General features: G+C 41.9%; 1 protein-coding gene and 1 long non-coding RNA gene across 3 annotated transcripts; both read right to left on the reverse strand.

Moving 5' to 3' along the window:
* Positions 1-49,148: 49,148 nt before the first annotated feature.
* Mbd2 (methyl-CpG binding domain protein 2) lies at positions 49,149-110,790 on the reverse strand. Of its 2 annotated transcripts, XM_060377066.1 has the most exons (7): positions 110,120-110,790; positions 98,714-98,873; positions 83,711-83,848; positions 60,025-60,115; positions 57,334-57,511; positions 52,668-52,806; positions 49,149-49,618 (listed from the first exon to the last, which is right to left on the reverse strand). In XM_060377066.1, the coding sequence occupies exons 1-6, from the start codon at positions 110,662-110,664 to the stop codon at positions 52,680-52,682; spliced, it is 1,239 nt and encodes a 412-aa protein (XP_060233049.1). In that variant the 5' UTR covers positions 110,665-110,790; the 3' UTR covers positions 49,149-49,618; positions 52,668-52,679. The 2 variants fall into 2 exon arrangements, with proteins under 2 accessions (XP_060233049.1, XP_021511263.1); XM_021655588.2 differs by lacking the exons at positions 49,149-49,618; positions 52,668-52,806; positions 57,334-57,511; positions 60,025-60,115 and adding an exon at positions 82,653-82,768 and having other exon boundaries at positions 110,120-110,788.
* Positions 110,791-110,970: 180 nt separating this feature from the next.
* Positions 110,971-113,617, reverse strand: LOC132652096 (uncharacterized). Its single transcript, XR_009589586.1, has 3 exons — positions 113,405-113,617; positions 111,613-111,743; positions 110,971-111,152 (listed from the first exon to the last, which is right to left on the reverse strand). It is a non-coding gene; the product is annotated as an uncharacterized LOC132652096 (long non-coding RNA).
* Between the last annotated feature and the right edge of the window lie 30,562 nt (positions 113,618-144,179).

Here is a 144,179-nt window from a genome sequence, read left to right on the forward strand (position 1 = left end):
TATAATAGCTAAAAGTGACAGTAAGGAAGGCAGAAAACAAGAACTGAAAATGTAACAAAAGAAGCCAAAAGTTAATCACTTTGGATCATCAACTTAAGAACAGCCGCCATTTGTAACAGTACACAGTGGCGCTCCATTTGACTGAAAATGCAAAACGGACTAAAATAGAGCTGAGAGCTGAAAAACAGTGGAAGCTTTTCCTTTATAATAGTAACCCAGTGATTATTTCTGAGAAGTAGAAAAGAAATTGTTTATAAATGTGACTCCAAAAATATGCTAAAAAGAAATATGCTAAAAGCATAGTAGCTTACGATGGAAGCCAGATGGTCCCAGACTATATTAGTTAAGACACAGTCACCCAGGAGGGCAGTGGGCCTGAATCTAATATGACAACTGTGGTCGTAGGAAGATGAGAACATGTAGAGAGATGGCCATGGGACGACGCACTCAGGGCAAAGACCTGGTGATGAGAGGGACAGAGGCTGGAGGGACACAGCAGCAAGACGGAGAACTCGGAATACTGTCAGTGCCTGTTGAGATGAAGCAAAGAAGCATTCTCCCCTACAGGCTTCACTGGGATGAGGCTGACATATTTTGGACTAATGGTCCCCATGGCCCTGAGAAAACCAATGCCTGTGAGTTTATATCATCATCTTTGTGGTTCCCATGTCAGAAACCCTAGTAAAAAAATACGATAATGCTCACCAGTGTTTGATTGGTTGTTACTTTTAATAAGGCCTGCACTGTGCATTCAGAAAGGTCTTTTAATTTTAAAAAGAAAAGAGAGGCAAAGAAAAGTTAATGACTGATGTTTTTATTATTAATCATCTTAGATAATGTCATATTGGTTACAAAAAAAACATAGCTCATTGAGATTCTGATCCAAAGCACAGCTCACAGGAGTCTCTCCATTTGCTGACCTATACCTGTATCCTACCCCGTGCTAACTTCTACCAACTTCTAGCAGAGGGCCTGCCCTGACACTCACACATCCGCTCCCTCCATCAGCATGACCTAGCTATTTTTAGTCTCATTACCTCGAAGCTTTCCTCTCTGTACAGAAATCCTTTTACTTATTCTTTTGTCAGTCATTTTCAGAGTATGGCTCTGGGGCCAGGCAATGAACTCAAGAGGCAAATAAATAAATAGGGACCATCTCTGTACACAGGGAGTTCCATCTAGTGAAGCAGAAGGACAAGAAAGTTCATTAGAGTGGAGGAAGTAACTTGACATGTAAAGACTGTTGGAGGTCTATGCAGAGTCTGCAGTGAGAACATGGGACAAAGCCTCTCAGACAGACTTGGAAGAGGTAGGGACTAGGAAAGCAGAAGTAGGGGCAAGTCCAGAAAATAGAGACAATTTGGACATAAAGGAAGAAACACTTTGCAGATACAGAAATGTAAGATGTCCACAGTGAATTTGAAGGAATCTTGAGATGAAACTGGGGGATAATGGGTAAAGCCACAAGAATGGGACCCAGAGGCCCACAGATGATGAAGGGATGAAAGGTCAGAGGTGCCAAAATAAGAGCTCTGAGCTTGAACCTGCACACAAGAGAATGAGTTAGATAGTTAAGGTCATTTTGTAAAAATATTATCCTAAGAACAGGAGGAGACTGGAAGGTTCAAGGATGGAAGCTAGGATGACTGGAAAGACAGACAGGAATAAGGCAAGCTGTGTGACAACAGCAAGGGTTAAGAAGGAGTGAGCTGGAACAGGTTCACACAGCACAGTGCTTGGAAAAGCAGGATGGATGTTCCTTCTCTAGTTCATTAGCAGATTCTAAAACAAATCCACTTTTCTCCTTTAGTTTTCAGATAAACATGGATGAAGTTACTTACTTTGTAACAACCTCTATTTTCTTTCCTGTAAAATAATGAGAACCCAAGATTCATTCATTCATTCATTCATTCATTCATTCATTCATTCAATGTTGAAGATTAAATGAGCCAAAATGTGTCAAATGCTTCAAAATGGTCTAGCATTTTGTTCCTCCAAATTCAGGCATCGCTGCCATTGTCTACCCATGTACACACAGGTGTAGATGCCAGCAGCCTTTTTGAAAGGGTGTGGAGAGTAGGGGAAGTGGAAATTCTAATGCAAGTCTAAGTTCTAAGCTGAGCACCAGCAGCACATCCTATGCTTCCTTTTTCTGGAGAACCTCATTCAGTCTCTTTGAGTCACAGAGGGTGAGGTGGGTGTGATCAAATATTATATATGTATGAAACTTCAAAAAGTAAATGCTTTCTTTATGTAATGTGTGTTAATTTAAGAATAAAAATAAATTAATCGCTTCCACTAGAAAATGCTCCCTCATGACCTAAGTCTAGGTTAATTAATTATCAGGTGTTTTCCAATCACAGAACTCATGGTTTTGTGAGTCTTTCCTGGCCCAAGCTGGTCAATCCACTGGGCCATTCCAGGTTGAGATATCTATAGCCTACTTCATTGCAGTTCTCTCATAGACATTTGTAAAGGCGTTTGTGAAGAGCCAGAAGACATGTATGTATCCAAAACTGTCAGTATTAACAACCTCTGGAAGGTAAAAAGAACAGTGGGAAGGCCTAGGAAGAAGAAATAATAGAAGAGATGAAAGGAGAGACAGCAGGGTGAGTTGGTGAGTTGAGGATGCCTTTGCCCGCTTACCCAAGGCTCTGCACTTAAAAATAAGTAAGTAAATAAATAAAAATTTTACATGTCTTTCTGAAAATTTTTTGAAGATAGAACTCAAAGAACATACATGGGCAGCCAGTTAATCTGCATGTCTTAGTTCATTTGGGCTGCTGTAACAATGCACTGCGGACTGAGCACTGATGCATAAAAGAAATGTAACCCCTCAAAGGTCTAGATGACAGAAGCTAAACAGGAGCCAGTGCGCTGAGGTTCAGTTGAGAGTCTTCTAGGTTGCAGGGGGCAGTTGTCTTGATGTAATTTCACATGTCAATAATGTAGGGCTGTTCCCTGGGATCCTTTCATACAGGCACCAATTCCACTTATGAGAACTCCAACCTCATGACCTAGCTACATTTGGAGCCCTACATCCTAATGCTATCACATCATGTGCATGTTAGAACTCCAGCATTGTGTGTGGTGGGGTTGGCAGGGGACATATTCAGTCAGTTGAACTACCTACACATTTTTCCAGCTCGGGGTGTTCATAATGCACAAAAATTTAGACCTTAATATGCACCAAGTTCTATTCCAAGTACTTTAGATGGGTTATTTCATTTCAACATCACAGCAGTTCTGTGAGGACAGTCTTATCAATGTCCCCATTTCATAGATAAGGGAACTGAAGGCCTAACATAATCTTTTGAGACTCCTCTTAATGATGAAAACATTAAAAAGTGAAGCTGCCCAGACGCTAAGCAAATGGGCCAGAGGGCAAAGATGACTTATCCAGGTCGATGAGGTCTACGCACGAACTGTCTACAAGGTCTGAGTGTTTTTATGCTTTCGGAGCAAACTCTTTCCCCTCAACACCTCTTTTGCACTGTTTTCTTGCAGCACTTGCCTGGCTCCGATTCCTGGCAGCTGATTGAACACATTAAATCAGCCCAGAGGAATAAGCCAAGCTCTATTAGTCACTCTGTAAAAATGCTAAGCCTATTTATTTATTATGAGTTATTCATAAACATCAGGACTAGACTATAATTTAGCACCACCTGCAATGATTCCTGAAAGTAGCAATATTTCACCCCTACAATCTGATTAATTAACCTGTTCAAACAGAGCTCCAAGTCAGGTGGCAAGGGTCTATTCATCTTTATCTCAAAGCCATCCTTCTTGACCCATCGTGGAAGAAAAAAACCAGCTCATCTGAGGAAGTCAATCAAAACTATCAGATGGGGAGACACCATCCACTGAAGAAATGCTGGTAATCTCTTACATTTCCTTTCAGGAAACTAAGTAAAGTTTTACAAATTTTACCATTTCTGTCACATACGTTCAAAAACATTAGATTATAATCTATTGTAGCAGGAGTCAGGACAATAGGTAGATTCCCTGGTGGCAGAGACTAGGTTACCCAATGTCTGGAAAGAAGAATGGGCAGGCCTCCAAGGCATGTGTGTTCAGGGTGTCAGGGTCATAACCGCCTTCTCTTTGTGAAAGTTCATACTACTCACTCTTTTCTTTACATAGTATACATGCCATATGTCAATAAAATTGTCAAAATTAAGAGATACACGAAAGGAATAACTTCTACTCAACCATAGATAGCATCAACCAGAGACTTAAGATGACACTATTCCCACAGTCCCATTTGCTAGGTCCAGTGAATGTACAAGTCATGTTGAATGAGTCTCAGTTGACTTACTCAAAAAATAATAACCTTACCTAGTCCGTATTCAGATTAAATATAACTATATATATATACCATATATGCTTCTGTACTGCCCTCATGTGTACATGCGTGTACACATATATAAATTGAAATACCTCTACATCATGCATCACGGTGCAACAATAGGAATACATTCTGAAGAATACATGGTTGGGCAATTTTGTTATTGTAAAAACATAATATAATATACTTACTCAAACCAGCACAGCTATGACAGCACTAGGCCATGTTACCATGTGGACCGTCACTGTATAGAGAGCCCAACATTAACTAAAACATCATTATGAAGTATGGAATTCTACATACAAAATATATCTATATGCACATATCTATCTATGTGTGCATATATGCATATATAACTGCCAGTTTATAACATACAAATTGTACTATTATTATAATTATCATATATTTTTACTTCTAGCAATGGTATGCACACTTCTTTTTTTTTTTTTTTTTTAGTATGCACCCTTCTTATTTGAAGAGATTGATACCAAAACTGAAGTCCATGTGATGGTAAATGTGTTACACTAACTTTCAGCCACAAACTTGCTGCTCTCTGTGGAGCCTGTTCTTTATGGCATTCTTTGCAAAGCCACCTTTTTTTCTAGAATAGGTGAGCAGCCTCTGCACAGGCTCTTCTAGTTTCTTCAACCCGTTATTCAAAATGAAAACATTCCTTTGTTTGACAACAGAAAAGTTTATTCTTCCCAACTTGGAAGAGAGAATTGAGACATTCTAAGTCATTCACCTTTTCTTTTGTATATTTTATTTCTTGATAATGTCATGTATACAATGGGATAAGTTTTGTTTTGGTGGTGGCAGTGGGTTTCTCTTTGTAGCCCTGGCTATCCTGGAACTCACATTGTGGACCAGGCTGGCCTTGCATTCAGAGATTTGTCTGTCTCTGCCTCCCAAGTGCTGGGATTAAAGGTGTGCACCACAACTGCTTAGCTATGCAATGTATTTTGATCATGTGAATCCTCAACTCCCAGTCATCGCACTCCTCCTAGACCCTCTCACACCTTGTTTCTCTCTCAACTTCTTCATGGTTTTTTTTTTCTTTATGTGACCCAGAGTCCACTTAGTAATACCATATACAGTTCATATACAGTTCATATACAGTATGTGGGGGTTTGTCTACCACAGCATAGGCAACCTGCCAGGGGAGAACTCCTGAAGAAAATTGACCCTCCTTACCCAGCCACCAATAATTCCTTATCTGGGTGTGGATTTTTATGAGTGCCTCAAGATCCATGCTGGAATTCTGACTGGTTGGATCTTTCCCAGGTCTTGGGGAGGCTTCAGAGAGTTCATGAACGCAGTGGCCCCTGTTGTGTCCAGAAGACACTATTTAGCAGAAGTCCTCCCAACCTCTGGCTCTAGCAGCCTTTCACTCCCTCTTCTGCTTTGCTCCCTGAGCCTTGATTAGAAAACATTATGATGGAAATGTTCCATTTGCAGCTGAGCATTCCACAGTTACTCATCCTCTGTCTGTGTGACCAGTCATGAGTCTCTGTATTAACTGATGTCCACTGGAAAGCAGAAGCTTCTCCAGCTTCTTCTTGCAATAGATAGCAATTAATACAGAGATGCCACCCCTCAGATGGTCAATATAGCGAGACTAAAAGACTGAAGAAAACACAGGCCTAAATCAGACATCTACATCTCATCCCAAGGATCAGGAGTCTTTTTAGAAGAGGAAAGTGTTTTCCTGGGACAAGTGGGCAGAAACACAATGATTGTAACAGCATAATCAAGACCTGTGCAAGCTCCAGCCAAATGAAATTCCCAGCATGGAGGAGGCAGGTAGGTAAGTCACCCCACTACTGTCTGAAAGGGTATTAGCACTTAAAGACTGCTGGGGGAGAGTCATGGTTTCGGTTTGTTTGTTTGTTTGCTTGCTTGCTTGTTTTAAGTATAGGACCTCTGATAGGCTGACAAAAGCAAGCCCATGTCTCAAGACTTACTGACTAATGCAAACTGGATTCCTTAGGAAGGAAGGAAAATAAGACTGAAGCAATCTCATAATTGATTGGGAATGGGGTGAAGGTATTGAGAGGATGGTGTCATAGGATTTCCATTGCTGTGAAGAGACACCATGACCACAGCAACTCTTATAAAAGAAAATATTTCATTGGAGCTGGCTTACAGTTTCAGAGATTTAGTTTATTATCATCGTGGCAGAAAGCATTGCAGTGTGCAGGCAGACATGGTGCTGGAGAAGGAGCTGAGACTTATACATCTTGATCTGCAGGTAGTAGCAGGAGACTGCCACACTAGGCCTAGCTTGAGCATCTGCGACCGCAAAGCCCATCCCAACACTGACCTACTTCCTCCAACAAGGTCACACCTTTTTAACAGTGTCACTGCCTATTGGCCAAGCATTCAAACACATGAGTCTATGTGGGCTATTCCTATTCAAACCACCAGAGATGATAAGAAGAAAAGTTGAGGAGAAAGAATTTGTTCAAAATATATCATATATTGTATGAAATTTGCAAAGAATTCATTATTTTTTATATTAAATTGAGCACTTGATTAACCTTTGGTTATAAAGGTAAGTGTTTAGAAGATAGTTTGATAGTGTGTCCATTTAGCAGCCAGTAGGAGTAGATTCTCCATAAAGCCTATGACTTCCCCAGCCACAGATTCTTGCCAGATTTGCAATAATCAAGCATGAGTTCCACCCTGTGCAATCTGAAAACAGCTGGTTACCTGCATGACATTTATACCGCTATTTTACTAATGGGCATATTTTGTCAGCCTGGTTGTTTATTTAGTTGACAGGATTCACAGCTATATAAGACTATTAATAAGTTTTCTTCATCAGCATCAGGCACAGCATTTTCTGACACTACAAAGACTATCTAATTAGGTCAGTACCAACTTAAATTGGCCTGTGGTCCAAGTGTGTGATATCTATAGTAACAGAGTTTATCATCAACTTCTGATAGGTAATCAGGAGCAATGATGATAGCCTATATTGTCTTTGGCGTCTACTGAATTCCCTGACCAAAAACTTAAAGGGAAGTACCCCATGCCTGTCACTGATCTTTTTGTCTGATAATCTGTAGTAAATGGAAGATGCGTAATCCCCTAATACAGGCTAAATCTATAACATATATACATATGCACATATACAGAATCTCAATCTCATAAACAGTAGGTTTCTATACTGCTTTTTCAGACACCCTTAGTCTTAGCTATCTCCTCTTCTGTCTGATCCTCCCATTTCTCTCCCCGCTTAAACTTTTGTTCCTTCACACCACCTGTGTTCTACTATCTATTGTTCCTCCTATAAAATTATTTTCTACTCTACTAAACTTTGTAGTTTTCTGACTTCTACAGGTACTCCAAATTAAGCCCACAAATTTAAATATTTAAAGCTAGGATTCACATGAGAGAGAACATGAAGATTTTGTCTGTCTGAGTCTTGGTTACTTGCCTTACCCAGTATGTTTTTGTTTTGTTTTGTTTTTTTAGGTTCCATTTATTTTCTTGAAAATGTTGGTTGTTTTTTTTCTTTATAAAACCCCATTGTGTGTGTGTACCACATTTTATTCTTTATGGACCTGCTATAGGAAAAGTGGGGTATATTCTTCCACATGTAGGCACAGGCAAGGAATTTCTGAATAGGACTCCAGTAGTGTACAAAATAAGATTTAAAACCACCAATGAGATCTCATGAAACTAAAATGCTTCTATACAACAAAAGAAACAAACAACCCAGGCAAGAGGCAGCACAAAGAATGTAAAAGATCTTTGTCAGAAATGTAACTGACAGAGGTTATTGTCTATAATATAAAAAAAAAACTTAAAAAGCAAAAAAAAAAAAAAAAAAAACAAGATAACAAACAGCCACATTGAAAAATGTCTGATGGAACTGAGCAGAATAGTCTCAAAAGAAGAGATACAAATGGCTAAAATATGATTAAGTGGTTTCCAGCATCCTTAGCTATCAGAGAGATGTAAATGAAAACTACTTTGAGATTTCATCTGGCCCTGTTAGGATGGCCAAGATCAACAAAATAAATGACCATGTATGCTTGCATAGGTATAGAAAAAGATGGGCCCTTATTCTGTGCTGGTGGGAGTGCAAAATGACTCAGCTAATATGGACATCAGTGTGAAGCTTCCTCAAAACCTAGAAATAGATCTACAACATCGCCCAGCTCTTCTGAGCATCTGTATCTGTAGATCTGTATCCTATTGCAGAGATATCTATTTGTCCATATTCATTGCAGTTCACAATAGACAGTCAATGGAATCTGCCTGGTGAATGCCCAGCTGGCCAGCAACTGGTGAGTGGATCATTAAAGCACTTTCTTAAATTACTGAACTCTCCGTCCACTTTCCTGGAAGTAAGGTAACGGGAAGGGAAACAGAAAAGGGAGGTTTCTGTCTCTATATCAGACAGGTGCCTCACGGGTGTCTGTTGAATATGGAGCTACTTCCTTTCCTTTTAACTTCTAGGTTATCTTCACATATAGACTACCTTCCAACTGATATATTCTCTTCAGTTGACCAAGTATTGTCCTTCAATAGCTTGTATGACTCAGCAATGCTCAAGTGCTGAAAGCAAAGCGAAAGCTGCCTGCCGTCGTTGGACTTCCTGATTCCCACCTTTGCCAGCAGCGCAGTCCTGCTTAGGACATGTTTAAAGATGCGTCTTCAGTAACTCCATTCATAGCATTAAACAAAATTCTAAGAGAAGTGGTAACGCCGACCTTTGTTGAGCTCTGTGCCAGACATATGTGGAGCCTGAGGCAAAACATCAAGGTGCTTACTTGTTTGTCTTGTAAATTTCCTCACTGAATATGACAGAAGGGAATATAGCCAGGAGCGCTTGCTAATGCTTATTAAAGAAAGTATTTCTTAAGAAGGCTGTGCTGAAAAGGTACACAGTCCCATTTGCTCCTTTATAATCCAACTCTCTTGTAGGCAGAGCTTACAGCTTTTTTCTTAAAAGGCGGTGGGAGGAGGACTTACTTCAGCTACAATAATGACCATACCCATAACTGAAGAAAGCTGGCCTAAATAATAACAGCCTGATCCTTAGGGTTCAAATTGCTTTTAAATTGCATAGAATTCTTTCAAGAGATTTGAATCAAAGGGAGAAAAACAAACAAACAAAAAAATCTAATAATTTCAATTAATCTCTGTGCTAGGAAAGTTGCCAAAGAGGAAAAAAAAATGAATAATGGTTTTCTTCTCCTCCTTCTTTAAATATTTATCAAGTAATTGTGCAAGAAGTTTCAAGATACTTAAATTTAACTCTGAGCCTGCAAGAAAATATGTATGTTGTTTCTGAAGATAAATCCCCTAAGATAATAGCCAGCACACAGGAAAGTTCATGCTGACAGGTGTTTCAAAGACAGACGTTTCGTTTTTGTTTTGTTTATCCCCCCCCCCTTGGGCAAGTCTGTGAGCCCTTGTATTTCTTGGAAGATTTCTCTCCCTTGAGGTGTTCTACATATATGAATAATGAAACGAAGCAGACACCATCCAAAGTGTAAGTGGACAGAAGGAATTTGATTAGACTCTAATGGCACCATTTTAGTATTGGGAAGATTGCACTGAAATGCCCCAATTCATTGAGTTTATATTTTAACCAGAGGAAAGAGAATAGCCCACTACAATGCCTGCCCTATCACTAGGTGTGCAGATCACCAAGGGTCTGGATTAATATGTCAGAAAGACATTGCATTAATTAGGCCCCAACACATCTCCAATAAAAGAAGATCCCAATTTAGCCAATATTTTTCTTGCAAATGTTTTAAGTTGTATATCTGTTGCAAACTGCTCGTTTGCTTTTCAAAAATATAGCACTCACAATAGTAACAATAATTCATGTTCATGTTTGTGAATTATGCCAGCCATTGTTCTAAGAACCTTGCGTACCTTGACTCACTTAATTTTCACAGTTAGTGGATAAAGCAGATGAAGTTGAGTTCAAGGGCGTGTCTCTGTCTGCTCTATCTCCACCACTTGAAATTGTAGCTGATACATGCAAAGCAGATGTTCACTGGATGTTTGCTGTTGAAAATCTCCACTATACAAAAGACAAAAGCGAAAAATACAGAAGTCTCCGTCCAAGACCATGTTCCTCTGCTGTGATTAAATATCCTGACCACAGTGACTTCAAGGAGAGTCTATTCTGCCTCCCAGTTTGAGAGCACAATCCATCCTCACAGGGAAGTCCCAGCAGCAGGATCTCCATCACCTGGTCACACTGCATCCTCAAGGAAGTGGTGAAAAAAGTGAACGCTTGTACTCAGCTCATTTTCTCATTATCTTTCGCGCAGTGCCGTAGCCCATGGCGTGGTGGCCTCGCATCTAGGGTGGATATAATCAAGACATGCCTTCACAGACATGCCCAGACACTGGACTCACATTTGCCTCATCTCTCAAGTTGACAGGATTAACCGTCAAGGTAGATGTTATAAAAATCAGCCGGTAACTGGGACTCAACAGCTTAAGGTGCTAGTCCATGGATTCCGCGGTGACTGGGTCCTAGATCTTTCCAAGTGCTGTGCTCTACAGCACAGAGCTGTTCAGTGACACTTGATGGTTTCTAATTTAAGAGGTCTCATTACAGAAAAGTATGAAAGTTAGAAAGTAAGAATCCTTTTTCCAATAGGCACAGTTAACATTTCAGAGTGGTTCAATATCCAATATCGTTGATAAATTTCTAGGGTTTAATTAATGGGTTAAAGTACATGAACTCCAAGGCATGTTTTTAGAATTGACAAGACAGAGCCTGCTGTCCTCATTAAATAGCAGGACCAGATCATTGTGGCTTCAAATTGCATTTTACTAGCAGCTAATGAAGCTGAATGTTTTCTCATAAGTTTATTACCTGTTTAAATGTATTCTTTTGAAAACTATCTTTTTTTATGCTTTTTATTTAATGTTTTTAAGAATCTTATACGTGAGCAAATCAATTCTGTCCTTCTCTCTCTTCCTTCCAATTCCTCCCATGACCTCTACTTCCTCTCAAATCTATGATCTCTTCTATAATCATTATTGTTGCAAATATATATACACAAAAAGAATCTACTGGCTTCATTTAATGATGTTCTTATATATGACTGGATATGACTGGCTGCTTGAGATTGGGTAACCAAGCAATCAGGAGGCTAATGCCTGAAAAAAAACTGATCTTCCTTTCACAGAAGTCACTGATTGCCTGTAGCTCTTTAGGTATGGGGCCTTTGGAATTCTTCCCCTTCCTCTTTGGTGGGTTGAGTAGTGTGGTCATTAAACAGATCTTCTTTAAATAACTGAACTTTCTTGGGTGTAGCAACCCTGTCCTGTTCAAAAGACACTTCCTCACAGCAGCAAACATCCTGTTCTGGCTCTTACAAGCTTTCCACTGATTCTTTGCAACTCTCTGAGCCTAATGTACAGGATTTGTGTTATAGATTTGCCAACTGGAGCTGGGCACCCCCACAGTTACTTAGTCTCTTCATTGTGGCAAATTGTAGGTCTTTTAGGCAGCCTCCATTTGCTGGGGGGAAAAAAAGAAGCTTCCTTACCAAGGGGTGAGAAGTGTATGTATCTGTGGGCACAAGGATAAATACTTAGAACATAGTTAGGAGCCATATTTCCTCAGGAAGGTAGTGGTGGGTTCTCCTCTAGGGGCTATAGCTTATGCACGCATGGGTAGTTGCTTATGTTTACACACCAGGCATGAATTCCTTCCTATTGATCAGGCCGTAAATCCAATTAGACAGCTGTTTTTTGCCCACGAAATGAAAATGCCGTTACCATACCCCTGGGAATATCTTGCCAAGGCAATCATTGTGGCTCACGGTTTTACAACTGGCTAGGAGTAATTGGTTGCTCTTCTCCCTTGGCAGCTTACACAGCTCCTTCGGGTACTACAAGAGCCTAGTCCTCGGGGAAGAGACACTCAAGTATATCCCAACTCAATTTTTCTAGGTTCTGTGATTGAAGTGGGTGGTATCTTTAGCAATAGGGTCTTACCTTTGAGTACAAGGAGGCATTTTGTGGACTGCATGTCCGAAATGAGACTCTAGCATTTTGACTGGAAGTTAGTTTCTGGTTGTGCTATTGCTCAAACTTGGCTGATTTCAGGTCAGGCCAGATGAGTGAGCAAATCAGTCCCTCAGATACTCTGTGCTGATTATTTACCAGAGAGACTGGGGTTAATTCCAAATCAGTTGTAACTGGTGTGATAGGTGCTTTGGTGATGGATATCCAAGTGAACCCCTTTTGCAGCTCCAATTTGTAGCTGGGGGTGGAAAGCAGCACTGGACAAGCAGCCAGGCACATTCTCTGAAAATGTATATGACTACAGCTCCAGGCTGGACCATAGTCACGTGACGCAGCAGGGTCTAGGGGAACAGAATGAATGAGAGAGGGGGTGTGAGGGTTCTAAATTAGATTAACTAAGAAAACAGATAGATGCTGCTCCTGCATAGACCTGGGCCTGGAATGGTAACATGGAATGAGAATCCTCAGGCAGACTTAGAAAAGGGTACACAGAGAAACTCCTAGCTTGGCTTGGGCCCAGAAAGAAATGATGCGGAAGGAGGTGGGGGACTCTCTCTATTCATATCTTTCCCCACTTGTAAATTGGGGTTGATTTGTCATTGCTGTTTCCTTAGATCAGTATATATCCTGCATATTATTCTGTCAGATAGTTTGCAAATTTTTTCACTCTGTAAGTTGTCTTTAGTCTGATGTTTGATTTTTTTTCTTTGTTGTGCAGAAACTTCCTAAGTTGAGAAAAGTCCATTTTTCTATTTTTGTTTTTATTATTTATGTTTGGAATGAACATTCTTATTTTAAAAAAATCATTGCCTGTACTATCATGAATTGTTTCCTCCATGCTTTCTTCGAGTCTATCTGTAAATTCGCTTCATATTGAAGAGAAGCCAGGGCTAGACTGGAGAACAGGCACTAAAATTTAGTAGTAATGGGTTTGAGTTTCTACAGAATATGGAGTGAGAATACAACAAAATGGCTGAGCCTCGTGACTGTCACCTGCAATCTCAATGCTCGTAAGGCTAAGGGACACAGAGTGTGAGGGCGGCACAGACCACAGAGTGAGATTCTCTCAAAAACAGTAGTTAATAAGCTTGGGGGGGGGGGATGGAGAATCCAAGATGGCGGTGACCAATGCATACCGTAGCTGAGAGGCAGAGGATCTGAAGCTCTGAAATTGGTGAGCGTAGGGGCAGCTGAAGCCAGAAAATCAACATTGAGGCTTCCTGGATGAGAGGGGACAACACGTGAGCTGAGACCATTTAGATTCAGGTCACCGGCAGACTTCTCTGGGGACAGAGAGTGGCGATCATTCAATCCCCCTGCACTTCGCCTTGTTGGGCCACCATTCTCCTCCTCAGCAGAGGTGGCCCACAGTGCCTGAGATTCTTAGCACAGAACTCACTGCCTGGTGACAGAGACAGCAGAGGTGGGGTTCCTAGCTCCTCAGCAGCAGCCACCAGCTGTACCAGCCTTCCAGGTCCCGGGACCACAAGCAGCTGTATGGGCCCCACAGGGCCTCCCAGCCAGTGACTGACTATACAGGCTGCTTAATCTCTCAGTGGTGGATAGCCAGCTATTGGACCACCAAGATCTGTGGACCACTGTAGTGGCTCCCCAGGACTTCCCAGCAGGCTTCCTAGTTTTGCTGCTGCAGCTGGACTCCCAAGTTCTGAAGCTGCAGCAACACTGAGCTGATGGAGCTCCTACACCTGCATTTGTCCCAACAGGCCAAAATCTGAGAGTAGAGAACAGTGGAAATACCTGTGCTTTCTGATTTTACCTGCAAAAGAGTGAATGTGACTTCAAGGGCCTGCAGAGCCCCAGATCCAGGGTCTCTTTAAGCTAGCAGCCAGACATCAGAGCCCTCACACCCACACACCCACTCTCAAACCAGTGGACCTCTCTCATCTTCCTGAAGACTACTCCAGACACCAGAGAAAGATGTTCCCAGTCTGAACTACAGAATCCAGGAAGAAACAATGAAGTTTACAGATAAGCAAATACCCAGAGGTCAGCGTAAGAACACATCCAACAAAAATCAGGACATCATGGCTCCACCAGCAACTCCCTAAATCAATGGTTACCCCAATTCATCAGAAACACAGGAAACTGATTTTAAAGCTCTGGTTATCCAGTTGTTACAGGCACATAAAGAGGAAATCTCTCAAAGGAATAGCCACACAAATGGAGACAAATAAAGAGGAAATGAAAAAAGCTCTCAAAGAAATACAAGCAAACATAGCCAAAGAAGTAGAGGCACAATTAGTGGTATATAGAGAGAAAACAAACGAACAAAAAAGACCATCATAAAGAGACAGGAATCCACATTCAAACAGATGAAAGAAATGGTGCAAGACAAGAAAGAAGAATTAGAATCAATAAAGATTGTGTTCAAATTGAGAAAACCCTGGAGCTGGAGAACTTAGAGAAAAGATCAGAAACCAAAAATGTAAGCATCACCAATAGAATACAAAAGATGAAAGAGAGAATCTCTGGTTCTGAAGTTATACTCACAGAAATTGATAATTCTTTCAAAGAAAAAGTAAAATCAGAAAAGTCCTAAACACAAAACATTCAAGAAATCTAGGATGCCATGAAAAGGCAAAATCTAAGAATAATAGGAATTGATGAAAAAGAAAATTTCAGGCTCCAAGGTCCAGAAAATATTTTCAAGAAAATCATAGAAGAAAATTTTCCCAACTTAAAGAGATGTCCATAAACATATAAGAGGCCTACAGAACACCAAATAGACTAGACCAGAAAAGGAACTCCTCACATCACATCATAGTCGAAACACTAAATCTACAGAACAAAGAAAAAAATATTAAAAGCAACAAGGAAAAAAGGCCAAGTAACATATAAAGGTAGACCTTTCAGAATCACACCAGACTGCTCGTCAGAAACTATGAAAGCCAGAAGGACCTGGGCAGGTGTCATGCAGACTTTAAAGGACCACAGATACCAACCCAGACCACTATACCCAGCAAAGCTTTCCATGAACATGGATGGAGAAAAAAAATATTCCATGACAAAACTAAATTTAAGCAAACCAGTAAACCAGCCCTACAGAAGATACTAGAAAGAAAACTCTAATCCAATGAAAACAACTACACCCAAGAAAACATAGGATACAGATAACTTCACAACAAAACTTAAAAGAAAACAAGCAATAAATCACAGCAACACCAGCAACTCCACAATAAAAGGAACTAACATTCATTGGTCACTATTAACTATCAACATCAACAGACTCAACTCTCCAATGAAAAGACACAGACTAGCAGAATGGGTGTGGAAACAGGATCCAACATTCTCCTGCATAGTAATAAAAACTGCATGGTACTGTCAAAGAAACAGTATGGTGAATCAATGGAACCAAACAGAAGACCCAGAAATAAATCAACACACTTACAGATACTTGATTTTTGACAAAGAAGCCAAAACCATTCAATGGAAAAAAGACAGCATCTTCAACAAATGGTGCTGGTACAACTGGATGTCTACATGCAGAAAAATGAAACTAGATTCATATTTATCACCCTGCACAAGTGGATCAAAGACCTCAACATAAAACCAGACACAGGAACTCAGAAGAAAAAGTGGGGAAGAGCCTAGAACTCATTGGCACAGGAGGCAACTTCCTGAATAGAACACAGTTGATCAACAATCAATAAATGGGACCTCATTAAAATGAAATACTTCTTTAAAACAAAGGATACTGTCTTCAGAACAAAACAACAGCCTACAGACTGGGAAAGGATCTTCAACAACCCTATATCTGACAGAGGGCTAATATCCAGAATATATAAAGAACTAAAGAAGTTAAAAAGTAACAAATCAAGTAATCCAATTAAAAAATGGTATACAGAGCTAAACAGAGAATTCTCAATAGAGGAGCATCGAATAGCAGAGAAAGGCTTAAAGAAATACTCAACATCCTTAGTCAACAGGGAAATGCAAATCAGAATGACCCTGAGATTTCAACTTACACCCTTCAGAATGGCTAAGATCAAAAACTCAAGTGACAGTACATGCTGGAGAGGATGTGAAGAAAGGGGAACCCTCCCCCATTGCTGGTAGGAATGTAAACTTGTACAACCACTTTGGAAATCAATCTGGTGCTTTCTCAGACAATTAGGAACAGTGCTTCCTCGAGATCCAGCTATACCACTCCTAGGCATATATCCAAAATATGCTCAAGTATACAACAAGGACATTTGTTCAACCATGTTCATAACAGCTTTATTTGTAATAGCCAGAACCTGGAAATAAACCAGATGTCCCTCGGTTGAAGAATAGATACAGAAATTGTAGTACATTTACATAATGGAATCCTACTCAGCAATTAAAAACAAGAAAATCATGAAATTTTCAGGCAAATGGTGGGAACTAGAAAAGATCATCCTGAGTGAGGTATCCCAGAAGGAGAAAGACACACACTGTATACACTCACTTATAAGTGGATACTAGACCTATAATATAGGATACAAATACCAAAATCTGTATGAAGCTAAACAAGAAGGAGGTCTCTGGGTAATATGATCAAGCCTCACTCAGAAAGACAAGTGGGATAGATGGACATTGCAAGAAGGAGAAAACAGAAAACAGGACAGGAGCCTACCAGAGAGGGCTTCTGAAAGACTCTACCTAGCAGTGTATCAAAGCAGATGCTGAGATCCATAACCAAACTTTGGGAAGAGTGCAGGGATTCTTATGAAAGAAGGGGGAGATAGTAAGACCTGGAGAGAACAGGTACTCCACAAGGAGAGCAAAAGAATAAAAAAATCTGGGCACAGGGATCTTTTCTGAGATTGATACTCCATCCACGGACCATGCATGGAGATAACCCAGAACCCCTGCTCAGATGTAGCCCACGGAAGCTCAGTATCCAAGTGGGTACTCTAGTAAGGAGAACAGGGGATATCTCTGACATGAAGTCAGCAGCTGGCTCTTTGATCACCTCCCCCTGAAGGGGGAGCAGCCAGCCTTTCCAGGCCACAGAGGAAGACAATGCAGCCAGTTCTGATGAGACCTGATAAGCTAGGGTCAGATGGAAGGGAAGAAGGACCACCCCTATCAGTGGACTTGGGGAGGGGCAGGGAGGAGATGAGGGAGGGAGGGTGGGGTTGGAAGGGAGAGAGGGAGAGGGATACAGCTGGGAAACAAAAAGAATAAAATGTAATTAATTTAAAAAAATAAAAATTTAGTTAAAAAAACAAGCTGGGAGCACTGACATATTCCTGTGATCCCAGAACCTGATGATGTGAAACAGGAGGGTAAGTCTGATGCCAGACTTGGCTACATGCAATACACTGTCATATTTTACCCATTTGCTGAATATCCAGACGATAGTGTTTAAAGCCATGTAAGCGCTGTAGTAGCAAAGTAACTAGTCTGGTATGATCAGTTCCTATTGCAGATAGGAGCCACACTGTTCTCCATAAATGCCCGTGGTTATTTGATGTTTGTCAAAGAATAAATGTTTAAGATGAAAATGGTAATTCCGAGAGCATTTTGGTGGCACACACCTTTAATCTCAGCACCTGGGAGACAGAAGCAGGTGGATCTCATAAACTCAAGGCAGGCTGGTCAATACACATCAAGTTCCAGGCCAGACAAGAACTATATAGTGAAAGTAATGGATCGTAAATCACAAGCTCACTTCATATCATTCTCTGAACCTAGAAGAGATTCATTCTCTTACCAGAAAAAGCAAGACAGAAATACTAAGTCAAGTAAGTAATGAAAAGCATAGCCAAAACAGGGTCTGAAGAGACGGCTCCAGAGAAAAAACATCTTGTCCCAAGTCTGACAACTTGAATCCGACATCATAAATGCAAAAGATGGAAAGAGAAATCCACTTCCTACAAACTTCCCTCTGACTTCTGACTTCCACATGCACACACACATACACACAATAAATATATCCATGTACATACATTTGTCACAACTGAAGATGATCTAGCATCCAGAATGAAGACCTTAAACCACAGATAAATGATCTGTGACGAGAATGTAAGACAACTATATAGGGAAAAAACCTTTTCAATAAATAGTCCTGAAACTCAATGTTCACAACTAGAAAAGCACAGACTCCACCCTAAAGTCATTTGTGAAAATTATCTCAAAATTACCTTAAATATAAGAACGAAAATGGAGGGGGGATCCCATTCACTATTGATGAGAGTAAAAACTGGTACAGCCACTCTGGAGATCAGAGTGGAGAATTCTCAAAAAGGTGAAAAATAGAGCAACCGTATAGCCCATCTATACCATTTGTTGTTATATGCCCAAAGGACTCAACATTCTATTCAACAGATATTTGCTCAGCCATGTTCGTGCCTGCTCTATTCACAATCGCTGGAAAATTTAAGCAGACTGAGATATTCATCAGCTGATGAATAGATAGAGAAATGAGGAACCTATACACAATGGAATTCTATTCAAGTAGGAAAAAAATAAAAAAATATGAAAATTACAGGTAAATAGATGGAACTGAAATATTATACTGACTGGGATATAGATCCAGAACGACTAATGCTGTAAGGAAAGACACCAAGGAAGTAGAAAGACTCCATTCAGAGACAGGGAGAGGAGAAGCTCTAGAGAAAGGGGTTAGCAGGATGCAGGTGCTATGAAAAAGAAAAATAGGGGGGACACACTTTACTGAGGAAGGAAAGAAGGAAAAGAGAGATATTACTGAAGACGTTTGAAAATATATCATCTTATAATCTCACTTAAAATTACACTATATGTACATATATATAATATACATAATACATGCATGTGTTTTTAAATGGAGTTATACCACATATAGTAATGATGGCTCATCAGAAAACTAACAGAAATGCCAGGCAAAAGATGTCTCCCTTTGGCCAGGTGTTGCAACGCGCACACCTTTAATCCCAACACTCTAGGGGCAAAGGCAGAGGCAAGCAGAATCTCTGAGTTCAAGACCAGTCTGTTCCAAGACAGCCAGTGCTATTACACAGAGAAACCGTGTCTTGAAAAACCATATGTGTGTGTGCGTGTGTGTGCGTGTGTGTATGTGTGTTTCTGTGTGTATCTCTTTGAGCCTTTTGGTCAGAGAGATCTAAGAGATTCCCAAAACAATATAGGCTATTGTCATTGTCTTTTGTTGCCTCCCAGAACTTGAAGGTATGACCCTATTGCTGAAGACATCATACTCCTCAGGTACAAGATTTAAAGAAATGGAGTTGGAACTGACCCACAGCCAGAATCCTCTCTGAGGACTCGTTCTTGTAATATCAGAAGGTGCGAATGCAAGCTGCCAAAGGAGAAAAGTAATCACATCACAATGACCCACCCAGAAGAAGTCCTCAGCAATCCAGTAGTGGCGTCATTGTCTTGGGGATAACTAAGAAGTGTCTAATTGGACCTAAAACCCACTCGGTAGGAGAGAACTAATGTATGGTACTGTATAAGTATCCAACTACTGCAGCTAAAGAGGCCATAGACCGTAGAGGATAACCAACCTAGTGCTGCTCTGTTCCTACATCAGTATCACCACCTCTAACTGTATTCTAAACATGTATCCTTATACATCTTTAGATAAATGTGTCTCTCACCCCTCATTAAAGAAGCTTGTTTCTGAAAGTAGATGAAGACTACTAAACAGATTCACAAACTGGTCAAATGCAGATAAGTTACCATGCCATGAGGTAAGCAGCCCCAGCTGGCACATCTATACATAACATAACCCTTAAACCCACCTTGTGGAAGATGAGTAAGAAAGACTGTAAGAGCCCGAAGACCAGGATACCAGCTGCAAGATAGCATTCTCTAGACATGACAGCACTGATTTACCCATGAAATCTCAACAAGTATGGCTGCCTAAATAGGATTTGAAAAATAGCAAAACCAGTAGGTATGACACCATGGCTAGGAAAAAATTCACACAGCCATGCCCCTGGAGGAAGAGCTACAGGCAAACAGTGGCTGCTGGGGGAGGGGCTAGTTTTCTCCAGAGAAAAGTCCCCTGATAACTTATCTAATCCCAAATGGCCCACCCTAAACACAGAATTACAAAAGCAAAAAAAATATATAAATGAATGAATGAATGAATGAATGAATGAATGAATAGATTGGAATGAGAAATCATTTTCTTTCATTTTTTTTTTCTTTTCAATAATTGAGACGGGGTTTGTCACTGAGGCCTAGGACTTCTGACTAGGCTAGACTGGATGGCCAGGAAGCTGCAGGGATCCATCTCTTTCTACCTCATCAACATTGCTGTTACCACTGTGTACCGCCATGTCTTTTTGTTTTACATATGTCCTTTTGTAGCAAGTCCTTTACCCACTGAAGTATCTCCTCAGCCTGTCTTCTTTTCTTCTTCCCCTTGAGTCTGAGCTCCTAGCCCAAGCTAGTCTCAAACTCCATGCAGCTGGGGATGGTTTGAACTTCTCATCATCTGCCTCCACCCACAGGAGTGCTGGCATCCTACGTGGGTAGCATCACACCCGCTTTACACAGAGCTGGAGACTGACCCCAGGACCTCATGCAGGCTAGGCAAGCACTGTATGAACTTAGCTACAGCCCCAGTTCTCTAGAAACCTGTCTTTGACAAACAGATATAGAGCTACATACATGTTGTACTAACTCTCACGTAGCTAGCCTCCTTTGCAAAAGCAACATGTGATGGAAACTGTCTTCATTCTCCTATCTCCAAACTTTAGTATGGCTGATTCTTGAATGTGTGAAAGGATCCAAGACTCTTGAACTAGATCTGATGACATGATTACATATTCCTGGGTGTTGAGGGAGTACCTGTTCAAGGAATTAACAAGATCAACCTGCTCACTGTGATTTGAACACTTTCTGAAGGCTGATTTTGGTGAAAAAAAATAGGACAAGTACAAGAATAGTTTATACCTAACACAAGGAGAAAAAAAAAATGTGCTGGTGTTTCTTCATTGTCAGCTGGATTGGATTTAGAATCACCGAGGAGACAGAGGCACACTTCTGGGTCTGCCTACGATAGGAGAGCATAATTGAAGAAAGAAGCTCCACCCTAAAACAAATGACATCCGATGAGCTAAAGGTCTGACTGGAATAAAAGTTTGAAAACCGCAAGGTCAACAGAGTGTTGTCACTCTCCCTTCTTTCTGCTGCCCCTCCCCCCACAGAGCTGCTCTTCCTGCCATGGAGAATTGAATCCTCTACGCAACAAGCAATAAAAAGTAAAATCTTCCTCCTACAGGAGTTTCTGCTGTAGCAGAACAAAAGAAAAGAAAGAAAGAAAAAAATCACCACCAAAAAAAAAAAAATTTAAACCATACAGATACACAATAGAATATTAAGCAGTCATTAAAACCATTACTAAACATATGGAACTTTAATTCTGTGAAAAGACAGCCACAATTTGCTATAAATGTTAAAATATATCTAAAAGTCCCAAAGAAAGAGAGATTAATATCCATTGTGCTCACACTGAATTTTGTCTCCTTTTCCACTTTTTCATGAATCAAACCTCTCTATGTCCTCCAATATCTCATCATTTGATTTTCCTTTGACAAATCACTCTAAGATGATCCCTCTCTACACTAATCGGCATCCTGACTGGAAACAATCTCAACATTGAGACTAACAACTATAGGCCAATGCAATAATTTTATAGCAGTTGGTAAACATTGAAGAACCATCTTTAACAGTTTCTTCTTATCTCTTTAGCCAAGAGATTCCAACCTGTGGATAATTTAAATTGATGAGCCAGAGTTACTGGATAATCCCAATGACTCTAACTCCCATAGTGCAAAAGAAATCATAGCGACATCCTCAACTGATAGCACTTTTCTAATGTAAAGCCTGAGCCTGAGAAACCCTTCCACGTTCACGCCTAGTGGGAACCCTCTGGAGGAAGGCACATCTTCTAACCCAGAAAAGAGATGTGTTTATTCCTTCAAACAAGCTCCCTAGGGATGAACAGCTGTCAATACAACTAAAGTCTAGCCTACCCCAAGTGGAGCAAAAATCAATACCTTTGCTTCCTATGCCCTTCAAGAGTGTGCTTAAAGCATTAAAACGGTCAATAAAAGATTAGAGATCGGATGTTTTATTACATGTCAGCTACTTGAGCTACATTTCATAATTATTTTAGTCACACTTTCAATAGCTACATAGAAAGGTTCCCAGGGTTACTGCAGTATACAGGTGTTCCCCACCTCAGGAACACCTGTAAGGCCTTAGAGTGAGTGAAACAGGCCAAGGACCCAGCTGCCTTTCCCTTCCGAGCCTTAGGTTAACGTGTATCCAATCATAAACTGCCCTTGCATCTTTTGCTAAGCATTGAAGAACTCCAGGAAGTCAGTTCAGTATGTATTTTGTCTCTCAAAGGCTGAGTTAAATGTGATTGTAAATTCTTAAAAATTAAAAAGAAAAAAAATGCTGGAATAAATTGAAGAGTCCAAGCAAGTTTTTCTTGGATAGTCCCAGCTGTTTCCTAACATCAGATGGGGGGGGGACAGGAACGGTGCTTGCTCTGTAATTCCAAGTATCTTAACTTTCTGTTCTGCTCCATTCATAAGAAATCTGGTACTCCTGGGCCACTGCTTACACTTGCTCAGTGCCTGATGTTTTAGTTTCTGTAGTATGTCTTTTCGAATTCTTTTTGTCACCAGCTCTCCTTTTAAAACCCTAGGGAGGTGAGGTGTGGACTTTTTAAAAGAGAAGTTATGACTTAGCCGCGGCGAGTGGGAGACAGTTAATGGAATTGGAACAGAAGCACTCGATGGCACGGTCGCACATGTTCTTTCTAACAGGGACTTCATCTCCTCCCTAATGCTAATCAAAGTGCTACATTATGTCAACAGTGGAGAAGTCGATGGGACATCGCAGGGGGGGGAGGGGAGGAAGCGAGGCAGGAGTCCAAAGCCTTGAGAACAATGGGAGTAAAGGATTAAAAAGCTAAGAACAGACAGCTAAGAATAAACTCTTAGGCTAATGATAGTAAGCAGGCAGTTTTCAGAGTCTGCGGAGGTAACTGACCTCATTGGGAATGTGTTGGCTAGATGCTGTAACTAAAAGAATACTTTTCTCCTTTAGGAAGAAAAATTAATATTTCTGTCTGCTGAGCACATGATAAAAGCAAATAAATTTCTAGACCAGCGGTTCTCAACCTTCCTAATGCTGTGACCCTTTAATACAGTTCCTCATGTTGTGGGGACCCCAACCATAAAATTATTTTCATTGCTACTTCATAACTGTAATTTTCTACTGTTATGAATTGTAATATAAATATTTTTGAGAGATAGAAGTTTGCCAAAGGTATTGTGACTCACAGGTTTAGAGCCACCGCCCTACACGCAATTGTACAGGGTTAGTGGCTTAAGAAACTCTCTACAAGATGGCCACAATTTATGTAAGGGGCGAAGATACAGCCAGACCAGACAGGAGTAGAGCCCTTTCTCCTCATTTTCACTTTTCGCTTTTAAAGACTTGTTTATTATGTATACAACGTTCTGTCTGCATGTACACCTGAACGCCAGAAGAGGGCACCAGATCTCATTATAGATGGTTGTGAGCCACGAAGTGGTTTCTGGAAATTGAACTCAGGACTTCTGGAAGAGCAGCCAGTGCTCTTAACCTCTGAGCCATCTCTCCAGCTCCCACTCCTCATTTTCTTAGTGAGAAAGAACTACAGGTTTCAGATAGAACCCTACTATCACATCCCTGGTTATAACAGACACACCTGGGTTTCATCCTAAAGCATGAGTTCGGTCATTAAGGGCTAATACTATCTTCCTGAATTTGTAAAGGCTATTTCCAGACAGCGTAGACTACAAACATGCTCAACATAAAACATGAGCACGAATCCAGAGCCTAGAGTGGAAGGACCAGCTAGCAGCGAACAGGACTCTGGACAGTCACCGCCTGTGTCGACAGGTTTCCAACCGTCTGAGAGAGCGCTGTGTGTACTTCAGTACCTTGAAGACAACAGTGTGGTTTTGATTCTTGTTTCAGAACAAACTCTATAGGGGGAAAGGTCGGCTTTTCAGTCCTCATCTGCTGTAAGAACAAGCGAGTTTCTCTATACTGGCGAAGAAGTGATTTGCTTCACAAATAGAGCCAGCCCCTGGGCTTAGCAATGAACTCAGGGTAGCTGAAGGGAGAGCGCCTTTCGGTGGATCAGCCATGCTCTGTGCTCCTCCCCCTTCACTTCCCTCTTCTTCCTCCCCTCCCTCACAGATAAAAGGAAATATTACTTGTGATTATCCGACGCTTTTGATGAACCTTGCTGCTCCATCTGTGAAGAGGGAGGACAGATTTGTGTCTGGACGGCTCTTTGCAGCTGGCTTGCTCAGACAGAAGCTTTCTGGACCTTTCTCAAAGGACGGGAAATTATAACCCCTAAACCTTCCAGCAAGCGTATGTGGAAGCCTATGAGGTACTAGGGACTAAGTGAATTAAACAACAAAAGCCGGGGGTCCTCACCTTCCACAACCGATAGGAGAGCAATGACGCAGCAGTGTGCACTACAGAAATACATGTACCCAAAACAGACACTTAGAGAGGCCTAAAAGTCCAGAGAAGCCGCTGAACCAAGCAGCTTTTCCACTGTGGTCCAGCAGACCTTGCTGATATCTGGGGCTCCGGACCCATTGATGTACTATCGCCTAGTGTTCTGTAGATCTAAACCTACTTTCTTTAGCATAGTTTCACTATCTATAAGGATTGCAACCGTTCAAATCAAGCATAATGACACCATTACTACAGGCTGAAGGGTCATTTTTCTCAATTTTATCCTTAGGCATCTCCACTGTTAATCCAATCCCCATGAAGTCTTTGGTGATGCGAAGCAATAGAGTTACACATGTCGGTCGAAGAACAGAAAGAAGTGATTCTAGACTGCGGACTTAGAGAAATTAGAATAAAATGGGAGAAATAAATGAGGATGGTCAAGAGCCCTTACAGAAATATATTAATAATGGGCCCAAAACTAGTATCTGTGCAATCATGTCTCAATTTATGTATTTTATGCCATCTCAAAAATTGGACTGTGAATCAACATTTGAGTCAAATTCTATTTCAAATGTATCCCAAGGCAATTTAAAGAAAATTTTCCTGCAAAGCAGACCCTCTTTTATAATATGAATAATCACACTCTCATTTTATAGCTTGTAAGTTGGAGTTTTATCATGTTTGGGTAATAAAAGGGGAAACTGCACATCATATTTTGCGTTTTAAAAACCGAAGTTGTGGTTGAGAAATCACAGTATCCTGGCATGTTTTGTATGAAGTTTAGTCATTAGGCTCAAGAGATCCACAGTTCTAGTTTTGGGCAAACTTATGATGGTTAAACAAGTACTCCAGAAGTAGCTGGCTAAGCAGAGAGGCCAAGCCTGAAGCAGAAAAGCCTGGTTTCAAAAATATGTAGATGGTGTTAAGCAACACATGAGTTTTATCAAAATGTGCACCTTCAGCTGGGCATGATGGCGCACACCTGTAATCCCAGCAATCAGGGAGGCCAAGGCAGGTGGATCTCCGTGAGTTAGAGGCCAGACTATTCCACAAAGTGAGTCCAGGACGGCCAAGGCTACAACAGAGAAATGCTGCCTAGATTTGGGCGGTTGGTGTAAAGGCTGGAGCTCCGTTTGTCAGGAAGCTCCTAGGAACAGAGGCATAGGAATCTGGCCCACAAATCAAACTGTGAGCATCAAGTGCCCAAGGGAGGCTGCTGAGATAGATTCAGGCGTGCACCTTGAGTGGCCAGTGAATAATGTCAATATATAAACCTAAAAGGAAAAGACGGATAAAGGAGGTGAGCTTCTCTGGGTTCTTCACTCTGCTCTTTGCTGGAGAGGCTTTGTTCAGAGCCAGGAATCACCTACCAGACCATTGCCTGGCTGAGGTTTTATATTAAAAAAAAAAAATTAGGGAATGCAGGAAATGACCGAAGGTTTTTTGCTTTGATCTCAAGCAAGGTTGTTCCGCTGAGCCTGCTTTCAACAACATTAATGCAGCACTCTGGCTCCCCTTCTCCTGAGAGGTCTCTGGAACAATTCCGGGGTGCTGAATATGTAAAGCTTCCCTTTGAACTGGAGCTAAGGGAGTATAAAAGCCCCAGGAGACCAAAGCTCTAAGTCCTCTATCGACTTTGAAACTACGAGACCTAGTTCTATATTTTTAGAAAAACATGCTTACTAGAAAATTTTAGATATGCCAATGCACCAATTTTTTTTAAAGCCATAGCACAAACAATAGCATGAAAAGGACTTCCTTTTATGTGGGCCTCAGGATGATCTCTATACCTTGAGTTTCTCAGTTGGTAAACAGTAGTCTGTAATACGCTGTACCTCACATTGCTATTTTAAGGTTCCCCCTCCAACGATTTAGAGCACTCCTTAAAACCACAAATCACCCATGTTCACCAGGATTTAGCTTCCAATCAATAGAAATCAGTCAGCAAAAAGTATACTCAGAATCAAAATATTTCCATCCAGAAATTGTAGATAGCTCTTCTGCAGGCTAAAAGAAAAAAAAAAACAAAAAAGAAAGAAAGAAAAAATTCTGAAGTGCAAAAAAGTCATAGAATTCTTGCTCCAGACACACATCACAGCAAAAAACATGAAAACAAAGAGTCCTATAAATTAATCCCATGTATATTTCATTTCTTCTTAAACTTTTTCTTATGATAGGCATTTTATTAATCAAAGGAAACCAGGGTATCTAAAACCATTATTAACACTGAATACTCTTGCTGAATCCGTAGAACCTCTTGAAGGGAACATGCATGTAATGTTACTATAATAATATGCTTATGTGTTTACGTTAGGTGCTGGTCTTGGGTATTAACATCCTCTAGACGCTTCTAAATATCACAGAAAGGACACAAGAACATAGCTTTCTGTTATATTTATTTACGTGATTTCCCTTGTGTAATACGTAATCTACAAATGTTTTGAGCAATATAAGTACACACCCTTTGGTAGAAGGAAGGCATTGGCTTTTCCAGTTTGCTATTCCATCTCTTACAACTGCAATCTGCCCTCAGCTTGAGGGCCATCTTTATGGAACTAGGGAAGGACTGTAGGATTCCATCTCCCCCCATGTCACATTCACTCATGCTGGAAAGTTGCATCTATGAGTGTCCTTCAGGACAAGTGGACAGCTCTCGGACATACAGGATGTGAGCGATGGAAGAAAGGAAAAAGATCCTTGATCAAAATTCAGCCAACCAAAAGCCATTAGGCTCAGAAACTCAGTCTTATGGCGGTGTCTTAGAATAGTATAGGGTAGTGGTTCTCAACCTTCAAGATGCTGAGACCCTGTAATGCAGTTCTTCATGTTGTGCTGGCCACCAACCAAAAAAATAATAATAATAAAATTCATTTTTGTCACTTCTTCACAACTGTAATCTATAGTAACTACAAGATGTATTTCCAGTGTTACTTTAGGAGCACAAAGAAGCTGCCCGGGAACCTTGGAGACCTGACACACAGTGGAGGAAACAGGTGCCACTCACATCATTGCCCAATGCAGCATGCATGGTGCTGTCGCATCATGGAGCCTAGATGTGAAGTCGTTCTGGCAGCCTCACCGTTTCAGAGCAGGACAATAGCCGCGGGGCACTGAAGAACTAGGCTGGCAAGCTTCAGATGTCAAGAACACAAATGGGTACTAGCTGTGGTGGCCAACAGCAGCAGCAAGGCACCACCACAGTGGCTGACGGAATCATGTGTAAGGAACTGTTCTGAAAGAAAGTAAAATGAGATTGCCTTTTCCGGCTGTTGTGACACCCTAAAAATTATTTGGTTGTTGGAGATGCAAAGACGTTAGGTAGGAAATGACCCTACTAATTTTATATATCTTATATAAATGATGATATATCTTTTATATATCATCTTACTATAAAAATTATACTTATTTTAAAGTTGAAATACCTCAAAAAGGTGTCACATCAGACTCCCAAAGAGTCCTGTCTTCCCAGGGGTCTCTAGTTTGTGTCAAGAGAACAAAAGCCTGACCAGTGTGGAGGCTGAGAGGAAGGTATGAACTACCAGGCCAACTTTTAGCAACCAATTTTGTCAGCTCAAAACCCCAAAGCAAGATTCCAGAACCACTTCTAAGATGTTAGGGTAGGTCACAAAGTTGTCAGCCAGAAGAATGGAAGATGTGACCTTCCAGAGTCATAAGGCAGTACAGAAAACAAGGCGAGAGGCAGTGGTACAAACTCAGATCATGGAGAACTATGCCACCCACCGGGACCAGATCCACACGGAGATCCCAATGCAGCGCTGGCATGCTGAATGGTCTGAGGGGTTAATGGGATGAGGAGGAGCAATTGGAAGGAGCACAGTGAGGGTAGACAATGCCCTCAAGAAATTTCCAGCGTGTTATCCAACGTGTCGCCAAGGTAGCCCACGGATCTCAATATCCCGCCACCTAAGCACATCCTGAACCTTTTTTCTCCTTCTTTCATACATCCCCACACCGGCCCCACCAGGCCTCAATCTTAATTGATCTTTGATAGGCTCATGAAAGAAGTTAAGAAAATTTCAGAATCGAAAGACAAAGGCTGAAGGGCATAATGCAATCAAAAGACAGGGTGCAGCCTCAAACCAAGGACTTTTATTCTCTAAAAGAAATAGAAGGGGGAGGCAGATAAAGGGAGGTGAAATGACAGCAGGCCTCTCCGGCTCAGCCAACCACGAGGCTTTGAAAGACTAGTGGGAGGGGGCAGCCTTTTACGTTCAAACAGAAAAGGTGAAAAGCATCATATTTGAAAACATCACTGCCAGCCCTAAATTTCAAATTAGAGCCGCCTTTGATTGCAAATGTTTAAACTTATATTAAAGGAAAACGGGCATCAAGGGGAGTGCTTCTGAAGCCAGGCTCAGCATGAAGTAATAGGACAGTCCCCTCATTAGAATGAGATAGGGACAAAGCTGGGAAACCTTCAGGATCCAGTACGAACGAACGCGAGTGTTGCCATTTTTTACGCGGCACTGACCCCTAGAGGCTCTTCCCTTCATCTGCAGCGTGCTGTGGCACTTGGACAAGGAGAAAGCAGAAAAATACAATAGCGTATAGTGTTGCTTTGCTTCCCACAATCAGAGCGGGTGTGGTGAGTACAAAAGCAAAACCGAGCCTCACTGAGTGCTAGCAATCAAAAACCAAGTTAGTAGAAATAAACTTTGTGAATTTCCCATGCCTGGTACACCAGCAATTAAGCCTGCTACAATATTAGTCAGACAATTTTTTTTTTTGCATTTTCAATGTGTTTCTTTGATTTTCAGTTCTCGGAGACAGCTGAGGTCCCTGGTCAGCTGCCAAGCAGTCAGAACCCTCCCAAAACTGGGAAGACAGTGGGGAGTTGTGGTCCTATGTGAAGCACAGGTTCACATAGAGTTGTCTTGTCATCTGTCTTCTTGATTTTTTTTTTTTTTTATACAAGAGGGCACAGAGTCAGCAAAATGCCCGGGTATCACATGGAGTTTAAACTAACACTGTGCAGTCAAGGCAAGCAAGCTGTATCATCGCCACTGAGATGGGGGTGGGGGACAGGACTTCCCAACAATCTTGAGGAAACAAATAAACTGCTGATTTTGAACTCATGGGCCACCTAGGTATCTGTCCCCATGCAAACAGGAAACGGAGGAAGCACACACGTGGAACAATGGATGAGGTGGGATCCTTAGTGTTCCAAAGAGATTTGGGAACAATACTACACTGGGCATCCATTTTCAAGGTCACTGTGAGGGCTTAAGCCTCTTATGGCAGAACAATAAAAGATTCAAAAGGGATTGGGGGCATAGGGTCTAAAATTCTGACAATCCTCATCTGTAGCAAATATCTCAAAGATACACTGCCAAAATACCATGCCCAGGCCCTTTTCTTCGTAAGGACACCAGTCTCCCGAAAGAAGCCCTGTTCTTGCAAGACACATCTGACATTAAAGTGGTTTTACTTGTGCTTCTAGCCCTTGGGTCAGAGATATCTGATTGAAATTGGGTAGATGATACTCCTCAAAGAGAGGCCAAGTGCCAGGAAGAGTTCCTGGGGTTAGTTAGTGGGAGTCCTGGCGGTACCTGGACTCTTCTTTCCCAGACTGTCTTTGTCTGAGCATGCAAGAGTGCCAATGAGACTCCTGATCAATTTCCCTCTGGGTAGCTAGCAATAGTCTCCCCTGGAAGTCAGCTACTCTAACACGTGCTCCTCCTCAGTGGTAATCATTAGCATCTGAAATGCAGCTAGAGGAAGGACTGCAGAGGAAGGACACTGAATGCACTGAAAATTGTTGAGCCTGAGAAGTGAATCTCTGTATGAAGCACTTTCAAACCCGCATATACATGCCCAAATATTCTACGTTTTCAAAATTAGTGCCCACAAAGGAGAAAGGGTTATATATAATACAGCCATTTGCTTTCCTACCAAGAAGAATTAGAACACAAAATCTAATAAGTAACTCCTGTGCTTAGCAGTTGCCTATGTCATGGGAATCACAGCTGTGCCTTTGACCCAAGCACAGGTGATCAGGAACCTCAGGTCATTCTTACATCTAATGATCTACATATATAGTTCCAAAAGAGTATCCAAATAAACACTAATTACAAAATTGTAAGATTTCATGGCTACATGTATAATTTTTGGAGAACTAGTAGAATGTACATTTCTTCAAATTTTAGAACTAAAGTGTTTATTTTAGACTTGTTATGTTTGTGTTTCCTTAGTTGGGCATTCTTTAGATCAGGCCATTAAGGCACTTCTTGTTGTGCCTGGCATTAGCATGTAAACTAAGTAGAGAGAGGCAGCCAACTAGCTGTGTGCCCCACCCCAGCCCTCTGCAGGTGGAATTTCTCCTAAAATGTGAGTCTTCCACCTAGAAATGACAGAACAGTGTATTTAAGGAGTTTTTATGACAGTATTACAATCTGTCGGGATCCAAGGGAACCTGGTTCCAGAACCCCCAATGTTACCAGTCTCTAAAGATGCTCAAGCCCCTTCCCAAAGCTGAGTATTTTCGTATATCTGTATATATCCCTACTGTGCTGTTATTGTCTCTAGATTGCTTATAATACCAATGCAATGTAAATGCAATATAAAGAAAGATCTTACTCTGTCATTTAGGGAATTGAGACATGAGAAATACCTGAACACAGTAGCATAGACACAACTTTTTTTTCTGTAACCACCCCTCCCCACACACACACACACACACAAACAGAAAACTACAGGTAAAGAGATCTTCCAAAGCCTAAGTTAAAGTAAATTGCCCAAGGATGCTTTTTCATCCCCTTCAAAATATATCAGGTCAATATAAAATGGTTCTGGCAAAGCATAAAACCTGATAAAGTGTTGAAGATTGTTATTGGTATTGTGGAAGTATTAATGATTTGTATTCAGTTCAGAAGCAATTACTGTTTTCCATACTCTCTTCTTGGACAGAAGGGTTTAATTTCAGGAGAGTGATTATACAAAACAAAGCTATTGACAGAGCAGAGGTGGACGGTACAAACTCTAACCGCAGAGGTGATGTGCCCGTGCTGCCAAGGCTTTCATGTTGCCTTTGAATGAAGCAGTGGGTAAAAACATAAGTTATATAAACAGCTATGAAGATCATTGATGCATGGACGCAAAGAACATAACTGAGTTCTCATACAGGAGATGAGACAGGAGATGCGGTTGGGATTAGGAGTTAGTGCTCTGGCTCTGCCACTTGCCGGCTTGGCTGTCTAAGTTATTTAACGTTTGTGTGCATCTATTTCCATCTGCAAATATCATCTCTATGAGCAGCAAGTTCATTTGTATCTGAAAGATACCTAAAACAGTATCTGGTACAATGGCAAATCTGTGCAACGCTGTACAGGTTAAATATAGAGGCGCTGACGTGCTAACATGTGTGTATGTATGTCTATGCCTGTGTCCTCGTATGCACAGGTGCGCATAAAGGCACATGTACACACACATGTACCTACATACATGTTGAGGCCAAAGGCTAAGTTCGGGCATTGTTCCTCAGTTGCCAGCACCCTGCTTCTGAAGATAGGGTTCCTCACCGGCCTGGTGCTCTTAAAGGTGGTTCTGTTAGCCGGCCACAGCACTGTGGGTATTTCCCCCTGTCTAACAGCGTGGGGGAGTGTGCACCACCGCACCTTGATTGCTACAAGGTCCTGGGGACTGGCTCTTCCTCATGCTTGCACAGCAAGCACATTCTTCTGTAGGGAAGACATTGTGACATGAACCAAAAAGCACATTGGTCCATCTTCTGTTACTGTAACCAAATACCTTAGGCTGACCACTTACAAAGAAAACAGTGTGAACGCCACGGCACTGACTCTCATAAAGATCCTTCGGGTTCGTTACATGATGAAAGAGATCTGTGCATGACAGGAGGTACAGAGTGCCTGTGTGTGTGTGTCACCTTATTTCTCTCTTCTCATGGGAGGGGGGCTCTATCCTCATGACCTTGTCCAATCTGAATCGACTGCCAAGGGTCTGATCTCTGAACATTATAACCAGTTCATTTTTCCATCTTCACAATGAGGATTAACTCTGCTAGGAACTTCTCAGGAGACAAACCGCATTCAAAGCATGACAACTGACCATCAAGGCTTGCACCCTTTAAGAGTGTGATGGAAATGTGGGCGAAAATAGAGCACAGTAAGTCTTGGCATGCATTTTTAGGATGTTTATAGAGCCAAAGAGTCCACCAATTCTAGATAAGGATCATTGCATTAATTTGAACTTCTACGCTAATTGTACATCATATGCTAACACCATGACCTTGAATACAAACTCCAACAACATCACAACTAAGATACAGTATCACATTTGTAGGATATTAAAAACTGGATTGGCTTGCCAAAAATGAACACACTGAGGTCCTAAGGCCCCATCATGTAGGGAATGTGTGTGTATTCAGAGACTGAATCCTCAAAGTCACTGGGGAATGTTAACCTGACCTTTGTGCTTAGCAGAAGAGCACTTAAGACACACACAGACATTACAGCAAAGACTGTGAGAGAAAGCACAAGGAGGAGAAGGCCCCCTGTAATCCAAGGAGAAACCTCAGAGCCATTCTGCCGAATCAGTGAGCACGAACTCCTAGCACTCAGAATGGAGGTGACAAACACCTTAGTGAGCGCCTCTTTTCCCACAGCTCTAGGCAAATAGTATATAAAGTAGCAGACACAATGGGGATGGTCACTATAGTTTTGGAATGGCAGCAACAAAAAAGAAGATGATGAAGAAGGAAGAGGAAAAGAAGACATTCTTGCCTTTGTACCTGACATTAAGCTATCAAGAGGCCATGTTGAAGCAGTGAATTCTACTAATTGCTCTCATGAAATAATTCTACTTTAGAACTCTCTTTTTTCAAATGCTACATCCTCTGAGGTACCTAAAATATTATAGCTGTGATACTTATGAGTATCCCAGTGAGCTAGCAAATAAATACAGACCTTTTTGTAGCCAGACTTTATACAGCTGTGTAAGAGGGAAATTTTTCCTAGGCAAGAATTCACAAACACGAGTAACGTAGATACAGGCACTTATGTTTGAGAGAAAGAGCAGTGGGCCTTTGTCAAAATACTAGTCAAGTTTGCTCAGAAACAAAAGTTGTGTTTCACTGTATATGTTTGTGCTCTCACCATACATATGGGAAGGTAAGGGTAGGATAGTCAGAGCACACATAACACGCATGGGTTCAGGAAATCACAGCCCAGTTGTCTGAGCAAGCCTGTTGCTTTTCCTTTCTGAGAACACGTCTTGAAACGCAGCTTTTCATGTTATACAGCTGACATGGCAAAAAAAGAGGAAGGAGGAGTGGAAAGGAGTGGAAAGAGAGCATCCTGTGAAACACCATTACAGCCAAGAGCCGCATGGGAGCCCTGGAGATGACTCAGGACTGGCTGGCTGTCGGGCTGAGTGGTAAATTTCAATAGATCCACACAAAGGTTGTGTTTGAGACCAAGCAGTGACTTTTCTCCTGATTCATGAAGCATATTTCATTTTAAGTATTTAGTGGACGTTGATGAATGAGCTTGCAATGCTCCTCTTAAATTCTCCTCCATAGAAAACCAATTCCAAAACCAGCTGGCTTTCACTTTTTTAACATTATTCTTAGAAAGAATACAACATCCAGGGAAGATATGAAATTGATGACTTATTCTCAAGAGTCTGGGAAGTGTCCCATTTGTCCTGCCCGGGTCATTACCTCAGCTTGGCACATCTAAAGCAGAGTTATCTGACAGCCAGTTTAAAAAAAAAAAAAAAAAAAAAAATAGTGATGTTTCTTCTCTGACCAAAGACAAGAGAGAGTGAAGCACTGAAGAAATAAAGCCACTGTAGCAAAGATGCATGGTGCAAGATAGATGATAGATAGATCGATGATAGATGATAGATAGATAGATAGATAGATAGATAGATAGATGATAGATAGATAGATATTTTTTAAGAAAGATCTTATCTTTTAGTTTAACTAAATAGGGTGCCTTGCACCCTATTTTCTTTCAAGCTTTGGTGCAAGTTTTTGTTTACAAATATCATTTCATCATATTTTAAAAAAAAATTAAATTAAAGCTGGGGAGAGATTGCTAATTGGTGGCAGCTAGGAAAGGGAGTTATTCTTTGAGGTTCCTGTCAGCTTGCCCATTGTCCAGTAGATGGCACCACACTCAAGTGCATATAGGCAACAATACTCGGATTCAATGAAAGGGGTGTGTGTGTGTGTGTGTGTGTGTGTGTGTGTGTGTGTGTGTGTTTAAAATAAGTTAGAATAAAGATGTGTTGGGTTTCCCTAAAGGAGTTGGAGTAGGGGAGTCCAGGGTAGATATGGTCATAAAACATTGTCTACAAAACTCTCAAATAGTAAATAAGAATAGTTTCAGTCATGTCACATTTTCTCACTGTTAGCACACTTTTCCCATTCCTACTCTTCCTCTCAGTCTCCATGCCCACTGACTAACAGTCATATCCTCCTCTCGGTTAGGAATTTCCACAACAATGCTGCCAAGAAGGCTACTTTCTCTGTCTCTGTCTCTCTGTTTCTGTCTCTGTCTGGTCTGTCTGTCTGTCTGTCTGTCTGTCTCTCTCTCTCTCTCTCTCTCTCTCTCTCTCTCTCTCTCACACACACACACACACACACACACACACACACACAAAACCCATTTTTCTCTAAGACTACAGCAACTACCCCCAGTTTGTGTTTTTGGGACAAGATTACCCTGACCCCCGAAGAGATAACAGAAAACTGAAGGTGGACCGTGGCACCACGCTGCCCAGGCTCACGCCCTCGCCACTCTGCCTGCCAGCGGCGTGGTTACCGTGCACTAGGGCGTGGTGTCCTCATCTGCAGAAACCAGAGCAGCAGTAACTCTTTGATGTCTCTGTGAGTTTGAGCCGAGACTCTGCCAATGTTTGGCACTGTCGGAGCGGTCTGAGCTCGTCTCCGGAAGTTCCCTACCTCAGTCCCGGCTGAGGCGCCTTGGCACACACAAGCACCAGAGCAGAAACAGGAAAGAGGCTGACGTCCAGCCTGGATGCATTTCACGTGCGTCACTTCCCAGGCTGGAAGGCCCAGTCTCTGCAGAGGTCACGGCCCTTTTTCAGTACACATTTTAGTGAAATCACAATGGTGACCCTGCACTACTTAAGACTCTCATTTGTAGCTTCACACAAAGTTCTCAGATTAGCTATATTTTTTTAATAAGATCCCTTCTTCAAACTCAATTATATTTTATTTTGTAGTCCAGTCTGACAATTTCCCATTATTTAGGACCATCATAAAACAATCAAATTTCAGCATTGTTTTCTTTTTCCTTCTAAGGTAACCACAACTGCATCTCAAACCATCCAGGAAGACAAAGAAAGGGGTTAGTCACTACAAAAGGATAAGCAATTATAACTGAAATATATGTAACAAGGAATATTCTGCCAGGACCTCTAAGTTCCACATTTGACAACCATAAGCAATATCTATCCCAGAATGAGAGAGACAAACACCATTTCTCGACTCGTTCAGAAAATGCCAGATCAGTTGTGTCTGGCCCGAGTGTCTGTGGAAAAGCAGAGCCTCATCACTGGACCCACCTACCCCGCTTAACTAATACTCAATCACCACAAGATTCTAAACACAACTGATGAAGCCCCAAGATAAGAAAATGGTCACTTAGGGTTGGGGATTTAGCTCAGTGGTAGAGCACTTTCCTAGGGAACACAAGGCCCTGTGCTGGGACCTCAGCTCGGGAGGGAAAAAAAAAAAAAAAAAAAAAAAGACAAGTTAAAAACGAAAAAGGTCAGTAAGGCAAATGTGAAATCAAGAATATCTCTCCTGAGACATTTTCTAGCCCCATGGCAATTCAGACTACTAATAGAATAGCATCCTTGTGTTCTATTGAATTAGGCTAGAGACCATAAGTCGCTGACACATTTTGTATTAGTTTTTAAGATTATAGGCATGCATGTATAAACAAAGTCATTGTTTTAATCACATAGGTGCACACACTTCATCAGGCATAGGTACAGTCCCGGCGGTGTACAGCTGTGTTGGTGACAAATGACTGAGATAAGTCAGCTTCGAAAGAGAAAGCTTCTGGCTCATGGTTCAGAGTCTCAGTCCACAGCCATTTGACTCTGTTGCTTTGTATTTACAGTAAGACAATCCAGCAAGGCAGGAAATACCTGGCAAAGCAAGCTGGCCCTTTACCGTACTGAGAAACAGAGAGGAGGATGGCTCCCTGTCTTACCTAGGGTTTTCTTTGCTGTAACAAAACACCATGACCAAAACACAAGTTGGGGAGGAGTTTTTGTTTGGTTTTCGTTTGGTTTTGGCTTATGCTTCCATATTACTGTTCATCACTGAAGGAAGTCAGGGCAGGAACTCAAAGAGGGCGGGATCCTGGAGGCAGGAGCTGATGCAAAGGCCAGGGAGGAATGTTGCTTACTGCCCTGCTTCTCATGGCTTGCTCAGCCTCCTTTCTTATGGAACTGAGAACCACCAGCCCAGTAATGGCACCACCCACCATGGGCTGGGCCCTCTTCCACTGATCACCAATTGAAAAAAAATTCCTTACAGCTGGACCTCATGGAGGCATTCCTCAACTAAGGCTCCTTCCTTTCCGATGACTCCAGTTTATGTCAAGTTAACACACAAAACCTGCCAGTGCGTTTTCACCATCGCCTTTAAGAGCCTCCTCCCAGTGACACAAGCCTCTGCTAAGCCCCACAAGTTAATGCTTCTGCCACTTCTGAATAACATTCCTTGGGGCACGAAGCTTCTTAACATTTGCCCTGAGGAGGACTCTCTCTCCCAACTGTAGCAGCAACTGCCACCTCTGCCCACAGACTCATTTATCTTCCCAGGCTCCTACTTTACCTGTATTAAGCATGACTCCCTGTTACCCCTTTCCCTCTCTGCCCCTAAAAATCGAGAGCTGACATTTTATCTCTATCATTTAAGGAGTCAAGATTATCATGCACTGCTTGTACTTTTATGACGTGTTTATTTTATCCAAAGCAACTCAAAGTCTGAGACAAGGCTTTTTGAGGATATCTGATTGACACTCACTCAAAAATTCAAACACCTGCTTACTGAACAGTTCGGTCTTCTCTGGGCTGAGAACTTGGGGTGATTGGGGGACTATTCTTGGCATTGTGGAGACAAAGCAGGAGGAAGGATTAATTGTAAGCTCCTGTTGTTCGGGATGTCCAGGTCATCCTGGACAATATAAGACCCTGACTCATAGAAAGAAGTTTGGGGGATAAAGAAATGATTGTCATTACAGTCATATGGAAATGAGGCAGGGCAGGATTGGGTAGGAATGAGATCACACAAAACATTGTTCCACGTAGTTATAACCATCACCTTGACATAGCCCAAAGCCATTTGGTGGGTGAGTGGAGATTGGTAGAGTGAGTGGAGAGTGGAGTGGGTAGCTAGGAGATTGCCCTGACTGAACTGACCTGTGGCCATGTCTGCAAGGAAATGTCTAGGCAACTGTGAACAGTGCCATCCCTAAGCAAGTAGTCCCGGGATGTACAAACAGCTACTGAGCAGTAAACAAACAAGCAAGCAAGCAGCATTCCACTGTGGTCTTCGCTCCAGGCTCCTGACTTGAGTTCTTAGCTAGTTCTTAGTTCGAAGCTAGGCTTCGTTTGATGATGGACTATATAACCTATATACTGAAATAAAGCATAAACCATTTCCTCCCCAACTTGCATTTGGACATGGTGTTCATCAAAGCAATAGAAAGAAAACTGGGGTGACACCTATCCCCTTCCCCAAATGACTGTAATCAATGCCCAGATCTAAGGTCCAGACCAAGGTGAGAGACAATCAGACTTTAATGGAGAAAGGATTTTAAGCATTACGAAGATTGTCGTGTTTGAGGAGAACAGAACTAGGAAGAATCTGAGATGAGTACAGGAGGAAGGGCAGTGCAGATGGAAAGGCTTGGGAGAGGAAGAGGACCCCTGAGGCTTGTGGGTCACCAGCATGCCCGTCGCCTCCCTGCCCTCCCCAGCCACACTCTGTGCAGCGGCCTCTGCAGAATGCTCCAGTCATACTCTTCCAGAGTGCTGGAGCGGCTCTTCTCTGGATGTTTAACCGAAATTCGGTTCAGGCACAGTCTACCTATGTGCAAATGGACCCGTCACGAAGCCCTTTCACTCAGTCACCGGATGACAGCTTCCTGATCGCCCCTGACCATGAGGCTTTGCTGTGTATTTTGTTTACAGAGTTAGTTCCTGTTTTTGACTTCTCCCACACAATCCTCAGCATAAATTAAGGCAAATGAATGCAATACTAGCAATGTAGAACGGTTAACTTGCCTAGGTGTGTATTTGACTTACACTGAATATGGAGCTCTGCAGAACATCCGCTTGTCCTTTGTTTGATCCCCTGAACATGACGGGAATCTTCTAGAATGCATTAACGTTAGGTATGATAAGACAGAGTATAGTAATGACCTTTAATAGATGAATAAAGTGAACTTCTAACACGCTAATTATTTTCAAATATATCATGATGAGTTAAAAAAGCTAAGTGTGTGTGTGTGTGTGTGTGTGTGTGTGTGTGTGTGTACACAGCCTGATTTCATTTGAATGAAATAATGAAATGGGGTGGGGAGCATAAACAGGAAGTTGGACTAGTCCATGAAGTAGGAAATAGGTAGCCAACATAGTGTGAGCGAGTGTCTGGAGTGGGGTGAACAGCCATATGCAGTTCCAGTGGTGAGCAAATAACTACTCAGCGCTCAGGACTCAGACTATAAAATCCACCCCCTGGATTTTATAGTCTATGAACTTTAAACATAGATACACATTTTTAAAGTCAGAATGGTATTTTGCCCCTTAGGTGTGCAGAGGGATTTGAGCACTCTGCGCTCACATACCCCTACAAACCTCCAGAGATTAACATTCATGAAAATGAAATAAGACGCTCAGGCATTTCCTTGTAGCACTCTCTCTGGAACAGGGTTTCATCCTAACTAACATTGATTAGGCTGTCCCCAGGCATTCTAGAATTCTCAGCAGCATGTCTGGCCTGTGTCCACTCGATGGGGCAATAGACAGACTCACCCTTCTTCCCCAACTGTAATAATAATGGGTGTTGCCCAAGCTCCCCTCAGAAAAGGAAGCATGTGCCATAGATTAAGAATCATTATTTTAGACTAAAATTTAGAAATATTTTATAGCTTAGATGCCAAACTCTTTTATATGTTTTGAAGAAAGTTAGAGAATTTTGTAGGGCAAGAGATAAGGAGAAGAAGGAGAGAGGGGAAGAAAGAGATTGATTCTGACTTTTATGCTGACTTCAGAACCTCAGGCTTCCCCATAAAAATAACACATGTGAACATCTGTCTTCCTGTCCTGATGCCCTTATCTAAGTAGTCCTAAAATTAGAATGAAGAAAGTGCTAATAAAATATGGAAAATGTGTGGATTTAAATGGTGTGAAATAGGAAATACCTGTGTTTTTAATCACTGTGAGAATTAAGTATTACTGCTGAAGTTAAATGGTGTCCTTGCTGCTTTTTACCAGGGGGTTAAGTGTGTGCAAGATAATCGGGCCTTGACATTTATTATAAAGCCATTCATTTGTTCCAGATTAATAAAAAAATGATTGCGTATGAATCTGATATAATTTGTGATGAAAGAGCAAATTACCCTTGTTTTTTATGTGATCACTGTGAGGATTAATATATAAATATTAATTCGATTATCATCAGAATCCTACTGAAGCTCCTAAGAACAGTCAAGTTAGCATCTGCTACCAAAATTTTTATCACAAAATATGCAGTCTAAAAATGTGCCTTGCTCTTTGATCACCTCCCCCTGGGGAAAGCAGCCTTACCAGGACACAGAGGAAGATGGCGCAGCCAGTCCTGATGAAACCTGACAGGCTAGGGTCAGATAGAAGGGGAGGACCTCCCCTATCAGTGGACTAGGGTAGAGGCATAGGGGGGAAAGAGGAAGTGATAGTGGAACTGGGAGGAGAGGAGGGCTACAGCCGGGATATAAAGTGAATAAATTGAAATAATTTAATTAATTAACTAAAATGTGCCTTGCCCAAAAAGAGTGTTGTTGTGGGGGGAGTGATCCTAGCTCTTGTCCAATGAATTTTGGGAGAGGCTGTAGAGCCTGATCACAATGACTTTTAGAACAAGCCAGCTATACCTTGGAGTAACAGTGTATAGTCTTGGTCACTTGAGAAAAGACAAACTACCTGGCTTATGGTGGGTCTGAGTCACATGATAACAGTCAACCTCGGGACAAATTTCAACCACACAAACGATAGGTCCATCAATCAATGAGGCTAACACAGTGAAGCCCCAGTGAGAACACACTGCACACCACAGCTCATGTGACCTCTCCTAATTCACACTGTCCCGTGTGGATCGCTCCTGTACACCGAGTGAGCAGTGATTCTCACAGAGGATGGTGAAGGGCCCCCAAACCCTCACAGATGCTCCTTCTGTGTGTCTCTTTGGTGGGTGTCAATCTGTACTCACTCTCAGTGATACATTGCAACCATGAACATGATCGTTCTTTAGCGGAGTATTTTCAATCAGCACAATTAACTCTCAGCTTGAGCTGGCTTTGGAAAATTCCTTGGACTTGCAGTCAGTGACGAAGTGAAGATGCTCTTACGCAGGCCTGTACTTTCAAGATTTCAAATGCCAAGTCCTAGAGGAATTTACAGTGTATTTCACACAGAAACACTTGGAGATCTGGCAAAATGTAGTCATATACAATGTATCAGGCACACTTGATGGGAAAGAGAGAGAGGCACAAGCCATTTGAAAAGAAACACAGTGCCCTTGGGATTAATGAAAACATAGGGCTTGGACAGACTGCAGAAAGAGAGGTACATGTAGAAATAAATGCTGAAATATGGAAGCACAAGCGTCGGGGAAAATGTGGCACAGAAGAACAGTTAAGTCGCTCAAGAGAGATGATGGAAACAGGTGTTGTGGTCGACTCTCCAACCGCCATATCACACCCATGATTAATCTCAGCCATCAGGGTAATTCCAAACCCCTTTCTCGGTGACTAGCAGTGGATGTCTTACCCTGTTCTAGCCAGTGAGACAGAAGGAAGAGGGGGTCCAGGCAAGGTGTTTGAGGAATTCAGTGATGGCACAAAAGGATAAACACTCTAAGATGAGCCAGGAGAGTAGACAATGTAAAGAGCATATGAGAAAGATGTGGTGGCAAAACACAGAATGGGATGAAGGCTAGAAAAGGAGGAGGATGGGGGGTGGGTTCAGGCCTTTATTCCTGGCATCTGGGACACAGAGGAAAGTAGATCTCTGTGAGTTCACAGCAAGCTTGGTTTACAAATTCCAGGACAGCCAAGGCTACACAGAGAAACTGTCTCAACACCCTCCCACCCCACAAAAGAAGAGAAGGAAGGAATAGGAAAGAAAGAGAAGGAAACATTGGAGGCAGAAGTGCGGACAGGTCACTGAAGCAGTCCAGGACGGGCTTAACAAGGCCCTGCCTATGAGCAGCAGCCGTGACAATTAGAAGCTTCCCAGTGATAGAGTTCAACCCTAAACTGTCACGTGACAGTTGGTGCTTGTTTTCCTAAGAAAACCTAAAAGCGTGCATTCAAGCAACAGTTACTTAGCAAACAGTATGGGAAATATTGTTAGGATTGGTGCAAAGACCTAAGATCACTGAGGAGACAGGTTCCTGCTGGCCTGTGCTCTTGTCTTCTTTTTGGTCACACAGAAAAAATGAGAAGTTTTTGTTGTTTCTTTAGGAATAGGAACTAAGTGTAGTTGAGTGCATTTGAATGAACGAGTACTAAGCAATCATGTGTTTTAAAACCCCTCAGTTGTTATGTTTGCATTTTTCTTCTCCAAATCTCCAAAATTCTCAATTGGGAAAATCTCCGAGTAGCAAGAATTCTCTTCCTTCTTCAACACTGGAGTTTCCTCTTGTCTATTGAGGTTAAGAATACGGCAACAAATTATAAGGATTTTTAAGTTTCTAAAACATCAGAAGAACAAAGATTTGATGAAGTTTGATTACAGTTTGGTCCTCCCCAAATCTGTACAGTAAACAGTAAATCTGTACACTCACCAGCCTGGAGTGCTATGGCTGCAGGTGGGACATTTCAAAGCCTACAGGTAAAGCTCAGGTCTCTGGGGATGTCACCCTGAAGGGGACCTCTGAATCTTGCCCCCCTTCTCTTCCCAGCCATTATGAAGTAGGCAAGCTCCTCACCAGTTGTCCTATATTCCAACAACAGAGGCCCAAAAACTGAGACCCCTGGGAGCAAGAAGGCAAGTCAAAGCAAATCCCTCTAGCTTGTAAACTGCCATCTCAGCTATCTTGTCACATTGGTGGGAAACTGACACAGAGACAGTTCACTGACTGAGTGCCAGGAAGCTGAGTTGTTTTGTTTTGTTTTGTTTTGTTTAAACTCAGAGTGATACTGTTTCTTTCTGGTGTTTGTGTCTCAGTGTTGGTGACTAATCCTTCCCCTTCTCACAGCAGTGAAAACATTCTAGTCATATTAGTGCTTTTCTCTTACAGTCATATCCGCAATGATGTGGTTTCCTCATGTTCAACATTATAGTAAGTGACCCTAAAAGTAGTGCAGACAGAGGAGGGAAAGAAGGGGCTTTACAAGATGGAAGAAAGGCCACCAGGAAAAGTTTCAGCCGAACAAGACTTATGACCTGAATTCAACTCCCAGATTGCATTATGGAAGCAAAGAACGGAACTGAAAAAAGTTGTCCTCTGACCTCCACAAGTACACCATGATAATCACCCAGAAACATAGGTGCCTGAAAACACACAAACATGTACACACGAACTTGACTTTTTTACTGGAAAAAAAAAATGTTTTTCACACAGTACGTTTGACCATGCATTTTTCCTCCCCCAGTTCTTCCCAGGTCCTCCCTACTTCCTCACCCACCCAGCTCCACACTCTTTCTCGATTTAAAAAATAGACAAAGAGCACAGCCAAGACTACACAGAAAAACCTTGTCTTGAAAAAAAAAATTTTTTTTAACTAAATTTAAAAAAAATAACCCAAGCAAAAAAAGAAACAGGCACACATACACATCCCTTAAAAAAAATTGATACCAAAATACACAAGCAAAAAAAAAAATACCCAACAAAGAAATTGGAGACAAAAAGTATACAAAAATACCACAGAGTTCGTTCTGTGGCTCTACCAGCGGACATGGGGCCAACCCTGCAGTGTGGTTAACTTAGGATGTTCAGTAAGGCTTCACTGAAGAAAACAAATGTTTTTCTTTGCAAGTTGGTACCAATTATACATAGCTTCTTGATTAGGTGTGGTTGTGCGCGCATGCACACACACACACACACACAGGAACTAATAATAATTTGATTCTGAAAAATTAAGAAATTCCCATCATCAGCTGCACATTCTACCACGTGTTGGTTAGTAAGTTTTCTTTCCATTTCCAGCATCTCCATTTTCACACAAGCTGTTAGGACTAAAGTCTTTTCACTCCGACAGCTCCCTAAATGATAGATGTACAACCCTGACTCCAGGTCTCTGTCTCTCTCTCTCTCTCTCTCTCTCTCTCTCTCTCTCTCTCAGCAAAAGAAGTATACACCCAGTCAACAAAACTCAAGGTAACTCTCCCAAAAAGCAATTCCAACCCTATAAAATCACCTGGGGCTTTTTAGTATCTGTTTGTTTTTTAATTTAGTTGGGTTTCCTTTTGTTGTGTTTTGTTTAGGAGGAAATTACTATCGTTCATAAAATATTTCGCCATGTGGGAAAACACGAGACATGCGTGCAGCACTCATCCGCCAAACACCGTAGAAATTAAGCTACAAATGATTTTGGCTGTGTGAACTGAGTGAGATCACTAGCCAAACCTCGATTGTTCCTAGACCAACCCTTGATGGCTCACTGATGGCTCTCTCCCTGCTGAGAATCCACAGAAGTGATGGAAACGGCCTCAGAAAGACACACAGTCACAAAAGGCTGCATGTTATGGCCACACACTGGCACCCTCCAGAGCTCCAGAAACAAACTTGAAAGCTCTTAGTGAGAACAGTGACCTTAAATTGCTTTAATAGCCTCTCAAAAATAAAATCACGGATCCCAAACTTGGGTTTATTTACAACTAGTATTTGTAAGCATGTGCTAATGTGTGCACAGTAAGACACTCTCACATAGAAAATTCCAAAAGGATGAGATGATGATAAACGTTGAGTCAAATATTCCTACTCTCAGTGAGTGAGTTAGCGCGTGCCTTATACCCAGCTTAAAAACTTTTATTGGAGCTTACAGTTCAGTTACATCTTGCTTACAGAACTAAGAGAAATGGCAAAATCTGAAAACAGAGTATCAGAAATAAAACCCTAAACCCTACCTAAAAAAATAATCCCCTACATTCTGTGATAGGAAAACTACGCTTGGGTAAGAAATCATCCTTGTAAAAGATTTCTCAGCGAGGGTCCTCTGCTGAAAGGAGTCACACAAGCAGCAGCAGCACAGTCCCTCTGCCTAGTATTAGCTCTCGAGGACCAGGCATACTGTACCCCCACACACTGCTGCTCTCTGTCATAGAGAGCTGGAGGCCTGAACAGGGTGAGAGCTGTGTTCAAATTCACTCCCTACCCATGTTAACTTCCACAAACCATTCATGTGCCTGGGTCGTAGATTCCTTAACTCTTAAATGAGAATAAAAGTATGCACCTGCTACACAGTTAAATATTCAAAGATGACACTGAGGGTGGTCAAAGTGTTAAGTGGTAAAACGCCATATAACGGTAAGAAGAAAAAAAAAATCCTACTTATCACCTCTTAAAAAACTAAACTAAAAGACAATTACTACCACAGAGCATATAATGTGTATAAATTGATTTTCTTCAAAGGTCCACACTTCCTAAAGTGGCAGGCAGCTTTGCCCTGCAGCTCATCTTGGCGCACCCGATGTGACTGGCAGATGTCCCCTCCTGCGGGTTCTGGAGACAACTGAAATGTACTGTGGATGGGGGTCTTATACATACCCATCCCAGGGGTGACAGTGAGCAGGACAGCCCTGCTGGTGGCTGGGAGCCAGGGGTCTCCTGAGGTCACACAGCCTCTTCCGAGTCTGGAGTTGCCAGGCAGTCTTCTGTGTCCCCAGGCAAAGCAGCTGCAGAACTAAGCGACTGCTGTGTAGTGAAAGATGATGTTCTGAACGGCCTGCCACCAGGGTAAGGCCCTTCGTGCCTGGGAAGCCAGAGCCATCCTTCATGGATTCAGTCATTGAAGGTGATTTACGCAAATGTTTTTTAAAGCTTCAAAATTTATTGCTGTATATTTCCTCATAGCATTCACTATGGAAATAGTGCAAATATTTATTTTGAACTCCATAGCATTTGAAAGACCACAAAGCTTCTGACATCTTTTGCAATCATTTATGAAGATCTATATTAAACTTGTATTATTTTTAAAATTTAAACAATATTACATTCAAGGAGATTATATAATGCTTTCTAGAGGAAACAAACAAAAATCCTGGAAACCATCGGGCACTCTGTCTTGATAAAACATGTTTTCTAACTGCATGAGTCTTTATTCACTCACAAATTCATTCAACAAATACTTACTGACAAGTACATTGCAGGCATTGTTCAAGGCCCCTGGGGGCTGCAAGATGGAAAGACGCCAGCTTAGCTTTTACATTGATTACAACGTAATACCAGAGACAGACATGCAAAACATTTTTTTTTTTTTTACAATACAGTAAGTTGCCTCCACAGAGGTATTCACAGAGTACAGAGAGAACTTGCACAAGCACAGAGCATCTGCCTGGAGTAACGGGGCCACGGCACAGATGAGGTAGCCGCTGAGCTCACACTTACCCGTGACCAGGAACTTGCCACGCAGACAGCAGGCAAAGGGAACAACAGGTGTGCAAACACCAGCGCCCAGGGGGACTTGAAAGGAGCAAGTGGCGGGCTTTTCTTCAAGTGAAGGGCAATGGGGACAGGAGCAGGAGGGACTGCAGCCATGAGATCATGAAGAGCCTTTTGACCATTCTTTCATTTTTTTTTTTCTTTTTGGAAACAGAAATTGAGCGCCTCCTATGTGCCTGACTATATACAACAGGCTAAGTGCTGGGTCTGTACCAGGAAATAGCCTTGCTCTCATGGAGCTTACATTCTACTAAAGACACAAAGAATCAACAAATTGCATACAGATCCCTACAAAGAAACAGGGCACTGAAAGCTACAAAGACAGTGATATCCACAAACACTTCTTGAAAGCAAAAGGGGTGACAGCAACAGCATTCTCCTGAGTGCACCCACTAAGAGCCAGGCACTGTACTAAACACCTGCCAAATAGCATCTCACAGAACCCTCACAACTCTGAGGTAGGTATTGTTATTCCTGTTTCAATGAGGAAGAATAAACTCAAGGAGACTGAGGCCCTGGCAAGTCACAAAAAACACAAGAATAGGAGGAGGCACAGGCTCTCTAGGTGCAACCTTTGTGTTCTGACATTGGAAGCTGCACTTAAAAGGCAAGGAAGGAGTTCTGAGCAGGGAAGGGACATGATCACTGCTGCTTCTTTGGGGAATATCTATGGAGAAAAAAAAAGCAGGGTGGATAGAGAGAGGAAGAAGGGACAGTGAACGGCTAAGAAAAAGGAAGCTATCCCGAAGAGGGAGGGAAGAGGTCCTGTGAACTTGGTGGTTGTGCAAAGAAGGGCAGGAGGGTTGTGTTTAGGAGCTTCCAACAGGACTGAAAGACAGATGCTACAAGCAAGGTAATGAGCAACATCCGGCATCATTCCTGTATTTCTGCCTTGTCCAGCTGAAGTCACCTGTGACCCAAGAAGAATCCAAGATGATGGTGGATTTGTGGTGATAAAATGGTGAATTTGATTTTGGACATGTCCTGTGGGCATATCAGGAGCATCACAGCCTCAAGTAAAGGTCACTAAGACACCACTTTAAAATGGCTTTGTTTTCTACCTGAGCAAAGCATACAAGAAAAAACTACTAAAGCTTTGTAGTATGTACACTGTCAGTTTGTTTTCAGAAGATCTTCGTACAGAAGTCTGTATCATGTTTTGGATTGTGCTGTAAAAGGAATATATAACATATGATGCCAAGCTACAGTGACAAGTGGAGAGTCCTGGGCTTTGGGTGGAGGGAGAACAACTTTTGGAAAGCCATTCTGAGAGTTCCAGCGCTTTAAGAGCTGTTAACACCAAGATACGCAGCCTGAGTCACTTGATGGGCCCCTAGCAGGGATCCTCTGGCAACAATCCTCTCAGACCTCCACATCTGCCCATTTATTCACCAGCAGGGATGGTTCAGTAAAATTGGGGGCTCAGGGCTCAGATATAAAATTTTAATCAGATAAGAAATTCCAAGCAGTACTTTCAGAGTGTGACCATTGCAAAACCACAGCAGCCTGAACCTGGCCAGCCACGCGGCTAGGTGATCCTGCGCTACCTACTGCCCCAGCTGCCAGAGATTCTGGTAAATAAGGACACAGGTGACCAGGGCAGAGATGCTCACGACCTTGCCCACACTGCCTTGGGTCTAACTTTGTTTTGTTCTTTTTTTGGTGCTGGGTCCTGAATGTAAGGACTCATGCACACTTAGATGTGTGTTCATTTAAAATGAACATATGTACAGCACAGGTCCAATACATAAATAATAAACTGTATGCCTACAAAGCAACATTATTTTGGCTTCACTGTTCATAATTTCCTTTCATTTGCTTATAGCCACTCCCTCTTGTCTTTGGCTCTGATCAATTTGAGTATGCCTTAATTTAAAGTCTCACCAAATAATGTAATGGCAGCTGTAGTTAATAAACATCAACTTCAGTAGTAATAAAGCTAGGCTCAGAGCTTGCACCAGAAGACACGGCACTGGTGAGCAAAGCATCACACTTTGGTTCGTGACTCTACCTCACAGAGGCTGCCTCTCGCGGTGGGAAAGGAGCAGGCGAGCTCTACCGACTGAGTCAGCTAGAGGGCATCAGAAGGGGAAAGCACTCCAGACAAACAAGTGCTGTTCCGGCAGTGCCCACAGAGGCCTGGTGTACCTAACTCATCTGCCGGGAAATCAGAGCCTGACTTGTGTAACACTATCCAAAATACTCGTCACCGGGAAGAGAGGAAAACTGTACTCTAGGAGGCCATGGGACGCTTCTGGTGAGACCACACTCCCCATGAAGAGAAGCCTGCCGGCACACTGCAATACACCATCTCCATCTCCAAGCTAAGGCCCAAGGTCAAAGTTGCACATGGATCAGGAATGCTACCCGCGGGCTGTTATTGCGTGTGCTCTTTAACAGAAGAAGTCCCAATCAGTCTGTGAATATAATCATTTATTTGTCTTTACAGTGATGATGGAAGAATGTACAGGTATCTTCTTTCAATAAAGTATAAAAATCTGTTTATTTATATACAGTGAAGTCATAATCTTTAATTGGGAAACTTATTTGGTACTCCTGATCTGTTTATATTAAAACTGTGGGGGAAACAAATATCTCACATAAGTGCTACATTTCCAGTAGATTGCACCTGGCATCAAAAGCTCCACTTCATCTTAAGGGTCCTGCTTGATATTATAAAAGACTAATTTTAAGTCCTAGGACTCAAAATAAACATCATTTGGAATAATAGATATATACATCAAAAATACATCTAAAAAGGCATTGGTTAGTGCTATTAAAAAGCTCTATGTGCTCAGGTACACTTTTTCTTACAGGCAGAACCCGGTGGAAATGTTTTAATTCCATTTCTAGCAATTTGCTCTTGGGGAAGGTCAGTCGAAAGTTACCTGTGAAGACAAAAGAAAGAACAATGATGTCTTAGGTGAAAGGTTGAAGGTTGGTGAGGCAGAGGAGATGGACAGAGATGGCTGAACACTCTAAGTCACTGGATCCCTCACACTCCAGTAAGTCATTCTGATGACTTTTTTTATACAGTTCACTGTCAAAAAATCATATATATTGCTTATATAATATTTCTAGCCTACGATTGGTTAAAACAGAATAAAAAGGAAACTCACGGGCATATAAATAAAATATCCCAAGAGACCACAGCCAAACCCAAACATATTTTGAGAAAATTCAATTTAATAAGATATCCTCTGCTTTGCAATGACTGACTTTACTTCACAGCATCTGTGGATGGGCTTCAGCCTTCTTCCTGCTCAGCAAACTAAGATGATACTGTGCACCACAAACAACAGTCTGTAGTGTGAATGCAGCTAACTCCCAGCTGCACACTTCAGCATATTTGTTTTTGTTGTTATCACCTTTCACATCATCCCTAAAATGCTTGATAACCTTGGTACCTATCTACAACTGCAAATTTTAAGTAATATACAAGATCTTGGCATGTTACTTAACTAAATAAATAAATATACAAATGCATGCCATTCTTGCATGTTAGAAAGAGCACCAACATGAGGAGGATGGGAGACCGGAGGAAATCAAAGCGTAGAAGACTCAGAGACAATCTGCTATCGCCCATGTGAAATCGGGCAGCTCTACCCCTTATCATTACTGTAAGGATGAAAATCTCTTCAGGTTGTGTAGCCATGCTCCAGGTCCTTGAGGACTTTAGGTGCATGTAGGCTAAAAGAGCGGGTTATGTAAATATGATGTTAATAATTAAGAAGTACTCTATGTATTCCATAATCTACTGGCCTAGTCTAACCATGTCTTCTTGAGGTCAGAATATAATAAGCATAAGTCTGTTCCTATAAAACATGTCAAAATATATTTTTTAAAGAATTAATTAAAATTCTAAGCATTCCTTAATCCTTTGAGCAGGTGCCAGCTCCTGTACATGGAGGGATGTCTAAAAAGCTGCTATGTCTCAGAACCATCTAGAAGGTATTCACCAAGTTAGCCAAGGTCCATTTATGTTTTTATGTCTTAACTACAGGGCTCCTGACTATCCCAGATTGATTTCAGGAGCAAATTTTCTTCTCTATCTCTCTCTCTCTCAATCTCTCTCTCTCTCTCTCTCTCTCTCTCTCTCTGTCAGACCAGGTTTCTCTGTATTAATAGAACCCTGGCTGTCCTGGACTCTCTTTGTAGACCAGGCTGGCCTCAAATTCACAGACATCCTCCTGCCTCTGCCTCCCAAGTGCTGGGATTAAAGGCTTGAGCCACCTTCCTAACTCTATCCAGCTAGGAGTAAATTCCCAAAGAGAAGGAAGAAAAAACTGAAAGAAGAGGTGTCATCACAGAGTACATTTTGACACCATGGCATAGAATATGCATAGGATCAGCAACCATGAAGACAGTGGAGCTAGGGCCTCAGGCCAAAAAAACAGGCTTCATACTTCTCTCTCTGACAGATACAACACATACTGAATGAACTCAGTAGATTCCTGCTGGGCATCCTTTAAGCTTGGAAAACAAAGTCCAAAATGTCAACAGTGTCTTCCGTCCTCAGTGAGGAGACACACTACTTGAAATGGACTGAAGTAGATCTAAACGATCTTTATGGTCTGGAAATTACATGACTGGGTAGCAGTGCTCTCACTGGACACATAAACAGCAGGCATATCTACTACATGGTTGCAATGTCATCGTGGTATGGGGCACTATTAAAGTAAAAAGAGGCACACAAGGAAAGGGAAGGTGATGTCATCGATTAAACCCATCTTCCCTCCACTCCCTACCTGTGCCCTGTTCCTCCAGTCAGCAGCTCCAGTGGAGAGCTGATTCTGCTTTGTTCTCTCGAGCTCACTTCCCACCAGACAGGCTGCTCCTAGCACCAACCCATCTCAGATCTACCCTCTCCTGCTTGTCTCCCACCACCTTCAGAAAGCCAGCACGGCAACATCCCATCAGGTCTCCCTGCCTCCACACTTTCCCAACTCCAAGCCAAATGAGCAAACACGATCATGCCACTTCCCCTCTATAAGGCATTCTCAGCAAGCTCAGGGCCTATACCCTGACCCACAGGCCTTGCTGATTAGGTCTGCTGCCCACACATTCCCCACTGCTCCCTAGGCAACAGGAACACTATGCTCCCACCTCTCATCTTTTCTCTGAAGAAACAACCTTCCCTCTGCTGACTCTTCTAACCAAGCTGCTTTCCACCTGTGCTCACCTTGACACAGTTCTACTCATCTTTCAGGACTAAGGTAAATGCCACTTCCTCAGTGTAGCTTTGCTAACCCTTTGATTCAGGTTCTGCTCTGTGCCTCTCCCTGTGAGATTTGGGTTTCAGAAGGAACAAGTCATTGCATATATGTGGCAGAAAGTAAAACAGATCTTGCCAAGACACAAGAGAGAGGCTGGGAAGCATGATGCCACATTAAATTCATGGATGGAAGGCATTCAACAAAACAGAACACACATGCGCACGCACACACACACACACCAGAGCCACATTTGTACAGTTAAGGTACACTAATGATATATTTGTCAATGTTCTTCCTATTCTGTCTATATCTAATGTACAATATGAGGAATCTACTAACGGTTAAGATTTTGCTTATCTGATGCCATAATTCTGAGGAGGGCAGCACCACCAGAAGGCCAACCGGCCAGCCATTCCTCCTAAGCCAAGTCCTTTTCTCTTTCCTCTGTTTTCTTTCAGGTCACCCTAGGCATTTTTCAACACTGATTAAAACTATATGAAGTAAGCCAAAGAATCCCTTATAGGTGGCTACTGTGGCAATAAGGTCCTCAGAGAATTAGGACGGATGTGATGGCTGATGGGTCCTTAACGACACAGAGAGGAACATGAAGGACCCATGAGGGCAACAAGTACATTACTGAGTGTTGAGCAGGCCACAAAGAGAAAACAACATGAAAGCGAACACCTTGAGTCTGCCTGTCTCTGTGTCTGTGCTTGCTTACCTGATCATATTCTTACGAGTCATCTCCACTGTCCATGTCAATGTCTACCTCCTCCGTGTCAGCAGCCCGCGACAAGATATCTGCCATAAGAGCTTCTTCCAGTTTCTTGCGTACTTGTTGGACTCGCTCTTCCTGTTTCCTTTTCAAAAACAAAAGGAAATGAAACTGAAAATTCGGTAAGTAATAAAAATGAAACTACTCTGACAGCCCCCTTCCCCCCCAAGAATCACTTTGAAAAGCGCACGTCCTTCTCCTCAGACCTTCCAAATGCTGCCTCTACACACACAAACCGAACAATGCTAAACCTCACCAGAAAAAAAATAAAGAATAACTGTTCAATGGAGGTTATCTCTTGCCCAGAGATTCTGGAAGGAATAGATGAACTTTGGTGGTCTTTTCCTCAACTTCAGGAATTTCAACTATGTGAAGATTGAAGTTATTAAAAAAAAAGTAAAAACAACATGGAAGTATGAATATGAGAGGGAAATCACAAGGAAAAGGAAGGGAGAACAACTTCCTAGGTGAGGCCTCAGTAGAGACATGTGCTGGCCTTGCTCTGGCATTCTATGGCTGACTCCCTGAGAGAGCAGTATTGGAAAGACCCAGAAGACCCAGGACAGCGACGCCCACACACTGGGGACAGAGATCAAAAGCATCTCTCCGACTGAGATGAGCCAAGTAGGCAAGACCATACCAGAGCTTCTCTAGCTTCATGACTTCAAAAGTGACAAAAATTCTACATCATAAAGAAGGCCCTAAACCCAGGCTAAAGAGGCTACTAGGAGGTTCTGCTGCTCTGTGAAGCACAGGGGGAAAGATGCCAGCAGCTCCTTGAGAAAGCAGGAGACAAAGGGACATCCAGAAGCAAGCAAGAGGGCCAGAGCAAGAAACAAAGAGACAGAAGAAGGGGTGAGTAGGCCAGCTCCACAGAGAGCTGGCCACAACCAGCTGCGAGGGCAGTCAAGGGATGCTTAGAACGGATGCAGAGTGGGTGATGGAGCTGCAGTTATAAGGAGAACTGGAGGCTACACAGAAGAAAGTGATTTTCCACCCAACAGGGCAGACAGATGGCAGCACTGCTCAAAGCAGACAGGAAAAGGAAATGAACTAGAGGATTCCACTTTCCAGCTGGAAAATGAGCCAGCTGTGGAGTCCCTTTGTTCTAAAACCCTGGCCTGAATGACACCTTGTGCAAGGTAAGGAAGGTAATATGCCGCATGTACCCATGGAAACACTTTATCTTTCTTTATTAAAAGTAATAGGTCACAGGATAACTCAGAACAGATGTCCAGTTCCTAAATGAAGTTTCAAATCGGGCAGCAGGAGGAAAGTAGTACAGAGTTTAACCTTACAGTTTCTTCACAGAAGAAAAGAAACTGGAGTTCAACAAAGTTCACGTAATGGACCAGGGCACAGAAGAAAACAACCGCTTGTTTTTACACAGTTTGTCGCCTCTTGGCCCAGTGACTTGGAATTTATGCCAAATGACTCATCAGTCACATGGGCAGTCTCACCCTAAAGACAAATGACCCTTCAGGAAGGTGGGGGCAGGGCACACTGGACTTTGTGAACTCTAATGTCTGCCACTAAGTTTCCTTTACTGTGAACATGATTGCTTGTCTTTGTGCAGCAAAGGTGCCTGCTGTCGGGGTAGGCGGAGTTCTATGACGTTCTCCAACTATCCTCCACATCCAGCATACACTTCTTGTGTAATTCCTCCCAGTAAGGGTAGGTGACACTCGTTCATACGGTGGGTGGGATATCACTCTATATTTAGTGACTAATCACAGAATCATCAATCATAAGGAAGCGAAGCTAGCGAACCTAACCCAATAAGAAGTGTCCTGAACGGAACTGCACATCACCTTTGAGAGGACAGATAAGCCCTTGTCTAGCAGTCAGCAGAACAGGGGCCTCAGCCCTGCAGCACACCGTGAGTTTCGTATCAAGTGTCTCAACTTAAAAACAGACATCCATGCTCCAAAGGCAAGATGGTCCAGAAATGATTGATGTCAGCCGAGTGGGGGTAAGCAGAGACCAGGCTACCACACAACAGGACGGTGAGCTTGTGAATGAGTTATAATTTATGAGAACGTCGCTACATACCAGAAAACAAATATTGTCAAGCATGCTGAAGAGATATACTTAATGTAGAGATTTTTAGCAAAGTGCTCACATGGGAAGCAAATACACTAAAACTAGAGTAACAGAGAGGATCAGCAGGGCCTTGTTCAAGAATGAGATCCTTAGAAGCCTTGCAGAAGAACAGCAATTCCAAACACAGTCACTTCTTATGACCTCATGCCAATTCAACAAGGAATACTGCTTAATAATTCCTGTTACACTAATTCCATCAAATGGATGATGTGTTAGATCCAGGTCTGCTTTTGAGACTGTTTCCTTTAACATCAAAAGGTCTAGTGTTGAAGCTGTTGGCATTTCCAGTTCTCCAGTCCAAACCCATCACAATTTGGTGAAAATCCTGTTCACCGCTATCTCTGTTCTCATACCAAGAGGGAAAAAACTTGTTTCCCAGGTAATTCTTTTCCTCAAGGTCACAATGATTCATAGAACAACCTCATCTCTTGCTTTGATTTTTATATTTTGGTTTTTTTAATTGTTTAAAAATAAAGTTGATTGCAAATTCCAGAAAACCAGAGCATATGAGTACAACCTTGAACTGCTTTCTATGATTTCAAAAGAGATTATTTTAAAGCGCAAGAAGGGTTTTCCAATTATAAGTCTAGCTTAACTCGTATGTTTAGGAGCATTTTCATATCAACTTTTTATAGATTTAGATGAAAACAAATACAAACAGAAAACTATTTTAAATTGGATGATTCCAAGCTGCCATCTGCTGGTTTCACCTAGGCATGATACTCCAGGGAAACTCCGATTCAAATAGGAATAATGAAGTTCACATACATACTGCCATGTTTTTAAAAACAACACAATATACTGAGACACCATCATCACTACAAAGTAGTGACACCTAAGTTCAAAAGTCCCAGAAAATAATTACCTTGTGATCTCACAATTGAATGTTTCTTCTCTAAAATAACAGTGTGCTTATACTTCAGGGTGCTGTCAGTCTGGGCCAGGTTTTCCTTTTACTACTGTTGCTAAGCACCTGCTTTGTGACCCAGCCTTAGAAAAATGAAACATTCATAGACGTGACTTTGTCCTCTCTTATTCCTGACTCTGATTGCCTCTTTGCTGTCTTTCTCATTTGCTTCCCATCTTGCTCTGCTATGTAAGTGTGTGTACACATGTATGTGCATGCACAAATGCATGTGTGGGGGCATGTGTGTACACTTTTGGGGGTGGGTATGAATGTGTGTGTGTGCACATAGATGGGTGCATGTCTCTGGAACTATTTTAAATCTTTAAAGTAGATGTAAGTAAACCTCTAAACTGAGTTTGAATGAAATACATATACTCATGATATGTAAATTGAACTTTAAAATGCTTTTAGGCAGCAAGGCTATCTATCACATGCTTTAAAAACAGTTGGCTTGCAGACAAACCAAGGCAGGAAGAATCACAAAAGCACGATGACAGGGTTAATGGTGTGGTTTCAGGGTAGAATACCTGCCTTGAATGCCAGAGGCCTGGGTTTCAATTTCAAGCACTACAGAAGGTAAACCAAAACTAAAAAGAAACTGCATAAGAGGCCCAATGCATAAAAGGGGCTCATTAGAACTGAGCTCCAGAGGCACAAACTGTCAACTGCTGCACTGAGAATGTGACTGGCTGGGTGACAGCACGCCTGTGATGGTCCCTCTGACACAAAGCTTATCTGCAAGGACAGCTTTCTTACAAGGGTCTTTATTGCATTCCGTTCATTTCAGAAAAGTTCTGCGTCTTAGTTAGGGTTTCTATGGTGGTGATGAAACGTCATGACCAAAAACAACCTGGGGGCAGACGGGCTTATTTTGCTTACACGTCTATATCAGGATCATCACTGAAGGAAGCCAGGGCAGGAACTCATCAAGCGGAGCCGGAACCTGGAGCTAGAAGCTGATACAGAGGCCATGCAGGGGTGCTGCTTACCGTCCTGTCCTCACAGCTCGCTCATACAGCACTCAGGACCTTCGGCCCAGGGATGGCACTGCCCACGGTAAGCTGAGCCCTCCCACATCAGTCACTGCGCTGCAAGCCTGTCTACAACCTGATCTTACGGAGGTAATATGTCAGGTGAGATCCCTTCCTCTTAGAAGATTCTGCCCTATGTCAAGTTGGCATAAAGCGAACCAACATGCCCTGTTGGCATAAAGTTAACCAATCATACCCAAAATACGATTTCTGATAGATTCATCCCTGAGGAGTTTTGGTTTTTTTTTGGAGGATCTTCACATACACAAAGGTACCTTGGCTACTAGACATAAGGCTGACCACAAATCCACCTCTGCTTCACATACACTTCATACACCTACTGTGAAGGTAATTTCCACGGTATTTTTATAGCTTACCAAGGTTTCAAGGCATCAAGCTGTCCACAAGGTGTCACAGCAGACCTCAAAAGGCTGTAAGTGCTGAACTGGGTTTTAAGTTTTGAATATTGGATGATCAGCTGTACTAGCTGTGACACAGAACCTAATGGCTTTCATATAAATTTATCTACAGTCAAGCCTGAGATGTTTAAAGTTATGTTAAAACACCATACCTAATGTCTTCATCTGTAACAATGAAAGCTTTGCAGAGGGGTTGAGATGTGTTAAGCCACACAGCAGGGTTCTTTTCCACAGCCGCAGAGACTTGGCCTGTGATTGGTGCAGAGCTTGTGTGCAAAGCACTGGCCACAGCAGACAGAAGAGTCTCATCATTACTACCTGGACCAACTCCTGCAAGGAGAAAGTAATGCTGCTGAGAGAAATACCCCTGTGCAAGTGGGCCCGCCCCTGCCTAAAATAACCAGAAACGTTGTGTTCATTTAGGATCACACGGCTGACCTGATACCCACCAAAGCAACAAAGGACAACACATACCCCTTTAATAACTACTGCACACTGAAGGATTGACATTAACCAGTGACAAAACATTAAGTACTTTGAACAAAACTTCAACTTTAAAATACATTTCTTAAAGCCCAAACTTTTGAAAAGTTATGTTCATTTTCTGAAGAAAGGTCATCTATTTAAGTAATTTAAGACTCTGTAAGATCACTATGCTTTACTCAAGTATCCCTGTTAACACAGTCTTGATTGATTTCTTCCTACAGCTTTTAATAACCATTTCCGATTCTATGCTTATTATCTTTATTCTAAGACTTCGGGGACAGTCAATGCAAGTGTGACATAACTAAAATTTAATCAGTGTTTTCTTTTTTTCTTAATTTTTATTTTTTTAATATTAGTTACAGTTTGTTAACTTTGTATCCCTGCTGTATCCCACTCCCTCTTTCCCTCCCAATCCCAACCTCCTACCCCCATCTCTTCCCTGCCCCTTTCCAAGTCCACTGATAAGGGAGAACCTTCTCCCCTTATATCTGATACTGGTTTATCAGGTGTCTTCAGGACTGGCTGCAAAGTCCTCCTCTGTGGCCTAGCAAGGCAGCTCCTCCCGGGGGGGGGGGGGAGGGGTCAAAGAGCCCGCCATTGAGTTCATGTCAGAAACAGTCCCTGTTCCCCTTATTAGGGTACCCACTTGGATACTGAGCTACCAAGGGCTACATCCGAGCAGGGGCTTTAGGTTGCATCCATACATGGTCCTTGTTTGGAGAAACATTCTCATAAAAGACCCCTGTGCCCAGATATATTTGGTCCTTGTGGTTAATCAGTGTTTTCAAATTACCAAAAACAGTCCAGATTCCTAAAAGTAATGTGTGCATAATTTCATGCTTGTGGGGGCCTCTAGCCATAGCAAAATTTAAGTGAACAATCAAAGTTCTGAATTTAAAGCAATAATTTCTAAAAACATACAAGCATGAGATAAGAGACCAACTGTACATTTGGAAGATTTTTGAGAAATCCATACTAAGTCAATATTGAGGACTGAAATTCTAATACTGGAAACACAAGACAACTCTTGAATAAAGCATAACATATAAACTGGCAGGGAGACTGTAACACGGAGCAAAGCGTTATCCTGCTGCAACTTAAAGCAGCAGTTTATAGAAAGGTAGGAGAGCTTGCAGTGTAAGAAGATACAAAAAAGAAAATGCTGGGGTAAGATGTTGCTGTACGCAGGTAATCTGGGAACCCTTTGTTCATCTGTAGTCAGTGCTAAAGCGGCACATGGGTTAAAGACAACAGGCTAGGCTTCTGGGAGTCTAAGGGGGTGACCCTAGCTGAGACTTGTATCAGCTGGGGATACGGAGCCTGAAGATGCCTCCTCCTGTAGCCAGGCGAGACATCCTGTGGAGGGAGAGTGATACCAACACATCCACAAAATCTTGGACTCAAAATCTGTCCTGCCTACAAAGACTGGCCCAACTTGAGACCCAACTCATGGGAGATAGGCAACCCCTGACACTATTGGTGACACTCTGCTGTGCTTGCTTGCAGACAGGACCCAGCATAACTGCTATCTGAGAGGCTTCATCAGCAGCTCATAGAAAGAGATGAAGAGTCCCACAACCAAATAATAGGTGGAGCTAAGGGTGCCTTGTGGAAGAAAAAGAGGAAAGATTGAGGGAGCTAGAAGGGTTAAGGACACCACAAGAACACCAACAGAGTCAACTAACATGGGCCCACGGAAGCTCACAGAGACTGAACCAGCAACCAAAGAGCATGTATGGCCTGAACCTAGACCCCTTACATATATGTAGCAGATGTGCAGTTTGGTCTTCATGTGGGCCCCCTAACAATTAGAGCTGGGACTGTCTCTGACTCTGTTGCCTGCCTCTAGATCCCTTTCACATAGCTGGACTGCCTTTTCTGGCCTCAGTGGGAGAGGCTGTGCCTAGCCCCGCTGCAGCTTGATGCCACAGGGTAGGTTGGTATGCATAGGGCGCCTGCCCTTCTCTGAGGATAAGAGAATAGGGGAGCGGGGGAGGGGTATGAGAGTGGGACTGGAAGAAAAGGAGGGATGGGGGCTGCAATCAGGCAGTAAAGTGAATTTTAAAAAATAAAATTTTTAAAAAAGATAAGGCTAACCTAGAGCTAAACATTTCACACAGAAGAAAAGGAAAAGCTGAGGCTGACATACTATACAGAAGCATCGCTATAACACATGTTCGCCACTGTGTTCGCCGTTGGTTTCTAATGTAAGAAGCATGCCATCCAGCAAACCACATGGTTCCCCAAAGCAACGGCCTTGTGGTGTAGGTCAGTTATGAATGCACAGTATCTAAGTCCAGTGCCTGGCGCCCAGTCGGTACTTAACAAGCATGTACTGGACTAAGCTTAGGTGATACCTTGAAGACCTTTAGGTAGCTCCATGGTTTTTATAATTTGTTCTGTTACATCTGATGCACTAAGTCCTTGCAGCCTCTTCTCCCAGAAAAGCTGTAAGGCAAAAACAGCAGGGTTAGTGGACACATTCTTGAGACAGGAAGCAGCATACCTGGCATGCTGCACAATAATGAAATGTCGCTTCCATGGTCTCCTATAGTTCTCTGATTCTTTCCTTATGGCGAGCTAGATGAAACTCCAAACAAACATCTTTTCAACACATCGTAACTCCTTCAGATGACATTACTGAAAAAGTGTTGTTCTGATTTTCCAAACTCAGTTGTTACAACAATATAGACTGTTGTGTTTTATAAGATATATATAATTGCTCATAAGGTAAAATTTGAATTTTTAAAAATTTATTTAGTATAAAATCCCAGTGTTAAGATTTACCAGAGAAAAGTAGTATCCAGTATCTTTATGAAAATATGGTTTTTCTAAGACATTTATATGCTTAGCCTTTCAGTACACTTCAGCGGGTTAATTTACTCATTGTTGGTAGAAAACTTTACAAAACACCTTAATATCAGTCATGAAACACTTCTCTCTGCTGCACAAGCTCCTGAGTCATGCAATCCCTCGGGGGTCCCAGATCATGGCTCTGGGCGTCAGTGAGCACTAAAGGCTCTCCCTGCCTCAGGGAGCTACTGTTCAAACATTGACGCATACTTTCACTTTTTGTACTTTCGGACATTAGTCTTTCTTCTAGACAGCCGTTAAGGCTCACTGAATGTGCCCATCCATGAAGCAGCTTCTCTGAGTCCCTACACAACACACTGTCCTTGTCTTGTGAATTTACAATCAACAATTGTTCTTATCCTGTTTCTTTTTTCAATCTGCACCCTATTTACTGCAGACAAGGAAAAATGAAGGATTCTATAGGACTCTCTTCCTTCCTTTAATCCTAGACATCAGGATGTGTTGCCTAGTTGGTACTGAAAAACAACTGCTGTAATGAGTAACAACAGAAGCAACAGAACAGAGGTGGTGAGAGACACATGAACCCATGTGGAAACCCCAGCCCAACCACCTGCAGGATGAACAGCTTTGGTCATGTTTTACCTCTTCAAAAGCTTTACTTCTCCTGTATAAATGCGGAGCAATGACTGTCACACAGCTTGCTGGGAGAGGAAGTCAGGCATGATATGTCAAGTACCTACCACACAGTGGTCACAAAACTTACTATATTTACTTTTAGCGAATTTTAGCTAACTTTAGGGCCTTGGGGGAGCTTAATATGTAAAGTATCAGATAACGACTGATCAGACACACGAGAAGATATGGTAGTATAATTCTCCTTCTGGTAGAATAATAGTATGTTGTATTTATAATGACCTCAAAATTATCGCCAAGAATAACCTCCAACAGAGTACTCTAAAGACCTTTGATATATAGTTCCTATAGTTACAAGTCTTACATCTTCCTGCAAAGTAATATTCTTGATGGAATATGTAGCTAATATAAGCAGGTCAATCAATACTAGGAAGACAGAGGTGTATTAATTTAGAGTTCAGTGAAAGAAGGATAATTGCCATAAATATCCTGAGAAATCCTTTCTGTGTTCTATTTATTCCTTGGTAGGAAAATGCTAACTTTGTTTTAAATATCACAGCTATTATTTTTAATAATTAAACTTCTAATTAATATGTTCAGAATTCAGATCTGGACATAAAGCTCTCAGTTAGGTGCCTGCCTTGCAATAATGAGAACCTGACTACAATCCCAAGAATCCAAGTAAAATTCAGGCATGGCAGCACAGGACTATAATCCCAACACTGGGAGGGAGAGAGAGGCAACGCCCTGGGGCTTACTGTCAAGCCAGACAGCTTAGCCTAACTGGTGAGATAGCCCATTAGGTAAAATTTATAGGGGGCCTTGGTCCAGTCCATGGAAGGTCTCCAGTTGGTGCTTCAGTCTCAGCAGCCCATCTTGGCCCTGGTTAGTCAGCTCTGTTAGTCTTCTTGTAGATTCCTATCCCCTCCAAGTCCTTTTCTCCTTCCCCCCACTTTTCCACAAGGCTCCCTATGCCTCTTCCAATGTTTGGCTGTGAGTCTCAGCATCTGTTTTGAGGTGCTGCTGGGTGAAGCCTTTCAGAGGACAACTCTGCTTGACTCCTATCTGCACACACAGCAAAGTACTAATAGTGTCAGGGGATGGTTCTCTCCCATGGGGTAGGTCTTGGGATGGGCCAGGCAGTCGCTGGGTATTCCCTCAATCTCTGCTCTATCTGCTCTACCTTTATCTCTGCACATCTTGTAGGCAGGGTGAATTTTGAGTCAAAGTTTGTGCAGGGGTTCTCTCTGACATGGACTCTCTTGCTAGCCAGCTTTTCAATTACTTCCCTTGGAAGGCCTGCCTTGCCAGGCCAGAGGGGAAGAAGATATGCTCAGCTCTGATACAGATTGATGAGCTGTGGTAGATGGATAAAGGGGCTGAGGAATAGGGGAAGGGAATGGGGGAGAGGGAGAGAGGGGAGGTGGGATTGGGAAATGAGGATGGATGGGGCTAGGACCAGGATGTAAAGTGAATTAATTAATGAATGAAAGAAAAAAAATCTGTCTCAAAGAAAGTAGACAGCATTCATGAGGATAACAGCTGAGGTTGTTATCGCTCCCTCTCATACACACATACAGACTCACATATGCACTCACACGTACAAACATACACACACACACACATACACACACGTATAGATATAGATATAGACACACATAAAAAATACAGAGGTAGAACCCAATGATGTATGACTGTGTCACATGTATACATACATATGTATGTACATACATACAATCATCTCACTGTTTTGCAAGTTCATATTCACTGTGCAACTCACTACAGAAAGCTGTCTATGTACTAGACATGTGCAAACATTTTCCCCTTGAAACCATTCTCTGAACATATAGCATAATAACCATTTACACAGCATTTACATCGTGTTGGATGTTGTAAGTACCTGGGTGTAAGCTAAGATTGAGGAGCGTGTGAAGGTCTGATGCACCAGCACTACAATATTAACATGTCACACAGCAGTCGCCAGCATCTTATAGGCCTGGATACTGATAGGTGGCCCTAAAGCACATGTGATGCAGAAGAAGGCTCTATAATATAACTTAGTTTGTAAAAATAAAACAACAATACCAAAAAAAGAAAAAAAAAACCTATGGGAATTTTAGGTGGATATGATTGCCAATATTTTACACCTAAAACTCTTCTAGATATTAAAAGATAATTTTGAACCTATCAATTTTAATTTTTAACCTTAAAATTTGTCAATCAGAAGAAAAATTGTATAAAAAGTTAAAAGAAAATCATGCAAAATATTGGACTGAAACATGGGTATGCCCTACCATTCAATAAGGACTTTTGTTCAACTATGTTCATAGCAGTTCTATTTATAGTAGCCAGAACCTGGAAACAACCTAGATGTCCCTCAAAGAAGGAATGAATACAAAAAGTGTGGTACATTTACACAATGGAGTTCTACCAGCAATTAAAAACAAGGAAATCATGAAATTTGCAGGCAACTGGTGGCAACTAGAAAAGATCATCTTGAGTGAGGTAACCCAGAAGAAGAAACACACATATTATATATACTCTCTCACAAGTGGATATTGTCCATATAATATAGGATAAACATACTAAACTCAAAGAAGCAAAATAAGAAAGACCCTAGGGAAGATGCTCAATCCTCATTCAGAAGGACAAACATGACAGACACCGGAAGCAGGAGAAGACAGGGAACAAGACAGAAGTCTACCATGGACAGCCTCTGAAAGACTCTATTGATCAAGGTATCAAAGCAGAGGCTGACACTCATAGCCAAACTGTGAGCAGAGTGCATGGAATTTTATGAAAGAAGGGAGAGATAGAAAGACCTGGAAGGGACAACAGCTCCCAAAGGAGAACAACATAGCCAAAAAAAAAAAAAAAAAAAAAAACCCTGAGCCCTGGGGGCCCTGAAGAGAATGATAACCCAACCAAGGACCATGCATGGAGAGGACCTAAAACCCCAGCTCAGATGTAGCCCATAGACTCCGTCTCCAAGTGAGGTACCTAATAAGGGGAGCAGGGGCTGTCCTGGCATGAACTCAGTGGCTGACTCTCTAATCACTTCCCCCTGGGGGTGCAGCCTTGCCAGGCCACAAGGAAAACAATGCAGCCAGTCCTGATTAGACCTGATAGTCTAGGGTCAGATAGAAGGGGAGGAGGCCCTCCCTATTAGTGGACTAGGGGAGGGGCATAGGGGGAGAAAAGGGAAGGAGAGTGGGAAGGAGTCGAGGGAGGGGGCCACAGTCAGGATACAAATTGAATAAAGTATAAATAATAATAATAATAATAATAAAGAAATACCTAATAAGTTTAAAAAAAGAAAAAAGAAAAGAAAAGAAACATGGGTAAATGGCTGTGGGTTTTTATCAAGTCACAGTACCACTGCAGGCTGCTCCCCGAGCTCTGTGATCTACTTTCACTGTCCTCTGTCAGTAATTAACTCACAATCCTTGGGCAGTACAGGGGAGACGAAAAGCCTTTTGCCTCAATGTTTCTCAAGTTCCTCATGAAGGTGTTTGCCCAGGTTAGATTACATTCATCTGGAAGTCTTCCCCAGCCAGCCCATATCCAGTGACAATAATAGTCAAACTGCAAGTCCTTCTGAATCTGTCATGTGACTTAGTTTCCTTTCTGTGCTGTGTCAAATGCTCTGACAAAAGCCACTTGAAGGGAGAGAGGGTTTATTTAGCCTGCAATTCCAGGTTACCGCCCTTCCTTTCAGGGAAAGGCAAGGCAGGAGCTGAAGCAGATGGCCACACCCACACTGAAGAACAGAGACAAGTGAATGCACATACACCTCTCTGATTTTGCTCACTTTCTCCACTCTTACTACAACTCAGGACAACCAAGCCAAAGCCATGGGGTTCCCCATATCAATTAACACGATCAAGACAATCCATCACAGACAAGTAAAAGGCCTTCCACTGCTCTGAGTACCAATGTTGACAGTGTGCAGAAAGTACCAACCTCTCAAATGACTGCAGCCTAAGACTGCTTCCCTCTAGAGACCTCCTCCCACCAAGATTAGCTAGCCCACCATGTCCTTCAGGTGTATACGAGAAACACACTAAATTTCTGGGTTGCTGTGTCTCCATCAGAGCATACTCCCAACCCCGTGTCAGCTTTTCTGTAAGTGCCTGTTGTTTCTTCATTCCTGATTGTCCCAGTCAGGTCAGGTTGCAACACAGAAGGGTGGTTTACAATAACAAGGTAACCAGGGACTGAAGCCCAGCTCAGCAAGTATTCCTTGAGCACCCATCCCATGCACAGTATTTTGGTAGGTCCTGGGGTGTTCACATACTCGCAAAGGAGTCAGTCTGGTGAAAATCAACCCAGCAAGTGAGACTGTAATAATGAAGATACAAAGACGGCTCTTGTGAGGTAGCTCTAGAAAACAGACAGGAATAAAGAAAGGGCTCTCTCAGACTTCACCTGTGGCAGCACAACTATACTCAGTCACAGGGTCTCAGTGGCACAGGAAGAATAGCAACAGATGACAACTACCACTTGGCCACCCACAAGCCCAGCCCTTTGCTAAAGGCTTTGTTAAAGGAATTTAGTCACTCTTTGCTGCACCATTTTGGAAAATATTTATAAACTCACATTTATATATGAAGAAGGTGAGGCTTGGAGAGGCTGAACAAGGAGTGAGCAATGCAACTATAATTAAAATTGGGTTAGGACAACTAAACAGTCCTGATCAAAACAACAATGCAGGAAGATCACTTAGTGCCTGGCTTTCCACTGGACCAAATAGTACAATAGACTCTTGTACGTGACAGCCACAGCAGATGATAGAGTTACACCTGTTAAGAAAGCTATGAGTTAGTTGAGAACCACTTACAGTATAGGGTCCACTCCACACAGATACTATGCATGCCTATGTGATGTCTGTCCTTTCCTTCTGCCAAATACAAAAGCTCAGGTGAGGAGTACCTTTAGCTAACACTGCTGGAGAGTCTCAGGGAGATATCAAACTGTTTCTCTGGACAGTTCACATTATTTTTTTTTAAGTATCATTAAATAATACTGTAATAGTCTCTGTAAATAAGCATTCTTAGGCCTAACTGCAAATGCCAATCATCTAAAGCAACAAAATTTTCAGAGGATGGGAATTTTAAAATGAGACTCTTCCTCTAAGAAAATCTTTCCAGGAACATGACACTGACAATGTGTATGAGCAAGTATTTCATACAGCAAATGGACAGAAAGGATGGCTCACTAAGCCACGGAACTTAGAGTTCCAGTTTTATTTTGTAAGAATGGTGTTCTAGGCTGCCTGTACCAACACCTAATTCTCATAACCATGGCAAAAAGACTCTGTACCAAATATATCATTATTTACATCTAAATTACATCCAATTTGGAAAATATTTGTATTTGTACAGTGTTAAAAAAAATTCACGTGGCATAAAAATACCTTCATCTTTACTCAGGAGCTCCTCATCCTAAAATCAACTGGAAAGATAAAAATATCTAACTTTGAATGGCGGAGTGAGAAGGGGTGGGCCTCAGACCCAGACCAACCTATATCTGCGGCTCTGGCTTGTCAGTAACTTCATGAATTTGTCAGCCATCCCTCTATAGGTGTCCGTTTCCTTCCCTATGAAATGTAACAATGAAAACCATCTCAACCTGTTAGAGCAACTCAATGAGGTCTTCTAAAGATCTGAACAGGACCAGTACATAGCAACTGCCAGTTCACTAGTATGCCTGAGAGCAGATGTGGATCAAAAATTAGCAATGTGTCATTCTAATAAAAATTAGAAAGTGGAAAGAAACAAGACAAAAATTCATAATGAAGGCAGTTAACAACTGAGCCTTAGCACATGCTGTCCTTCCCTCCCAAATTTTTGAGGTGGGTTTCTACTACTTCAAGTGTCTTTAAATTATTCCTCTCTCTCACAAAAGCGAACTTCCTCCCACCTGGCCTCGATGCTGATTGGGAATCCTTTTCGGAGCAGTACCAGGGACCTGATCTTCGACGCTCAAGGAAAACGAAAACACGAAGCCCCTTATTCTAAAAGACTGAGAATTCCAAGGCATTAAGAGAACAACGTCAAAACAGGCACAGGGCTCTTCCTTCTAATAAGGGGCCGTTCCGAGTGGGGGTGGGGGGTGGAAGGGTACAGCAGCTGTGCACGGGGTCCCCTGCAGCTGTGCACAGGGGTGGGGTGTGGGCTGCAGCTGTGCACGGGGACCCCTGCAGCTGAGCACAGCGGCGGGGTGTGGGCCGCAGCTGTGCACAGCGCTGGTGGGCAGTGGTCTAGGGCAGTGGTGGAGAGACATGGCTGTGCTTTGGGGCATGCCGTAACATAATCTCATCCTGTAAACCTTTCAAAGACAACAAAAATCATCCTGTCAGGACCTATGCAGTAAAATCACCCTGCCACCCCCAAGCTTCTTGCTAAAATAACCCAAGGGGTTCCCTTTCTGTGGTGCCCCATTGGGAAGAACAGTGGTCTGGGGCCGCTGCCGCGGCTCCGCACAGATGAGCCATGTGAGCAGAAGGGAAGAGCGTCGGGGACATGCGTTAGGCAAAGGCATCTCTTGGTTGTTAGAAATGGTAGGTGTGGGGCAGCCATGCTGGTGCTGCTGAAGATCACGGTAGTGTCGGAGCACCCCGCTTTAGACACCTGTGGCTGGTGAGGCTTTGCTTGGCAGCACAGACACCGTTACTGTGGCCCTTTAAGACCCGCTGGCAGACTATCAATGGTCAGAATGAACGGAAGCCTGCAAAAGATCTGAATTCTGTTCTATTATTTCAAGTCCAGTAGATTGTACAGGCAGCTTTTAATTAAGAACTCCCCAAACTGTAATTTCTTGTTATTTCTAGTTTGTCTATTTCTACACTGAGATGACAGTAAAGTCCTCCGAGAAACCTCAGGAGAGCTGGGCGTGTGTCCTGAAGGGCAGGCAGGAGAGAAGCGGGGAGCAGACAGGTTCTGTGCTGACGTCAACAGGTTTCAACAGCGAGGCCTCCCCAACCACAAGGGTGTAGCAGGGTTTCCCACGCCGGCTTTCTGACATCTGCAGAGCATCTTTAGGAGCCTTTGGGCCCCGGGGAACAAGCCATTTCTAACAACCAAAAAGTGTCAGACCCTAGCCAGACATTCTTGGTATCAGGGAGGCAGAGGGGGAAAGAAATTGATTTAGGATGAAAAGTTCTGATCCAGAGAGAGGACAGAATGGCAACGTGTTCACCACACGGGGGACCAGAGCTCAGAACAAAGACAGCAAGAGGGCAGTCAGGACCCCAACTCTGCAGGGACCCCCTATCCCCGCTTAACTTTCCTAGCCAGTAAGACCCATCTTACTGCCTCTGTGCCCTGCCAGAAAACAAGGCCTGAGCCGGCAGACAAACCCAACCAGATTTTTGCGGACTTTGTTTTATTTTGCTTGATTTTGGCAGTTTTTGTCTGAATGGTCTTTTGCCCGTTTGTTTAGATTTTTTTTTCTGTGTTTCTTGTAGACTTTCTGTGTTTGTTTTTATTTCCCGTTGTTTTGTTTTTAAGAGAGAGAGAATCTAAAGTTGGGTTGGTAGAGAGGTGAAAAGGCCCCGGGGGGAATTTGAGGAGGTTGATAGGATCAAAATATGTTGTATAGAAAGCTCAATAAAAATATTTTTAAAAGTTGAAATTTAGTCAATTTCTGACTAAAACTATGGCTATATAAGGCGATTAATTATAACTAATAACTTAAATACACTAGATTAAATAATATTCTGAGGCACTAGAACCATCCTAAGATTGCCTTTTTAGAAGATGTGGAATTCTGAATGTTGAAACATTTAAAGACATGACACCTACATCAGAATGAAATGTGTGCACCACAAAGCATGTTAGCACAACACTCTCACATACAATTTCTGGTGTCAAGTACAGGACAGTAATAAAGCGAAACAAGCTCGTCTTGAACATGCTAATTTACATACATCCTTAGTGTGCAGCCTGGGTTCTGATAACTAAAAACCCACAGAAAAGCATTCCCTCAAACCCAGCAATGCAAAAGAGTGAAACTAATTTTGACTCTCATCAACCATCTTAAAATACATTTTTCCTTTTGAAAATAGTCTCCATTGAAATACAAATTAACTCAACACTCAGAAAGGTGCTAAAATAAAGCTAAGCAAAGGTCTTTAAAACTATCTTGAAACTATTTCTTTCTGTTTATTTTCACCGTCATGAAAGATATTTATTCATCAGCGCCTACGCCAGTAAGCCTGAGAACCTTGGTCCCATGCTGATGAGAAGTGCAGGGGCCTGAGTCCCAGCAATGTCCTCCTCCACCTCAGCTGCCCCATGCACAGAAACCAATATCCTGTTCCTATGATGAGCTCCACACCCAGGCTCCTGGTCTCCCCTGCCTCCTCCTGCATTGCTTTATCCAGTTCCCTGTTTGCCAACATCTCCCTTCCTCTCCTTAGGATTCTTCCTTTAAATGCACAAGCTCACTTGAACTGTCACATCCGAGACATATCCTTATCCACACTGCTTCTCTCAAAGCCCCCCTCTTCACTCCCAGAAGAGGCCTTCTTACTTCCTGACCTACCATTCTTTCTTCTCCTTCTAAACCAGGGTCTGCCCCTCTGTGCTGCTATATTAGCACTGACTTTGCTCGAGATCACAGAACCTTCTAATTCCAAATGCAATTCTTGTCTCAAGAGTCCTCTGCCAAACACCACCATCACCTCCAGCTGCTGTCAGGGGAAATTATAAAGGTTGGTTAAGATGGTTCTCTGCATGCTCCAGCATTCTCTACTCTGTTAAACGGCATATTAAAACACCTAGTAGTCACTGTCAAAGAAAAAAAAAAAAGACTGTAAATAGTATTCCAATAAAATATTTAAATCCATAGGGAATATGATATAACATTTAAACATGCAAGGAGAAAGATGCTGATATTTTATCAAAGAGAAGAGACAAGAGAATCTCAAGGTAACAGTTTTAGCCTGCAGTCTTTAACTTGGTCAAGCACATGATGTTAATACACAGACACTCACATAGCAGCATGCAACAGCACAGATGTTATTATCAGCTGGCATGCAAATATCCATACACGAGTCTATCAGTCAAAGGAAGGTAAGATGATAGAAACAGAGCTAGTTTGGCAGCCAATTTTTTTTATATTTTTGTGCAGCATTAAGCACATGTATTATCTTAGGGAAATTCTCTATTAGACATATTTTTACTAATACACCACAAACACTAATGACTGTCATTTCTATCACAAATTATCAACACTGAAAAACTATAAGGAAGTTCTTTGATATTATAAATTTTGCCAACTTGCTCAGATTTTTTTATAATGTGAGTTCATTTCATAAGGCATTTACTAAGTCTAATCAGAGAATAAAGGAAGGTACTCGGTGTAGAATACTCCCTAGGAGTGCATCCAAGTCAGTTGCAGGACACCCTCCAGGACGCACATGTAGTTCAGCAGTAGGATGCTTGCCTTGATGAACAAAGGTCTGTGTTTAACCCGAAATTACATCCAACAAAAGGAGGGAAAGGAAGAGAGAGGAAGAGAGAGAGAGAGAGAGAGAGAGATAGAGAGAGAGGAAGGAAGGAAGGAAGGAAGGAAGGAAGGAAGGAAGGTCTTGTCACATACTATAGACTAAAGCAAAACTCAGAAAATGTGCACTTTGCATTCACCAACTTTTGAAAAGTTGAACACATAAGACATTAAATTAGGGTTATATTGGCAAATGATGTGTCTATCTAGAAGGAATTCACTGTCCAGTGTTTAAATTGCTCTATATAAAATCAGTTCCATTTAACATCTGAGCTGCCTGGTTATAGCCAGCTAGGACAACTTAAGTACCATGGCCTGCTGAGATCAAAGAACAAACATAAGCTACCCCACATTTTCTCACGGTGTCCCATGAAGAAAGGACCAGGTAATGAGAAACTTACGGTACAAATAAAGCAAGCTTTATTTGTGTGGCTGCAAAAAACAAAACAAAACAAAACCCATAATAGGGTCTCATGTTAAGGCTAAATAAACAACAACAATATGGTCAAAGATAAAGAGAAATGTCAGTCTTGATGAAGATGAAATAGTGACTACCTGCTATATTGTGTCTCTGAAGTCTGCTATGAAGACTCCCTGATCTACACACATATTTACCAACCGTCTGAAAGACTCAAATCACCCTAAGATGCCTACAAAATGAGACCACATCTGCTAACGCTTCTTGGGCGCCACTCTCACCAGGTTTAATCCACAGCACAGAAGGAAAAGGAGAGTACAAGGAAGAAAGATACATAAAGATCATCTTGATTGCCTGGCTCAGTGGTGCACGCCTGTAATCCCAGTACTCAGGGAGGCAGAGGCAGGCGGATCTGTGAGTTAAAGGCCAGCCTGGTCTACAAAGGTGAGTCCAGGACAGCCAAGGCCACAAAGAGAAACCCTTTCTCACAAAAAAAAAAAAAAAAAAAAATCTTGGACCAAAATAGCAAAGCCCCAAACCTTTGCACTACCATAACTACCATATATCAAGAGTGTCTATGAAGCTGGTAATTACTGCACTGCAGCATCAGGAAGGAATTGAGAAAGCAGCAGAATAAAGCAGAGAGCCCAAAACAGATTCATATATACAAACAAATCAGAAGAATAGAACAACAGAATCCATGGGGCTGGAGAGATAGTTCAGTCAGTAAACTGCTTGCCTGGCAAGCACAAAGACCCATCTAGGTCCCCATGAAAAAGTGCTAGCCTTGATGAATGAGCAAGGAAGTCCACACGCCGCCTTTCACCTACAGAAGCATTTCATCTATGACAAAGATGATAAAGCAGAGCTATGGGAAAAAAATTAGTTTTTTAAGTGTGATGTCAGTTGGATGTCCTTATATTTAGAAGTAAATCCATTCTTATATCAAACACAAGGTCAATTCTTGATGGATTGTAGATCCAATGTAAAGCAAGCTTTCAGAAGATAATTCAACAGTTCTTAAGAAAACAAGTGACTGACGTTTAACAAATAAACACTGTATACCTGCTACCAGATCAAAAGACAGGGTACCAGCAGCACACAGGTCTCTCACTCTCCTAGTCTTAGCCCATTCCTCAACTTTCTTAGAATTATGAGCACATATTTTTCAAGACAATCTTAAGAGAGTAAAACAGTAATCTACAAACTTGAAGAAAATACTAAAACTTATATCCAAATATTATGTAAAGAACCCTTTTAATCAATGGAAACATCCATTGTAATAATGAATAAAAAACTTGCAGAGGTGTCAATAAGATGGATGGCTCAGTGGGAAAAGGCACTTGCTGCCAAGCTGAGAGTGGCCTGTGTCCAATACCTAAACCCACACATCACAGAAGGAGAATTCACTCTGCCAAGCTGTCCTTTGACCTCCTCAAGCTAGCCATAGCAAGACACTCAAACACACAATAAACAAAGTAATGAGTTAAAAGCCTTGAAGAAGTACGTCAAAAGAAAGGATTATCTACATGGCCAAACCACAAAACTGGTCATTAGCGCCACTCCTTACCAAGAAAATGCACATGTTAGAACCATAAAAAAATACATGTCAGCGAATACACACTGACATGTACAGTTCTGGGGACTAACAACACTGGGTGCCAACAAAGGTTTGGTGTGAACTGCACATCTCTGATGGAAGTGAGAATGTGTACCACCACTGAGAAAACTGTTCAGTGGCATCTTACACAACTGACCACACATATGCTCTACGACCCAACGGCTCTGCTCTGACTTAAACCCAACATTAAAAGTAATACTAGAACATTCCCCTGAAGCAATATAAGAATCGCCAGTAAAAGAAAAGGAACAACAAAATGAAGAAAATAAAAGCTAAAACACAGGCAAATTAGAGGAAAATTCTAAGAAGCCAACGTAAACATAGAAAAGTAAAAACTTGGGGGATTCAAGAAAAGGGAATTTGGAAAGAAAGATTGGAGAAATATTCCCCAACAAGTGTCAGGACTCACCTATGTCTCCTATCCAAGCCCAGATTGAATGAAAGACCCGAGAAATACACGGGGCATTCCCTCCCTCCCTTCTCCAACAGCCTCCCAAGAGCTGGGAGGCCTGCCTGTCTCCACCGCGCCATCTCTCACACATGAAATACATGCGTAAGTGTGTAAGCATTCATAATACATGTATACTTGCTTTTTGAATGAATTCCTTAAAACCATATATAAGACAGTCAGAAAAGCAAGCAAGCTATGAGAGTATGTACTGGCCTCTCCACCAGAAACCCTGAAGCTGGAGGACTGACTATGAGGCAAAGTCCTTAGAATGCTAAGGAAATTAATTTCTTTATCAATCAAGAGTCCCATCAGCATAAAAATTAAGTGTGTCCAAATAACATAAAGTTATTTCTATTATGAAAGTTTTCAAATACACCATCTCCCATCATATTTTCCTAGGAAGCTCCTACAGTCTTGATTACTAACTGAAGGAGCATCCTAAGATAAAGACGGAAATGCAGAAAAACAAACTCAGGCACAGACTCTCATCAGAAGAAAGCCCAAGGCTCCAGCTGCCCAGCAAATCCCAGGAACTAACCCAGCTGCAGCAGCAGAGAAGACAAGAAAACCCAACACAAAACAGAAAACATTACTGGTAGGCATGTGGCAGAAGTTCTGAAGATTATAATTATGTAGAAACTCTAGTCTACTACTGTGAAGGTTACACAACAACAGTAATTACAGGTGAGAGCAGTAGTGATGATGGGGCATAGCTTGCCCGATGAATGTTTTGGTCCTAAGAAGGCAAAGCATGACTATTAATACAACCATTTCCCTAAAACTGTGACACAGCCATGAGAGCACAGCTGCATAGGGAGGAAACTGCATCAACCCACCCCTGGAGGAGCTCAATTAACAACGAAGGCACCCCCTGTTAATTGTTTATTTTTACACACAGAGGTAATATAAAGGGAGGGACAGGAAAGAAAAATAAAGGCTCTGAGAACAGAAATGAGAGACAATGGGCTGGAGTAGCTCTTGATATGAAACATTTTATGACACTTCTAATATTTTTATCTACATTTCAGTTATTTCGAGAAGTTCTGTTAAAGTAATCATAACTTGGAGTTAAGAGGTTTGCTCAATGGTAGGTAACTAACCAGGCAAGTACAAAGCCCTGAAGTTCATTCCCCAACACTGGGGAAAAAGCTTGGACAGCCTCACTTAAGTTATCATGTGTAGTGAGAACTTTTTAAAAAAACATTCATGTTTTTTATTTAATCCCAGGTGTGGGATATGTCAGACTGTCCACAGCAGCTGACTATGATTTAACTTGTGCTCTAGCAGGGGTGTGATTTTAGCAGCTGAAGATAGTTTACGTTTGGAATTCTGTGGACTTTTTAGAGGGTATATCAATGCCAGAGTCCCAAGATAGGGGGCTGCTGCTGCCCCTGCTGTTGTTGCTGGTTGCTCCTGCTCCTGTTGCTATTTTGCTGGATTGCTGGTTGGAAATATCCTGACAACAAAGATCAAATTTGCCCCAAGGAACTTGACGCCCTAATTAGCAGGAAATAGTCTAATAGTATAGATGTCCCCTTTCCCATCTAAAGTTCTTTCTCTCCTACCCAGTGCTGGGTGATGGAAGAGATAGGAGTGGTGTAAGGAGGAGAAAAAAGAAATATATATAAAAGAAAGAAAACAGTTACAACTGGGGCCCAGACTTGTGGCTAGGCAGAATGGGAAATCTGATTATAAATCTGATTATAAATGTCATATAGAAAAAAATGGCAGGAGACAGAGGGATGGGAATTCTGTTTTAAGAATTCAGCAAATGGTTTATTGTGGTTGCTCCTGCTAACTGTGTCCATCCAGTCCTGTATCCCTCAACCCCCATCTTCCCTTTCCCTACACACACACACTTTGCTCTCAGATGGGATTTGATGTTTTTTTTTTTTTCTTTTTGTTCTTCCTATATTCCAACTCAAAAAAGGTTGGGAGAATGGCTGAGCAGTTTGAAACTTGCAGGTGGAAATAAAGAAATCTGAGAAAACAAAAGGTGAAATGGGAAAACCAAAAGGATTACTCTGTTCTCAAATTTGCCCCAAGGAATTCAACGCCCTTAATCAGCAGAAAGAGTCTAACAGTACTGACATCCTCTTTCCCCTATAACCTTTTTCTTCTCCTACCTAGTGTATGGGGTTGGAAAGGATGGGGTGGTATAGGGAGGTAGGAAAAAGAACATAATAAAGTAGTTAAAAGGCCAGCTACAATCATGCCTTATAAGATACTGGAAAAATAAACAGGAAGGAGTTAGTGAGGAAGTTATGAATACCTTCATTTTTAATGTACATAAAATATTTCAAATGCAACTTTTGACTCCATAAAGAAAGGTAAGTTAATATTTCAGAACTGGTTTTCTCTTGGGCTCCAACCATCATCTTCACTATCCAGACCTACAGTGATTATAAAAATTACTAATATTCTAATATTCCCCTTCTTACTGAACTATTGTTTAGTTTTTCTGAGCCAGTACTTCCATATTCCTATTGGTGGCATTAGTCTCTCAGCTCTTTTGAAGACTCTTCACACAAAAGCTGCTGATATTGGTCAATAAATCTTATCAGTTTTATCATGGTCTTGTCATTTATGTCATAACTTTCTATCACAATGATCTTCCAACCATAAGCCAATCCTTAAATTACGTGCAACAGCTAGATGAAGAGCTCTGTCTAGAATGTTCTCCCACGTGTTCTACCTCACTCTGTCACATTGTATGGTCAGTTCCAGGACAGCAGAGACATTGTCTTATCCACTGCAATATCCCCAATTGTTTAGAAATGTGTCTTGTAATGGAAGTTTTGGTTTCTTTAAAAACTCACTTGCGTTATGTAAATATACTTTTGGTTTTAATCCCAAGTATAGGATTTTAGTTGGGCTGAAGTTTGTCCACAACCATTAATTGTCTCATGTAGGATGTGGCTTTTGGCTGGTACTAATGTAAAGGGATGTGGTCCAGGGTTCTGAGGATATAACCTGAGAGCCCAGAAAAAGAAGGTGTAGCATGTGATATTGGTGTGTGCCATGTAGCATTTTGGAGAGACCAGAGAGACAAGCGGTTTGGCAGTTTGGAGAAGACAGACAGAGAGAGGCACTTCGGGACGCATTGGCTTGGAGGAGACGCTGGCTGTGTTTGCTATTGATGGAGATTGGTATAGCCCTAAAAGAACCCCTTGACCCTAAACATCCAGCAGAAGTAAAGGGGTCTGGGACTCCCTCTCCACTAACCTTCTCTCTCCTACATAGGGTTGAGGGGGTTGGAAAGGAGGTTACCTAAACACCACAAATACAGTAGAATTTTCAAAACAAGTGCTACAGTGCCCGGCACATATTAATGTCTCAATAAATGATATAAGTGAATATATATATATATATAGACATTCCATTCAATTAATTCAAAATACTGACATGGGTTACTGTTACTGGTTAACAATCAGAAAAAAAGAAAGAAGGAACGACTCAGGCAGGTCTCTAAATCCAGACATCACGCAATAAGCATGTGATTCACACGCATAATCATGAGGTAGAGACAAGGGGATCAGAAGTTTAAAGCTATCTGTCATTATCAGTCCCAGGCCACACTGTGTCAAAAGATGGAGAGGGCATCACATTAAGTCATGTTAAGGCATCTTACATTCACTCTGAAAACTAAAATGTAGCCTCGGGGCTTGCGTCTTCATGACAGAAGAGCTTGTCCTGGCCCAGGGTCCTGTCAACTTGACCAAGCTAGTCACATGGGAAAAGGGAATCTCAGTTGAGAAAGTGGTTCTGTAAGACTGAGCTGCGGGCAAGTATGCTGAGCATTTTCTTGATTAAGGATTGATACAGGAGGGTCCAGTTCACTGTGAGTGGTGCCATCCCTGGATGGTCCTGAGTTAACATAAGAAAGCAGCCTAAGCAAGCCAGTACGCAGCACCCTCCATGGCCTCTGCAGCAGCTCCTGCCTCCTCCAGGAGCTGCCCTGCTTGAGTTTCGACCTGACTTCCTCCAGTGATGGACAGTGATATCAAAGTGTAAAATGAAAAAACCCTTCCCTCCCCCAGTTACTTTTGGTCATGGTGTTTTATCACAGCAAGATTAATATGGAGAATGAATTGAAAGGAATAAGACAGAAAGCAGAGAAACAAGATAAAACAGTAGCTATGCAGTACAGGAAGAAAGGAAGGGAGCATTTCCTGTTGGTTTGCCTTCAGCCCAGAACCACAGTGCACAGGGTGTAATGGTCTGCAACACTTCTACCCGTGTTTCAGTAACTATTGCTCTCTCCTGTGCAATGTCTTACTGTTTGGGTTGGTGTGTCTGTTCTAACTAAGTGGGGCTATAATCCAGACAATGTGTTTTAGTACTAAGAAGTTCTTTGTCAGTTTTTGTTTGTGGGTCTTGTTTTTATGTTTTGAAATATAGTCTCTTTCCATGGCTGTCCTCGAACTCACTATGTAGAATAGGCTGGCTTCAAACTCACAGATTCCCATCTGCCTCTACTTCCCAAGTGCTGGGGATTAAAGGCATACACCACCACACCTAGCTAAGAGGTTCTTTTTTCAAATTCCTAAATTCCTGATTTCTATCTCAGCCTTTCAAGCTTCTATTTTCTTGCTGAGTGGCAGAAGACTTTGTTTTCCACTAGGAAAGTGTGCACATGGCCTTCTACTGTACAGCCTACTTATACTGAAAACCTCTCTGCAAACATAATTGACTTGTTCAGTTTTGTTGTAAACTGACTCACCAAGCAATGAACTGCTGAAAGCTTCCTGGTGGGTAGTAATCAGAGTGATAAAATAAAACTTACAAAGAAGTTCTAAAAAGGGAGTGTTAGGGTGAGGCCAATAAGACTCAGTTAGGCAGTAAGGCTGACAAGATGGTTTCTGCCTTCCTCGAAACGAGGTGAACACTGGTGTTTTAATGAAATGGGACACAAACAGGAACTAGCAGGTTTGAGGGCACAGAGTTGAACAAGCTGACTTGGAGGTGCTATGATACTTCCATGTGGACTGGGACAACCAAGTGAAACTCAGGACAAAAAGCTTTTGGAATTGTTGATACATGAGGTGGAAGCCAGGGGAAGAAAAGAAATCATCCATGGAGGGTTTCTCACAATGGAGGATGCACAGCATACCCTGGGAGCCCAACAGTCTAAAACTCAGTCAGGAGAACAGAAGGGAGGGAATGAAATAAGGCAAATACTGACAAAGACTAACACCTTCACCCCACCCCCATCACATGCAGAGTTCTCAGAGGCAGGAACAGTAACCATGCCTAACACTAGAGCTGATCAGGGGGGAATTTAAGGAGAATACTTTATCCTGCTAACAAACACATTCAGTAAGCATAGTAAGAGCAGTTTCAGTGGCAGAGAAGGAATAAAAGCTCTATTTGATCAATTTTTTAAAATGAGTAACAAGTAAATTGCAAATATATAGACATCATACAAAAGTTTGGCTAAAGGGAAGAAAGAGAATAAATGTTAAAAGGGCACACAGGTAAAGTAAATGTTTATAATGCACAATATGAATATATTTAAATGCTGTGTGGAAGAAGTCAGTCTATATAATTTGATGTAAGAGGCAGATGACTGAGCCTACTGAGTGAGGTCTCTGAGAAAGGAATTAGCTTATGCCACAAAAGACAAGGCCAAGTCCAGCTCAATGAAATAACAAACAATAGAGTCACAATCTTCTAAGAGTTCTCTTACAAAGGAAACACAGGTGCCTCAGTATATTCAACTCCACAGGTATTCAAATAAATATAAATTTAAAACAAAACACCTTCATAAGTAACATGCAATGCCACAGAAGACAGAATAAAACAGGGTTTAGTTTGCTGATGGCAAGTCTTTTAATTTGGTCCAACTCTGTTGATGGCGTGTATCAAAACTGTGAATCCATGCTCATTATAGTTCTGAGAATTTGGCCCAGGAAACCATTGAAGCATATAAGAGACTCAATGAGTACAAAAACTCTGAATACTATCTTAAGCTGGGGAAAAGCTAGGGAAATCATAAGCAAGTATAACTTGCAATTGTTAGCACAACATACATTGTAGTTAACTTACAAATTATAGGAAGATATAAATGTGTGTAGTGTTACATGAAACTTTTTAAAGCACACAAATGTATAATCACTATTGTGCTTTTCAAAATGCACTAAAACACTAAAAGAAAGTATTTTGATGGTTAAAAAATTGAGATTTCACTAGATAAAAGAAAATATGTACAACTTTTTTTCTTGGTCTACTCCAAATTTCTTTCTCTTATAAAGAACACAAATGATAAACATTTTAAACTTAGCATTTAAGGAATCTTCAACGACATGACCTACTTTCAGCTTCTACTCTTTCCTAATAAAACCCTTATTTGTGGGTTAATGATAAAGCCCGTGACTGAGTACTTGCCTAGCATATGCATGGCCCTGCATGCGTACCCTTATTCTGCAAAAATAAATAAATAACGTAAAAACAGACGCACACACACACACACACACACACACATCACTTCTAACAAACCTTTCTACTTGTTTTGGGCCTGCCTCCAATGCATTCTCTTGGTGCTGGTAGCTAAACAAGCTTTTTCAAAGCTCACCCAAATGTTCTAGGCACAGCAGCCCCACTCTTCTTGACCATTCACAGCGCCAATCTACACTGCTTAGCTAGCACTCTGTACAAGACGTCTCCCCAAATTCCCTACAGCAACACTTTTAACTAGTGCAGAACCTGTCATCTATGTTCTCTGCCAACACAGCCAATCTTTCTGTCTGCAGAAGAGAAAAGGATATCATATACTTTAGGGGACTCTATACTTGATGCTCTGTTTCTTTGTCATAAAGCCATTATGACAAGACTATACGAGAAGTGACTGTGGAGGCCACAGAGGGTAGGTGGTGTTAGAATGCCTGCAATGAATAGTCATTTTCTGGATTACAACAACTGAATGCTAAAACACTTCCAAAACCTCTCATATACAACTTTAAATGTAATTGGTTTTAAAACTTCATCTTTCCTTTCTTCCAATTTCTTCTAATATAATTTAAGCAACTATTTCTAAAAGAAAAGACTGGCTGGCTTCCAGGAGGGAATAAAGGAAAAGTTCCATATCCTTTCAAAGGACTAGAAGAACAAAAAAACAAGATGGATCAAATAGGAGACTCAAGAGTACATTGTCACTGGCTTCAAACATTAACTCCTACAGAAAAACATGATTATTCTTTAAGAAACACAATCAATGTTCAGACTATCAAAAACAGTGAAGCCTTTTAATTTCACAGTTAAAAGGAAATAAAAACTCAAAAATGAAACTTCTTCAACTTGAAAGTAAAAGAGACACACAAGACACTGGACAGCATCAAAGACAAGAAATAAGAGTCAAAACAGTGAGTTATCCACATATTCAAGTGAAGTACTAAGAAATACATCCTTGTCTAAACTGCAATTCAATTAGTTTTTGTTTTTTACTTGAATGTGTCTTGTATATCAGCTAAACAAGGTACTACAATGATCTTCCCACTGGGAGTCACTATCTGATAGGATAATTCCCTCTATCTGTTCAATCTGATGAAAGAACAACAGCAAACACACTGCTACCACATATAAAATGACAGCCAGCTTTCTCTCTTACATCCAGGGTCAGCACATTCCAATTCTTCTCTACAGTCTTAATTTATGCAGAAACAACTACTGTGTTCTGTATTAAATTCTGTTCTAATGTCCTCTTCAAATATGATAGTTTGCATATTTTAAGAAAGAGCATTTTGGGGTTGGGGATTTAGCTCAGTGGTAGAGGGCTTGCCTAGCAAGCGCAAGGCCCTGGGTTCAATCCTTAGCTCTGAGAAAAAAAAAAAAGAAAAAGAAAAAAAAGAAAGAGCATTTTAAAGAGTCAATCCATATAAATTCATAATTTATAGTTTACAGAATTCATATTGGACAAGTCTACAATGACATAAAATGTTTTTGTAAAGACAGGACTACTAACTTTTATTCTTCTCATCTGTCACTTCAAACCTACTGATAGTGGAGCCTAAATTAAAATCCAGAAAGTTCATCCTTATTCTAGGCCTTAAATTCAATGCTCACACCAATAACTTATACACCTTAATAAAAGGGAATGATATGTTTAAATAATAAAAATATCTGTTACCTAAGGGAACCTTAGAAATATAAATCTCATTGTCTAATTCATTCACTGCCTAATAAAAATAATTTTGCCAAACTGTGTAATGGGTGACATACTACTGGCCAATTTCACTGGATCTAAATAGTGAGTAGCAAAATTAGGTTTATTTTTTGTCTTCATATATTTTTTACAACCATCTACTCAACAATTGTTGATCTGCCATATATATGCCAAAATATAATTAAAACCACACAATTTAATTAACAAAATTGTATCTAAACTAGACTGTTTAAGATGACACAATTATAGAAACAATCTCTTTATAACCTTCATATTGATGATACAGCACCCAAATGTTACTTCAGATCTTAGGCTGAAGATAATGAAGAGGGAAAAACAACTTTTGGTGTAATCAAAAAGCCTAAAGGTACTGTCAGGTTACACGAGAATAATGGGAAAAACAGATGTGTTACAGAAATAATCTGCTAAATAATTATAATACCGCCTGTCTAGACCAGCTTAAAAAAAAAAAAAGAGTAAATCTTCAAAATATTTGGTTAGACTGATGCTAGCATTCCTTGACAAGAGACAGAGGAGAAGGGACACACATTTTTCATTTGAGAATAAGTCCATAAACCATAATTACAGAGAAAAAAACTCAAAACTCTTCAACAAAGTAAAGAATAAGGAGGTACCACTCTGTTCATTTCCAGTTTAGAATTCTAGGTTTACTGATCTCTACACATCCAGCACCATACAGTTAGTTATACCAGCTTTTACAGTATGTGACTGGATTCAGGTCTAGAACAAAATTAAAGAACAAAGAAAAAGAAAAGTAAAGAACAAAATTACTGTTGAAATGACCAAAAATTCTCAATAAAATAACTTTTATATAAAACACACAAGTTTATACACAACATAGAGAATTATCTAGCAAAGAAAAGATGAGGATAAAATCTATTAAATAATACCTGTTCTCAACAAGACAATTCAAATTTCCAATGTAAATGTATCACCAGACTTTGCATTCTACCTCTGTCTTTTGGGGTTTGTTAAGCATTTTACTCAATTACAAACTTTCAAAGTTTTCAAATAATAAAATCTTTTTGTAAGGAAACAATTTTTTAAAACATCAAAAAGCCAGAGGAGAGATATTCATGACAACATAACTTATCTGCAAAAAAAAAAAGAAAGAAAGAAAGAAAACAGAGACTAGCTTGATAAAGGGAGGCAGAGTTCAAGATGGCAGAATGCCTCCTGTGCTGAAGTAACTGAACACACAAAGCCACTAGCAGTTGTGTGCTCTTTCTGAATATGGGAGGAAAACCTCACACAGAAAGCTGAATGGCCCAAAGAAAACCTATGTGTTGACAAGAACCTAATGGCACATGCAGGTATGCATCTTTTATACTTGATGTGATACACTTACATGGCCCCTGTGGAATCTCTTGGGGACCAACAGTAAAGCAAGTTTAGAACTTCAAATCTTGAGACATCTATAGCAAGATGCTGATCCAATGTGGCTCCAAACATCTTCTGTTTTCCTGGCTCACCTGAAGAGGAAAAAACACTACAGAGGATGTGGGAACTGAATTTCTTTCTGTAGTTTCTTCTAGAGCAAATGTCTGAGAGATTTGACCTAGTCTTTTATGAAGTTTGGAGATGAAACAAATTCAAATGAAAAGATGAGTGGAGAATATTCAAGCAAAAGACACTCATTGTCGGCCAATCAGTGTTTCTAACACATAAGTGGGAAGAAATAGCGAAGAGAGAAAATACAGTGTTTCTCCCTTCACCTCCTCACTTCAGTTGTGATTGAAATTCATAGAGCACCTAACTTCTGACCACATGAGGGAGGGAGTTGGCAGAGCAATCTGGAAGGCTGTACTGTCTCAATCCCCGGCCGTGTGACCTTGTTAACCAGCGGGGGTGCCTTTCAGATAATAGTAAGAAAAGTGTCTGCTGGATAAAAGTTGAAGAAATAAGGAAAGAGAAAAATGCATTGAACTTATACAAAAACGGAACTCACAGTAATATACCCATACTGGCAAATTCGATCTAATACTGTTTTCAAAAGGGTTGGGATTCATTCCTTAAAATTAAAAATCAGAACCAAAAGGCGAAAGAAGCAATTTCCAAATAATAGAAAATATCTTCAAACCAAACACAACACAAGCTTCATGATTCATCCTTCTAGTGAATGCTATCCCTAGAAAAATAATCTTTAAAAAACTAAGATTAGTACAACCAAGCCTGAGGTATATTGTAACACAGAAAGGATAAAAACTATTGCCAATAATATTAGATTCATTTTAATTAACTTTTAAAGTATTTTATTAAGACCTATATTATTATTGTTATTCTTTACAATAGGCCTGGACATGAAACTTTTTTTCCAAATGCATTCCAATTTAACCACACTTTACTTGCATTATGCCTGGTAAAATTACCAGAATCTTCTGGAAATAAGACTGGAGGACACACTGGCTCCTTACCTGGCGTGGTTGTTCATTCATCCGTTGTGGGTCTGATTTCACTTTGTTGTTCGGGTGGTTTGTGACTTTGGTTACTGGTTGCTTGAAAATTGATGCAGTCTGTCTAATTGGCAATGTTGTGTTCAAGTCTGGTTTACCCTGTGAAAATAAATGTGTTTTTATTGATATTGTACATAAACAAAGCTGGACCAATACCATCTTAAAATCTATGACTTTAAATAAGATGACTCCCCCTCTCAGTCTGTGTCAGCCCTTTAAGTATTCTAAGGGTACAATTAAACATTTATTTTGTATGTGTATGTGCCTGAGTGTATGTATGGGCACCACATGCATACATATGTGCCACATGCATGCAAGAGTATGAATGGCCAGAAGCATTGAAGTCGCCTGGAACTGGAGTTACAGACAGTTGTGAGCCACTGTGTGGGTGCTGAGAACTGAACTCAGGTCCTCTGCAAGAGCAATACGGTTTCTTAACTGCTGAGCCATCTCTCTAAAATTGCATTTTAGGCACTTTACTAGGTGTTAATTTTTTTCATAATTAATATATAGTTTTAGTTCTTTGTATGATATTCATTATCTAAATAACAGAGTACTAAGGAAATCTGAATGAATGTTTCTGAGAAGGAAGACAGCAATTATTTCTTCTAATGGGGACAAATATTACTATTAAATATATGAGCATTACAACGTAACTTGATTAGCAGTGAGAGAACACTTAATATAAAAGCACATTAAATTACTGATTCCTGTAAACAGAATTCATTTTAGAAAATGTTGATGAGACATGCCTAAATTAAAACATCAAAATTTGAGCACTGATAATAGCAAATTTCACACATGATCTCATAGAACAGGGTGCAAACAAGCAAAGGTCCCCTAAAAAGTAGTGTATAAAACAGCCTTCCACATATGTATAAGGTGTCTGCATATGAAACCCTACAGAGTGGATGTACTGACTTGGGTCTGACCTCTAAGTGAGGCCCAACTAATTACACATGTGGAGATATTCCAAAGTCTAAAAAACCCCGGACCAAAACACTTGTGATGGCAAGTAGTTTCTATCGGGATGATCATGCTGCATTCCTGTTCTGCTTGCTGAGACAGAAGCTCATCAAGTGAGCTGGAATCGACACTCATTACCCGTAGCTCAGACAGCTTGTGACGAGCATACACCCAGGCTGATAGACAGTTGTTACTTCTGTTACCGATCACAGCTTATGCTTTTGGCAAGATTTAAAATCAAACCTTTGGAATGCCATGTGATATATTTAGCAAATGTGAATCATCCGGTAAACACAATGTCGTGTTTTGTGAGGTCAAATTGTAAAGCAGAACTCCTATTAACTTCTTTGCAAAATACTCGATGGGAAGATAACAAAAATTGAATCATTACTTTGATTCTGACAGAAGAAGCAAACAAGCCATATACTGAGAATAATCCAGGCCCGACACTTCTTTGCAGAGATCTACTCATGCGCTTATACCGGACAAGCTTATGTCTTTACTATCATCTCCATGCAGAAGTGTAATGTGAAGCACCAGAATACCAGAGTAGGTCTCAAACCTGAGGACACAGAGAAATCACCAAGCTGGTTGGAAGAGGATGATTGGGCCTCATCGTCAGAGCTTCTGATCTGGTAGGCCTTAAGTGGAGCCAGGGAATTGGCATCCATGTAAGGTCTCCAATGCTGAATGGCGCTGATGCCCATATTTGGAGAACCACTGCTCTAAACAAGGATTACTGACTGATGGCAGGTAGTCCACGTCTAACTATGTATGTATGCTGTTGCTTTTCAGGGGCCTTTAGAAGATTAGGTGTAGAGTCTGCATCTAAAACCTATTTTCTAGCTTCTCTCAAACTCTAAGTTGGAAGAAATCATTGACTGACCCTGGTTGGGTAACAGGCACAACTCATTAGTCACAGCTGCCCCCTAAGGCTACACGGTGTCCTCTGGCATTCCTGGACAACACACATTTGTATCAACTGTATGGGCCATATATACATGGACCCTATGGTCACTGTTTAAAGAGCATTAGCAAGTCTAGAAGGAAAGCCTCACCTGGCAGCTATGACAGCTTCAGTTAACTTACACCCATTATAAATATGCCTTTCCCCTGCCTCCTCTGCCCATATCACACACCCCTCTTCAGTGTGTGCTATGCACTGTCATTCTTTCATCTGAGTATCTCCCCAGTGGATGTGCTGCAAGCAACTATCACAATTTGAGTTTCTAGCACTTAGCTTTATCCTAATGATCCATCACTGTGCAAAGTCAATGAACAGGTTGCAAATAATCACCTAAGGATGCCACCTTTTAAAGGTATGCAACACAAGCCAGTAGGATGGCTCAGTGGCTCAAGTAGCTTGTGGCCAAGCCTGACAGCCTGAGTTCAATCCCTCGAAGCTTCATGATGGGAGGTGACAATTTAATCCTACAAACTGTCCTGATTCCTAAAGGTATCATGAAATCGGAAAGGCCACACACATGCAAATGAGCATATGTATGCACACAGAATTTTTTTATAAAAGTGAGGCTCAAGAGCGTGCTTTTTTGTGTATGTATGTGCTTGTTCATGCATGTTAGGTGTAGGTATGTATGCATATGTGTGCATATGTATGCATAGGCCACAGGTTGATGTCAAGAGTCTTCCTCTCTCCACTTACTTTTGCAGACAAGCTATCTCACTAACCCTGAAGATTACCAAATTGGCTACACCAACTGGCCAGAGGGAACCCAGAATCTCCCTGCCTGCCTCCCTAGCACTGGGATTAAAGGTAATCAGACTTGGTGCACTTCTTGAGTACTCGGAGTGTGCATTTTTAAAAACTTCTCCAGTAACACTATGATGCCTGCAAGAATCAAACATGTCTGCTTTACAACATTTAGAACATCTGAGGCCCTCAACAAAGTCATTCGAGGTCAAGGTTCACTCTTAAAGACCCCTAACCCAATTCTTATGAAAGACAACTGCTGTCATTAAGTATATCATATGATTATGTGTCACTAAACAGAATCTTTTTGTTAACATTTATCTTCCTTAATAATGAACAAATGCTTTGCTGATGCTGGAACAAATACAGCATCAGTAGACACAGCACTGCAAACATCTGTATAAGCAACTACCTTCAAGCCTGAAACTCATGATAGAAAGCACACAGCAGGGACTACTCTTCACAATCAATCTTAAATCCAGAATGCCTGGAACAAATGAAATTATTAGTGTTAAGAATGCAAAGGTTGGTGTTTCTGTATATATTTATGCTCTTGGATCAAGAAAAAATTGGAAGAGTTTGCTAAAATATTCAAGATACATCGTTAGGTTCCACTGTCTTGTGAAATGGTTCATTCCATTCAATCTTAAAAAATATCTTAGCCTAATTCTTTTATTTTTAAAAAGATTTATTAATGTGCATGCTCCATCTGCATGTAGCATCAGATCCCATTATAGATGGTTGTGAGCAACTATGTGATTGTTGAGAATTGAACTTAGGACCTCTGGAAGAACAGCCAGTGCTCTTAACCACTGAGCCATCTCTCTAGAATTCCTGGCCTAATTCTTAAGACAATTGCACTGAGAAAGAGATACTAAAAAATATACCTCATCGTTCTTCTTTTGATGACTCTCGACCACTTTTTTTTTCCTTTTCCTTTTAACTGGTTAACAAATTTGACAATTTTGTATTCTATAGCAGTCTCACGGGCAATCTGCAAAGTAGACTGACTTCCCAGAAGCTCACAGAACCAGTAAATGGCATTACCACTTTCCCTGAAGGACTGGCAAAGTCACTTAATTCATGGCCAACTGTTACCTGAGTTTTCCTAAACCACTGGCACTCTGCCATAAGGTTGGGCATTAAAAAGAATCACCTTGTCATGAAGCAAAATTCTAGCGGATCATAAAATGGAAATCCTTTTTAAACATAAAAAAGTGAAGTTCCTTTACATTACAAACTAACCCAGAAAATTCACTGGAATACTGTGAACCATCCCAGCCCTCAAGTCAGAAGCTCGTGACCTTTAAAATTCTAAAAATACGCCCTGCTAAATAAGCAGATTTCTTTTTTCTTTTACTTTCAGTGACCTTCCACAGATGCCTGTGACACAGATTTAAGGCCCACACAGTAAAGGCAACTGAGGAGGGAGTGGGACAGTGGGGTCTCAAAGCCGCGTAGGACTTCAGTGATGCAGGCAGCTTTCAGAACAGTGATGAGCCCCACTGAAGAGGCTGGCGTCTCCCAGCGGTGTGCATCCCTACCCCTCAGAATTTTGAAAACACATGCAACTCACTGCACTGTAACACTGAGGTCACTTTGTATTTTACTTAATATAAATAATTACAAATGCAACTGTCAGCAGTGATGCTTAGTTACACTGTAGCACACCAATATAATGCTATCAACCCTTTATACATGAGCAAAAATTTCCAGTCTACATTTCATATGTTGCTTTGAATCAAAATTTTCATTTCCAAAGTTATTTCCAATTTCAGACTTGATTTACTGATATATTGTCAGTATTGTAACTATTAAAAACAATTAGCATTTTATCCATATTGATACAGATATTTATCTTTTTTTTAACTTTATGTGACCATACAAAGCTCTCAATGATGTTAAAAAAAAAAAAACCTCTGGTTTACCAAAAGTGGTATTCTACAGTTTTAACATAACTACCAAACATTTAACTTCAGATGTAAAATACAGTTCAAAAGAAAGGGGTGGGGTCTTTTCTTCCTCTTGTCTTTGAAACAGGTCCTTGCTATATCTCCCAGACTGGCACCTCAACTCCTGGTCCCAAGTGACCCTTCTACTTCCCCCTCCCGACTAACTGGATTACAGACACAAACAACCATGCCTGACAGAGAATTTTTCAATAGCTTCATGTTCTGAGATAAGTCTAACTGATTGCCAACATCAATTCTATTCTTATTCCCTTTTTATAGATGAGGTGGCACTGAACAGTCCTCGTCACGTGAACAGGCAGAATGAATTCATCTGACATGACTCAGGCTTTAAATTGTTCTTAAAAGAGTTTGTGTTAAAATACCACAGTGAGCCACCAAAAAAACAAAACACCTTAATAAGCAGACAGATACATAACGTTCCCTACATTTTCTTCAAAGCACAGAACTTTATTTGTGGAAATTATGAGCAAGTGATTCATTTCTCAATCCAGTATTTCCAACTATTTCTTTATTGAAAACACACCATTTTATGCCATTAGTAATACTGCAAACAAGGGAGAAGCATGTTAGTCTAAAATGAAAGGCTGTTGATAAAGGAAAATGTGGAGAAAAAAATCACATGTATCTTCATGATCTGCTGGAGGAACACATTGTTTACGAAATTTCAAAGATATGCTAACGTGGGTTCCTTTTGGATCACTGGTACAGAGTATGGAGGGGACTCCGTGTGAAAGTGCGTGCACTGCAGGCACACAGCCCTGGTTTGAGCCTATTAAAAGTCTTACAGAAAGATAACCACATAAAAGGTACCTATCATACAGCAAGTGATTTAGACTCTGATTATCACCTTCCTTAGCTAGATTTTTTTTTAAATTATCTTTATTTATGTCCTCGGGTGTTTCGCCCATGCATACTTGTATCACGTGGGTGTAGTGTCTGCAGAAGGCCTAAAGGAGTACCCGGTCTCCTGGAACTGCAGCTGCAAGGGGTTGTGAGCCACCTTGTAGGTGTTAGGAACTGACGTCTGGTCCTGCACAAGAGCAGGAGGTTCTCTTAAACCAGAGCCATCTCCAGCTTGTCAGTTAAGGTTTCTACAACCACAGCATAAAGGTTTTACTTTCAAATTGGTAACTTTCACTTTAAAAATTCGCCTTGCAACAGTGTGAAAATTTTTGTTATACTTACCCACAGTATTCATATACAACTGACACTGTATATTACATATTTATTTTATTATATGTGTATATTACATATGTACCATTTTAATCCTGTGGCCTTGAGCACACAACATGCTCCAGAAGTATTTACATACCAATTGGGAAACAAAGGCTCAGTATCGCTGAGGCCAGCTTCCTTGCTGGCTCTAAGAGTAACTGTCACACAAGGCTTTTATGCACATCAAGTAGAAGGAGTGTGACAATGACACGCGTGCAGTCTCAGCCAGGCTCAGGGAGGCTGACCAGAAGCTGAAAATGTCATAAACACTGAAAAGTAACAGTCCCTGCCTTGAAGCTTAGATTCTAGAAGGCAGGGAGATGAAGACAATCAATAAAACTGTTTCGGCAAATACATTCTGAATAAACAGCAGCCTTTTTTTATATTAACATGATTAATTAATTATTGGACATGCTTTGAAAACTTATAAATGTAACCTTTTAAGGTTTTCCAGAACAGCTGAAGTCCTCTGCCTGAGTGAAATAACAATTTTTTCAAGTAGAAATTTCAAATTCCACAAAATCAAACACCAACAATGTAAAGTGTCTAGCAACCCATCATAGCTTTTTAAAAGTAGGTGGTCTATAAAGGTGGCTCTGTGGCTAAGAACACTTCATTATTTTTGCAGAACCCAGGTTCAGTTCCCAGCACCCATATGGTAACTCACAAACACTGGTAACTTCACTTCCAGGGAATTCAATGCTATCTTCTGACCTCTCTGGGCTCTTGCATACATGTTGCACACATAAACTCATGGAGGCAGGCAAACAGATACACATGCACACTAACACACATGTGTACAGGAATGTAAAGATGGTTCAGCAAGTAAGAGTGCTTACTGCTCTTGCAGGACCCAAGTTCAGTTCCCAGCACCCATGTCAGACAGTTCACAACTGCCTGTAACTCCAGCTCCAGGGGATGCAGCAACCTGTTCGGGTTGTGTATGCATCCCTGAGAGAACCATGGGAACAGCCACACAAATGCTTTCTCTATGACACAATGACCTCAGATTCTAGGTCTACAAAATTAAGCTAACACTTCAAGACCTGTAAAATTTAATGAATCATTTGCAGAAATGAGTATCCAAATAAAGTCGTGTGAATGCCACGGCCCACACAGCCACGTCCTCAGATCAGCCTCCGTTATTAATGTGACCTAAGTCCAGGAGCTCTTGGAAGTTTCTGCCACCGTGGGTACATGTGGCCCCTGAAAAGTTGGATAAGCCTAACACAGTACTGAAAAAACTGCTCTCATCAGCAGGCTTACAGTTTGCGTTATTTTTTAATTATTATTTCTAATAATATTAATCTACCCAAATTTCTAAATACATGACTCAGCCATAAAAATGGAATGCTACTACTAGTAACTTCATTCATCATAAACACCCTTTACCCACTTATTAAGGATATTTATATAACAGAAAACCATAAATTCTTTAGACAAGAGACCAGTTTGCTTTGGCTCCTCTTACTTTCTGTTATTCATTAAACAATCACTACCTGAGTTGCCATCACCTATCTGGACAAGCACAATAGTCCTAGCCGCTCTCACCTCAGGCCCTGGCTTCTATTTCTGCTCTTCTACAGCACACTCTCCGCATGTACTACAACCAGCCTGTGACTTCCTACAAGGACCTTCAAACATTACTCTGCACCATTCCCTGTGCTGGCATCAGCCATGAGTAGGCCTGTTTACTTCCTTATCCTCAGCTCCAACTCAGCTATTTTCTGGCCTTATACTGGGTGCATCTTTCCTTAAAAGATTTTGCACTGGTTCCTCTCTGCATAGAATGCTTTTCTCTCAAGTTTTTGAAGAATGGCTACTTGTCATTCAGAACTAAAAACTACCAGCAGAAAAACTTGCTCTCATCGTCATTCAACATAAAAACATCACCCAGTCACCTTTGCATCGCTTAGCTCATTGTATGGCACTTAGTGTTTGAATTGGTGAATTACCACGCCCCTCAAATATAATCTCCTGGGACTTCCTCTACAATATTCTCAAATATAGAATCATGTTTGTCCGGACTTTGAAATTCTGCCCAATACACTAATGAGAGGCAAAATGCCATTGCTCATTTGGCCCTACACTGTTCAGCCCTAACCTAAGAAGTCTTATTTTTTGTCTTGAACTTTAAAGCACTAATAATAATAATATATAATCTGTAATATCTCTATCAAAATTACTGTCATGAAAAATATTATCTGCTCCAGTTGACAAATATAAAAGCAACAATCGCTACGCTTGTTCTATCACTGAGCTACACCCCAAGTAAGCTTTTAATTTTTAAAATTATTTTTATTATTACTGGTGGGTGTGCTTGTGTTAGGGCACATGAATGGAAGTTGGAAGACAACTCAGCTGCCTCCTTTCATCTTTATGTAGGTTACAGAAATGAGCCTCAGATCAGCCTCACCCTCTGGGCCACCTCACCAGCCCTGTCTTTCTCTGACCCCTTGAAACAGTGTATCTAAGACCCGAAAGGTTTCTGTTCTCCCTGCTACTTTAACTTTTCTCTATTGTTTCTCCTTCATAGAAACTAGCATTTTTTAATTAAACTTTTATTTTTTAATAGTAATTATTCACTTTATCTCAGCTGCAGCCCCTTCCTTCCTCCCCTCCCAATCCCACCATCCCTCCCTCATCTCCTCCTATGCCCTCTCCAATTCCACCGATAGGGGAGGTCCTCCTCCCCTTCCATCTGACCCTAGTTTATCCAGCCTCATGTGGCTGCATTGTCCTCCTCTGTGGCTTGGCAAGGCTGCTCCCCAATCAGAGGAGGCTGTCAAAGAGCTAGCCACTGAGTTCAGGACAGAGACAGCTTACCACGGAAGGCCTCTGAAAGACTATCCAGCATTGTATACAAGCAGATGAGACTAATAAACAAACTTTGGGCAGCGTGCAGAGAATCTTAGGAAAGAAGAGGGAGATACGTAAGATCTGGAGAGAACAGAAACTAGCTTCTTAAAAGCATCTGGCTCCTCCACCTTTTACCCCTCACTGTTGTTTCAGTGCTTTTTTGTCTTTTTCATCACAAATTCTGTCCTCATTTTTAAAGACATCCAACCGTGAATAACTCGCTCACAGTTGAATATTTAATCATCCCCGTCCAACCTTACTTGCTTGACATTATGGTTACAGGTTTGTCAAAAACCAACTATATCTCCAGATCTCAATGACAATGACAATCTCAATGACACATCTGAGTCTCCATTGTCTACTTCAGGTCTGCAGCTCCCATCTCAGGACTGCCTTTTGCCTCTTCTGACCTCCAAATCTCACCTGACTATCCCACTTTCTTAGTCTCCTGTGCTTTTCATTCTTCCCTAACTAGTATAGTTCCATGGTCTTGTCATGTGTAAACACATTCAACTCTTCCTATCTCCACTATTTCTACTCTCTTGTGACCCATATTTTTAACCATTCCAATTTTTTAAATGAGACAGAGCTCAACCAAAGTGGCAGTTATTTTATCTCTCATCCAGTGAATCTCCTTCTTACCTATGAAAATTTACTGAAATAACTGTCCTTGCTGACAAATTTCATCCCATCAATAATTCCTTTGTTTCCAGCACCACACATCCTGTAAATCTTGACCATTCCTCACTAGACAAAACTATTTCCTCAGTTCCACTTTTCTCCATTTCATATCAAATCAACAGCACTCTATATTCAATATGGATCCATACTTAACATAAACAGTAGAAACTCCTTGAAAAAACTTCCAGTCTTAATTCCACTACCTGTGGCACATCCATTCCTTCTGCGTAACACACCTACACCTACAGGCACTGAAAAGCACTCCAACCAGCAAGAAATACAGGACAAAGGACAGGGGTCTTTGTCACAGTCAACTTCTGTATAGGTCAGAAACACTGGTGGAAGGAATGATACATCCCCCTTGTATTCAACTGGAATGGAAATCCTGGGAAGGGGTAGTTCTTATCATATTACACCATACAAAGAGCTGTCATGATGGTGAATTGACTACAGAACCTTTAGACATTTACTCAGTAACTGAAAAGTCCAAAATCAAGCAAACGGTTATTCTGAGTTACATCAGAAGGCCTGACCCCTCATTTTCCCTCACACCTTGCCCTCCTTCCTGCTTTAAAAACGAAACAATGATAAAATTTTTTAGCTAAAGATCCCTTTATGATTTCAGTGAAGATAAACTTTCTGTAGGAGAAACACCCCCCCCCAAAAAAAAAAAAACTATGACACAAAACCCAAAAGATCTTGGAAGTCTCTGAGGTATGCACTGTCAAGTTACAATCCCCCATCCTCACTGTGGTTCCTTCCAGGCTGTCTCTCAATACTTAAAGAAAGCCATCTCACCATTTTATACGGAGGTTAACACATACAAATATAATATGTTTATGATTGCATTTATAAAAAAACAAAAAAACAAAAATAAAAAACTAATGAATCCTGTCCTCTGGGGAACAGACTTGAGGACCTGAAACACAGAAGCAGGAGGATAACATTTTTCACTGAATAGTCTTTCATTATTTATCAATACTATTTCACCTAATAATAAATCCAAAAGCACCTTCCTACTTATCCTTAAAATAACAGATCACTAGCACAGGGACCCTTAAATAATGGATCTATGAAATCCTCTTTTGGAAAACCAAGAAACAAAACTCCCCTAATTCTATCAGCTTCAACTCAGCCCCACAGGTTCTTCCCTGGAAAACCATCCAGTGGACAACCTCACACACACTTACGCATGACTGACTGACCCAATTTTCTGTTGCTAAGCAAAATACCCTGGCCTAAGGCAACTAAAAAGGGGTTTATTTAGCTAGCAATTTTGTTTACTGGAGAGCCCAAAAAGCATGGTGCCAGGATCCTGGTGAGGTGCCTCTGACTCAAAAAGTCAGAATAGCAGTCTACAAGCTGAAGGGGGCATGTGTGTAAACAGAGAAGACAGGGAAGGGCTGAGCTTGATCTTTTGGGAACCCTCTGCTGTGAGAATGCCTGTGCACCACATGCTCCACAAGGGTGGCATTAGCCATTATAAAAGTGGAACCCTGTGACTTCATCACTCTCCACCGGGACAGCCCATCAAGGGCCAAGTCTCCAGACAAGAATCTCTAAGAGATAAACTATATCCAGACTACAGCACTGACCAAGGCTATAATCTTAGGAAGCATCAACTCTCTTTCCCTGTAACAAGCAGGCACTTAAATCTAATGATTTCTCTTGATTCTCCTCTTTCCACACCTGCTGTCACAGCACTCATTTAGGCCCATTGCTTTTCTGGACTAACACCCAAACTAGCCTGCCTACTTCCAGGTTCACCCTTTTCCAATTCTGCATACTGCCCAGTTCTCCATCCTGGACACTAAGTCCAAACCCAAAGGCAAACTATCCATGAACTTGGTTACAAATTATACAGCTACTGCCTCCAAGTCACGCTACTGAGCTAAAAATTGCAGTTTTCATTTTTTTGTGAGGATAATCGAAACAAGCATCTTCTCCATGTGTCTGACACTGTAGTACACAGTTATACAGTTATACACAATCCAAGTCCACCCTGTACACACAATGACATACTACCTTACTACCCAAGATAATCCGTGAGAATGAAAAATGGCAGCTCTGACATAGTCCTGACTCACCCAAAGGAATAGGATGCTTTTATTTCCCAAAGTACCAAGTTTAGTAAACAGAGGAAGGCAGTGAAAGAAGTGTTCTTCCAAGGCAGTGGCAGTGCTGTCAAGTTAAACTCGGAAAAAGATTTGTTCCATACAATATTGATTGTAAGCAACTTGCAAATATATCACACCCATATCAACATCAGGGCATTCACATAAGGAATTCAGTTTAATGTAGAAATTTTAACAGAAGCAAGCTTCCTAAGTTCCCTAAATACACTTTGAATTCACAACCTAACGTAGCTCTTCCTAGAATATTTCCAATTAAACTTTAGGAATTATCTTGTTTTAGTTTTTTATATTTGTTTTCTCTATTCCCTGTCCTTCCTACCCCTCGCCCACAAATTCATGTGTGTGGGGGGGGGCTGGAATGCAGGCATAGGCTTATGCCCTCTCTTCACCTTTACATGGGTCCTGGGAATAGAACTAGGATCTTCAGATTTGGCAGCAAGAGCCATTAACTGCTTAGCCATCTCATCCACCCAAAGTTACCACCTTGTCTCTACTGCCTCCTTAAAATGTCAGACCCCAACTGTGAAACCTTGAAATACATCTGCATTTGAAGCTAAGGTATGCTTTTTCATTCTCCTAGAATTGTTTTGAACAGGGTAAGCATCAGGCACACACAAACATATTAGCCACATGTGTGGCTATAGCTAGCAGAATTCCATCCCAGAATATTCCACTGTTATAAACTGCTCTGACTTCACCACACCCTAGCTGGCCATACTGTTACATACTTTCAGTCTTTTCTGAGCCACCTGCTCCCATGAACCTCACGAGAGCTTCAGTAACACATTTGGTACTTCAACTCTATTTTATCACCTTGAGAGCTAGGGTTGCCTGCAAATAATTATAACAGTGACAAGAAAAATCAATAAAGTGTAATGAAATCAAGAATGCAGTCAAATTTTGAGGTTAGGTTAAGACTAAATTTGAAAAAAGCAGAAACAAGCAGAAAAACTGAAGAGCCACACCACCCTACCCACCCACAAATGTAATTAGAAGCCACTTTGCAAAGATCTCCAAAGGAGTCTCTCCTATTACAGTTGAAAACACCACTCATTAGCAAAAATAGAGAAGACACACCTAAAGATCAAGTTACAGTTGGTCAATACTGTTAAAACCATTCTTTGTTAACTATATCCCCAGTTCAAAGAAGAATACTGTTAAAACTTAAAAGGAAGGAAGAAGGAAGGAAGGAAGGAAGGAAGGAAGGAAGGAAGGAAGGAAGGAGAAAAAAATTTATTTTGGCTAAGCCTGCTGCCACTTGACATTTCCCAGCTTTATACAGAGCTATCATGAAGAACAACATCATTCAGCTAACCACATGACAAATATTTTTTCTGCTTGTAATGATAGTGTCACTACCAAAGTGAGCCTGCTTTTAACACTATAACAACTCTCCATTGCAGCTACTTACCTAAAACAAAAATCAGGTCAAGGTAAGACCAGGCAGCAAAACTTCATACAGACTGTCAGAAAACAACAGAAATGAAAGGCACTTCCAAACTTGTGTTGTATGAATTTATTAAACATTTATCACCACTATAAACTTCTAGAAGCAGGTGGATAGTAAGGTAGTATTTATTTAATAGGCTACTATGTGCAGGGTTCTGGGCAAATACAGAAAACAAACACAGAGCGAGGAGTCCCTGCTCTCAAGGAGCTCACAGTCTAGCTGAAGCACAGCCACAGCGCAAGGGCAAGCACAGCAATCACCACGGAAGGAGGGACAGGACTCCCAGGTATGCAGGCAATGGAGCCGAGCCTCAGCTGAGGAGTTCGCCAGATGGAGGGGGAGGGGGAAGCACGCTCCAAGCACAGGGAGCAACACAGAAGCAAGCAGATCCTGAAAGCGCATGCCATGCTGCAGGCTGATGAGTGGTCCAGAGCGGCTAGAGCAGAAAGATGCACAGAAACTAGAGACACATTAGTGTTTGGTTTTTAATGAACCGTAACTGTCAGGAAGGAAAGCTTCAAATTACATTAAATGAGGCTAAACTGTGATTCTGGGAACAACGGCGTAATTTAAAAGTCTTCTCTTCATTTCATAAATATTTAAGTCCTTCTGTAGGCATGTAGACGGTAATATGGTAAGTTTTTAAAGTGGCAGTTTTAGAAAATTTTAATTGTGATATATTCACATTATACATACACACACGCACGCGCACGTGTACACACACACAATACACGTATGAGCCAGAAAGCATTCTACACTGGACACCATATCCAGCAGGGTAGACTGGTGCTCAGAAAGGTGGCTGCTTCTTAGAGAAGGAAGGAGCAGCTTGAAATAAATAAATAAATAGGAAGAAAATAGCATGGGTCAACATTATGCTAAATGTTTTTATGCAACTTCCCACATTTTCATGAAAATGCTATGTTATTCGAGAAGTTTTATTACCAGATTCTACAAATGGGCAGAGGCTGTCAGCAGCTAACAATGTTGTCTATGACTGTATCAGCTAAGACCCAGTCCAGCCAGCTCAACAAGCCCATACCTACCTGAGTCCAGAGCCTGCCTCCTGAATGAACGCTGTACCCCTGAGGGTCTGGAGGGTCACATCAGTCAAACCCTAAGAAATGCCTCTATTTTTCACTCTATTTTTACAAGACTGGAGTGAGCAAGTGGTGATGGTAACACACAAAGACAGACTCCTGAAATTTACAGAAATGAAAACTTCAACAACTGATAACAAAGTCACTAACATCGCTGACTCAGGCATCTACAGTGGTGACTTCTACCTCAACTCCTGACTCAGCACTAAGGGCAGTAACCTCCTCGGAGGAACCATGAAGTCAATGAGCTATCCGTGGTCACACATGGCCAGTTGTCCTTGGAGGAGAACAGCTTTTTTTTTTAAGTTTATAAAGCTTTAATCAAATTAAATTAAATAGTCAAATGTGATTTATTTATATAGCTATAGAATAATCGGCGAAGGAGCTCAAGAAAAGTAAGGACTAGTGAAAAAATATGAGGATGTGCATAATGATGTCTGTTGAGTTGATATCACCAGCATCAAAGTTAAAAGCCACACAGCCCCACCTCAAATTCTGAACTTAAAAACTACTATGCAATTATAGTATAGTATACAAAAATTACTACACAATTATAGAATGCCACATAGTGATGTGGTAATGTTGCCTCTTTTTAGAAAACAGGAAAAAAAAAACTATTTTAAGAAAATCACAAAGTATAGTACATGTTGGCCTAGCGACATACCGAAATGTTGTTTTCTACAATGCACAATTACTTACACTTTCTCTGTGCAAATATTTCCAAATATAGAAAAATAAAGCCCACTTCTAAGTTTTAAAGGCTCTGTAGTAGAGAGCCACTCAGACAACCAAGATCTTCAGGGCACAATCACCACATGAATTGCTCTGGAGAGCTTGGGAAGTGCATGGCAATGCTGTAGGGACATTTACTAACCTTGTTCTGATTGAGAGGATCATTCCGAAGTCTCTGTTTGTTCTTCTGTAATTTACTAGGCATCATCTTGCCAGTTCTGAAGTCAAAACTGCTGAGGTCGACGGCATTTCCCAGGTATCTTGCCAGCTGAGGTTTACTTCTGAACTTCTTACCACTCGGACTAAAAGAAAATAAGGTTAACTGTACACAAGGAAATAATAATAGACCCTAAATAACTTTTTAAGTAGATCCCTATACAACCTTTTGAACAATAAGATGTGCTCCCAACTGTTACAAATTATAGTTGTAGGGATTTGGTTTCAATTTTGGAATTACTACAATTCTTGAAGGACCTTCTTAACTTTCTGCAGGATGAGACAATGCATCATTAACCAGCTCCCCGTAGGTACGCTCTGGAGCACCTGCACATGCTGCTGCAGATGATCCTGCTGTCACTCAGCTAGCTGCTGGAAAACTGAGCGCACACACTCACAAGCACAGCACACTCCCTGTGAGTCTTCATTCTCACCAACTTCTTTCCAAACTGTCTCTGAAAACACTGCTTTACATACAATGCCAGCAGCTCAGACACTTTTGAAGTCAGTAGCTAATTTAAAACATGCATTTGGGATCTACATAATCTGGCACAGGCTTATAACATCTGTAATAGGAAAAATGAAACTCTCAGACTTTGACATGTAAACATTTCCAACTAAAACAACTTAAGTGAAAAACAAGCATTAATATCTGTGAACTTGTTTGTTCAGTTCTCACGACTTTTGCTTTGACAAACTATCTAAAATAAGCCTATCATCTGTGGCTATATTTAGAAATACATATGTATAAACATGTACAAATATGCATGCGATAACAACTAATAAAAAATAGGTTACAGATTAAAGGAGAACAGAGGGTATAAAGGAGGGTGTTTGGAAGGAGGAAAGGGGGAAATGTTGTAATTATATTATAATCTCAATAGCAAAAATAAAAAAAGCACAGAGATCTAAAGAGAAAAAATCAAACCAAATAAGTCTACCAAAAATAATTTATTCTTAGCCAGGTATGATGGCACAGGCCTGGCCTAGAATCCCAGCACTTAAAATGTCGAAGCAAAAGGTCAGCTTCAACTACAAGGCTACTTCCAGATTAGCCAGGGCTATGAAAAAACAGAGCCAGATAAATAAATAATTTACTTCTTATAAACAAAAAAACTATCAGAGATGAAAAGTTACAAATGTGCCAGAACTGCACAGACCACACTTTCCTTAAAAGGCTTTCTGTGACATTAATCCATAAGAAACTGTTTTTTAGGGATAATGTCCAGAAAGTCTCATCTAGCAATTTTTGTGTGCCAAATATGCTGGAGCAAACTGTGACTGTGTCTGCAGAAGTGTCCCTGGGAATCCAGAAAAGCATCTCAAAGAGGCAGGGACCTCGCAGTGACTGTTCACAGTAAGTGAAAATAATTCAGCAGACAAAGAATTTTTAAAATACTGAGAAACAAAACAACAGAACATTACTTGGATAGAAGTAACTTCAGGCTCAAGGGTAAAAAAACAACGCATGTATGTCATCCGTCACATTCTATGGTGTGCTGTCATCACAAAATTTTGACAGCTGGAAGACCTATCAACATTTGTTTTCCACAATCCCATGACTTAAGCATTCTTGGTACACAATTTGAAGTATACAAAACTCATCCAACGGATGGTAGTAAGAACCACTAGTAACCAAACCATAAGAGAATGAAATAAAGTAGCCAAAGCCAAACCACTCTGGAAAAGAAGACAGGATTTTACACACCGAATGCTTCACATCTATTTGTCAGTTATATTAGAAAATATTCCCAAGACAACAACATAAACCATCAGGTTACTCTCAACACTGCCCAAAACTTGATCATCACTTCCATAATCCCCACTTCTCTCCCTGCCTGAACTTGATCAGCTACTCCTAGCTTTGCCAGTGGCATCACTGCCCACATAATCCTCCAAAATGGACAGATACTAACGGTCCTCAGTCCCCACATCCCCCAGCTACCCAGCTAGCACTAAGTTCAAATTCTATATCCTCAGATTCCCCAATGCTGAAAAAAATCCTTCCCCTCCTTAGGAAGCAATCAAAAGCTCTCAAGCTAATAGTGTTTCCAGACATTTTCCTGTCAATTTTGGTATCCTAAATTCCAAGCTCAGTCACTGAAAGATGCCGTGTACCTTTGATTCCTTCCAATGTATCTTTCCAGATAGGATAAGCCTGTCAAGTGAATTACTAAATAGTTCAAGACTACCTAAATTCTCACAACCCCTAAGCAGACTTGTTACTCTCCAATCCAAAATTTAAACAACTGTACAATGCTCTGAAATTTTATTTTACTGCAATTCCTGTATGTTTCCTTGATACCTATATATTTCCACCACCAAATATTATAAACCCCTTTTTCTAAAACCCTCAAAGGTCGTTATATAAAGGCAAGCAGAACAAAGTAACTTTCTGAGAGTAGATGTCATATCAATTGAACAAGAAAGAATGTAGTTTTCTTTTGTAAGCACACTAAGATGAAACTTAAAATTAAAAATTTCATGTTTAGTCAGTTTTACTACTAAATCTTACTAAATCGCTCTAATTTGAAAAGTTATAAAAATTATTATACTGCTCAGTCATTTACATCATTACAGTTTTAATTAAGCTAAAATACTCGGGTAGCTTTTGTAATCAAATACTCATGTGACTGATAAAAAAACAAACAAACATACTGCTAAACTATCTTTACAATGGAGGAAATGAGAGAATGGGGGAGGAAGTGAAGGAGGGAGAATGTTAGGCCTGATAATACATGCTGTGATCTCAGCTACTTGGAGGCTGAAGCAAGAGAGAGAGTTCAAGCCCAGCCTGGGTAGCTTTTAATAAGTAAAGAGTTGGGGTGACACAGCTCAAGGACAGGATGCTAGCCTACCATCTTAAAGGGAGAGCAGATACGCTCCTTTGCCAATGATCTCAACAACTGTACACACACAGTTGAGAAAGACTGTGGAAGACCTCTATGACACCCTACCTCCACCCCAACAACCCCCATAAAATACAGTAGCAGACTAAACAGGAAGCTATGGAGGAGAGCTCTTAAAAGTTGATAGGACACAGAAGGATAGCTTTCCACAGTACATGGCTTCCAGCAGGGGTTTCGATAGGGAAGGCCTCAGCTCTCTTTAAGGGACAGGCCAGTGAGAGCTGGACCATGTTCTAGTTTATACAGATAACACAAATTAAATGTTTTTATTTTGTTTTTTGTTTTTTTTTTTACTATTTTATCTTTAAATAATTTTATACATTCACTAAATTAAACTTTTTTTTGGAGGGGGGTAGACAGGGAAGGTCTGGGAAGCAAATGTGACAGGGATATTAGATGTGAAATCCCCAAAGAATCAATAAAAATATTATGTTTGGGGGGACTCCAGACATAAAAAAGAACACGAAAATATCTTTCCACAAAATAAAGTGAAAAATCTTAATGAGACTTCCTCCTAAAGATCTTTTTAATGGAATAAAAAGTTGAGCTCCAGTATGGGCCTTGTTTCAACTGACTTATTTTCAGAACCTGAAATTATTCAGGCAAATTAAACTTTTACTAAAAAAGATAAGTACCAGTGTGCTTAGCATGTAGCTGAGATAAAGAGAATGTAAGTCTGGGAAGAAGGAATAACTTTCCTTATGTGTTAAAAACCACCTTAAAAATACGCCAGCACATCAGTGTCACACATCTATACAGTGAAAGTTATTAAGGAGGCTATACTCTGGACACTTCTCTCCTCAGACCCCAAGAACATGCAAACCTCCAAGGTCTCAATCCCCAGACTACACTGAACTGAAGACACTGTTCGGGAGTACGGTGCAGGTCCACGAAGCAAGCACAAAGCCCGGTGCCAGTCTCCAGCACAAGAAGAAGCAATTCTGACTGCATCAATGTATGGTCTAAAGCAATACGATTTAAAATAGTTATTTAATTTTAAAAACAAATATAAACTATTAATTATATTTCTTAAGTCTCACAAACTCCACTAAACTATAGAATCCAAGAAGGGTCAAATGCAGAAGTCAAGTTTTCAATGTTCTCAATGGCAAGGGGTGCCTGGTAAGTTGTGCTTCACCCCTGTCATGCAGGGGGCACTCTGCAAGGTGGCTGGCATGTATGTACCAAGCAAAAACAGCAAGACACACCACTGTCTTTTCTGTAACAATCTTCAAGAAAGTGAGCTTGCTGGGAATTTTAAGGCCAGGGACCTTGCTTTGCAGATGAAGGCAAACAACTCAAGGACAAGGCCCAAGAGAATATGAAGTAGGAAATGTACCCAGGAGATTCACACCATCTGCACAGTACCAACTGACCCTGAGAATGGCTGGCTGAGCACATACAGTGACTGCACCCCATCTGCCCTCTAAGATGGCTGCTACTGGCCCACAGCTCAGAAAAACCAGGACCTACAGTGACGAAGCTTCTGTTCTAGAATGTCAATTAAACTTTCATTCTACAAGTACCACTTCACACCTTAAGTCTTTTCTAATGCTAGCAGACTGGTAAACGGTATTAGTCATTTTCAGTTTGCTCTAACCAAAGCTAATCCAGTAATGAAATACTATTTCAGTTTCAACCACATAGAAAAATTCCCTGTCAACTGCCTCTATTCCTGAACTAACGTGCAATCACGCCTTCAACTTCTCTTATCCACTTGATGTTTAAATGAACATCAAGTCATGAGCTGAATTTCATATGACATTCATCACTTGAGCCTCCTCTAATTTCTGTCAAACTGTTTAAAGTGACTGCTAAGCCTAACCCACCTTAAAGAGTCTTAAATTATCCAAAAGAGACTTTATGTAAAAGAAAATTGAAAACCTGTATATACACTACCAGAATAGTCAGTGCTGCTACGTCTTCATCACACTGTGAACTCAGCTGGAACACCCTCGCCGAGCCACACAACCCCAGCATGCTGTGCCTGTACACGAGACCTGCAGTGTGCAGCTAAAGCTATGCGCTGAAGCCCTCCACTAACAGCAGGCACATTCTAATGACACCATGAGCTGTAACTTGACATTTCTTCAAGCCAGCTTCCGACAGTGAGCTCGAGTGTGGCAGTCCCTACAGTGGAGTAAGACACAGTGGCCTGTGAGAAACAGCCCATCTCAGAAGGCAGAGGCCTGGTAACACTGATAAGAACCTGCTCAGAAGTACAGCACTACCCATCACTACCCATCACTACCAGGATGGGTATGAGGAACTAAGGAAAACCCCCACCCGGAACAGTAACACCGGAAAAGCATAAACTAACCAACTTTTTTTAAATTGTTTTAATGTGTTTTATTTGTATGGGGATTTTGCCTGCACGCATGTCCGAGTATCTTACGTATGCAGTGCCCTTGTATCTCCTGGGGCTGGAGTTACAGACAGTTGTGAGTCATTATGTGGGTGTTAGGAATGAAATGCAAGTCCTCTGGAAGAGCAGCTCTTAACCACTCAGCCCTCTCTCTAGCCCCTTAAACTTTTTGAATTGTTTCTTTACCCTTTAAATTGTTAAGTTTAAGTAAATATTCAAAACAAAACAACAAAAAAAGGATTTTTTTTAACATTTACTACAATTCCCCAAGAAATCAAATTTTATCTGAGGCGAAGTTGTGAAATTAGAATTACCTGTTTGTCATTCAATACAAACCCTGTCAGCAGAAAAGCACCAAATCAATTTTTTAAAAATGCACACCCCCGCTTCAAATGACAGTGTGCACTGACAGGAAAAAATGACTAAGGTCTATTCCTCACAACCCCGCCACTCCCCGGTGAATGTAAGCTTTCCTAAAATGGACGTCCAGAAGTGCCGTGCAACACGGTCCAGCAGATTGTTATCCACGCGCATATTGTTCCTATTCCATGTCAGACCAGTTACTAAATAACCACCTTTGAACACACCGTGCACATGGCCACAGTCAAAATGGTCCTAACGACATCCAGGCCTCATGACAGGCTGATCTGCTGTCTGCAATCTCTGCACTCTAAAGGAGCCAAGTGCTCTTCCTGTAGCAGTCAGCCACGCACCTCTGTAAAAGCCTTCCATGGAGTTAGTTTTTAGAATACATATAATACATATTATATAATTTTAGATATTTTTAGAACACATAACATGTATTAGGTAATTATATATAAGACAACTTTTATGTTTTATGTAAGTTTAAACTAAATTTTAAAAATAAATGTAATAGCTTTCATTTCCCCCATCAGCAAAAGAGTCAAATGCCTTAGCTCTGTGTTTGAGGTTCTTTTTAGCCTGGCTCCCTTTAATCTTTCAACCATTTCACTAACCTAGTGACCTTTGTTCCAACCACGCTGGTTGATTCATTCTATCATGAATAAGCAGAATGACCCATCTTTTTGCCTGGCCCGTAACACAATGCTCCAATCCCCAAGATCTTCTCTGGAGACCCCTATTTTGATGAGCATTCTGCGACTCCCATGAAGCACCATAGCACTGAGGCAGAGCAGTGCGCCCTCCTCCGAACACATGGCGAAAGCACCCCTGTGGCAGGAAAACAATCATGGCCTGACTGCTGACTTCTCTTCTATGCCTGCAATACTGCATGGTTATAAAATTGCCACATTTAAACGTTATGTCCACAAGCCGCCTACTGAAGTAGTTACTTATCAGTGAAATTATATGAGAATAATTTGCTCCAAATGCAGAAGGTGGGGTGAGGGGCCATAACTGGAATAGGGCTACAATAATGCCTTCCCAGCTGCAGGTTGCGTCCCCTGGAGCTGTGAGCAATAATGACGCTCTAGGACAGTCCTTACAGAGTAGGTGGCCTATCCGAATACCCCAGCAAGGGCAGTACCAATCCCTGTGTCAAACACTAAGACAACCAGACCCCACTAATGAGGGGACAGACAAGAATGTGGAGGATGTTGAGGCATGCTCACGATGCAGCACTAGTAAGCCCAGGAGTGTACCCTAACCAGACCTAATCTTACTCCCAGCTACCTCCTCTGGAGGCTCCTACCTCTGTTAAGACCACTTGTGATTTTATGGACCTCAACAACATCTGAATCCTGTTCTCTCTAGCTGAAGAAAGTGAAGCCATCCATGGCTGATAGTGTGCGCCTGCAATTCCTGCATTTGGAACATAGGTAGAGGGATTGGCATGACTTCAAAGCCAGACTGGGATTGCATGTCAAGCACCAGGCCTAACAAGGGCTGCACAGGAAAAAAGAAACAAACAAACAAACAAAGAAAAGGCAGGAGAAAGCAAGCTCCTAAAAAAACCCTAGGAAGAGGGTAGTATAACCAGCCAGTGTTATACACAAAGCCAAATACTGGAGATGACATGATCAAGGCCAGTAAGAAAATTACTGTTTTACTGATTCAAATGTGGCAATAAATTTTTTCAGAAACTGTACCAATGGACCCTGTAGTTTAACAAACCACACCCTTTTTTAAAACATGCTTCGGATGATAATATATGAACTGCCACATGCTATCTCAGTAACCCTGACAGAGGCATAATTACAGTGCTTAACTGACAACCAGAGGGGCTTCTATTACCACTCTGGCAGTTTCAGGACGCAGCCAAATCATATTCTACCAAAACCTAAGGCTTTCCCTGTGCGTTTAATTTCAGCCCAATTAATATGTGTCAGGCACACCCTCTGTTAATAGGCATGGTTTAGTTTAAATTAATCTCCCCAGGAGCAGGCTAATTCTGGGGTTAGCATTATAAGAACCTGTGTGAACAGCCGGGCACAGGTGTTCACATTACCAGCTGGAGAGGTCACCCTTAGCCTGCCACTGATAGATGGGGTTTTGGGACACCCATATCCAAACCTGGGTCTGAACAGTCATTTGGGCTCAGTTACACTGACCTATCACCGTAATCCACCACAGAAAGTTAGTCTGGAAGGAACTAATGCACTGCGCGCTTCGCATGGCACTGCGCGCTTCCCCAGTGTTTCAGAGCAGAGCCTCTGAGAGGAATCACAACTGCCATGATTCCACATGGTGACCATGGCCCTGCAAGAAGCCCACAAACTAGAGGCCGTGCTCCTTGCAGCCCTAAATAAAAACCACCTGTTCGACACGTCCCTCCATTTTACAGTTCAAGAAACCATACTGGAGAGTCTTATAAAAAGATATAATGACCACTACAATGCTCAATGACCTTCCTAAAGATGAATTTGTACAAAAAGCTGGTTTGCAACTGGTTGAATTGGGATAATCTACAAAGAACTATCAATATTAAAATTTATAAGATAAATAATATTAAATAAATTAAAAAAAATCTCAAAAACCACGAAAATGTGACCCTGAACAGAATGGAGCTCTGTGGCTAGGGGACTGGCTTTTGTTTGTCTATTTTGTCTACTTTTGTCTTGGAGTACTAGATCCAGCCCGGGGCCTGGGGATGCTAGGTGAGCTCTGAGGAGACGACTCAATGGGTAGAGGCTTGGAGACAAGTGTGAGCCCTGGCATCTGAGACCTAGGATCCACGCAGGCGCAGCTGTCCTGAGTCTCAGCACATGGTAGAGAGGCGAGCCAACCCAGGTGAAAGGACTACCTTGCTCCAGGTTCTGACGGAAGCTCTCAGGAGATATGGAAGAAACCTGATGTCAACCTCAGGCCTCCACACATACATGCTCGCACACCAGGCACACATTCCATTAAAGATGTTGTGTATGGAGGCACACGCCTTTAATCCCAGGTCTCGGGAGGCAGAGACAGGCAGATCTCTGAGAGTACAAGGCCAGCCTGGTCTACCAACTGAATTCCAGGCCAGCTGAACTACATTGAGATTCCATCTGAATAATAATAATAATAATAATAAATGTTAGACAAGAGCTCTACAACAGTCTAAAGCTCTGGTTCTTTTATTTTTAATTTTTAAGCTGAGCATAGTGTCATGTCTTTAATCCCAGCACCCAGGAGGCAGAAGCAGGCATATCTCTGTGAGCTCGAAATCAGCCTGGTGTACAAAGACAGGACCATACAGAGAAATCCTGTCTCAAAAAGCCTAAATAAATAAAGTTCTTAAAGATTATTTTTACATATATGCATTTATTATTTGGTGTGTATGTGGTGGACAGGGTGCACAGGATGACAAGGAGGTTAGAGGACCTTGTCAGTCCTCTCCTTAAATCATGTGGGTTCTAGGGATCAAAGTCGAGTCACTGGGCTTGACAGCAAGCACCTTTACCTGCCAAACCACCTCACCAGCCTCTAAGATTGAGTTTCTTACAAACAAAATTCTAACTTAATTAACCAGAATGCCTCAAACTCCTGGGCTCAAGTGATCTTGTCCCTTAGTCTCCTGAGTATCTAAGACTAAGAGAATGTTCCACCACACCCAGTTTGGCTTTTGAAATAGCTTCTCCGGCTACATATCCAGAAAAAGAAGAACACAAGTTTCTCTACAATGCAAAGTTAGTTTGAAATAAATACATCAGTCGAAAACCAAACAAAACGTATCCTAAGACAAGTTTCATAAGCAAAGAAATACAAATTCCACAATGCTCAACTGGGAATGAAGCTAGTCTTCAAGGGATTCAACCTCAGACACAAAAAATTCTTGTCAAATATATTTAACTGCCTGCAGGACATCGGCAGCAGTTTACATAAAGCCTATGCAGACTGCCTCCTTTGAAAAGAGAATGGTGAAGTGAAATACAAGCAAGGAGGAATTGTAAGTAGCACTGAATGAAACTAATGTGCCTGAGAGGAGTACAGAAGCATTTTATTTTTAGCACCATCATAGCACTGAACTGAAGAGCGGTGGAGAAATTAAAACAATCACTTTCACACTCTTAATGTAACTTTCCCAGCCAGGCCTGTACAGAACTGTAATCCCATCTACACAGGGGACTGTACAGGAACATCGTGAGCTCAAGGCAAATTCAAGGTGAGCTGGCAAACTTAGCAGGGCTCTTGTCACAGAACTGTAGAGGGGGCGGGGAAGCAAGATCTAACAGAGTGTGTAGCATCTGTGTACCATGTGCAACCCTGAAAATAAGTTGTTTCAAACAAAGTGAAAAGTGAGTTGGAACTCAACACTATTTTTTCTTTTCAACGTAAGCTGAAAAAGAGTAAACTAATCATGTCAGGCAACCAGCAAGAATGTGTTCAGGGTCTGGGGATGCTGCTCTGTGGTCCAAACTTGCCTATAAGATGCACCAGGTCCCGTTTGCCGAACAGCACAAAGGGGGGGGGGGAGAAAACACCCGGCTCACATTTGCATTCTGCATCATCAGTCACCACATTCATGCATGCTGAAGTTAACGTTTTAACCTTTTAAACTGAAACATCTGCCTATATGAACTGAAAATATTATGCATATTTTCTCTGCCCCAGTTGAAAGACCAATGGGAAATCGTCCACATTATTCCAACTGCTAGGTCCGAAACACTCAAACAGTACACTGGCTGAAAATTATTCAATCTGTCCACAGCAGGGCCCTCCAGACTACGGAATCTGACATGCTTGCACGCTCCTGTAAGTGGGGTGGTCTAGAGGAACACCGAGTCAGTTTGTGTCTAACCCCACTGGTATCAGTGGCCACAGACCCTTCCCTGAGCTTGCCACCTACCACAAATGAAAGGCACGAGCAGTATCAACAGTACTGCAAAACTGCACTCCAGTGAAAAACCCTGAAACACGCCAGGCTTGTTTCTTCACTGTAGTCCCGGCTGACACCGGGCTGCTCATAACATCCACGCAGCAGCGGCACCTGTGGACTCTCCTCCCCAGGTGACAAGAGCACCCTCTCCCCAGGTGAGAAGTAAAACTGACCCCAGACACTGCCACATGTTCACTGGGGAACAAATGTTGGTCTGGGAGTCTGACAACTTCCGTTGAAAAAAAAAAAAAAAAGGATGTACTGCCACGCCAAAGCGGTCCAGTTTCTGGAGTTACAAATGCCTACTTTGTGTGAAACCTCCTCGGATCCTACAAAGTTAACTGAAACTTTGTTCCTGTAGTGGCTAATTCTTCCCCATGTGCAAGATTAAACGCACTTCTGATGATGAATCTGGGACATGCTGGGACAGGCGCCAACAGTGACTGGGTTTTATGGTTTCGGTGAATTACACCTTCTTTAACCCTTTCATGGACTGACTAACCAGCCCTCCCATTAACCCTTTCTTCTCAAACCATCTTCCCGGAAGCCTCCTACAGAATGCGTCCTCACCTTGCAGACACTTGTACCCCTCACTCCACTGAGGTCTAACCCCTGCCAAGGGCTTCATTACCACCCCCACCCCCATACCAGCTCACCCGGTCCTTGTCATAGACTTTCCGGATTCTGCTCAGATCCTGCAAACCCCTGCCCAGGCCAGCTCCTGACCCCTGACCCCGCCTGACACTGCACCCCCTGGCCAAGCACCCTCAGGGAGATAGGTACCTGAAGTAGTAGACATCGCTCTTGCCAGCACTGAGCCCTGATTTTCGGATCACTTCCTCCTTCTTCCATCCGGGGGGGAGGGCCGGGCAGTCCATCCTCTTCCCGCTCTCCGTGGCCCGGGGTCCCCTGGGCCCCGGCCCCGAGCTCCCCGACGGGAAAGGGACAGGATCACGCCGGGGGGCGACGCCGCCACCGCTGCCGACGCCGCAGCCGCCCGCGCCGCCGTCGCCGCCAAGGCCGCTGCCGCCACTCTGGGGACGGCCGCGGCCCCGGCCCCGGCCCCGGCCACGGCCCCGACCCCGGCCACGGCCACGGCCACGGCCACAGACGCCGCCGCCCCGGGCCGCCTGCTTCCACCGCCCCCGGCCACGGCCGCCGCCCCGAGCGCCTTCCCTGCGCACGCCGCTCACCGGGGACGGAGCGAGCGCGCTGCCCTGGCCCCCCTGCTCTATGGCGGAGTCGCCGCCAGCGCCGCTGCCGCCCGCCGCGCTCTCCCCCTCCTCCTGCTCCGGGCAGCAGCGGCCTCCCCCCGGGTGCGCGCGCATCCAGCCCCCTCCCCAGCCGGCTCTGCGCTTCTTCCGTAACCGAGCCCTTGGAATCCCGGAGACCCGCCCCGCCCGCAGCGCGGCGCGCGGGGGACGCGCGCAAGCATCATAGAGCGGGCGCGCACAGAGCGGCCCTCCCGCCCGGGGCGTGGCCCGGCCGCGCCTCTTAGGTCCTCCAAGCGCTAGGCGCGGCCATGTTGTCTCCGCCTCCCCGGGCCACGCCCCTCGCCCACCTGCTCCGCCCCCCGCCGCGCCCTTCCGGCCCAACCCCCACGGGGCACGCAGGGAGCTGAGTTGTCCCGGCTATTTTGTTTCTAGTAGGGTTAACTGTAGCCGTTTTGTGAGGTTACCTATGTTTACTTCTCAACCAAGGAATAAACAAACCAAACAGATCTCCTTTTGTATTTCTTAGTTTGTATTCCAAATCCAGCTGTTCTTTGAATGCGGTAGCTCAGGTAGCCTCCTGTCCTCCATGATTTCCCAGGGACCTCAAATTGAAAGGATGAAACAGTACCCTACCATGGCATTGTAGACATCCAGTCACAATGTAGTCAGTGTCCTCCAGAGCTTGGAGTCAGGGCCACTGACCAGCTCTCCTAGGACATTTTATGGGCACAGAAACAAATAATTTGGTATATTCTCTTCAGTTGTAAGGGTTTGGCTTCTAGATTCTACGTAGAATGGCTAAAATCCCTGAATTCATCTGGAATTGACCTCATTTCAGGGGATCTTTTCTTGGTTTAAGCCTTCTTGTGTCACATAAAAATATTGGCGGCCTTTGAGCTGGGAAAGACGTTCTAATCTAGAAAGTCCAATTTTACCCACTAAACTACTCCTTCAGGAATCTGGGTGTAATTCATCTCAGTCAGCCAACTCATTCTTACGGAGTAACTTTAAAGGACAATGAAATGTTATTTAAGGAAGTAGATTTAAATTTTAGAAACTTACGTTTTACTCATATTTAAGAGGTGGATTTTGCTGTGTTGTCCAGCATGGCCTTAAATTCATCTAGTCAAGTGCTCTCCTGCCTCAGCCGCCCATGTAGGTGGAACTGCAGAGTCATACATCACGCCACCTGGCTTAAAGAATTTTAAATTACTATAAGTACACTTTATAGACATGTGCTCCTGAAATCCAAAGTGACATACCATGAAATATTTGAAACATGAGAATACATCGTGTCAGATTGATGATAAGGTTGGGTTTCTGAACATAGAGAACCTGAAGTTTGAAGGCCAACTGTAACATAGAAAAAATATTTAATATAATGTAATAGAAAATTTAAACTGATTTGTCAAGTATGGAAACATTAACTCATACCCACAAAGTTGCCTCTGAGGCCAATCATAAACTTCTTTTAATGTACTTGATTAGAGGCATACTAAATAATAACTTCCTGCAAGAAACCCATCTTGAAATGTGGCCAGCAAAGAATGAGATTGTCATGGGGAAATCAGTGCTGGAACTATGTGCTTTTAGGAGTGGTTAGCGAAAGTGAAAACTGAAGGAAAGAGCCAGCGGTATCAGACTAAACAAGTATACACGAGGGCCTGGGTTTCATCCCCAGCACCACAAAGAGACAAGAACAAAATCTTGGGAAACACTAGTGAGACCATAAATGGGAAAGCATATACTTTCAGAAATTTTTACATTTCCATTTTGTGTCTTTCTCATGGCTATAAGTGCATATGAGTAGAGTAAGTCACATGAATTTAAGGTCATTATTTTAACTTCTACCAGATTCATTTTGCTAAATTCCAGTAAATATAGTTTAATGTTCCTCTATTAAGAAAAATAATTGCACTTAGAAATTTCAAAACCTTGTCACCCTTGACTTTCTCTACCATAACAAGTTTTTTAAAGGCACTTATGTTAAGACTTGGGGTAGGGGGTTGAGCTAGGTGAAAGTAAAGGGACTTAAGATCTAAAAGTGTTTCAGATTCAGATGGATGGAGGGCTTGGGAACTATGGACCCTTTCATAATCCGGTTGGGATAAGCCAGGGACTAATGGACACTCCCATAGTCATTAAAGGTAAGTGTCGCTGGGATACTGCTGAAAGTTCTTTACCTCGGACAATGAAACGTAAAGATGTGGCCCCTCGTGGGACTGCACAAAGCAGATTCGACTTAATTGAGAAGATTTATAAAACAGTGATAAAATGTGGGGAAGTGAGAGAAATCTCTGAGCGTAGGAGAGGCTTCCAAAAGGCGGGGGGAGGGGGCATGGAACACTTTGTCTGGGGATCTTCATAGGGGCATGGCAGAACCTGGACAAATGCTGAAGTGATTCTATCGCAGGCTGAGCAAATGGAGGAGCTAGAAGCTATGTGCATGCCTTGCCTGACCAACCAAGGAGAAGATCATGAGCTGGTCAAGCAGTGCTTGCCCAGGAGGCGCTGGCCTCTCTGTTCACCTCTGACTCCAACTGTGTTAGTTATTGACAGGTAGCTATTAGTCACTCGGCATCTGACCTTGCAGGTGTCTCCGGTTAATTAAACTAAGCTTCCTCTGTGTTCCCAGTTACATGGCCTGCTTGTAGTTTTACTCGTGGCAGGGAGCTAACGCTCTCACAGCCCGGAGATGTAGCTGTAGTTACCTCATGTTTAGTTCCTTGTCCTTAGGGTAACCTGTGCTCTCTCCGACAGAAGACACTTTTTATTGGAAACAATCCTAATATTTAGTCTGTTATATCTAACTGCATTACAAGCAAGAGTGTAAGAAAAACTAGTAGCAGCTTACCTATGTCTCCAAAGGGCTTGGGGATGGTTTCTATTGCTGAGATACACGACCAAACGCAAGTTGGGGGTGGGGGAAAGGGTTTATTTGGGATTATATATCCTGAGTCACAGTCTATTAAGGGAAGCCAAGCAGGAACCCAAGGTATGAGCCTTAAGGCAGTTGAAAGGACGGCGTGGGCTAAGCTGCTTGCTGGCCTGCTCTGTGATGACTTGCTCAGCCGGCTTTCTGATACTGCACAGGACTATTCTCCCAGAGGTGACACTACCCCCCTCCCGGAGGGCCGTGTCCTCCCAAATCAATAATTAATCAATAAAATGAGCCGCGGGCTTGCATGCAGGCCAGTCCGATGGAGACCTCTTCTCAGTTGTGGTTTCTTCTTCTCCAATGAACTTGTATCACATTGACAAAAAATTAGATGGAGAACAGGGATGGGACAGCTGGTCTGCTTTCACTGGTCCAGAACCGCCTGCCCCTCAACTCTGCCTATTCTGGTTATCCCATAGTCAACTCTAAGACCTCTTACTAATCTTCCCCGGTGTTTCAGACCTTGCCATGTTAATCTTTAACGCCAGCCTCTGCTCTCACTGTACCAAGTGTGAGCAGCTTGCAGTTTTCACCAGAGGACCTTATCATTTAATCATTTACTACTATCATTTACTGCCTGGTGCAGAGAGCTAGCTCCTGTGCTAGAGTCATCAGTCCAAATAAGCTATTGCTTTTAAAACAGATGCTAAAAATGCTACAGATTAGGGGGAAATTGTAAACTAGCCAAATATAAAGCAAAGTACTCCAAGAAGAAATTCATGCCTGATTTAAAAATAAAAAACAGAAACTAGCAGGAGTTGTCAAACAACTTTAAGTCAAGCGAACAGAAATGCAGACACATATATTTAAATGCAGTGACAGTTGTTAGAGTAGACTCTACTTTCAGGAGCCTATTTTATACCATGTATCCTATACCCCTTAGAAGGAATGATGGACAGTTTGGGTTCAAGCTGTTACAGAAACATCGTAACTGTCATGTGATCAAATGTTTGTAAACTGAATTTGAGGTTTGTTTTTAATGAAATAAAAACCGTTACTTGTTTCTCAGTGCACTTAAACATCAGACACATTTTTATTGTATCTAACCCATGTTACAGGGAGTAGGCCAGCTACTCGGTTTTTTGACTGCCCACAGTTTAAAATGACTCATATTGCTTCAGCACATTCATCAGATATCTCCCAAACCCTTCTCAGATGCCAGGCGGGTCCAGCAACAGGCACTGGGGATACACTAGTGAAATTAAAGAAGGTGAAAGTTGTGAGCTGGTGAGAGACAAAGTTAAATAATCACAATAAAGCATAGCAAGTGTGGTGGTGGGGGGGGAGGGGGTGTTCCTTAATTGCAGAGGAGCACCAAGGACAAACACTGGGGAGTTTGTGCAGGAGTGGAGGCCTGGGGCCATAAGGAAAGTTTCTATGAACAAAGTGGGGCTACAGAGAGATGGGGGTGGGGTGGAAGGTCACACCCAGGTTTTGCTAGATGAAAAGTGCTGTGGTCTGGGTGGTGAGAGAGGAAGCACAGAAGACTTTTTCCAGCTTTGAGTGGCAGAAGCGTGCAGATGGAGAAACCAGGGTGAGCAGAGGGCCAGGTTCTCTGCTTTCACTTCTGAGACGGACAGGAGCTGCGTCTTGTTGAGGTGTAGTTTCTGATCCAATGTTACCACTCTCCCCAACCTTCCGCACAGCACCCTCAGTCAGCCGGCATTTCCTTTTTGAGTTGTTAGAATCTAACAGAACTCTAGGCTAGTCCAGGGCTCCTGAGACGAAGCCTTTCTCCCCTCAGAGCTCTTTGAGGTGGTTTGGCTTGGTTACAGGTGTCAGCATTTGTCCCTGCCAGGCCTGATTGCCTGCAGATCAAGTATCGGAACATTCTGGTGTTTTGCAGGCCAGATTATGGTTCAAAACCATGGTTTGGTATATCAAGTGTTGTCTTGTGGTCCTGAAACCCAAGGATCACTTTCCTTCTCCTGGCAGCACATGCTTTATTGTTTTGTACATTACCCACTAGCATTCACTTACAGATAATGTTACAAGAGCAGAAATTTTAGAAATATCAGTCACTTTTTTCAAGCGATTTTTTTTTTTTGTGGTTCAAAACTTACCTTTTCATGTTTTCACTCACTATTCAGATAATTAACTCTTCTTAGTTGGAACCGTTCAGTACAAGATTCCTCTGTAGTCATTCCAAGTAGATGGTTATTTTTTTAAAAAAATCTTTTTTTGTACCGTGTGCACTTGAAAGTGTCATTAGGCCTTTGACATGCCTTGCCAGCAGCATTTTGTTTTCGTTGGAAATTAGGTGAACAGTAGTTGTGCCAACTCAGTGAATCATAAGGCCTGCTAATTAGAGCTGGAGGCGGTCTTTTTGGTTGCCCTCCCACTCTTATGTAATGTCTTACAAAGTCTGTCCTTACCCTCTGAGCTCAGGGAAGGGAGGAATGTGATGATTTTGTCCTCACTTCACACAGATAAGCTCATTGGCAAAAGTAGTATTGTTTTCCATATTCTAGCTCTTCATTATTTGTTACATCCAAAGATACAAATCAGTATCAGATGCTAATCAGTAAAGTGTGCAGAGATCAAAACCAGGTCTCATCACCTGGCAGTTAGGTTTCAACCCCTGAATTTTCAAAATAAAATATAACAGTGGGGTTTTTCTTTGTTTTGTTTTGTTTTGAAAATTACTTTTTTCCTATTGGCTTAACCTTCTCTATACTTGGTAAACAAAGAGAAAACGTTTGAAAAAAAGCAGATAGTCTTTCAGGGCGACAGCTGGTGTTTGAGTTCTTGCCTGTGCACCTGGGAAATGGAAAGCAGGGGTCGTTAAAACTATTGTTTGATGAATGGGACAGATTTCATACATAATCTTAGGTTTATCTTTAGATTCTCTCCACCCCCAAAAAAACCAGCAAGATCTTTGACACTGAGAGAAAAACAAAAATCTTAAAATTTGGTTACAATTTCACAATGGTAGTATGCTTCTTTGATGAGTGATACAAATGGCATTTCCCTAGGATTATGAAAAAGCTCATTATGCTCCCAATAGTGTAAGCAAAACAAAGGGACATGTAGCTTTGGTTTTGAGCAACTTTACTATTAACAACTTCAGGCTCTTCATTTTGCCCCAGAAGGCGTTACTGGTCTCCTAACTGGAAGACCCAGCCTCCTTTAGCAGAGACGCAGTTGCTTGCCTCCAGGCATCAGTTATTGTCACATCTTCTTCTGCAAAGCCGGGAAGTCTGCCCCCTGGGTGGAAGATGGAAACAACTGTGATTCAGCAACTTTGCCTGTCCCTATCTGTGGCAGACACATCGGCTGGCAACACCAAACAGTCACCACCAAGCTCTATCTATCTCCCTAGCCCATCTCCACTGTAAGAAGGAGAAAATGTGACTACTTTCTCACTCTAGCATAGGTCAGCACCTCAGGAGAGAAGGGGAGTGCCTGCCGGAAATTGTTTACCTGTTTTAAAGAAGACAAGACGCGATGGCACCTCCACTCCCTTGTGTTGTTGAAGTAATGTAGACATGGTTTCTGATACATGTTTCGTGTGTAACAGCCATTCTGCAACTATGAAGCAAAGAACACAAAGATAAAAGACCACCCCATCTACCCATCCCCCTCCCTGCCGCTATAAGAGCAGAACCAAAGATGAAGAATTATATGAAAGCCATGCTATGGTTCAGGCAGTTCTCTGGTGTAAGCCCCTATGTGAGGCAGTCAGGGAGAAGTGGGAGCAGAGAAGAAGGAATGTGGTTAAGAGTCATTAGCAGAACACAAAAGGTTTTCCTTCAACCCTAGTGGGAGCAAAAATGTTTCAATAAATCATCTATGTTTGGTCTCTAACCTCCTGGTTTGGCACGTTGAAAACTCAAGCTTCAGAGACTGTGCTACCAAAAATGACCTTTGAATTTGATTATGTCACAGCAATTGCCCTCTTTTCTGACTCACAGGAGACCCCTCCCCCACTTCTGGTTTCTGTCTTTCCAAATGAGATATACAATGGATTGTTTCCTAATTCTCTCTCAAAAAAATTTTTTAACACGAGTTTTTCTTTTCAATGACAATGTCCCTTTTTACAGCCATAACATGCAATCATAATAGACTTCGACCACCTTATTTCACTGTTCAAGTTTTATGTAATTAGCAAGTAAGCCAGGATACGTCGAGTAGTAATGACAGAAGAGACATATGCCAGCATTCTGTGAATGATAAAGTTTTCCCATGAGTAGATGGAGGAACTCCAGACTACACTAACATAAACTTTATTATTCCACTAGACACAGGAAGTCCTGCAGGTCAGAACCTACCCTGGTGGTAGATTGTTGCCGCCATGTAAAGGTTGACACCAGTGACTTTGTTCCCAGGAAGAAGAAAGCTTCCACAATAGGAAACGAGCATAACTTCATTATTACTTGGATGATAATTTTCTTTGTGATTTATGTAAATGTGTTCAGCCTTTGTAAGCAATAAAGACATAAACACAATGTCACACACTTAAACAACATGACAATAATCATTTAACAGAATTAAGGAAAGGGGTCTTCAATAATTTATCACTTTTTCTTAGTAAAGTAATAGATACCTTTTTCTTTTTCATTTATTTTAACTTATTACAATGTATTCACTTTGTATCCCAGCTGTAGCCGCCTCCCTCATACCCTCCTAATTCAGCCCTCCTTCCCTCTCCTCCCATGCCCTTCCCCCAGTCCACTGATAGGGGAGGTCCTCCCCTTCTATCTGACCCTAGCCTATCAGGTCTCATCAGGACTAGCTGCGTTGTCTTCCTCTGTGGCCTGGCAAGGCTGCTTCCCACTCAGAGGGAGGTGATCAAAGAGCCAGCCACTGAGTTCATGTCAGAGATTTTCAAATTTGAGGAAAAAGACAGTCACAAATCCTTCATATTTAATGAGAGTTCTAAGAAGTTGATATTTTTTTCTATTATGACCCTTGTACTTTGATCTATTTCTCTTTTGAGATTATAATATAATCAAATTATTTCCCCTTTCCCTTTTCTTCCTCCACACTCTACCATACGACCCTCTTGCTCTCTTTGAAGTTTATAGCCTCTCGGTCTTTAATTGTTGCATGTATACTACGTGTGTGTATACGTGCGCATATCCCCAGATACATTCCTAAATGCATAAGCACAACCTGCGCAGTCTGTACGACATTACTAGTGTGCACATTCTCTTCTAGGACTGAGCATTTGCTGTCGCGTCTCTAATTGGTGCGCTCTTCCATGGGGAGGGCAATTTCTCGCTCTCAGCACTTCTTAGTTGCCTGCAGTTCTTGTGCAGGGTTGAGGCTCCATAAACCTCCCCCTCCAGTTTACTTTGCACATTGCTGTTGTACTTGTTCAGATCGTGTTTAGGCAACCGTGTTGGTGAGACTTCCAGGATGAAACTTTCCGACATTTCTAAGAGAAACAGTCTCACAGCAAACTCCTGTTCCTCTGGCTCTTACAGTCTTCGCTCCCTGTCTTTTACAGTGACTCCTGAGTCTCAGGTGTAGGTGTTACGTTGCAGATGGGTTGGCTGGGACTGGACTCCAGAACCGACATTTTGATTGATTAGGGTTTTCTGTAATGGTCTCCATTTGTTGCAGAAAAAGTTTTCTTGGTGAGGAGTAAAATGGCGGTTGTAGGTTCTTCTCCAAGATCCAAGACTTTCTCCAAAGTCTCACTGACTTTGCCAACTTGGTAGTTGGCACACACACACTAAACAAATAATATGGAATGAAAAGAAGACATTCCATTTTAGATTATATGCCATTAAATTCTTCAAATCTGACCATCTTTTAGCTGGGAAGCTGAACTAGATAGTCATGGGCCACATTTGGAGGAAAAAGAAATGGCACTTTTACATCTAGAAAAACTTAGATAAATAAGGGAGGTTTGCTGTCTGTTTCAATGGTGCCACAGAAAAGCATATCAAAAGGATCTCAGAGGTTTGTGGGAAATCAGTGATAACTACAAAGAACTCTAGGAAAAAAATTAAGACCATCACTAACTTCAGGGTGAAGGAAAACAACTATAAACATGGTCATAATTTTAGAGTATTCTACCATACATGGTAATAGTTGAATGCTTTAACCAAAACTTAGGAAGGTGATCCTACAGCAAAGAGCCCAGCTAAGGAAGCAGATACTGCTGCTCCCACAGAGTGGAGCATAGGGTGAGCCAGGAAACATATTTTTTTAGGCCTAATGAAGCATTTAACTTGTTAAGAGCACACACATCCAACATTTTACTAAAAATGCAATAATTAGGTGGTGTGTACGGAGATCCATGCTTATATTCCCAAAATGTGGGAGGGGAGGGCAAAAGAGGATCAAAAGGACAAGGTCTCATGGTCTGTCTCAGATACACAGTGAGTCTAAGGTCCGCCTCCGTTGTATGAGACTTCCTAAAAATAGAAACAAAGAAAGGAAGGAAAGAAAAAGGAAAGGTCAGAATATGACTTGACTTGTGGTTCTCTCATTCACGTCTTCATGAAATGAAAGATAACTGCCATTTTCCCCAAGGGCTTATTATAAGTATATGCCAATCCTTGGACTGGATGTTTTTTCCTGCATTGTATTTAATTCTCACCGGGCCATATAGAAGACATTGTTATCCTCAGGTTACAGATAGAGATACTAGGTAACCAGACATTACATTGCCCCTTAGAGACTCCACATCTGGTAATGACAAAGCTGTCGAGGTCCATCTGGTTTTGAAACCTGAGCTCTTTGGATTACACAGCCTCCTTAAATGCAGCCTTCCCTTGTTTATATGTAATTTTATGTTTTGCACATGTTAACGGCTGGCTTATTCCCTGTGTGGGCTCTATGAACTTGTTAAGTCCTTATTTCAAAGTTTTCGGCTTGTGACTTACAACAAAGAAAGGAAGGAAAGAAAAAGGAAAGGTCAGAATATGACTTGACTTGTGGTTCTCTCATGCACGTCTTCATGAAATGAAAGATAACTGCCATTTTCCCCAAGGGCTTATTATAAGTATATGTCAATCCTTGGACTGGATGTTTTTTCCTGCAATTTTGAAAGACTCCAGTTTCAGAAGGAATTCTCAGCCATAACTGCGAATGCTTTTTGGTTGTTTTCATTTCATTTGTTTGTGTTCTTAGTATGGCCTGTTTGCTCATGTTTATTGACAAGTCTGATTGCGAGGTGTTGGGGGAGGAAAAACAATGTTTTTAGGCTTCATGACAAAAGATCCAGTTCGGAAACTGCTGCCCTTGAAGTGGGCAAAACTTGCTCTTTCAGACCCTCATCCTTCCTGAACCCATCGTTCTCATAGCGCATCAGGAAGTAGCTATGCCAACTCAGGAAAATCCTGAGGATCCAGTGGGTGAAAAGATTAATGCTCACACATTTTCTGGAAAATGTTTTTAAAGACATATAAGCAGAAATGTTTCTAAAGTATGTATAAACATGAAGTTTTTCTGTAGCAAGAATATGTATGAAAAAACAATTTTTGATATCTAACAACAATAAAAAAAGAAGTCATGGTCTAAAAAAATTGTTTTTCTTTATTTTTTATTTGTTTTGGATTTTTGGGAGGGTTGTTTTTTGTTTTTGTTTGTTTGGTTTTTGGTTTTTGTTTTTGTTTTTCCTAGACAAGGTTTCTCTGCATATTTGGCGCTCCTAGAACTCACTCTGTAGATCAGGCTGGCCTTAAACTCAGAGATCTCCCTGCCTCTGCCTCAGGAGTGCTGGGGTTAAAGGCCTGTGCTACCAGTACCTGGTTAAACAAAAATTTTTAAGATGGACCTGGCATCGCAAGGCTGTGAACTTGACTATTCAGGAGGCTGGAAAAGGCCAACCAATGTGGACCTACTCAGGGAGGTCTTCTCAGGGAGACCTTCTCAGAAACAGAAGAAGAAAGAAGGCCGAACTATAAGCCAGCAGCAGAACCCTTACCTAACATGCACAAGAGGGAAAATGACTTTTTTAAGCATATAAACTTAAAGAAATGCTTTTCAAACTATTTACGGAAACACCAGGCACACTAGAGTAATAATCTAGCCTTTGGTTACCTTAAAGCCAGCTATTCAGGGACTTTACTTGTATCTGTAACAATATATGTAACTGTCTTCACTTGTATAATCACGGGAGTGACAGCCTATCAACTTTGCCACATTTGACTAGTTAAAAGTAACTTAAAAGGGGAATGGGGCACTGGGAAGACAGCTCAGGCAGCAAAATGTCAGGCCAACATGAAGGTTTGAGTTCTGATTCCCAGACCCCACATATAAAGCCAGGTGTGGTGACAAACCCCAGTATTAAGAAGGCAGAGACAGGAGAGCCCTGGGCCTCACTTCAGCAAAGTTCTATCGCTGTGAAGAGACACCACGACCGTGACATCTCTTGTAAGGGAAAAACATCTATCTGGGACTTGCTCACATCCGGAGGCAGGTTCAGTCTGTTCCTGGTTACTGTTATGGTGGGGGAGCGCTGCAGGCAGGCATGGTACTGGAGAGGCCGCTGAGAGTTCTATGTCCCCATGGGCAAGCAGCAGGAAGAGAGAGACTGGGCCTGGCTTGAGCCTCAAAGCCCACCCCCAGTGACACTCTTCTTCCAACAAGGCCAACACCTCCTAATAGTGTTACTCCCTCATGACCAAGAATTCAAATCTATAAGCCTATGGGGGCCATGCTATTCAAACCATCAAACCAGCCTCTCCAAATCTGTAAACTACAAGTTTGGTAAGAATCTGCCTCCAAAAACTTATACGGAAATTAATTGAGGAATACACATTACATCAGCTTCTGCCCCCCCCCAAACACAGTGACACACACACACACACACACACACTGACACACAAAAGAACCTGGAGTTGCTTGTACATGCTTATAACCTCAGTACTCAGGAGGCAAGAAGATCACAAATTAAAGCCAATTTAGCTACATGCCAGTTAGCCAGACTCAGCCTGAGCTTTACTTTATATATATAAAGTAAATAACCTAAAAGGGGTCTGGGTGTATAGACCTGTGGTTGAGCATTTGCCTGCACTAAGGCAATGGGTTTGACATTCCTATATTACGAACTAAGAGTAATTTTAAGGTTCTATCCACACTGAAAAAAGAGAGGAGTACACAGGCTCATATGTCCAGTTAATTAATTAATTAAATTCTTTGAGACAGGGTCTCTTTATAGCCCTGGCTATCCTGGCACTTGCTAGGTGAACCATGTCGTCCTCAACCAAAGGCACCGAGATCTACCTGTGGTCACAGATCTTTACGGGATCACCTTGTACATTCTGGCTTTTCTACCATCTGGATAGACAGGTTAGAATTCCTCATGTTGTGTTGTGGTTGTTGATTCTTTTGACTCAGCGTTTTCTGCCTCTCAGTGCTGGCCTATGCTTTTGCATGTCTGAACACATAAAAATGGTAGCAATAAAAATGTTGTTACAACATGTATGCCCCGTTGTGAAATGTCATGTGTCAGTGTAAGAGAGGTAAGCACTCTTAACCCCTGAGCCATTTCTCCCACCTCCTCAAATGGCAATTTTTTAAGTGAATGACCATAGAAAAGTAAGTATGCTCTTTCATTAAACCAGTGGAGAAGCTTGGGAAAATACTTGCCTATAGCTGAATCACTAATAATTACCAACTAACTTTATATTGGAGACACCAATAAAACTCATTAAGCATATTTTTCTTGAAATGATGGCAAGAACATTGAGCATCCACATTAACAACCCTTAAAAAGAGTTAAAATTTAATGTTCATGGGATATTAAGTGCTGAGTAACTGTTGCTGGGAATCCTAACCACACAACTGATTCAAACAACATTGTAGGAGAGTTTGTTACAATTCAACCTGTAGTTAGCGGACAAAGCAACCTTTAGCAAAAACAATTATTTGACTTGACCTAGACATCAGACATAAAAAAACATAAATGCAATCTACAAAAATCTATCTTTTTAGGGGGGCATTAACCATGTATTCAGACCTCTAGAAGAATTCAAGGGATAAAGCTGTTTCTCATAACTTCATGTCTCAGACAAGCACGAGGAGATAGGGCGAAAGACGCAGTAAACACCTCCGCATGAGCAGCTCGGCGGGTAAGTAGGCTTGGAGCAGCCCTCTTGCTCGTACATCCTTGGTGACCTGGTGACCGCCTGTGGTGCACTGGTAGTGTCGGCGGCCAGGAGATGCGCTCCCTGAGAAGCAAGCTCTTCTATTCACGCATCTTCAAAGTGTCCTTTCCTTCGTTTCCGCTAAAACTTTTTGTAGAAAGCTGAGGCTTCCAGGGGTTATTTCTGTCCGTCGTCTTTGTGGAACAGACTGAGCATGACACAAAGCGTTCCCATCTACCTGTAACTATGGGGAAGGATGTGGTTTCCAGGCGTGCTCACCCAGGCCTGCACACGTTGGAGCCAGAAGCCTACACTGTCTTCCTCTGCAGCTCTTCATCTTATTAAGGAATAATTGACTTACTTGCCTGTTCTGAGACGTGCTCTCTCACTGAACCTGGCGCCCGCCATGTTGTCCAGCCTGGCTGGCCAGCGGCTCCCTGAGGTCCGCTTGTTTCCCGGCGTCGGCACCTGATGTTATTGACGCACGGTGAGTGTTGGGGATCTGAACTCAAAGATTCTCATGCTTGTGTGGCAAGCGCTTCGCCCACTGAGCCACTTTACCCTTGATCTTGAGCTGAGTGTGCCCAAAAAATGCATCTACTGTCTTAACTTCTTGAACTATGACCTTAAACTAAGTACGCTCAGAATGCACACTGCCTATAGGCGCATGCTCAGAAATGTGCCTAATGCTAAATGCTTTCCTCGCTGCCCAAGGAAGAGCCTACTGTGCCCCAAGCTCTTTTTACCTGCTGCAGGCAATAGGTCTTTCTCCAGCCTGTCACTTCTTGACTGAGCTTGTTCTGGTTTTGCACTCACGAAGATGAGACTCCATCGTATTTGGCTACAGTCGCACGAAGCTGAGAGGCAATCTCAAAGGCATTTGCCTTATTAATGTCAAAGAGTTCTTATTCCCCCCCCCCCGAATCTCTTTTGCTGCCTTACTGTTTCCCCTGCATTAGAGACAGTTTTAGCTGAAGTTTCCACGAAGGTAACTTCATTTCTCTTGAAAAGGCGTAAACTCCCTTCTTCTCTTCTGCATTCGAGATCACTTTGATCTCCGATGAGCGTAATGACCTTGTCAGGACTGGAGAATAGTGGGCTTAACTCAAGCCAGGTTATTATGCGGTCGAGTGTTTCTCTCCTGAATTATCACACAGCGTTCACAAAGCCCAGCTGCCCGTCTGCAATACGACCTTGTGGTAAAAGGAAAGGACTCTTGTCTGCCGTGACTCATGTCTGATGCTTTATCTGTCTCCAATCTGTTGTCATTTGAGCACCACAGTCTATACCAGAGCGAGGTCGGGCTCCGGCTGAACCCTGTTGTCTGCAGCAACAAACTGCGTCACTGGTGATGCACCTGGAGAGCCACTGAGTGTCAGTGCTCAGGTTCCTCACTGTGCTAATATTTCTGCTCTGCGCTCCTCACCCTGCTGTCTCATTGCCTTGAAACCACTTTGATAATTGAGCCATATCTACCAAATCTGACAAGACTGTTGACATCACCTCTTCGAGCTAAGATTTATTGCACTCTCTTACGGCCACACTGATGCTCACTTCCAGTGATGCTTGAGAACCCAGTGTTTTGCAGTTTCTCTCTCTCAGTGTAAACACTCCTTCGTGGAGGGAGAGAGGAGCCTCTGTAACTCGGCAAGCTCATAAAACTTATCATTGGAGGCTCGGAAAAATTCTACAATTCACAAGACCTAACCCCCAAAGTTATGATGCTGGTGAGCAATTTCTCGAGGAGGGACGTCTAGCAGGAGCTGCGGGCAAGCAGGGCAGGGAGTCACGTGGCACAGCTGCATTTGAGTCCCCCGTGGTCCCATAAGCAACCCCTCCCCCCATGTTTCTGTAAGTGGCCCAATAGACTGACTGGTTCACGAAGCTGCCCTTCAAGGGGACTCTCTCTTTGGATAGACACTCATTACATCTCCCCGGAAGACTCAAAACTCTCATCTTCTGCCTGGTTAAGTTGTGTCCCTACCGGACCTCATTATCTGTATATTTTCTGACAGTTTCAACCATCGGTTACAGATTTAGTTAACTGTAGACTGACTAAGACCCGTGGAGCAATTGTTGTATTCACGCTACAGCAATACAATTGCTGTTATTAATTACGTTAACAAGTTTCATTATGGGATTCTCAAACGTGGACAGAATGAGTCATGCTTACCTTCTTGTACTCTCTCCTCATGATAAAATTATCCATTCCTTGGTGTCCTAGGAATAGAGCCAGGAAAGGACCTAATCTAAAGATTCTTCAGTGTTGGTGTTTTCAACACACTTTAGTTTTGTTGGAGCCTACTGAAAATATCCCAAACCATGCATATTAAAGAGTGCAGGCCACAGAGAAAGAGGATCCTGACCGTCCTCATGAGACCTGCTAGACTAGGGTCAGACAGTAGGGGAGCAGGACCAGCCCTATCAGTGGACTGGGGGGGGCATAGAGAGGAAAGAAGGAGGGAGGGTGGGAGCAGGAGGAGATGAGGGAGGGGGCCACAGTCATAATACAAAGTGAATAAATTGTAATAAATAAATAAATACATACATACATAAAATTTTAAGAAGAGCACAGGCTTGTCAGCCTTAAGATAGACACATACCACAGTCAAGGCGATGAACGTTCTCATCAGCTTCCTTGGCAGTCACTCAAGGATTCCTACCCCCAGAGCACCATGACTGGGAGTGCAGTCACCACACACTGATCAACATTTTCTAGGTTTCTATCTAAATGGAATTACAGAGTATGTGCCTCTTCCACTGGCTTTGTTTAAACTATATAACGTTCATAGTGGTGAGTAACACATCTTTACATTCTGTTCCTTTTCCATTGCTGCATAGTATTCCACTATAAAGATGTAGTGCAACTTAATTATCAAGTCAGTGGATATTGTTTTGCACTTTAACTGTTGTGTAGCAAAATGTCCTCCTAACACAGGTGGTGCTTATATGACTCAGGAAGTAAATAAAACTTGACAGTCTCAGAATCCCAGGCCCCCAGGCCCTTAAGGTTTTACAAGTAGTAACAATGGCGGAAGAAAGGAGGCTGTTCCACAGGCTGAGCTGGATGTTGAACAGGAGCTCCAGGGGCTTGTGCTACACTGGAGTGGGCTCCCCCACGCCTCATACAGAGCTGTCAACAACCTCTCACCTGGACCCCATTAAGTAACCTCAGGTGACTTTTTGTTCTACTAAGCTAGACTTGGGTAGAATCATTTTGGGAGGGTGAAGGGCAAGTGTCTGTCATTGGTGCCTTATCTGTGGTGACAAGATGTTTGCATCTGCCCAGGAAAAGTTGTACGACATTGACTCTTGCAAATAAGTCTGAAGTCCGGGCTTGTAGAGGTGGCTTAGAGGTTAACAGCACTGGTTGCTTTTCCAGAGGCCCCACACTCAGTTCCCATCACCCACATGGCAGCTCACAACCATCTATAACTCTAGTTCCAGAGGATCTGACATCCTTTTCTGGCCTTCACAGGCACCAGGCAAGCAAATGGTGTACAGACATAAATGCAGGCAAAACACATGCCCACACTTAAAAAAATAATAAAAATTTGAAAGCCTGAAGTGGATAATGTTAAAGTTATGTCTCTATCTATCTGTCCATCCATTCATCTATCTGCCTATCTGTCTGTCTATCTATCTATCATCTATCTATTAATTTATTTGGGTATGCATGTACACCCAAGTTAGAGAACAGACTGCAGGGGTCACAAGTCTCTCCTTCCGTTACATGGGCTGCAGGAATCGAACTCAGACTGTCGGATCTGGCAGCAGGGTTCATTAACTACTGAGCCGCACCACCTGCCCTCTGTGCAAGCCTTAAACACAGGAAATACGCTTTCCCATATCTCAGATGTGAGATTCTTTGTGCAGTTGTGGTAATTGAAGCCGTGGCTTTTTATGTGCTGTGAAAGCATCCTGCAATTGCAGCTTACCCCCTTCGCAGCCTCTCGCTTCTCTTCGTCTAGATGTGTGTTGAACTGTTGAAGAAATGGGTGAATGGCATTCCAAAGTCAGTGGACTATTTTTCATTTCCATATGCAAATATTTCAGTTGTTCCACTTGTTGTTTTTGTTTTGTTTTTTAAAGTTTAGCCTTTCTAACATATGTGGTAGCATTTCATTGTGGTGTCAAATATTTCCCTAGGGGCTACTGTTATTAAACACCTTTTCCATATGCTTATTAGCCATTTGGATATCATTTTAAATGTTTGTTCAAAGTTTAACTATTTTTCTGCCAAGCTGAAGAATCCACTCCAAATCAATATCTGGAAAGACTTGGGCATCAGAAAATCCATTTCCTCCTGTTCAAAGTTTGGCTAAGGAACTAGCCAGCCACTTTGGTTCTAACAAATCAAGGGGACCATACAGGAATTTCTCATTCTGCTTGATGCCATCACCAACTTTGATAAATGTTTATTATGCCGCTTCTGTGGCTGTGGCAAAATGCTTGAAACAAACAATTGAAAAGGGGGAAATATTTATGGTGACCTATGGTTTCAGTCTGTGGTCAGCTGACCAGTGGGTGAAAACACAATCCAGCATGGCAAGAGCCTGGAATAGAATATTCACCTAGTTGTGGCCACTGGGAAACAGACAGAATGAAGAAGGCCTAAGCATCATTGTCCCTATAAAGACCATGCTTCTAATGAGCCAACTTCCTTCTGCAAGGCCCTATTTCCTAAAAATTCCACTACCTCCCTTTGACACCACAGGCCACTGGAAGCACGGAACCCAAGCCTTCAACACAGGAGCCTTTTGGGGTCACTTCAGATCCAATTGACAGATGACCTTCAGTTCTGCATTTGTACCTTTTCTCCCAGGACATGTGTTAGCTGTTAAAAGGGTCAGTTGCAATCTGATTCTCTGCTTAGTGTCTGCTATTTCTATATCTGCTATCTGAGGTGGATACCGTGAGCCCTAGCCCTGGCCCAGCAGCTACTGAAAGCCTTGTTGCAATCAGACAGTGGAATAATGTGTGTCTTATTTTGCTTTTTCGGCTTATTCTTCTAGGGAGTCAATTTAAAGGGAATACTTCTTTCTAAATGTCTAGAATTTTATCGATTTAAAATCAGTAAAGAATAACTTGAAACAACTAAACACTTGGCTCAGCCATCGTCAGAATATGTTTTTGGCCTCACTGTAAGTCTTCAATATCTGTTTCTAAGCTGAGGAATAAGGATAATTGATTATCCAAATCCATGTGGTTTGGTAAAATAAACAAAAAGTTGGAGTCATAGCTATGTACTAGCGGTTATTTCTGTTTTGAGCTGCTACAAGAGAAGAGCGGAGGCACTTTTAAGATGTGCTCTTTAACATTTTAATAATTTAAAGGATTCTGTTCTACTCTTCAAAGGCAAGTTGTTTCCCTCTTCTGTCTCTCCATCTCCTTCAGGGGTGTTTATTTAAATAGCAAGAAGAGAAGCGCCTGGCAATCAGAGGCTGTGTGGGGATAATGGCTCTGGGGTGCTGCCTTTGGGAGGCTTACTGAGCTGCCTCTGGGGTTAGTGTGGGCGATTGTACTTCTAGGTACAAGTCAATGAATGGCAGGCAGGTGTGCTCTGTCTCCCACAGGCCCCAACAGGCCTTTGTTCTCTCAGAACCAGCGTCTTGCCTGCTCCTGGGTGGAAGAGTCTGGTCAATTTATACTCAGTTCACAGAGAGTAGGGATGTGAGGGACGTAAGGCAGGAGTCCTTAAGAGAAAGCTTCCCTTTTCCTCCAAAGTGACTTTGTTCGAGAATAAAAACCTCTTGTATGTCTTTGGATCTATTTCCAAACCAGTAGGCTCTGGAGGGGGATTTGAACTTCGAGCTTTGAAAGGGGGAAAGAATCGTGACTGACTCATGTTAACTACATAGCTGGGTTCGGCTCCCTTCACAGCAGCTCAGAGCAAAAGCAGTTCAGAAAGAGGCTTCACTAGGCCTTCCCCTTCCCCTTAGGGATATACCTTCAGGACTGAACTCTGCCCTCCCCTCTCCCTCCAATGCTAGAGTATTGTGTTGCCTTATAAAAGGCTGGGAATGTACAGACCCTTACTGAGACCTGCAAGAGGCAGGAGAAAGTTAAGTAGATTGAACACTGCATTCAAGATAAAAGGGTTGATTCGAAGGCTTTGAGTAGAGTTATCCTCTGATAACACGGATGGCTCACTCATAGGAGAGCCTCCTCGGAAACCTTTTCTGAATAATTCAAGAAAGTGACTCAGGATTAGGATGACTTACAGTGGCACGCATTTAATACCAACAAGTCCGGTTTGCTTCAAGAGCAGATGCCTTCTACTTTCATTTATTGAATTAAAAAGAGATAGAGTATGGGCTCAAGAGATGGCTCAGTGGTTAAGAGGGACTGTGCTCTTGCAGAAGACCCCCGTTCTGTTCCCAGCACCCACGTCAGGTGGCTCACAACCACCAGTAACTGCAATTACAAGGGGATTTAACTCCTTCTTCTGGCCTCCAAGAAGAAGAAGAAGAAGAGGAGGAGGAGGAGGAGGAGGAGGAGGAAGAGGAGGAGGAGGAGGAGGAGGGGGAGGAGGAGGAGGAGGGGGAGGAGGAGGAGGAATAAGAAATCTTTAACAATACAGAGTAGTTCTGTGACATGTTTTTTTCCCTCTCAAGTCCTGATATAGTCTGAGATCATAATCTTAACTGTAGATCCAATAACCTCAGTGCCGTCCAGGAATTTAATAGTCACAATCAATGAAGGATTCTCATATTATGTTCATGTTTAGAGACAGTGTCATCAACCAAAACAGAAATATTTAAATATTATCATTTAAAATTGTATGCTTTCAAATCATATTTACTATTCTACATTTTCCTCGGGTGTCTATCAAAAGATCCATTGTAACCTAACCCAGACTTTCTCTTCATTGTTCGATACCCATGATTAGTCAGTCAAAGGCAAACATTCAGAGCACACTAACTGGGAACCCAGTTAGACTTTTAGTTTACCTATAAGTACATCCCAGTGAAACAATCAGGATTCCTCCCTCCCAGTGTTCATGAAGGACAGAAGAATAACTCTGGGGTATGGGAGCTTGAAGGTTTTAGAACAGAAAATTGGGAGGCCTGTTCAGGTCTCAAGTCCTAAGATGATTGCTCTTATCTGTGTTGATCACAGCCTTTTCCTCTGAAAACTCAGTAATTCAGTGTCATTTAAATAACAGCTCTTAATTCAACAGGTGCACAGTAAGGATCTGAATATCAGAACAGTTCAAAATCCTTTTTGAATTTATCAGTTGCAAGCCTTGCTAGTCCTTTGGCCTTCTTACAGCCTGTTACTGAGATGTGTTTGAACACGTGGGTTTAACCCATTGTCCAAAAGGACATTCTTCTGACACCTCACACTACATGCAGGTTAATTTGGGGTATTTCATCTGAAAGCATCACCTCCAGGAAAGGCAAGTCTTCTTCATATCAGTGTTGAATTGGATTTTAGGTTGGAGAATTCCATTAGCAACTTGTTGCACTTTTAAAATCTCATAGTTAAATCAGCCAAAAGTGATTATTGGCAGTTTGTTGGCAATTTATTGACCTTAAAATAGGGGCCTATCTTTAGACTCTTAGACCCTGGATGGTGAGGTATTTGAAAACTCAACATCTCAGTAGACAAGTGAGATTTCTTAGCACCCTTCAAATAACATCAAGTAAGGTTCTCCGCTGTCTATCATCCGTGTGCATCTTCTTTAAATTGTCTCCTCTTTCTAAAGGTGCATATTTGCTTAAATTCTGACCCGTTGGCTCTTGGCAGTTGTGTTTTCACAACATCAAACCATGACATGGGAAGGAAAGCTTGAGCAACCCGAGCTGTGCACTCAGTCTAGGAAGACAGTTTGCTGAGGTTAAGAAAGCCCTGGTCACTTATAAGCGGATTTTAATCATATTGATAGACTTACTACAATGCACAGACCCTAAGAAGATAAGTCCGATGGGCATCTTAGGCTTCATGTCAGCCCACTAGTTAGAGGAGTGGAGGATGTCTCTGACAGGGACTATGTTGCCTGCTTTTTGATCACTTCCCCCTGATGAGAGACTGTCCTACAAGGCCACAGGGGAGGAAAATGAATTCAGTCCTCATGTGAATAGATGAGCTGGGGTGTCTGGGAGGTAAGCTCCTTTAGTCTAAAGAATAGGGGAGAGGGAATGCAGGAGGGAGGGTGGGACTGGAAGGAGAGGGGGGAGGGGTCTATGATGGAAAGGTAAATTGAATTAATTAATAAAAAAAGAAAGAAAGAAAGAAAGAAAGTCCTCGTCTAAGAACCAGGAAACCTTGCTCTGCCAAACACTTCAGTGACCATAAACAAGTTACTTTAATTTTCCTGGTTTTTAGTTACCCTGTCAATAAAACTAACCAGTTAGACTGGATAATCCCCATGATCCCTTCCTCCTATGGACACTTGTGTATTTACAGTTTCAAAATAGTTTGACATTGCTTACAAAGCCCTTTCACAACCATCTTAAAATTTGAGCTTCACAGGAATCCCTGATGGAGACAAAGCAGGACTTCAGGAGACTAGGATATATCATATTAGATGTGGTTACCAAGGGGAGGTCAGGGGATTGGAAGTATTAAAGCAGATGTGGAATGTAACCTCGGGTCTTCTGGTAAATTCTATGTCCCCCACAGAGAGACACATAAGAGGAAGCAGCTAGTTTTATTGAGGGATATTTCCTTTAGTGACTCAAAGCAAAAGGAACTCAAAACTAAAAGTAAATAGCAGAAACAAGAGTAAGAAAATAGCTTATGCATTCCATTGTAATGTGAGTAAGAGAGTAACTATGCAGGACTGAAAAAAGCCAAGCCTTTCTTGGTAGGTTTGAAAAAAAAAACACTGCTGAAAAGCTGTCGTCCAGTTATGGGTCCTGTCTCCTTTATTTATTTTTATTTACTTTTTTTTTTTAATTGATGTGGAGAAACACCACAACTAAGGTAACTTATAGAAGAAGGAGTTTATGGGGTTTATAGCTTCAGAGGGTGAGTCCATGACCATCACAGCAGGGAGTGTGGCTGCAGGCAGAGAGGGATTGGTACTGAAATAGTAGCTGAGACCTTACATTTTGAGACAACAACCATAAGGCTGAGTGTGTGTGTGTGTGTGTGTGTGTGTGTGTGTGTAAAGGACATTTGAAGATTCTTCTGCTGGTCTTGCTACTTGTCCAGAGGCCTGATTTATCTGAAAACTGAATGTAAAATTAAAAAAGAATGTTAGGATAGGATCACAGCCATTGACTAGGTGGACAGCGACACCAATCCTTAACAGGGCCAGGTAAAACTTCATAGCACACTTCACACACTTTCTAAATTCCTGAGGGCTAGACTTCCAACAAATTTGGGGTGAGATACAATTAAGCCCATAATATAGAGAATGAAACTAAAAAGTCCTGCCCCATTTTCCTGTAGTACCAGGAATAGAACCAAGCTTTGTACAAAGCCCATTGCCAAAAGTATTAATTAAAACAACAACAAAACCCCCACTGATTTTAGCTAAGAAATTTCTTGGCCACATAGCTCAGTAGTAAAGTACTTAGGTAGGCACTGGGTTCTGTCTTCAACTCCAATAAAAGGAGTGGGAGGGAAAGAGAGTTTATTTTCTTAATCCCAAGCAAGTCTTATTTCCCTTAGTAAACCTACATTACTGAAGTAGAGATGTGGGGTCAGTGACATGCGCCTGAACTCTAGACTAACTTAATTAAAAGGCCTTGGAAAGGGGATTGAGAGTTGAAAACCAGCCTGGAAAATTTATCATTTCTCAAAAATAAACAGAGGAGCCAGGTAGACATCACGGTGAGTAAAAAAGGAGCTTGCTGCCAACCTGGACAGCCTGAGTTGTATCTCGGAGACCCCACACAGTAAAAAGGAGAGAACTGACTTCTGAAACCTTGCCATGTTTTCTTCAGGCAATTTCAGTGTTTCAGGTTTCGATCTTTGATCCATTATGGAGTTAGTGTTTATACAAGGTGATAGCTAGGGGTCTAATTGGCTGGTATGCCTCGAAGGCTTTCACTTTGGTGTTTTCAGATAAGTTCTTTCATTGATCTGATGTTCCCTTAGTTAACTAGGATATTTAGCCAGAAAGATCCACAGATCTGCCTGTTTTTGCATCTCCGGAGTTGGAATTTTACAAGCAGAAGCTACTTCTCACAACGTTTTAAAATATGGGTTCTGGGGGTTCCATTCAGGTTTCTGAGCTCACACTGCAAGCACCTTATCAATGATGCTGCTATCCTCGCCCCTTAAGAATAATCCTGTAAAGAATGCATCTATGATAGAAGGCATACGAATGCTGGGTCTCAATATGTTCTGCCGGGAGCATTAAGCAACACAGCCATGCTGGGAGCAGTGGTGCACAACTGTAATGCCAGCAACTTGGGGAGGCAGAGGCAGGCGGATATCTTCGAGTTTGAGGCTAGCCTGATCAACGGAGTGAGTCCAGAACAACCAAGGCTACACAAAGAAACCCTGTCTTGAAAAATGAAAGAAAGAAGAAAGAAAGGAAGGAAGGAAGAAAGAAAGAAAGAAAGAAAGAAAGAAAGAAAGAAAGAAAGAAAGAAAGAAAGAAAGAAAGGAACTAAAAAAGAAAGAAAGCAAACATATCAATAAATCTAAGAATTAGCCTATTTACTTGTTTAAAAAGATAAAGCTAGGTTTATTTGCTGTTTTGATAAAGGCACTGAAGCTAAAACATTAATTGCAGGGGCAAGCCTTTTCCATTGTTCACCAAATACGGCGGCAGAGTTTAAAACGCAATCTTCATTTGTCATGTGCCAACCTGCACTGTGCATCTTAATGTGGGCCGGTACGGCGCATCTCTTTGATGCGGTAAGACGAGTTCTACCCAGTTCTCTTCTGACACCTCAGGGCTCACAGATAAACTCTGGAGATTAAAAGAAGGAGAAAACTCAGAGCCATTTTTAGAAGCCTTCTCCAAAGTTTTATTCAAGCAGTGACCAGTTTAATTATTAGCCGTAGGCCTGCCCTTCCCACAGCAATTTCTAAATGATAATGAAAGCCTTCTCAGGGAACTGTCAGAGACGGTCCAAAATTATCCCGGAAAAACTAAAACCTGCTTGTTGTGTCTTCATGCCTGCAGCCGGGTGGTCAGAGAACTCTGAGCGCTCCACCTTCACCTCACTTTTTTTTTTTTTTAGTTACCAGCTCAGGCATTTGTTTATTGTGAATGCCGTCCTGGCGTGAGCACTCACAATGTACCCACTGGAATTAAATCCACAACTGCCAAGGACAGACATCAAGCCCAGCTGACGTAAAATCTGGCACAAGGACCAGGATGAGAAGGAAAGAACCCAGCATTTCCTGAACGCGTACTGCGAGGTCAGAGCCGCTCCAGCTCCAGCGTCTTGGGTCGGTCTGAAGAAACAAAGTCCAATTCATAAGGTCGGGGAAGAGGTCTCCCACTCTGCATTATTAACACGTTCCCAGACTGTGCCGTCTGTTGATCTCCCTGTCACATGTTGTGAAGTGAGAGCCAAGAGGCCTCATACATAATTGTCACAAGGAATTTGAAAGATGGTTGTTACTATCTTTAGAAACAGAAAACGGTGAGGTTAAACCATTGTTCCAAGGTGAAACGCGAAGATTCTCTAACAGCAGAGTTCACATTCCTTCTAATTTCCAAACAACACCGCCAGAAGTAACAGAGGCTTTATTTTTATTTGATCTTTGAGGTTTGAGATCAAGACTGGGGAGACGGCTCAGCTAGTTATATACTTGCCAGGCAGGCGCAAGAACCTGAGTTCGAACCCCCTGCAGCCACCCCAAGCACACAGCAGCATGTCTGTAGTCAGAGCTTGCAAGACGAGATGGGAGGGGGAGCCTGGAGAATACCCAGCAGCCCACGGACCACGCAGCAAGAATAAGAAACCCTGTCTCAGACACCAACACAGGAATTTGCTCTGTGACCTCACATTCGCAGCATAGTGTGCTTGTTCCTGTGCTCTCACACACACACACAAACACACACACACAAACACTACACCTAACCAACGGCATACGTTAAAAAAAAAAAAAAGCTGAGACCTCAGTGTGTCAAATATGCTTCTGTGGCATCCGTCTTTTAGATTCTCAGCCTGGGTGTGAAGTTCAGAGGTAGAATACATACGAAACAATTGGTGCTGAGTCCCAGCGCTGCAATAATTATAAGTAAGGAAGTTATATAAAGTTCAGTTTCCTGCTCTCTCCCTCTGAGCTTAGCAAAGGTTTCTCGATGGGGTGCCTAGGAAAAAGGGATTTCTGCTGGCAACTGGCTGAGCATTTAAGGAAAGTAAGGAGCCAGGCCACACGGCCGATTTGCAAATTCAAGTAGGTGATGATGTGTTTTGTGGTTTTATCAAAGAGGTTTGTCCTTTCGGGCAAGGAGGATCTTAGAACCCCTTTACTGCACGTCGGCTTCACTAAGTGGAATTGTGGGGCGCGTGGAATGAAACTGACTGGTTTCATGATGCCAGGGATAGGTTTAAACCTGTATCTCATAACAGGGTGCTGAAAGTGCAGTGTCTAATTACGGCATTTTAATTGTAATGTGAAAGCAACAATAGGCACCCTTCCCCGTTCACCCGGTAAAAGATCTTTATCAGTCCAATTATATGACATCTATACAAAAAAACAAAACAAAAAAGAAACGCAAAGGTAAAACCTTTCCCATATCTGAAGTCCATAAACTTTGTAGTTAGGAATGCTTCATGAGACTGCAATAAAGGTAATTATTGGCCTTTTCTTCCGTCCAAAGAATATACCCATAAATCCCTCACTGTAGCCTGATTGGTAAATGAAGGCCTGTGGGAACAGATACAGGGTTTTTTTTTGGTTTTTGTTTGTTTTTTTTTTGTTTTTGTTTTTTTTCAGTTTTAACTTTTTAAAAGATAATTCTCTTTAGAAACTTCAGTGTAATTTTCAATCAATGATCAAATGGTCTGGCATAAATTTTAAGGAGAAATGTGTTTCAGTGGGTCTTTAAGCGAGAACCTCTCTATGAAATGCATATAATTACAGTATTTGGAAATATGTGTATATATTTTTTGAGACAGGATATCCTGTCCCTCCAGGCTAGTCTGGAATGCCTTATGTAACCAGGGATGGCCCGATATCCTGGTGACCCTGCCTCTTCCAAGTGCTAGAACTACAGGCATGCACCACATTTATACTTGAAGTGTGTGTGTTTATTTGTACATACATTCCTGCAGCTTTAGTCAGCCATTGTACTTTTACTCCTCGTCGGTTGAAGAAGCAGTGTCTGTTTTTGAAGTTGGGGGAAAACTGTCTAGCTTGGGGCTATTGGGGAACACTGAGCTTAGTTTGCAAATACCAGCTTCCTGAGGCATTTTCCAGGACATATTTGACTGTCCTTTTCTTTTGAAATCATTTTAGACTCACAGAAGTCGCAAAAATAACCAAGTAGCTCATAAAGTTGTTTTCCATGTTTTCCCCAGTGTTCACAAGTTAACTATACTGTAACTACCAAAACCCAAGGGAGAACATTGAGGCTGAATTGTGAACTAAGGAAACAGACCTTGTTCTCATCTCATTAGTGTTTCCCTAACACCATTTTTCTGTCCCAAGATCTGATCCAGATCATGTCATTTTTTAAAATCTTCTCCAATCTGTGATAATTCTTTCTTCCTTTGCCTGTTGTGATCTGCGATTCCGTGCAGGTAGAGAAATTCAATCAACTCAATATATTTTTTTTGTCTTCTGTAATAATTTCTCAGATATTTCTGTGTAAATAATAATCCAGGATATGTCTCCAATGGCTTATCTATTAATTTGACATTACACAATTTGAAAGCAGCAGATAATATTACTAAGTGGGGCTCAGCTGCCTGAGTAATCATCCAAAGAGCAAACTACCCCTATTCGTCACTAGGGAGTACCTTCCAGGAGGAACCATTTCACATACTTGCAGAATTTCTTGATAGTACTTGATATCTAACACTTCAGAGGAATAGGAGGTGTAGCATTGCTACATTCAAATACTGGTTAACATGCAGCTCCCGAGGGTCTTCCTACTGTTACACAACAGAAAAACAGGCTGAAGCTTGTAAACAAATGAGAACCATTTCATGTTGGAACTTTTAAAATGACTTCAACACTAACCATTGTTTAGTGTTGATATGTTTAAAGTTTTTCCAGCTATAAAACATTAAATTCCCATAAACTGGAATGTAATATCTTTCATGGATTTTAAAACATGATGGCAGAAATAATAATGAATGGTGGAAGGCCTGGAGGTATGGCTCTGCTGGTGAAGTGCTGGCTATGGATGCATGAGAATCTGAATTCAGATTCCCAGCAATCATGTAAAAGCCACCTGTGGACAGCACACAGCCATAATTAAATAGCACTGCGGAGGCAGACACAGGAGAATCCCTGGCCAATGAGGATAGCTGAAACAACAAGCTTTAGACCCAGAGAGAGACCTTCAGAAACTAAGGCACAGAACGAGAGGAAGACAGCCAGAGTCAACCTTGGCCCTCAGTATCTGCACGCATGGCTGAGCACACCTGCAGACCCACACACAAACATGTACATACATTATACTCTCTCTCACCCTCTCTCTCTCTCTCTCTCTCTCTCTCTCTCTCTCTCTCACACACACACACACACACAGAGGGGTTGGGGTACAGGGATATTTGTGTGTGTGTGTGTGTGTTTTTTCCAGCTCGGAAGGTGATGGAGAACAATGTTTACAAAACAAACCCTGAGACAGGAAATTCTTCATAAGAAAACAGTGCCAAAGTCGGCCTGAATCAGATCTGCACCAGCACAGAAATCAGCATTTGAATAATAAACAGAGACAGTCTTAACACAGTGCAGAAAGACATTGGCCCAACACCTGTGAAGGCCTCTTGTTCAAAACCCAACAGCCTCGTAGCAGGAACAGAAATAGTTGTGAATTACATTATTAAAATATCTCTGTGGTTGCTCTGGGCACAGGGCAGCTGTCAGAAAGGTAACCAGTGTGCACACGCATGACCTTGGCGCAGAGCACATCAGCAAACATACAACAGAGCAGGGAAGTTTGAGAGAATATTTGGACTTAGAACTGACAGGTTTCATGTATCTCAGTATCCTAACCCATGGGATTTACTAATTAAGAAAAAGGTCCTGACCTTACTGAGTTTTAAGAAAATTTAAGAGCTCATATGCTGGGAATCCAAGCTCACACCTGCAGAGCGTGCTTACGCAGTAAGCACTCGGCCAGCTACGACATCTCCCCAGTCTCTCCACGAACTCTCTGCACAAACTTTAGGAAACGTTTTACAAATATAAAACATTTGTGCCAGGCATGATGGCACTTGGAAAACTGGGAAAGGAAGAACATGTGTGTGTGTGTGTTTGTGTGTTTGCGTGTGTATGTAGATATATATATATATACAGATATATACATATATATGTACACTCATACATATGTATACATTTTTTTAAATTTATTTAATTTTACTTTATGTGTATTAGTGTGACGGTGTTAGATTCCTTAGAATTGGTGGTACAGACAGTTGTGAACTGCCATGTGGGTGCTGGGAATTGATCCCGGGTCCTTTGGAAGAACAGACAGTGCTCTTAACCACTGAGCCATCTCTCCAGCCCATATATACACATTTTTGCATATACATTAATATATATGTATTTGTGAAGTTAAAATTTTTCCTTAAAGTTGTGCTTTACAGACAGACTATCAAATCCTGATTATCTTTGGGCACCAAATTACAGACTATGATAAATAATTTCAGCTTTCTTCTTAGCTCCTTTTTATATTTCCCAGACTCTACATACTAATCATGCCTGACCTTTGCAGTCCGAAAGAGGTAACTTTGAAGAGAACTGTTAGATTAGGCTGAAATGTGCAGAAATTTAATACAGCATGTCGGATACGTGACAACTTGCAACCAGATCAGGCAGTTCCTGCCTCGGGACTAAACCTTGGAGCCCGTGTTTAAAACAAGTACCAGAGGTATTGGACAGTAATTGCACTGCTTCCTACCCTCTTCTTCCAGAATGACAGCACCAGGTCTATCAAGCATACGGCCCTGCTCAGAAGCGGCATCAAACATATCGTTACCAAAAGCACTACATAGGCTTTTCACCAGATTTTGACAGAACCTCAGAGAAAGGTCAAAGCAGGAATTTGTCTAGATAATAAGCAAAACCCAGAAGCAACCCTCCCCCCCTTTAGTGTGTTGGACTGTTTCTTGGCTACCAGCCCACGCTATGCAGCAAGCACTTGCAGATTACACAGAGAAAGCCCGGACTGCAAACCCCAGCCCTTGTGTACAGTGTGACGTGGGCGGGGCTTTCTTTAGCACAGCTCCAGTTTGCGTCTGTGGTCGACCCTAGGACAAAAGGTATTCAGTAAATGGTGCAGGGCATGCAGGGCGCACAACTGCCATCTTGGCACAATTATAGTTGCTTCCAGTCACTCTCGTGATTCGGCGTTTGGTGCTTTTTAGTGCTTTAAACTATTCCTGACTTGTTATTCTTGCATGCCTGAGGCAACTCACAAGCTCCTTAAATGAGTAGTTATTTTCTTAAATATCTTTCTTTGGTGGAAAAGTCATTTTAGCTAAAGCATATTAATTCCCACAGTGAAAAACAAACAATATTTGTTTCCCTCTTCATGTACTCTTGTCTCTAAAAAACGGTCTACAAGTGACGATCGAGTAAATATAGAAAATACATCCAGCTTATGATTAAGAGCACATAACCGGAACAGGACCCTACTCTGAGGTGGGGGAGGTGCTACTAATGCTTTCATCTTGGCCCCAGGGACACGTGGGATGACTAACTCTGAGTGGTGCGGCCTGCACTGTGTCTCAGAAGGTTCAGCACTAACCTCTGGCCCCCACCCAGGGGTGGGGCAGAGTTCTGGCCCCCTGAACATGACCATCAAAACTGCCAAACATGCTACAGAAAAGAAGGTCGCTTTCAGCTGACAAGTGCTGTGCTAGGCAAAAGAGTTGCAAAACCAAGTCCCTTGGGCCTCTGCCAATTCACATTGCTCATTTGGCTCTGTGGTGAACGTGGTGGTTAGTTTTGTCAGCTTGACACAAACTCCAGTCCTGTTGCAAGGAGGAACCTTGATTTAGAAATCGATTCCATCGGATTGGCCTGTGGCCATGTCTGTCGGGCAGGTGGTCCTGGGTTGGATAAGAAAGCAAGCTAACAGGGAAGCAAGATAGTAGTCAGCATTGCTCCGTGGTCTCTTCTTTGAATTCTTGCCCTGGGTTGCCTGGATAACGCTGGAGCATGATGTAGAAGTGTAATCCAAATAAGTCCTTCCTTCCCTCCCCGAGCTGCTTTTGGTCAGCCTTTTATCACAGCAATAAAAAGCAAACTAGAACAGCCGATCTCTGCTGACTCACCCAGCAGCCACCACAAAGCATGGGCACACAGAGATGGTCTTACATTCTCCACGTAAGCACTTTAATAATGTCTCGGTTTCCCCTCTCAGTCCTGAGTGGGCAGTTTGGTAAGCAGGAGTGAATCAGTCCCTGATCAGGTACCCAGGCCCCACACTTCAGTACGTGAATGTTCATGTTTGCATGTTTATTGCTTTTAATGACTATAAATTCATAATGCATCAATTACTGGTGCTTAGAAATGTCCCAAGCATTATTAAAAGAAACAGACATGGTCTTATTATGCTTTCTAAACTGATCTCATGCTGTCGTACTGGAGGGATCCTCCTTCAGCCTCAAGAATAGCTGGTTCTAGTAGGTGCAAGCCATCATGGCTGGCTACCTTCTTTTCTAAGCCTCTAGCAATGCTCTCTAACCTCACACACTCTCATAAACATTATTTTAATTGTAATTTCATTGCTTTTTCTCATCTGATACTTAACTATGCATGCTATCAAATCTCAAGATAGTTATTACCTAATATTATCCTAGACTACAATCTATTAATTAAAACCGGTGACTTACAGAATAAAAATGTTTGTCGTCTAAAATAGTTCCAAACAAAGCAACATATGTCATTTTAGCTAGTTTTCTGTTGCTGTCCTAAAAAATGACCAAGAGCAGCTTTAGGAGGAATGGGGTTTATTTCAGCTTACATTTCCAAGTGAGAGCCCATCATGGAGGGAAGTCAGGACAAGAACTCATAGCAGGAACTTGGAGGCAGAAACTGATGCCAAGACCATGGAGGGCTGTTATTGGGTTGCTTGTTTCTCGTGGCTTGCTCAGCTTGTGCTATTACACAAGTATCTAGATCATCAGTCTAGGGATAGCACTTCCAGGGTGGGCCTTCCCCTATCAATTGTTAATCAAGAAAATGCACCTCAGGCTTGCCCACAGGCCAACCTGGTGAGGCCATTTTCTCATTTGAGGTTAGCCAAATGGCTCTAGTTTGTGTCAAGTTGACATAGAACTAGGCAGCATAGTCTGCTAATATATTTGAGGGGCATTTATTCTTCCCTCCTGGAAATAATTTGCTGTATGAAGCACCATGGAAAATGGCCAGGGGGAATTGATTTCTTCTCTGAAGACAAATTATTTAACTTTTCTCCTGGAGAGCTCTGAAGGGTGGGTCTGCCATTGCTAGATTCATGTCCTCAAGCAAGGGCCTTTTCGTTCCCCCAGCCTCCCACTTGCCTCATCGCAGAGAGGATTTCCTGTAGTTCAGCCTGACTTAAAGCTCTTCTTCTGTTGCTAAGGATGGCCCTTGCTTTCTGATCCTCACAAGTGCTGGGACTTCAGGCTTGAGTCATCACGCACAGCTCCTCCTACCTCTCTCATCTTTGGTAAAATGAGAATGATAGCATCTACATTCAAGAGCTATTAATAGTATGCGATGAAATAACTTGTTGACATTCAAGTGTTTTGTAGGTGTCATTTTTGTGGCAGCCACTTCTGTTCTCCCCCCCACCCCCAGCACTGGTTCATTTAACATGTGCGGTTCAATTACAGAATGAAAATGCATTCTTGTGAAGCATTATTAAGACCATTAATCAACAGCAGAACATTAAAACCAAGTGTGGGCCCTGCGTGATTCATGGGGCTAGCTCTGCTTGCTCACCAGCAAGGGATCCGGTGATCCAGTGATCCAGGAATCCACTTGTCCATCCTTCTACTAAACTAGAAGCCATTCTCCTCCAAGTCTCACAACTGACTGATGAGGACCGACTATGTGCTCTGTTTTTCAATGCTGCCTTGTTAATCTGAGCGACATGCTGAGTGTTAGCGAGCCCAGGACTCCTCTGAAGGGATGGTAGTTACAATCCAGGCTATGCCAGTGGTTTGCATCATTCTCAATATAGAAGAATCAGAAAAAAAAATAGTTGTTTACAAGTAATTGGAGCCTTGATTTATGGTCCAAGAGACACTCATGGCCAAAGAGAAACTTAATTCTAACATTCCGTTTTTAGGCTTGCCAAGTAGAATTCACTGAAGAAGCAGCATTAAAAAAACAAACAAACAAACAAAACAACTTTGAAATTAAGATATCATTACACATTTCCCCTTTCCCCTTCTCCGCTCCCACTCTTATGCGCCCCTGCCTTGTTCTCTCTCAAACTCATGATTGCTGTTTTTTTGTTTTGTTTTGTTTTACACACACACACACACACACACACACACACATGTTTATATATTCCTAAATATATAAATACAACCTGCTTGGTCTGTATAATGTTACTTACATGTGTATGACTTTGGGGCTGACCCCCTGGTTTTGGATAACCAGCTGGGGGGTTCTTTCCTGGGGAAGACGGCTCTCAGCATGCCTTACAGGCCTGTAGTTTTTTCTCTAGAGCTGAGGCTCCATGGGATTCCCCCCTTCCACATTAATATGTCTACCGGTGTCCTCATTTTTTCATGTCTGTTTAGGCAGCCATGTTGAGTATTGCTTCTCTGACATTTCTAGATGAAATCTCACAGCAAATGTCCTGTTCCCTTTGTTCTCACACTCATTCTACTGTCATTTCTGCCATGATCTTAGGGGTAAGAATTGTGTTGTGTTGTAGATATATCAGTTGGGGTTGGGTACCACTTGGTCATGTATTCTTAGTGTTTGGACCAGTTGTGGTTTTCTGTATAGGTTTCTGAATAGTAGCAAGGAGATTTTTTTTTTTTTTTTTTGATGAGGGGTGCCTATCTGTGTAAGGGTGAGTACTTAGAAGGTAGTCAGGAATTATGCTGATTTAGTCAAATGTCTGTTTTAGGTTCTCCTCCAATATCCATGACTTCGCTAGCCCTGGGTAGTTGGCTAGGTTTCTAATACCAGCCATAATTTTCCCTCGGCTGAGTGGTCTTAAGTCCCATTGGAGAGCTGTTAGTTACAGATAAGACATGTGTGCCACTACTGCACCCATACAGGAGTATCATGACTGCTGCTCGTTGTTGCATTTCAAAGGCAGCATAGCTGGGTAGGCTGTTAGGTGGCTCCGTCCCTTGGAATCTTACATGGAACAATATGGTTCTTTAGAATTGATTCTCATCCTATGTAGACTTTTTTGGGAATTGCTCCAGATGTCTAAGAATTAAATATGCAACGGTGATTTGGAAAGAAATATATTGGAACACACACACACACACACACACACACACTGCTGCTTGCTATTGCTCTGTATGGCTACATCATCACTTTTTAAAAGAGTTTTCTTTCTCAAGACCCCTGCTTCATATTTGATAAGG

The sequence above is a fragment of the Meriones unguiculatus genome, chromosome 2, assembly GCF_030254825.1.
Source record: "Meriones unguiculatus strain TT.TT164.6M chromosome 2, Bangor_MerUng_6.1, whole genome shotgun sequence".
Lineage (NCBI taxonomy): Eukaryota > Metazoa > Chordata > Mammalia > Rodentia > Muridae > Meriones > Meriones unguiculatus.

Excerpts from the sequence above, each read along its gene's own strand:
- Mbd2 (XM_060377066.1), bottom strand. The coding sequence starts at position 110,664 with ATGCGCGCGCACCCGGGGGGAGGCCGCTGCTGCCCGGAGCAGGAGGAG. Across the intron at positions 60,116-83,710 it reads TGAATGAACAACCACGCCAG|CTTTTCTGGGAGAAGAGGCT; the intron begins GTAAGGAGCCAG and ends TTTGCCTTACAG. Across the intron at positions 52,807-57,333 it reads GTTACAGATGAAGACATTAG|GAAACAGGAAGAGCGAGTCC; the intron begins GTATGGTGTTTT and ends GTTTTTGAAAAG.